The sequence below is a fragment of the Corylus avellana genome, chromosome 1 (assembly GCF_965113065.1).
Source record: "Corylus avellana chromosome 1, dhCorAvel1.hap1.2, whole genome shotgun sequence".
Taxonomy (NCBI): domain Eukaryota; kingdom Viridiplantae; phylum Streptophyta; class Magnoliopsida; order Fagales; family Betulaceae; genus Corylus; species Corylus avellana.
In genome coordinates, this window is record NC_142490.1 from 24,265,278 (window position 1) to 24,409,456 (window position 144,179).

The following is a 144,179-nucleotide window of genomic DNA, read 5'->3' on the forward strand; positions in this document are numbered from 1 at the left end:
AAGGTGATTCTCCTGAAATGGTGGAATTCATTGGGATGGAAGATTTAAACCAATGCTGTAAATGGGTGGCTGAGACTTTGAAAAAAATAGAAAACCACTCTTTGGATTGTGAGGTACCCAACTTTTCTAGGCCAAAATCAATAGTTGATTTTCTTAGCACAAAGGGGTTGAGGTTCCGTCTTGATCTGCTTTCCTTGCTTCAAATGCATGAAATGTTTATTCTTTACCCCTTCTTTTATCCTCTACTGCAAGTCTTTGTGCTTTTTGTTCAAAAAGCTTTGTCTCTTTTATTTACTTCCTCCATATGTTGCATCCCTTTTGACACCTTACGATATAGTAAAAGAGTTCCTAGTTTTGTGTCAGTATTTGTCTCTATGCCTCAATCTCTTTTTTATATGCAGCTCTACCCCACCTTTTGTTTTGTGGAATTCATTTACCAACTTTTTGAACTATGTTGATTCTTTATGTGCCAATCTTATTCACCAATTTTCGGACTTAAGATAAGATTGGTTATATGTCAAATCCTGACATAAGTGTTTATTAAGATTTAACCGAATTCGCAAAAGTACTTGCACATGAAATTTTACTATTTTTTTATTTTTATTTTTACAGAAAAATGAAACAATGGTTTTTGAGAATTTTGATAGGATTTAATAGAAAAACCTAATATATGGGTGAAATTGTAAAAAATTAGAAGTTTGTTGAAAGGTGATTAGTCCAATTTGCTAACCGCCTCCTCACTGTCTTAGGCGGTTAGTGGTTATTAAATCTATAACAACTTTTAAAAAATGAAGAAGTAAATAATAAAACCCACAGGAATATGTTATGGATCTAGGAAATAAATATATTAAAAAAAGTACTAAATTAAATTGCAAATAAATCTAAAAGTGTAAATTCTCTGTGCCAATGATTGATATCTAGGGTATGAACTTGAAAAATTAAAATAAAAAGTTACAAGGTAATTATTATATTTTTAAAAAATTACCTTTCAAATAAAGAAGGGGGAAGTTTTTTTTTTTTTTTTTTTTTTTTTTTTGACATATCCGCACAAGAGAGGGGAGGGGGATTCGAACTAGTGACCTCTGCTTTATTAGGCGTGGTCCCAGCCGATTGAACTACCTCTTGGAGACAGACGGGGGAAGTTGAAAAGTGGGGGTCTGGTCTGGAAGATTTGGGGGCTTTTGGCTCTCCGGCGACTCACAAAATATGAAAAAATAAATAAATAAATAAGAAAAAAGCCAAAACCAAGGTGGACCGGACCAAAACAGTAGCGCAAAAGAGGGAATGAAATAGAGAGACGAGAGGATTAGGAAAATGAAATGTCAAGATACGTGCGACGCTAGGGCTGGAAATATAGAAGTATAAAACCCTATAAGTGAAACAACGTTGTTTTGTGTGTGTCGTTGTTTTGTGTGTGTGTGTGTCTATATATATATATATATATAGGTTGGCAATTAGCAGTTTTTTCCAACCGCTTCTAAAGATGGTTAGGCGGTTTGATGTTTAGCGGTTAACGGTTAGGAGGCGGTTAATAAACGTTCTTCTTTTCAAGCCTAAGTTTGATACATTAAGTTGAAAGTTTTTAAACTTTAAAAGGAATATTGCAAAAGTAATGAAAGTTCATGAAGGTTAAATGAAAATTTTCGCTAAAGTGGCATTTGATGTGGCATTTGGCCAAAGGGGTCCTCTTTTATTTGAATGGAAATCTATAGATTTCATTGATGAAATATTAAGAGCATACAACTCTTACTATACAGAATATAAAGTTTTAAAAAACCATAGCCAAATGCTATGAGGTTACAAAGTCATAGATACAATTATAAAAATCTTACAATCAAGTACATATCTATGATTTCAAGCTTCTGCTGACCCATGTACAATTATAGTGAACAGATCTGCTCCAAACAGACTACATCTAGGACTTGGGTAGCCCAAAAAAATAAAACTAAAGCTAAAACTAAAAATCCAACTGTGAAAGATAAACCCCCATACCGATCTACTCCTCCTTGGCCCAAAGGTCAAAAGACAATTCCATCCTCAACCCGAAGGCGATGACAAAAAGAATAAAAAATCAAAAAAAAAATCCCCACAAGCAGCAGCGGAGGAGCACGGCATCTTAGATATCCCCAAGAAGACACGCATTGGCTGGTGAAGACGATCAAATCTAAGTTTGAAGAAACTATATCTAGATCTACAACTAGATTTACAACTATATCTAAAGCAAACCCACCAAAAACGGAGGCCGAAGGAGACTATAGAGAAGATACCGAATACTACTACTAGGGAAGGGAGGAGGAGGGAAGAACGGCGAAACCATTTTTCCCTCCTCTATTTTTTTTTTTTTTTTTTCTCTTTAGTGTTGCCTGGAGAGAGGAAAGAATTGAGCACTTCTAAGAGAAGGCAGAGCCCCTCTCTCTCTATAAAAGTCAGAAATTTCTTCTATCATTAAAAAGTTAGAAGAAGGTCCCCAAGGGGTAGCTCAATTAGTTGTAAACCATATCTCATGAAGCAGAGGTCACTAGTTCGAATTCCCCCCCCCCCCCCCCCCCCCCCTTTTTTTCCATGTGTAGACATATAAAAAAAAAAAAAAAAAAAAAAAAAAAAAAAAAAAAGAAAGTTAGAAGAAGAAGAATTAGGTGTTAAGGGGTCCTCCTCCTATTGCATAGAAGAAGCTAGCATGACAAGCCCATATATGGTCCTGGATAGAAATAGAAAACAAGAAAGGAAAACTTTTGATGGAAACAAAATTCTAGAGAAATGGAAAAACAAGAGGCAAGGAGGGTAAATCCTTCAATAATTCACACACCAAATCGTGAAATATGAGTGCAATAAGAGTAACGTTTCTAATGTTACTCATAACCCAAACAAAAAACAGAGATAAATCATCTTTTATGGCTTAATGTAGGCCTTGGCAATTCAGCAATTGTTTGTTAAACCGTCAACTTTTTTTGGAAAAAAAAAAAAGAAAAAGAAAGAAAAAGAAAAAAAAAAAAAGAAAAAAAAAGAAAAGAATAACAAAAAGAAAGAGAAATAATAAGAAAACAATTAAAGGGTATTTCAGAAAAATTAAAAAAATAATAATAATAAAATAAAATAAAAAGGCATAAAAAGATCTCCATATATATATATATATATATATATAGAGAAAGAGGGAAAAAGGGTATATATTTTTTCTAATAGAAAGAGGGAAAAAAGACTACGGGGGATGATCTTTTCTACTTCTGATCCGCAAGGAAGAGAGAATAGGAGATCCCGTGGGAATACTTCCAAAAACAAGATGGGAAGCAGCCTATTGAGCTAAAGCATGTACACGAAAATTGGCACATCTGGACACTTTCAAAGCATTCCAACTTTGAAAGGAAGAAAGAGCTAAACTAATATCAGAGATACAATTAGCAAAAGACCAAGACAAAAAAAGAGCAGGGTTGTTTATGGCCAAAACAACAAGAAGAGCATCCCCCCTTCCAAAAAGAGTTGATCACACCCTGAAAAAATTGCCAAATGTGTCGCCAACAAAGCTGCAGAGGCTTCTCCTTGTAGCACATCAGTAGAGAGAAGTTTAAGAGTAGCAGCACGAACAATATTACCTTTTTCATCACTAAGCACCGCTGCCGCTACTGCAAAAGACCCCTTTACTGCTACATGAAAATTGCATTTAAAAAAGCCTACGGCTGGAGGCACCCACAAAGAGGGAAGGGCAAGCTCGTGCCAAGCTTCTATCTGATGATTCAGACTTGTAGAAATCTGAGAAATAGTTGCATTTGTGGAGGGCTGAAGGCCATCATGGATAAGCAAATTCCTAGACCTCCAAATAAGATCCAAAACAAGGGCAGCAAAGAGCTGGAACTTTCTAACCTCAGACTTCGGAATGCCAAGAGAAATAACAGGAGAAAGGATTGCTAAAATCCAATTAGAGATGGGTTGAGAAGCATATGCAGTGAGATATAAACCAATCTGCCAAGGGGAAGAGCTCCATAAAACTCTAGCTAAGTCACAATTAAGGAAAATGTGGGATAAAGTTTCCAAAGTACCCTTACAAAAAGGACACACCCAAGCAATCGGGTCTTCAGAAACAACAAAACGGCTGATCAAAGCCCTTGAAGGCAAAATATTCCAAGCAACCTTCCATAATAGGTGCTTCAACCTTGCTTGAATTTTGAGTCCCCAAAGAGACAACCAAGCATCCGAGGGAAGGGGAGAGGGCTTGCCACTAGTCGAGAGCAAGAGCTCATGCGCAGATTTAACAGAAAATAGCCTTGAAGGAGAGGATATATATCCAAGTCTGCTTATCAAAAGAAGGAATAAGAGGAAGATGAATGCTAAGAATTTTTTCACTGTAGAAGGATCAAAGACGTCTTGCAAAAGGAGAGAATTCCAAACTGAAAATTCTAAAACGACACCTATTCAAATGTCTAGGTGTTTCAAAACAATTATGCAGAATAAGATCTAACCTAACAATTAAAATTCAACCAAATACAGATATGAAATAAACATTCAAGAACACAGATATTTGGTTACGAAGAGGAAACCATTTAGAGAACTCTCTAAATGTAAAACCTCTCCGGGGCAGCCAAACCTAGGAAATCAATCCACTATAAGAAGAATAAGGAATACAAGAAGAATTACAAAACCTTTGACTCTTCCTTGTACATGACAAGCGACCCACTTGACTTATACCTCAGTAGCCCTTTTCAGAACATCTGGCACAATTCTTCTAAATGATTTCCTTTCACCGGAACTCCAATTGGCTTCACGTATTTAATCTTTTCTCAAATAAACTAGAACAATATCTCTCTCTAAGCTCTCTGATTTTGCTCTCCAAAATATGTACCTCTATTTGCTAAAACGTTTGTTTAAATAGAGATTTAAAAATCAAATCAGCAGCCATGTCTGGACAGGGCTAAATTGGGGTCCGGACATGGCTAGGGTTACATATGCGTAACCTAGTGATGTTCGGACCTGCAACTCTTGTGTCCAGACATCTCATAAAACAAAGGTTTTCTGGAAATGGGGTCCGAACCCAACTTCTGGCGATCCGAACCTCCTCATCAAACAACATTTTCTGGAAATCAGGTCCGGACCCAGCTTCTGGTGGTCCGGACCTGCTCTTCAAAACAAACTTGCTGGTTATACGATCCGGACCTGGCTTCTGGCTGTCCAGACCGGCCCTTCTAGAATCAATTTTTCTGGACACTTTGACATGCTTCATTTTCACCAACTTTACAAGCAAATCGAATGAGCCAAAACATAACACAACACAAACTCTTTCTCTTGGAATAATGAGATCAGCCACAGTGAAAGTGGGATGCACCAACAGATTTTCATTAGGAAATGGTCTGAAACTTGGCTGCAAAGGGATCCACGGAAAGGACCAAATATCCACATTCAATCCACAGGAAAAGAAATACAAGCACCATGTGCCACCACCTTTCTATTTTTCATCAAACCTTTCCAAATCCAAGAGGAGCTGGGATTGGGTGAGGCATTTAAGAAAGACACACTTTGCTTAAGATACTTTCCCTAAGGGAATCCACCCAAAGAAGAGGCTGATTTGAGGTCATCTTCCAACCTAGCCTTGCAAGAAGGGAATTATTAAGAGCTTCCATCGATCGAATTCCTAAACCACCCAAAGACTTCGGCTTGCAAATATTATCCCAAGATAAAAGAGAAAGATTATGCTTCTTTTCCTAAGGAAAACCCCACCAAAATTTTCTCATGCCAGAGTTGATTGCCGAGCACAAAGACTTCGGGAGAAGAAATAACGACATAACATAAGTTGGGATACCATTTGCCACTGATTTAATTAAAGTGGTTCTGGCTGCTTGAGACAAGAGTCTTGCTTTCCAACCTGAGAATTTAGCAAAAATCCTATCTTTGAGATCAATAAAGGAGTCTAGCTTCTTTCTATGCAAGAAAAGAGGGATCCCCAGATATTTTGCTTGGGCAGGAATTTGGGCCAAATTCAAAATCCCATTAATAGAAGATTTGCAGCTAAGGGAGCAATTTTTGCTGAAAAGAATTGCAGATTTAGCCAAGTTGATGTGCTATCCAGACCAAGCAGAATAAATGTTAAGACAATTTAGAATCACTTGAGCTTCAGAGACATTAGCTCTAGAAAAAATAATCACATCATCTGCAAACAAAAGATGAGAAATTGGAAGGCACATTCTAGCCATTTTTATATCATGAAGTAGACCCAAATTCTCCTCTCACTCAAATAAACTAGAAAGAATCTCAGACCCCATAATAAAGAGAAATTGAGAGAGAAGATCTCCTTGACGCAGTCCACGGGAAGGAGAGAAATTACTAAAAGGAGCACCATCAAGTAGAATAGAGAAAGAAGAGGTAGTGATGCATTGACAGACCCATTGTACCCAAGTAGGATGAAACCCCAACAGGTTTAAAATCTTCAACAAAAAATCCCACTCTATAGAATCAAAAGCTTTAGCCATGTCCAACTTCAAAGCCATTAAGCCTTAATTTCCTTTCTTTTGCTTCATAGTATGAATTAATTCATGAGCAAGAATAGTATTGTTATGAATAGATCTACCTTTCAAAAAAGCCGATTGAGTAGGAGAAATGATCTTATACAAGATAGGCTTAAATCTATTAGATAAGATTTTTGAGATAACTTATAATTGAAATTGGTAAGACTAATAGGCCTAAATAGATGCATGCAACCTACTTCCCAAGGTCTGCATCAAAATTAACCATGGGACTTGGGAATTGGGATACACAGTTTCATTAATTTGAAAGCTATTTCCCTTATTATCATATCAGCATCCAAAAAGCTGCTTTTCATCTGTCTCTTCTAACTCTGTTCTTTCTGACATCCTTCAAAGGTTCAAAGGTATCCATGCCTTTAAATTTCTATTTATTATTATTATTATTATTATTATTATTGTTATTAGTAATTAGACACAAATGCAATCATGCTTTCTTTCATTGTCAATATTTTTCTTGCTAGGCTCAGAGCTTTTGTAATGCCTAGACAAATTCCACCATTCTTTTCTTGCCTTCTACTATATGATTTTGGGCCCTTTTGTAATATTTATTCACGAAAGGTTATGGTATCTGCATTTGTAATGCTGCTAAACATTTTTTTTATTAGAAATACGATGATTGTCCATTAATCAAATTCTTAATGTTTGATCCAAGTGATCACTTCAAACATCTGAGTTCTGTATGGGTTTCTTCCATTTGTTTTAGATTAGGTTAGATAGATGATGGGTAAAATTGCTAAAGAAAAAAGGATATGCAACTACATGTAGCTCTCTCTTTTTTCTTTTTTGGTTCTTTTATTTTTTATTTATAAATGTTTTGTTAGAAGGTAGGAAGTGCATGTAGCCTTGCCTTTTTTGATAAATTATATGGAATTTTTTTAGATGAGTAATGCTATAAGTAAGAATTTTGTCCCGCTTTTATTCCCAAAGATAATATGGCTTCTTCTTCTTCTTCTTCTTCTTCTTCTTCTTTCTTTCTTTCTTTTTTTTTTTTTTTTTTTTTTTTAAGTAGGTAATATGTCTTTTAAAATTACCATTAGATTATCTTATGTAATTTTAAAACCCACATCATCTTTTGGAGATAAACGTCCTACTTATAACATTACTCTTTTAAAGTAATATTGTAGATTTTAAAACTTGTATTTTGTTCACTCGTAGACATTGCCTCAGGCATGATATAAAAATCAACCGTTATATAAAAAATTAAAAATAATAATAATAATAATAATTTTTACTGTCATGTCATTCTTAGCCATCCTCAAAATATCGAGATAAAGGGCTTTGTACTTTTATTTTATCCTCCCTCCTAACCTTATATGTATTACCCAAATATATATAGAAACTCTAATATGGAGCAAAATATTTCACTGTGAAGCTTTTTGCTCCATACAATTTGATAATATGTTTTTCTGGGTTTGGCACGACAACATCAGGGAGTGAACCGGTAGTCTAATAAAAAGTAATTTATACACCACATTTCAATCGGCTCTTGAATTTTTTTTATTATTATTTTAATAATGCCAGATAAAAAGTGTCACATTAATAAAATAAAATAGAAGTATAATTTTTAATATTTATCCTATAAAAATAGATGCAAATGATGAGTAGTACTGAAAACTACATCTTTATCCCATCATTGAGGGCCGGCTCAACCCTTAGGCGGATTAGGTGGCCGCCTAGGGCCCCCAATTAATAAATATTAATAAAAAAAAAATGAAAGCCCTTATTACCGTGCTTATTCTTTTATTAATGACTAATCATGATAAAGAAGTAATTTAAAAAAGGCACCCAGTTAATCTATTCATTTCCATAAAAATTAAAATTAAAAATTAAAAACCTAATTGCCATCAATATATATATATGCTTTAATTAAGGTCTCCTACAATTTAAACAAATGCATTAATATCATTTGATACTCTAACATTCTGAAATAAATAAGGCTTAAAAAATTGGTAGTAATAAATAAGGGAATCAAATAATAATAATAAAGACAATTCTTAAATAAAATCCAATCTTAAACATTCCATTCTTGAAGGTTGTGGGTAGATATTTTATTGGCCTTGTGAGGAGTATTGAGCAACCAAAATTTCGGATAGCAATAAATTTTGCATTCTAAAAAGCCAAAAGAAAAATTTTTAAATAAAAATATAATATTAATATTAAAATAAATATTATTTAATTAATATTCAAATATAAGAAAAATGTTCTACTTAAACTTTTTGCCTTACGCCTCAAAATATATCGAGTAGGCCACTATCTTATCACATTGACGTGACGCTGCTAATCAATGAGATAAAATCATGATGAGTGCATGTTAAACTTACCCAAATCCATCACCTCATCAAAGTCCGCATTCTTTTCTACTAGATTAATTTTTTGGTTATTAATTAAATAAAAGTTTAATTTTAGTAATTAAGCACAAACCATGTGGCTGCCCTGGTTGTTGTCAAGTCTCACTATTTTCCTTTCCTCGATTTGTTGGTGATTTCAAAATGATTTATAACGCGTATCTATCCTCGAATTTACATAAGGATAATGTGTCACAGCCGTGACATGGCTGTCATGGTGGCAGCTTGGGTTTGCCAAACACCCTTGCTGACCACCATGCCCTGGCATGAGGGAAGCATGCTTTGGGCTAAGATGAAGGTTGGATTTGTTCCAGCCTTGCTGGTTGTTTAGTTGGGCAATGGCCCATGCATTGTCAAGGTGCTTGGGCATGCTGCTGTTGGTCCAAGAGCTGCTATGGGGCGCATGGGTGCTGGGATGGCTTGTGTGAGTGGGCTGGGTGTGGCCCAGGCCCTTTGTACGCTTGTCTGTTTGACCATGGTGCTGTATGCTGCTAAGAGGGGCCACATGGCGCCCAAGATGTCCTTGAGAAATGCTGGAGGAGTGCCTGCAGGCAATGGCCACGTGGTGGCACTGCCCTGCCCAAGTTATGGTGCTGTTTGACTGGGCATGGTGTGGCTTGCTGCACCAGCCACCTGATGCCCCTGCCTTGCCTTGCTGGAGAGAACTTGCTATGCCAGGGTTCAATGATTGCCTTGCAGTGGAGCTGGGATGCTAGAACAACCTTGAGTGTGGCAGTGGGCTTGTGTGGGGCGCTGGCCAAGCCCCTTGTCTGATGATTGCCTGCTACAGTGGGCAGAATGGTGTTCTACCATGCTTGCAAGAGTGCCTGCAAGGGCTACCTTGGGGCAGCAAGCTAAGCCAGGGTATTGAGCGAATTCAAATGGACCAGGGAGCATGGTCCAGGTGGCAGGTTGCTTGCTGGAAGTGACCATGTTGCACCATGCTGTGGGCTGCAGCCAGGTGGCAGCCCACTGCAGCAAAGATCTCCCTCCTGATGGCTATAAGAGGGCTGCTGGGGCTCTCATTGAAGGCTGCTGGAAGCTGCATTGTGAGTGAGTCTTGTGAGGGAGCTGCTATGAGGAAAATACTGAGTGCATGTGAGTTGTATTCTGGTTTTCTGTTGTAAGCCTTGGTGGCTGAGTTTATATTGTGGCTGAGGGCTCCATTGTGTTGTAAGGGCCTTGGTCAGTGTCTTTGTACATTCGGTTTGGTTGAGTGTAAAAGTTGGGAGGTGTTGCTCCTGTAAAATTCTGTTGTGTTGTGATTGCCCTTCCTTAACCTCTGTTGGTGTGTTGGCTGCCTTGGCAGCCTTGGCACTACTTGGTGCTTTGCTAAGGGCCATCACGTGGCTTATTTACTGCGAAAAATTTTCCCTATGACAATTGGTATCAGAGCACGGTTGGGGTCATGGCAGGTGGCTCTACACAAGACTTACGGGAAAGAGTAGCCAGGCTTGAAGCCTTGCTAGGTGTTCCTGCGGAGGAGTCCTCCTCCACTACCATTGTTGAGCAATTGATTACTGCTCAGAAGTCTATCTCAGACTTGCAGTTGTCCCTTGATGTCCATAGTGCAAAGACCTTGCAACGGTTGGAAGAAAGAGCTGAGGAGCAAGCTGCCCTTGCAGCTCACCGGTTTGAAGGTATGGGTGAAGAGATCGAATCCATGCAAGATGATATCAAAGGATTCTCAGCCCGCTTTGATGCTGAGTTGGACATTCTCAAAAGCGCTATCCATGGCTTACCTACTGGTGGGCAGGCCACGACCAAGCTAAAGGTTCCAGAACCTAAGCCCTTTGGGGGTGCTAGAAGTGCTAAGGAGTTGGAAAACTTCCTATGGGATATGGAGCAGTATTTTCGAGCTGCTCGTATTCCAGAAACAGAACGTGTCACCATCACCACCATGTATCTGGATGGCAATGCAAAGCTATGGTGGCGTACTAGGGAAGATGATGATTCTGGTAGGCCAAAGATCACAACCTAGGAAGCACTTCAAAAGGAGCTGAGAGATCAGTTTCTTCCTTGCAACACTGCATGGGTTGCAAGGGACTCCCTCAAGAAGTTGAAGCATACAACCTCAGTAAGGGAGTATGTGAAACAATTTAGTTCTTTGATGTTGGATATCAAAGACATGTCGGAGGCCGACAAACTATACAATTTTACATCAGGATTACAAGTGTGGGCTCAACTTGAGCTACGAAGGCAGGGGGTGCGTTATCTCCCATCTGCCATGGCTGCTGCAGATGCCTTGGTTGATTTTCGACAAAGCAAAGAAGATAGGGAGAAACCTAAACCCAAGTAGAAAGACAAGGGTGAGAAGAAGGTGGGCAATGAGAAGCCCAAGTTCAGGGGAAAAACTGACAAGAGCAAGGGCAGGGTTGTTGACAAACTGCAGCCCAACAAGAACAATCTTGGTTGCTTCATATGTAATGGTCCCCATAGGGCAAGGGATTGCCCAAAGAAGGAGAAGCTGAATGCTCTGGTCACGAAGGAAGGTCAAGAAGCTAGGGGTGGGGAATTTCAAGCTTGAATGAACCCTCTCCAGATGCGGTTGAATGCTCTAAAGGCAGAGCCATCTACTGTGCTAATGTATGTTCCTGTGGAGGCCAACTCCTCAGAGTCCATGGCCATGCTGGACACAGGGGCTACGCACAACTTCATGGCAGCACGCATGATAACAAGGTTGGAGCTAAAGCTGAGCAAGTGCCCAAGCAAGTTGAAGGTAGTGAACTCAGAAGCCCAGCCTGTGGTGGGTATTGCTCATGCGGTCTCCTTGAAGGTTGGAGAGTGGACAGGAGAGGTAAACTTTCTTGTGGTTCCCTTGGATGATTTTGATATTATTCTTGGAAACGAGTTCTTTGTGCTAGCTGAGGCAGTACCCATGCCCTTTTTTAGAGGAAACTTGATCATGGATAAGGCACATCCTTGCTTTGTGAAGGCCATTAAGGAGGCACCACCTCCTCATGGCAGTAGCAAGGATGGTACCCTCTCAGCCATGCAACTCAAACATGGCCTGAGAAGAGGAGATGTTACTTACTTGGCTGCCTTGAGAGAAGTCAAGGAGGAGTCATGTGTAGATGCTCCAGAACAGGTGCTGAGTTTATTGGAAGCGTTTGAGGATGTCATGCCTCCTGAGTTGCCCAAAACTCTTCCTCCTAGACGGAATGTTGACCACATAATTGAGTTGCTACCTGGTTCAACACCACCTGCTCGTGCACCATACAGAATGTCGCCAAAAGAGTTGGCAGAATTACAGAGGCAGCTTACTGAGTTGCTGAAAACAGGTTTCATCCAGCCCTCCAAAGCTCCTTATGGTGCCCCAGTGCTCTTCCAAAAGAAGAAGGATGGATCACTTCAAATGTGTGTGGATTACAGGGCTTTGAACAAGGTTACAGTGAAGAATAAGTACCCTGTGCCCCTGATCCAAGACCTCTTCGATCGATTGAGCAGAGCATCCTATTACACCAAGCTGGACTTGTGCTTTGGTTATTGGCAAGTGAAGATTGTAGAGGGGGATGAGCCCAAGACAACCTGTGTAACTCGGTATGGCTCTTTTGAATTTCTTGTGATGCCTTTTGGCCTCACCAATGCCCCTGCTACCTTTTGCCACCTTATGAATGATGTCTTTTATGATTATATAAATAAATTTGTTGTTGTCTATCTTGATGACATTGTGGTATACAGTGAGTCTTTTGTTAATCATTTAAGCCATCTAAGGTTGATTCTAACTCGGTTGAGGGAGAACTCTCTTTATGTAAAGAAAGAAAAGTGTGAGTTTGTTCGTGGGGAGATTCTGTTTCTAGGCCACAAAATCAGTGCAGGGAAGATATTAATGGATGAAGGCAAGGTGAAGGCCATGCAAGATTGGTCACCACCCAAGACAGTGTCGGGATTTCGCTCGTTCCTTGGGCTGGCCAACTATTACAGAAAGTTCATTGCTGCCTATTCTAAGAAGGCAGCTCCCCTCATTGACCTACTGAAGAAAGACAGGCAGTGGCGTTGGACAAATCAATGCCAGGCCGCCTTTGACAAGTTAAAAACTACTGTTGCAAGTGAACATGTCCTGCACTTGCCTGACTTTGAACTACCATTCGAAGTACACACCGATGCCTCAGATAGAGCCATTGGGGGTGTGTTGGTGCAAGAAGGGCATCCAATTTCCTATGAGAGCAGAAAGTTGAAGGAGGCTGAGCAGAGGTATTCTGCCCATGAGAAAGAAATGCTGGCTGTTGTTCATTGTTTGCTAGTATGGAGAGTATACCTGCTGGGAACTAAGTTTGTGATTCGCACCGACAATTCTGCCAACACTTTCTTTCAAACTCAAAAGAAGTTGTCAACAAAACAGGCTCGATGGCAGGAGTTTTTACAAGAGTATGACTTTGTGTGGGTGCACAAACCTGGCAAACACAACCAGGTTGCTAATGCATTGAGCCGCAAGCATGCTGATAAGGTAGTTGCTGCTCTGTCTAGAAAGGTATTGTTGCTGATGAGGTAGTTGCTGCTCTGTCCAACTTCTTGGACAGAATCAAAGAGGCAGCAACGACTGATGATGCTTATGTGAAACTAGCAGAATCAGTCAAGCAAGGTATTATTCGTCGGTATTGGCTGGTGCAATACGATGTGAGCTGTTGAAGGAGTCTCATGACTCCAAATGGGCAGGGCATCCTGGGAGGGAAAAGATGTTTGCCCTTCTGTCCAAAGCTTATTACTGGCCTCGCCTGGGGGAAGAAGTGGAGTTGTATGTGAGGACCTGTTTGGTGTGCCAACAAGACAAGGGGGATCAGAGGAGGGCAGCTGGCCTGCTGCAACCACTCCCTGTTCCAGACAGACCTTGGGCCTCAGTTTCCATGGATTTCCTTGGGGGTTTCCCTGCTGTGGAAGGGATGAATGCTGTGATGGTGGTTGTGGATAGATTCTCAAAATATGCAGTCTTTATTGTAGTGCCAGGAAGTTGCCCTGCTGAGTTGGTTGCCAAGCTATTCTTTGCCCAAGTAGTCAAGATCTTTGGGCTGCCTGAAGACATTGTGAGTGATAGAGACCCCAGGTTTACTGGGCGGTTTTGGACTGCCTTATTCAACATGATGGGGTCAAAATTGAAGTTCTCTACTGGCTATCACCCTCAAACAGATGGGCAGACAGAAAGGGTCAATGCTTTGCTTGAAGACTACTTGAGACATTATGCTTCAACAAACCAGAAGAATTGGCTGGAGTTGTTGGAAGTGGCCTAGTTTGCATACAACTTGCACAAGTCATCTGCAACTGGGATGAGTCCATCTGAGCTGGTTTTTGGCCATCAACCCTTGGCCCCTCATGAAGTTGCAGCACAGAAAACAGGAGGAAGATGTCCTACTGCCTTCAGATTTGTTAGAGAAAGGCAAGAGTTGCTGGAACATGCCAAGGACAGTTTGGCCAAAGCTCAGAAACGTATGAAGAAGTTTGCCGATGAGAAGCGGCGATCCTTGGAGTTCTCTATTGGGGATAAGGTGATGTTGAAGCTACCCCACAAAATTCTGAGAAAATTTCGAATGGGGGTGATCCACAAGGGGCTGATGCCCAAGTATGATGATCCCTTTGAAGTAGTAAAACGAGTAGGCAATGTTGCCTATCGATTGAAGCTGCCTGAAAGATTGAAGCATACCATGAAGATTTTGAGGAGCCAAGCCGTGGTAAACCAAAAAGAGCACCACCCAATGTCCAGAAAGAGTTTGAACAGAAAGTGGAGAAAATTTTGGACCACAAGAGGAAGGGCCAACACAAGAAGAATTGGAGGACATATTATCTGGTTCAGTGGAGAGGCTCACCCATCGCAGAGGCAACATGGGAAAGAGACACCACCCTATGGCAGTTTGATGACAAGGTCTTGGAGTATCTGGCCACCCAGTCGACGAGGGCGTCGACTTCATCTGGTGGGGGTGGTTTGTCATGTCATGGTGGCAGCTTGGGTTTGCCAAACACCCTTGCTGACCACCATGCCCTGGTATGAGGGAAGCATGCTTTGGGCTAAGATGAAGGTTGGATTTGCTCCAGCCTTGCTGGTTGTTTGGTTGGGCAATGGCCCATGCATTGTCAAGGTGCTTGGGCATGCTACTGTTGGCCCAAGAGCTGCTGTGGGGCGCATGGGTGCTGGAATGGCTTGTGTGAGTGGGCTGGGCGTGGCCCAGGCCCTTTGTATGCTTGTCTGTCTGACCATGGTGTTGTATGCTGCTGAGAAGGGCCACATGGCGCCCAAGATGTCCTTGAGAAATGCTGGAGGAGTGCCTGCAGGCAATGGCCACGTGGTGGCACTGCCCTGCCCAAGTTATGGTGCTGTTTGACTGGGCATGGTGTGGCTTGCTGCACCAGCCACCTGGTGCCCCTGCCTTGCCTTGCTGGAAAGAACCCGCTATGCCAGGGTTCAATGATTGCCTTGTAGTGGAGCTGGGATGCTAGAACAACCTTGAGTGTGGCAGTGGGTTTGTGTGGGGCGCTGGCCAAGCCCCTTGTCTGATGATTGCCTGCTACAGTGGGCAGAATGGTGTTCTACCATGCTTGCAAGAGTGCCTGCAAGGGCTACCTTGGGGCAGCAAGCTAAGCCAGGGTATTGGGCGAATTCAAATGGACCGGGGAGCATGGTCCAGGTGGCAGGTTGCTTGCTGGAAATGACCATGTTGCACCATGCTGTGGGCTGCAGCCAAGTGGCAGCCCACTGCAGCAAAGATCTCCCTCCTGATGGCTATAAGAGGGCTGTTGGGGCTCTCATTGAAGGCTGCTGGAAGCTGCATTGTGAGTGAGTCTTGTGAGGGAGCTGCTGTGAGGAAAACACTGAGTGCATGTGAGTTGTATTCTGATTTTTTGTTGTAAGCCTTGGTGGCTGAGTTTATATTGTGGCTGAGGGTTCCATTGTGTTGTAAGGGCCTTGGTCAGTGTCTTTGTACATTCGGTTTGGTTGAGTGTAAAAGTTGGGAGGTGTTGCTCCTGTAAAATTCTGTTGTGTTGTGATTGCCCTTCCTTAACCTCTGTTGGTGTGTTGGCTGCCTTGGTACTGCTTGGTGCTTTGCTAAGGGCCATCACGTGGCTTATTTACTGCGAAAAATTTGCCTCGTGACACAATGACTTTTAGAATTCTGGATTCCTCAAAGAAAAATTCATAATTAAAAGATCGAGAAAAATAGCTCATCAAAATCAGACTTAAAAAAAAAAAAATACTAAATAAAAAAATAATGTCATTTAGTAGATTATTATACAACTCTCATACAACTGGACTTAAGTGGTGGAGAAAATCAGCCTTCAAAACTTCACTTACTCTCCACGAATTTACGCGCTTTTTGCAAACACCCATCAATTGTTCAAAGTCTCTCACTTTGATGTATCCAACTTTAATTTCCTTTCACTTTTTCCCTTTCGTTAGGATTTTTCTATGAAATCCTAACAGATGAGTGTGAAATACCTAAAATGCCCTTTTTTATTAAAAAATATATATGTATTTTTTAAAAAAAATCTTAACCCGTGGGTTCACCGGTGGATCTAACTCACCTGTATTGTGACACACAGGTCATATTATTATTATTATATATTTATAAAATAAAATTTAAAAAAAAAAAAAAAAAAAAAAAAAAAAAAAGGTGGGGTGACCCACGACAGGTCACTTGGCATGGTGACCCACCTTGTGACCCATGATGGGTCACTTGGGGTGACCCATGGCAGGTCACTTGGGGTGACCCATGGTGGGTCCGCGGGTCACCTTGCCTGCCAGTGGGTCACTTTTTTTCTTTTTTTAAATATAATAATTACAATAATAATTTTTTATTTATAAATAAGGTAAATTTGAATTTTTTTTAAATTTTAGGGGTATAAAGGTCTTTTATTCATTTCACCATTTGATTTAACTGCAATATCTAACGATTGGGAGTATTTGAAACTAAACAAAAGTTGGATACACCAAAGTGAGAGATTTTGAATAATAGAAGTGTGTTTGCAAAAGGTGTGTAAGTTCGTTGGAGTAAGTAAAGTTTTTCCACTTTTTTTATATTATTTTTTATAAGTGCTGATCTAAGGGCAAATTTTTACTATTTGGGTTTATGATTTTAAAAAAATGAGATTTAAAAATAATAATTTTAAAATAACGCAGTTAAGCCTTTGAAAAAATTGCAACTTGGCCTTTAAATCACAGTTTAACCTTTAAAATTATGCGTTTTAAAAATAAAATAAAAAATAAAAAAAATAACTCGTTACATTTGATAAGGCAATTTTTCTATATTTTCAAATCCCAATTTTCGAAAAATGCAATTTCAAATAATTCATTTTTTTAGATTTGATTTAAAATCGCACTTATTTTCTATGAAATGGCAATATCAAACACGTACACCTCATCCAATTGTATAACAATTGTTGATTGTATAATGAGAAATAGAACCATTTTGTGAGTCATGAAAGGGATAAAAAACAAAGAGATAAAGGGGAAATGATCCTTTCCATTTCAAAATCCCTTCATTTCCTTTATTTAGTGCATTTTGAAGGGTAGTGTTGTCCAAAAGTTTTAATGATGGTAGCGCATTAAATGCATTACCCTTCAAAATGCACTAAATAGAGGAAATGGAGATGATTCTTTTCCGAGATTAAAGGATGTACCTTTCCGGTTATTAATTAGCCAAAATCTTCTTCACCCCTTTCAACTTTTTAAATAAATGCACGTTATGGTTAGTATTCTTATTTGTTTTTTTTTTTTTTAGATGTCCGCACAAAAGCTGAGGGGGATTCAAACTAATAACCTTTACTTCATGAGGCGTACTCCTTAGCTAGTTGAGTTACCCTTGGAGACCTATTTTCAAGATTCTAAGGAATAAGTAGTTGGAGGATTTTTGATCCCCTACTTAAACAAAATCCCGTCTCTTGTGGCATAAGGGATCTAATCTTACCCAAAGAGTTTTTCTCACGTTGAATTTCTTCTGAGTGTTTCAAAAGCAGACGTTTATGCTTAGACTTCCTTCTGTAATCGCCAAATGAACTAATTTTACTTTCATGGGAGTCTTAAGCTCATTCATATTCAACTGGGTTTTCATCGTTTTTTTCACCACTGATCTGACATCCTCATAACTCTCATGTGAGTCCATAATTTTGTGCAGAGATTCAACAAAAGTACGTAGTAGTCTCTGCAAATTTACTGTTAAATTTCTTGTAATTCTTTTTTCAGGGCAACAATGGTGACGAGCATTGAAGGTGGTGGTGATGGAGATGGCAATGGGGTCAGGAAGAGAGGCTACACATTGAGCAAGCAAGATTTCTTGCTGGAGGAGTAATTCCAGAGCTGGGGGAACTATGTCACGGCATTGGAAAGCACCAAAACCAGGCTGAAAATGCCCTCTAACCCGCTCCCTCGACTGTCTGGAGTTACAAGATATGCATGCTCGCAGCCAGCATGAGATGAAGAAAACCCTGAATTGGTGGGACCTTATTTGGTTCGGGATCGGCGCCGTTGTGGGCGCTGGAATCTTTGTCCTCACCGGCGAGGCGGCGAGGAACGACTCCAGCCCTGTGGTGATGATTTCGTACCTCATATCCAGTGTATTGGCACTGCTCTCGGTGCTGTGCTACACCGAGTTCGCGGTCGAACTCCGGGTGGCTGGAGGGTCTTTTTGCCTATCTTAGAGTGGAGCTCGATGACTTCATAGCTTACATTGCTGCTGGAAACATTCTTTTTGAGTATATTGTAGGTGGTGCTGTGTGGCAAGATCCTGGACTTCATATTTTGCTACATTGTGCAACCACAAACCTAATGATTTTCGCATAAATGTCTCCTCCCTTGCTGAAGGTCACAACCATTTGGATCCAATTGCCCTTGTTGTCTCAATTGCAATCTCTTTCGGTACCTGCCTAAGCATGAAGGGGTCCTCAAGATTCAACTCCATTGCAACCATCATCCATATGATCATCTTGATATTCATCTTTGCCGCAGGCCTTTCTAAGGCCAACCCTGCCAATTTTGAAAACTACATGCCTTATGGCATTCATGGCATTCTGAAAGCTTCGGCGGTGCTCTTCTTTGCCTACATTGGATTCGACGGAGTGGCGACCTTGGGGGAAGAGATCAAGAACCCGGTGGGGATATCCTGATCGGCCTAATCAGTTCAATGTTGATCACCGTAGTACTTTATTGCCTTCTAGCAGTCACATGCGGCCATTCAACCAAGTTGACGCTGATGCACCATTCACCATTGCATTCCCAGCTGTAGGGATGAATTGGGCAAATTACATTGTTGCATTGGGAGCATTGAAAGGCATGACCACGGTTCTACTAGCTAACATCATAGCTCAAGCACGATATTTCACTCATATTGCACGTACCCACATGGTGCCACCGATTCTTGCTCTCATCAATGAGAAAACTGGAACACCAATGAATGCCACAATCATTATGACTATTCCCAACTTCATTGTTGCGTTCTTTACAAGCCTTGATGTGTTGTCACTTGTCAAACATTCTTTCCGTCTCTACACTGTTTATCTATCTTTTCTCTTGTCGCAGTTGCCCAAATCGTGAGACGATACTATGTTACGGGCGAGACATCAAACGCCGACCGAAACAAGCTTATCGTGTTCTTGGTGTTGATTATCGGATCCTCAATCTGTTCAGCTGCATTTTGGGCAGCTAGTAGGAATTGTTGGTTTTGGTACGTACCAACGGTAACGGAATGGTTTTTATCCACGTTGGGGCTACAATTGACAGTGAAGAAAGCAAGGAAGCCTAAGATGTGGGGAGTGCCATTGCTTCTTTGGTTGCCATCAGCTTGCATTGCAATCAATGTCTTCATCATGGGTTCAATTGATGGGGCATCAGTTGTGAGATTCGCTTTACGGACATTCCTTTTGCTCCTCTACTATCTGTTTGTGGCGCTACATACTTCATATGATGCAGCTAAGGAAAGCAAAAGAGAACATTGAGGCGGGGATTACTAACTAGCACAGCAGATTTTAGTTGAAAAGCGTCCATGTTGCTTTCATGTACATAAGGTTAGAACTTATATTCATGAGACAGTACATTTCATTTGCAATTTGAACTCCTCCTATGCCTAAAGCCAGTTGTAGAGATTAGTAATGGTTCAACCTGGTTACTTGGCATTTTATCCTTTAGTTCGCTAAAGATTTGAGTTTTCTTTTTTACTGTTTTCCTTTTCTTTTTTCCTGTTTTCTCTGCCAAGTCTAGATCCTTCCGTATGCCATAAGTTGATGGTTCTCGATCTAAATTACAAGTGATAAATTTTGGGTTTAGGTTCAAACGATCAAGAGAATGATTGGTAGTAATTGTATAAGCTTCCATTATAGCCGTTAGACGAGTTAATAGGAATTGTGATGTCATTAGGGTTTAGAGATATTTTGGTTATTGTTCTATTTCTCTAAACCTATGTATATAAGATGTGTTGAGGTAAGCTACTTAACAAGAACAGAGTAACGCGTTTCCACCTTTTATGTCTTAAGTCATTCAAGCAAACTACAGCAATAACAAAGCACATTCTGTGTTTGTTTGAGTTTACGATTTCAAACCATGCAATTTAAAAATGACAATTTTAAAACATATTAGTAGTTTAGCCTTTAAGGTTGTGCATTTCTAAAAACACACCCACTTGCCTGTAATTTAAATTAAAAAATGTAAATTTTTCTACATTTTCATGGAATTAGTTTAAAATCGCACTTTTGGTATACATAATTGCGAACTCTGCACTTAGAGGGAGCAAATTAACTTAACTGATAAAGTTTGTTATGGTCGGACATAGATCACATTGCATTTATGTAGAAACCATGAGAACCCACCATGCGACCCATGGCACATTGCCCACCAATCACTCAAAATGTCAATTTACCAAACTGAAAAATATAAACACCTGAAATATGATCATTTTGATAATAATATACAATGATTGTGACAACAACTATCCACACCACTGCACAATATTTCTTACATTAAAAATAATGAATATTTCAATCAGACAAACAATTGATGGAGGGAAAGGGGGAGAGATGACATGTATGTATGCCTCAAAACCTATAGACTGATATATTTCAAAACAAACTTTACACTGCTTAAATAGACTTATGTTTCTATTTTGAGAAGGGAATTGAGAGATGTACTATTGAACCGCTGAGCAAGGCCTCGGATCACAAGCACAGTAACATCCCGGAGGTGCCGCGACTGCACCATCAAGTCTACTTCATTCTCGCTGTCCACTACAATTCTAAGCCGATGCTGATCGTTTCGGAAAAGCTCCACCTGTTACATCATTAATCTTTAGATTCCAGAGTATGTCAACTAACACTTGAAACTAAATTATGGTCAACTTTGAGGATCCTGACAAACAATATGGATGAGAATTTTAGGTATCTTGAGTAGAAACATAAACTTACATGAAAAGGGGGAGCATAAGTTCCACGAATTTCAGTAGTTGGGAAAGAAGTTTTAGACCCTGGTTTTACAACCTTGACTCTTTTTCTATTAACTTCTAGGAGTCTTCTCTCGAAACTCCCCGCTGAAGGCACCTGCTAAATTACAAAAGAGAGTTTATTTGTTCCGACTTCTATCTTCACAACATACATAAACACAAAAGAAATGTACAAAGTGAATATCAAAAGCAACCTTTTTAGAAGTTCGGTCCTTGTCACACAATGTCTGTTTCCAAAGAGGTAAAAGTGAGACTATGGAGCATTAAAAAGCATAAGATGACAATGAAGGAAAATTACAAACATTTAATCAAACACAGTTTGAAATTTAAATTTTATGGTTCTGTTTCTAGTACAATGAAAATCTGACTTTTATAAAAAATAAAAAATATGCAACAAACCAAAGATTTTTTTAAACAGATTAGTGGTATGAGTACTCAAATGATAAAAAAAAATGAGCATCTTCCTAAACAAAGGGGTTGAACAGAAACTTGATTAATTAAGTGAATGTGCTTCAATACAGGAAAACAAAGATTACTATCAGGCTATACTTCCAATACAAAAAGATTACTATTCTGTTTACTAATCCAAGCATGTCTTTCTCGGCAAAGCACCACATTAGACGAAGAGGAATAAAATTCCAAATGACTATCCGTACTTGGGTCATTCCCCTTTAGAAAATCATCAAAGTACTTCACTTTTATCAACAAGTATTGCCCAAAAAAAAAAAAAAAACCTAGAAGGAGCGCCATGTTCAGAGGATTCGTATAAAAATTCACAAAAACTCCTGCCAACCTCAAACCTCAGCCTTTTCTTTTGAATACAAATTCCAAAAAAAAAAAAAAGACCTTTTAGATATATGTGTCATGATGTATGTTGCATTATTTATTAATGAAAAAACTAAAGAGTGAAAAATATCAGTTAATGCATTGATCCATATTTCTTAGCATAAGACTGGAAAGATAATCACACCTCAAACTTCACAGATCCAAGATCAAGCTTCTGCTTCACTTCTTTAAGAACATCAGGCTCTGCAAGCAAATTAATAGATCGAACTCAGTAGAAGATATTTACCTCCACAAAAGTGTAACAGCACAAAAAAGAAGTACAAAGAAAGAAAATTCAAGAAAAAAGAGGACATTTCAGGTATAAAGAGAACCAACAATCGTAACCTTGTAAATTGGTCTTTGTAGCATGAGAAAATGATCTTAAGTGATCATGAATGATTTCTTAACGTTAGTGATTATCATTGAAACAAACCTTTTGTTGCCCACATTGAATTTGTTTTCTCAATCTTGGTGACTACTTGGCACCAAATTAATTGTTTAAATAGGAACACTTTCCAAAACCTAATAGAGTTCAACTTGTTAAAAAGTAATCAGCTTATTGATTTCATACAGATTTCCAATTCATAATTAAAAAATATCCAATATACCCATTAATGTGCTTCTGATTTAGTCAGATCAAACTTCGAAAAAAAAAAGAAAAAAAAAAAAAAAAAAAAAAGGCAAGCAATTATGCTTTGCACTGAAAGAGTTCACAGAAAAATAAATAAATAAATAAAAAGGAAAGTCACTAGAAGTTATATGCAAAACGAACTTCAAAATCAACATAAGATGGGATTCCAAATTACCAACTGCAATGGGGTCTGTTGATGCAGAAACAGGTTGCCCCTCAACTCCGTCCTCTCTTACAGGAGTATAAATGGCCACCAATCTGTACCCCACATCATCAACATTAGCTTCATACATCCTTCCTACTTCTCCTGCAACCAATCTTTCGCAATCAGATATTGAAAAATGGAAATTTTGGGATTATCTAAAAATATATACAACATAGAAGAAACGAAAGAGGAACCAATAAAACAAGCTACTGTTTACTGCCACAAAAGAAAAAGAAAAAAAAAAAACTGTACTAGTTGTTAAGATCAATTTAAATCAATTAAAAGATAAAGTGTGTATCCCAGAGATCATTAAGTGCGCTCTGGGATACACACAACTTCAATATATATATATATATATATATATATATATATATATATAAGTTGATTATTTGATGGCATCTATATAATATCTTTACACAACTTGCAAACTTTATGACGGACCTGTATTTATTGTGATCAAAGGAACAAATGCTCAGGGATTTAAGCTCAAAACAGTTGGCCAAATATCGGATATTTCAGACAGGCCTTTAAAGAATGACAAATTTAACAATGAGCAGTAAAGACGACTGGCACAGAGAGCCAAAAGAATTACTAAATTCAAGGGTGAACCTAGTTGACTAATGGGATAAGTGAGTCCAATAATAGACAAGAACATTTGTGCAAACTTTATCTCATGTCATTCCTCAACCATATATTCTCTTCTCTTCTCTCTTCTGTAGTGCGATAAATAGTGAAGAAAATGAACTTTTGGGTTACACGCGCGCACACACAAACAAACAAACAAACAAAAAATCTAAGGGACACTTTTAAGCGTGTTTACAAAGAGTTTCCAAATCTATAAAATACACAAGCTTTTTGCACATTTTTACCCCAATTTTATCATCAGATATAATACACATTATCCCTTTTTCCTTTTAATAAATTGACTGGTTAATACATAAATGCGAGTAATAAATAAAGAACAATACTTACTGTCACAAAAACACATGATATGAACTTCTGACTAGTAACTTAAAGATTTAGCATACCTGGTATGGTGATGAGATCAGGACTTCCAACCATTGATCTAAGCCACTGAATTCTACTTTTGCCTTCCTTTCCTCCACTATATATGCCACGAACAGCATATAAGTTGGTGTGGAAACCCCTCCCCTCAATCTCCAACTTATCTATTTTTGGAATCCCTACAAATAAACAAATCATTTTTGTTAGAATACTAATTAAATGATTAAGTTCACTATTTCCTATAAGCTTAAGCTTTTGAGATAAGTAGTAATTTAGCAAGGTATCAAAACAAAGATCCTAAATTCGAACATTCTCTCTTTCATTCACGTCTCATTTCAATTAAATATTCTACATGTTGGACTTCACTTAATAAGAGAAAGTTTGAGCCAATATGTAAAGGAGAGTATTAGAATATTAATGAAACGATTAAATTCATTGTGGTTAAGAAAAGGAGACAAGTAAGTGGCCATTTCAAATAGAAGGAATAATTTCATTGAGCAACTGGTGGCTAATGGCTCATTTTGCTCAGACCATTCAATGATGAGAGATCACATTGTGTAGTTCTACAACAGCCTGTTCACTGAGCGGTTTAGTTGGCGCCCCAGATTGGATGGTCTCTTGCTTGATTCCATTGGGGGAGGGAAGACAATTGTTTAGAGAGACCTTTTGAGGATGATGAGATGGTGAAAGCCCTTAATAGGGACAAGGCCCGGGTCCTGATGATTTTACTATGGGTTTTTTCCAAACTTCCTAGCAGGTGCTTAAAGCAAACATCATGAATGTCTTCCTTGATGTTCATTCTAGAGGTAATTTGGAAAAAGCTTTAATGCTACCTTCATTTCTCTTATTCCGAAGAAACCAGGGGCCATTGATATCAAAGAGTGTAGATCTATTAGCTTAGTGGTGAGAGTGTATAAGATTGTGGCCAAAGTTCTAGCTAATGGTTGTGGAGAATATCATCTCTAAGCCACAGAACGCTTTCATCAAAGGCAGGCAAATCCTAGACTCAATTCTCATTGCCAATGAGTGCATCAATAATAGGCTTAGATCTGGGGTTTCAAGCGTTCTTTGTAAGCTGCATATTGAAAAAGGCTTTTGACCATGTCAATTGGGATTTTCTTTTGTATATGTTGAAGAGATGCGGTTTTGAGGCAAAATGGTGTTAATGGGTGGATTATTGTATTTCATCTATGTGCTTCTCAATCTTGGTTAATGGGACCCCGTTAGGTTTCTTTAGTAACTCTTGTGGCCTAAGACAAGGAGATCCTTCTTTTCGTTATTGTTATGGAAGCATTAAGTAGAATGATTTCAGCTCTTGTGGATGGCCGGATACTTACAGGGCTGTTTGAAGGTCTTCTAGCAGGGTTTGAAGGAATTCCCTTAAGGGAAAAGATATGGACTGTTTTAAAAAGTCTGAAAGGCCTTAAGGGCTTCGGGCTTGGGCTTTCTCTAAAGCCCAAACCCACTGGACGTCTTAAGCCTCCTTGCAAGTTGCAGATGAAGGCTCGAACTAAGCCCTTCCAGGGCAGTCCTTGAAAATCAAGGTGTCATCCTTGATGTTTCAATGCTTTCGGCTCTTGTGGATAGTCTTTTTAATGCTTTCGTTATTGTTATGGAAGCATTAAGTAGAATGATTTCAGCTCTTGTGGATGGTCTTTTATCGGGTACTTGCCTCGCAAAGAAGGCCCCAACGAATTCACCCAAGGGAATTCGAACCTTAGACCTCGTGGACTACCACAAAGACCAAGGCTCTTACCACTTGAATGAGTTACATCGGGAACAATTAGGACAATAACATGTCTAATCCACATTTGGCTAAATTATTATAAGAGTGACACTCCATACCTGCTTGTTATGACTGCAAATGAGCTGAGCTCAAGCCTTCATAACTATATGTGAGTTGAGCTCAAGCAGCACAAAGTTCGCTATTTTGCAGTTCCACAGTATTTGACAAACTCATTGTACAACACCATTCTACCAGTATAACCTTACATCTTACAACATTTTACTAAAATGGGTGAACGAAAGAAAAGTGAATGTGTGCCATTAATTGAGCAAGAGAGCAGTACATGGAGTCAATTTACTATAACAGAGTAGAATAATACCTGGCTGTACAGGTGCAGTCTCAGTATAAACTGGCTCAGTCAACCTCCCAAACACATCAGTCACAATGCATTCACATCTCAAACACCGGCCAATGTCCTCAAACCGCACCTTGTAGGAGCAGGAACACTGTGTAGGTAATGGTTCATAGGACTTTCTATCTCCATATTCTGATGAACAGAACCTGCAGTATCCCTTGTGTCATATATAAGGAATACAGTGCTTTTCAAAAGCCTATAAACCAGTCACAGAGATTAAATAAACTTCTAAAAGACTGGATTCAATAAATCAGGATAATGCAAACAACAAAATGACAGTCCCGGGATTCTATATGAGAGACAAAGATGTAATTTTGAGAGCTTCATTTTGTTCAAAATTTATTTCCCTTCAATATTACTCTGATTTTTAAAAGATTTGTAATTTCGTGCAGCTGAATGAAGAATTTAGTGAATGCGAAGACATTTGCATATGCTGCAGGGTAGTCAAAAGTAGCACCATACCACTGGTATTTGACATCTTTCTTGTACTTGCTCCACACACGTTGTTGAGTCTCACTCTTTGGAATTACTTCAACAGCAGTGAGTACATCACCTTCAACTGCCTTTCCGGTGAGTGCAAGCATCTCCACTTTTGGAAGCTCTGGAAGGTAATGCAATACCCAAATTCAGATTAAAATAAATAGTCTTCTTCAAGTTCAATATGAAGGACAAGTTACATTGTACATGCTTTACAAATTTTTTTACTTTTTGTAAATCCACATCCCAAATAAGGAATACAACTTATATGAGTCCAACATCATGAACGACAAATGTTCATGCTATTCATGAAATAATTGTGATATTAAAGGGCCCAAGCTTTTGCATAGCCAGACAAAGTTTTTACCTGGGAGAATAATATCAGTTGGCTCAGACAATCTGAGTTCTCCCACAACTGAATCTGAACGGACTGGAGTATATCTGTGAGATACATAAGAAAAAGTTTGTTACAAATCAGTGTTCATATAAGACACAAATCTTTTATGCGCTAAAAGACGCATAGGTCACATGGTAGGATTAAGATATGAAGAATCACAAATCTTTTATGTGCTAAAAGATGCATAGGTCACATGGTAGGATTAAGATACAAAGAATCACTAGAAAATAGCACGTATGTTTTTGATTCAATAAGTACAATAAATGAGAAAAGGCAGAGGAGAAAAACAAATTTAACCACTACATGATACATTGGTAACGAAAATGGATTTGCAGACTACCCCAGTCCCTAGGCATGTCAGATAGGCCTTTCTTTGATCCTTGGAAAAATCCAGGTCCAAAAAGGCTGACCAGCTCTTGGTGTAACACCACAGACATTGTGTTGCAGCCAAATGCACAAAAGCTTAATTTTGATATCAACAAGTACATGCAAAATGAATTGTTCTAGGTGACAACTAAAGATTTTCATGTTCAATTTATTACAAAGTTACCTGAATGCCCTTCCAATGCTGAATGACAGCAAGTTTTATATTCTTAGAAATTGATGTAAGCATGAGAAATCAATTATTTTATTGATGGTCCATTTAATTAGAAAGGAAGATCCATTCAGGGGTATCAAGGTTATGCAGATAGAGAAAACAATCACACCATTGAAAGCCATTAATAGATCAACCTTCCCACATAGTAACGCAAGATCCCACATTTTGAGTCATTCTAAAAGTCAATATGCACACTGATTGACTACTCAGTCAAACAATCTGTTCAAAATTTAAAACTTTCTTGAGATCTATCACCAGCTATTTTTTTAGCTCTCTATTCAATAAATAACATCCAACAATAGGTATTAATTTAATGTTCAACAAAATTCCCAACTAGAAACAACCAAAACCAAAATTGGTTCTTTTTTCCTTTTTGGAATTTTCAGATGACAACTTTAACATGTTCTGAATTATTCCATGGTACTGAATAAACTTTCTTCTAGTTAAACAAATGACAGTAAAAATAAATAAGGCAGAATAGTTACCCAAACAATAAACGGCAATTGTAGTCTGAATCAGTAACTTCATAAGTACTCGAGTTAGCTCCATTGATAAGAATAATGGTGCCCTCGTTAGTTTCTCTATACCAGCTGAAAAGGCTTGATCCCTCGTACCCACCAAAATATTCACCTTCTCCAGAATAAGTACCCGAAGACAACTCCCTCACACAAACATTAGAAACTACTGGAAGAGCTGCCACATCATTTATTTAATGTATCAAATAACAAGACTGAAGAAGTAACATTCGAATGCCTAGGTATTACTAGGGCCTAAAGTCAGCCAGTATGGAAAGAAGATGGATCACATGCATTATAAAAAACTATTTAATGGCTCAAGAAAAGGTTGTCACTTGGGCGAAAATCAACTAGAATAAAGGGCAACAACCACTTAAGATTATCACTTGCTTAGAAATATACTCGAATCTATGTGCGCTAAGACAAAATCTACAGGAGAGTTCCAATCACCCAATCAGAAAAATATTGATATTATACCTAGATAAGGCCGTCTCAGTGGTAGGTCTTCTAGTTGGCCACCAAAAAAAAACTTCTAATTCCGAGCTAAAGACTAAAACTAGAGTTGTACCTGGGGCAACTGGAGAGTTGGATACTGCAACCAGGGGTTTCCCACATTTGCCATCAGCACGAGTGGGAAGCCAATATAAGGCCAAATAAGCCCCAACGTCTTCAAGTGATGGTGTATAAGATCTGCCACAGTTGCACATAATTCATTACAATGCATTTTAAAGATGGAGACACGGATTCCTATATCTCAGAATTGTAACAATATTCAGAACTTACAGTGTTTTCCCACATATAACAGCATCTTCACAAGCACTAGATATATCTATTAATGCAGACCCATGCAGCTTATTCTTTGTTCTGTACCAAATATATTGTCCAACACCTTCTTGTCCACCGAAATATGTTTTTTCTGGGATTGACTCCTCGTCCTCGACACAATCAGGAATTTCCAGGTCCACTCCTATAGGATCCGCTGTTGAAAAAAGAAAGAAAAAAAAATTATACATGGAATATGCCACTTGCATAAGCACAATTAAGTCTTATAGAATGCAACATACTTATAACTGAAAAAAAAAAAAAAAAAAAAAAAAAAAAAAGAAGGAAATCTTTGGAAACAGTAAAATATGAAAGGATGCACCAAGTATCAACAAGAAAAAAAGAACCAGAAAAGTCAAGGATCTAACTGTTCCCTATACCAAATGAATCCTACGGCATCTGGTTCATTTAATTCTATGGAGGCCGAAATTTACATGAACTTCAAAGTTAATGTAGACAGAAGCATGTTGCACTACCCCAACAGACTAAAGTGAATGATTACAGAGAACGTCCAGACAGTTATCACTCAAAGTCCTTAGAAGATATGTTGAATTCTTTACAATAAATGTTAAACTAACCTGGAGCAATAATGTCAGATAATATGCTCCTAGGACTCCCTTTTGTTCCATCTTGGCGCACAGGAGTGTAAACAAGTTCAATGCATCTTCCCACATCCTCAAGAGTCAAATCCAGAAAATCTGCTAAAAGAAGTTTATAACAATTAATATTGTAATTCCAAATGGATGAGGTAAAAGATCTCATCTCATAGGTCAATAAAACTCACCAAAAGTACTTAGTTTCTCCTGTACACCATTACTTTTCACTCTAAACCATTCATAGAAGCAATTTCCTCTTTCCCTGAATCACAAACAACAACTTTCATTCAGGCGTAACAATCACAATAGTAAGGCTTGGAGTTGAAGTATTAACAAATATGAAAGGTGGTGATGTCTGACCCTCCGCTATACGATGCAATAAAGCTCACACGTTGCCCTTCTATCATTGATCCAAGAAACTCTAAAGAATGACAAGTAGGGGGACCTGCATTGCAAAATAATATTTTTTATAAGTAAATGCAATTTATAAAAAAGCGCAACCAATGTACACAGAAAGTATACATGAAAAACACCTAACTAAGATAAGAAAGAAGATCAACGAAAACATGAAAGCTAGAAATATTTAAGTCTAAAACAGCTGTCCAATGCAAAAGAGTCGTGAAGAAAAAATCATTTAATTCCACCACCGTCTGATCACGGTCTTCAAAACTCCAATCATTTCTTTCCCTCCAAAGACACCACATAAGGCATGATGGAATCATCTTCCGTACAGCAGCATTCTAAATCCTACCAAAATGCCCTTTCCCTCAAATGAAGAGGTCTACCACTCCATTAGGATGACCCAAGCTTCCAAAGGGCACTAGTCATCTCACAATGGAGTAAGAGGTGGTTCACTGACTCCCCACCCTTCTTACAAATACAGCACCAATCAACAATAATGACATGCGATTTTCTGAGGTTATCCAAGGTTATAATCTTCCCTAAGGCAGCCAACCAAGCAAAGAACACCAGAGTCTTATTTTGCCAAATACACATCTAAGGGAAATTTGCAAATTAAAATTCAAAATATCTTCTATATCTATTAAGTTCCATAATCCTGCTAAATGAATTGATTTATCAGCATTATTATTTCTCCACAGAACTTTAATGACTAGATTCCTGTTTAATAACTGTTAGGCAAACATAGTGAAAAAACAAAAAACCACAGTTTTCTGAAAATAAATTAAGCTGATTGAAAATATATATCAAAAGAAGAAATTAACATTGTACCAGGTATTATAGGACCCATTTGTTCAGAAAGAACAATAGGACCACGAGCCCAGTCAGTTCTTACGGGTTCGCATGAAACTGAACTGAAGAAGCCAATGTCGTCAACTGAGAGCATGTACGATGCACTAGATGCACCCCTAATTTCACATTGCATGCCGTCTGAACTAGTCTGCACATCCATACAAATGGTTAATCAAACCTATCAGCCGTTAACAAACTGCTACAACAGCAAGAGAGACATGTCAACATGAATTAATTAATAACACCAAAATTTTAAGGAACCGTGACTTTCTGATGCTTGAATGCCAATTACAACAAGTACTATTCCTGTATGACGCAATGTCACATCTGAGAGTTCTCAATCCAGTAATGGCTTTGCAAGATGAGGATAAAATAATATTAACTAATACACAATATTAAACAAAAATACCCGGAACCAGCGGAAAACTGAATCTCCCTCTTCACCGCCCCAATATTTCTTTTCAACGCTTAGTGTGGTTCCTTCAATAGCATTCCCCACTATTTGTAGAGAAAGCAACCTTGGGCTTCCTAATCATCGAGTAGCCTCAGCATAAGAAGCAAATTTCAAGCAACAAATATAAATATCAATCACAATTGATGAATTAAATGAGATCATTGTTCAAATGTGTACACATGAGTGCACATTGCACAGTACAAATATTCATTTGCAAACCAGCACATCATACACATAGGTTAGAGGCAATCATGCAAAACAATAGCCCCAGATCAAAGGCCCTGTTTGTTAAACAACAGGAAACTGTTCATGCATTTTGAATAAAAAAATTTAAAAAAAGAAGAAGAAAAAGAATAATGATCAGTATAGAAACGAGAAAAAAGTGATATTGAAAAGTGAAAAAAATTTGTTGTGTGGTGATTTTTTATTTTAATAGTAGTAAAAAGTAAATGATGTGATACAAAAAGTGAATGATGTGATATAAAAAATGAAAATGTTTGATTTCCTTGCTCGCTTTTCGTTTTCTAGTTAGGTGATCCTTTTATATATCTTGTGTACCTTGGAGCATCTTACGCTTTTAATAAGACTGGTTATTACTTATCAAAAAAAAAAATGAGAATGTTTTTATGTTGATTTTTTTAGAAAAATAAGGTGAATAGTGTTTAGGGAGTGGTGGTGTTTAACAAACACCACCAAAATCACCACCAAGAAAATGAAATCACAAATACTGAACGTGAATCTAGCATAGGTTACAGAAAAATTTCACATTGACTCTTTAAAATTAGTGCCTGTGTGAGAGATAACATTGGCATGGGTACTAGATATACAACTGCATATTGCTCTCAAATGCACACCATCCAGGAGAGTCCAGTAAAGAACAAGAGGTATAGATTCCCAACAAACAGCAAGCTCACTGGATTAGATAAATCTAATACTAAGTAAACAGCAGTAGCATATCAATCTTTTGACAAGATGTGCTTAATTGAAAGTCAAGAAACAATATAAGAGTAAATACTTTTGAATTCTGCTGACTAAGAAGTTATCTCAACACTGTATGTTGTCTAAGGAACATGTTTACCATATTGTCTAAGCACTATAAAATTTCAACCGCTGACATTATAAATCTTTCAAACAATATATCCTTCCATGTATCACTTTTATGTGAGAATCTGATTATTAAAATCATTTTGGCATTTGCTAATATAATTTTCAGAACCAGAGAGAACAAAAATACCAGGTCGAACGCGTTCCTGACCCATGCATGTTCTTGGCTCACCCACAATTCCATCATCACGGATCGGAGTGCATTGGAAGGAAATGAATCTACCAATCGCATCCTTGGTAATATGATACTGAAGAAGTCCCGAAGCCTCAGGTATGAGAGAACCGGAGTCAGTTTCGAGCTGCATATTCCCAAGAAAGTTTAAGTTAATATAAGAATCATGATTGATATATGCTGTATTTTTAATGTGACATAAAGGACAGGGCACTTTGCACCAAATTGTTGAATGAAACCAAGTGTTTGCCTCAAAAGTAACCTGTAGATCTTTTGGTTTTTGTACTTCTTTAACTTCATGAGAAGTACTGAACAAAAACCTAAATCACATCTTGACATCTAAAGACATATTTATAGCATATAAGAATGGTAAGAAGAAAGATACAATTTCATCATAGATTTATACAGTATGATAGTAGAAAGAAGTACCAACAGAATATGATTCAGAAAAAAGAATAGCTAAAGAAAGAAATAGAAAAATTACAATGAAAAATGAAAATTACTAAGGCCACAAAAGCATTCACGCATATATTTTTTGATAAATACGTAATTCATTGAAAAGCACAGAGGAATGCAACCCTAGTACACAAGATGTATACAAAGAAAAGCCCCACTAAAGGCAAAAAGAAGAACATAAAGCCAAAAATTGAGGCATAATAGAAAACTAAGACACATTAAAAACGTCCGCCCAATGAAACATAGTCTGGAAACACAGAAAGAGCAATAAGAGTCCCAAGTATTATGGATTCAGGTAAAAAAAAATCCTTTAAAGGTGAACCTTTGACTAAACACCGCGATGTGAGCCATGAATCTAACCTGAGGACTTCAATTATTTCATAACCTAATATTGTTCTTTTGGAACCTTAAATCTAAAATTTGATGCAAAAACAACAAATTCAATGCAATAAGTAAGAATATATAACCTTTTATTACACCAATAGAATCCATGCAATAAGGAATAATATATATATATATATATATATATATATATATATATATATATATATATATATATAAGGAATATATAATTTATTAGGATTTAGAGATGATTTTATTGTAATGAATCCTGCCAGTGGAAGAGAGATGAGATGGCAATTGTAATGACTGGAAAGTCAATGGGATTACCATCGATTAGACCTACATTGTTTTCTGCATATGGTTCTACCTGGAAGCTATTTCTCTTTTTAGGGTAGATTAAACAATTTAGAAAAGTTCACAGTTACATACCATGGAAACCAAGGCACTAAACCATACACAGCATTACTTATTGGAAAAAGAAAGTGCACATAAAGCATTACACCATGTTGCTAAAACTGTATACCTCATGCAGATACCAATTATAGATACTCTTCCCCTCATGACCCCCTATGTAGCCATAAGATGCTGTCAATATTCTATCTTCAGTGTATTCACCAGTAATAGATAAGAAATTCAAGCTTGGGGGAAGTGCTGCACAAATTTAAAATAGAAATTAGTGATAAATTTTGCATCAAAATTAAAGTTTCAGGAATGACAATGCTGCAAAACAAGAAAGTTGTTCATTAATTATACAAAGTGTTGCCAGAAGAAGAGAGGTTTTCTTACTCTCGACTGCTCTATCTGATATGGCATATACAGGCTCACCAGATTCACCATCTGGAGTCATAGGAGTATATTTGGCAACAATGTGATAGCCAACTGCACCTAAAGGTATGCGGAACGCCTAAACAAAGAACAAAGCACATGTAAGATGTCCCATCAAATTTTTTTTTTTTTTTTTGATAAGTAAATATGATATAAAAGAGCGCAGAGGGGCGCAACCCACATACACGGGAAGTATACAAGAGAGCGCCTAAGAGGGAGAAAAATGAAAAAGAAAATCAGATAAGCTAATTCCTATAGGAGCTAGCCAAGCGGCCGTCCAGGAATACAAAGTAAAGAAGAAAAAATGAGTCAATTCCTCTATAGTCCTAGTGGAGTTCTCAAAGCATCTAGCATTCCTTTCATTCCAAATACACCACATAAGACACAAAGGGATCATGCCCATCAAATATTTAAGGAAAAAGATAATGCCCTACAGTGTAAGGACAACTACATATGCACGCTCAGAGAAAATAAACATCACCTACCTTTGCAATCTTGGATGCGCTCAACGCTTCGAGATCTTTATCACCATCCAATATGGATGATCTTTTCTTAAACCACTGTACTCTGCTAGAACCCTCAGTTCCTCCAGTAACAATGCCAGTTACAGTAATCTTGTTGTTCTCCCTCAATTCACCAATTATCTTTACATTTGTCACCTTTGGTGGTGCTGTAATTTGGACAAAGATAAGCATCACAACTAGAGAAGCTAAATAACAACATGCACCATGATAAAGGCAATATAACAGCAATTTAGAAGTAAAAACAGGATGATACATATAAAGCATATATTAGCCACAAAAAGCGGTTGACACCAAGAGGTACCTTGCTTCACTACAGGAGACACTACTGATACAGATTCCCCTTCCTGCCCTGAAAGGTATATCAATTATGATATTACATGATGATCTCCGAGAAATCTACATGTTGACCATTAATAGAACAGTGCCACAATGCAGAAAGGCGGTTGACATACCCTCAAAGTTGATAGGTATATATATGAAAGCCAAGACTCGCCCAACATCTTCTTTGGTCAAGGTATACTCGGATGTACCACTTGACACTAGTAGAAAGTCTCTGCCAACAAAAGCAATGATAATGAGGTGGAGATAGCTGACTTGTAAAACGTAACAATATAAGTAAAAAATAAATCTTTTCCACAGAAGTAGGTCCATATCAGTATTTTAAAAAACATCCAAAAAATAACTTTTAAAACTGAAAATATATACATTTAGTACACTCTGCAACAAAATGACAAACTAAAAACAGATTTAAATGAGGAAAGTTAGAAATAAAAAGCTCAAAGTGATCTAGGCCCATAATACGAATGATATATTAAACAAAATCATGGGATACCCCACACATGCAAGCGAGTAAAACAATGCAGGTAAAATAGAGCAAGACAAAGTATGTGTGTACTGACCCTGTATCCTTATTCTGCCGTAACCAATCAAACTTGCTGGGACCCTCCCTTCCTCCAAGGTAATCACCAACTCCTTTGATGATACATCCTTCAACAGCATCTCCAATAATTCGGACATTACTGACTGATGGAGGAGCTGTCATCACAAGACAAGATCCAATTATAACTGTTACACTGCATTTTGCGACTCATGACCAAGAAAAACAAAAAACAAAAAAAAAACAAAAGGGAACGAAAGAAAGAAGGATAGCAGATTTGGAAGGTAAATTTACAGAGCATAAGTTTGAATGGCATGTGTTATTTATGAAATCTAATTAAAATCGATCACTCACTATGCTATATTTCAGGTACAAGGTGCTCTAAGACCATCCCTGACCAGCAATATTAGCAAGCATTTACTAGATCAGCAACCACAGCCACATACAATGAGCTTTAGCTCAAATGAAAACTCTTTCCCCATCGTCTTATGCTTTTAATGATATTTCGATTACTTATCAAATAAAAGAATAGGTGGGAGGGTGTGGCTATGGGTTTAAAACTCAGCGGCTGTGTGAAACCTACAAAAAGCAAAAACAGAGCGCCCACTGCCATAGACAATATATTACAATATGAAAATTTTACCAGTATTGGATGGGACCATTCATTTCTTTTCTCTCAGCTTTGGGGAAAGGGAAGGGAGGGAGAGGGGGGCAGGAGGTGGGGGCTTGGGTCAGACCACCAGGGGAGGGGTGATAGCTCATAATGTGAGGCATTCATTTCATCAAGGCACCCTAAAATTCTGTAGCTCCTTGGAAAATAATGGCCTTGTTTGGTAGCGGTACCAAAACTACACATTTCTCAAACCATTAATAAGCAATTCAAAACACTTTTCTGAAAAACTTTTCACACTTTCTTATATATTTTGAGAAAACAACTACTTAATTTTTCAGGTGCAGAGGCTAACCTATTACTTAAAAAAATTAAAATATAATAATTATAGTAATACATATATATTAGAGAGAGGTGACCGCAAAGCCATCTCCAGCAGAAGAGACAAGTGGCCAACTCTATTGGGATTAATGTTGTGTAAACAGTTTCGCCGCGTCACATGCCACATGTGAAAACAAAATTTTATTTTATTAAAAAAGTACCAAAATCCAAAAAATTTAAAAAACAAAAACACTAAAAACATATGGCCAGGTATGGCAAAGTCGCCTCTCCATCCCTGCATGGGGGGCCGGCCATTGCACCCCCCAACGATGGCGTGTCTCACACACTAGTAAAGCGGTGGATTCCGCAGCCACCCCCAACAGATGGAACGACTTGCTTGGCTGCTCCCAGCGAAAGGGGTGGCTCGCACAGCCGGCCCCAATGGAGGGGGTGCTCGCATGACCAACCTCTACAAAGGGGCTGGCTCATGAGGCTACCCCCAACCGAAGGGTGGCTCGTGCGGCCACCCCATTTATTTGGTGTGGCCGCACGAGCCACCTCTGGGTTGGAGGTCACCACGCAAGCAACCTTGAGTTGAGGGTGAAAAACGCAAGCAACCACGCAAGCACACTCATGTAAGCATGGGTGGTATGTAACACGGTAAAATTGCATACATGGCATTCGTAAGCAATTTTGGAGAGGGGTGAAAGTGAAAAACGTGAAAAGCCCAAGAAATTAAAAGTCAAATTTAAAAACCAAGTAAATTGAAATGGCACAAAAACTCGGGGAGTTTTAATCAAATTTCCCTTTTAAAATTATTTTATTCCTTTTATAAGTAAGAACTCGACTCTACACCTGCTTGTGTTTTCTCAAAATAAGCATATTTAGTATGTATTTCTTTGAAAACAAAACCAAACTATTTTCTTTAGTGGACCCTACAAAAACATTTTCTCAAATGCGGATCCCATCAAAAAACACTCACCCACCAAACAATACTTCTCACCTTCCAAAAACACTTCTCACATTTATGTCACATCAAAACACTTTTCCAAACCAAAACTAAAAAACACTTTTGTAAACGATTATCAACCATACCCATCATCTCTTTTGCAGAGACAAAGCTAAAGCTAAATTGTTGATAGAGCATGTCCATAGTAGTGGATGTCTTATAGTGCAGTATCCACAAAACTATGTGAATTTATATTCTAACTTTTCGACTCTTTCAGGTATTGCTGAAGTTTAAAACAGCATGATTGAACTGCAGATAAGAACAACCAGTAAGAACAGTAAACTTCAGATCATCACTTCGTTAGGTTTCTGCCTTCGCTCATTACAGTTTTGTATAATTCTTAGTTTGTTTAGGTACTGTCAATTAGCATGCTTCCAGCCATCTTTTCTGGGCTTATTGCAAAAGTTTCTGTCAACTTTTATTAATAAGAACAGAAAAGGCATCCCCAAGCCAATCCTGGAATACACATTGGTCCATGTACAGGCAGCAACTGAACCATGAGTTGATTTAGGACACCATTCCCACAGTATATCTCATGATTTAAACCATAGAAGCAATATGTGATCTCGAACTCCAGCACGTATACAAAACATTGTAAAAACAGCTAATAGAAAGGCAATATGCATATTAGAAATAATTGCAAAGGCAATCAAGCATATTCACAAAGGAAAGTAGAAACATCCACATAAAGAAAGAAAAATTGAACAAGGTAAACTTTAACAAAAGCAAATTGAAAAAGATTAAAAATTAAAAAAGAGAAGGTTTGCCGCCCACACACCTGCTTTTACAAAATCTGTATGTTTATATTGAGGTTCTCCTTTGGCACCTTCTTCAGTTACTGGTGTGTACATGAAAACCAAACTTGAATCAATGTCATCTATAGTCAACTGGTACTCCTCATCTTCTGCTCCAGTAATTACCACAGGGCTGCCATTCCATTTTCTCCTTAACCAACTAAAAGATATGAGTTGTACGGTTAGATTGTTTCATTTTATTTCAACAATTTATTCATACGTATATATACACACATGATGCATTTATATTCACACATAAAAGCACGCGCACACACACAAGTAGTTGTGTGTATTTACAAGTGTATAACCATTTTAGTAGTGCAACTGACCTAGCAACACCTTTCCCTGGAGTCCCACCACACCATGCAACATCAGCATGACCCCTGACGATATTTCCCTCCACCAATTCCCCACGGACTTCAAGATTCACAACCTTTGGAATTCCACTTCCTTTGCAAGACAAGACATATGAAAGAAATAAAAAAGGAAGTTAGAGGGAAAAAAAAAGATCTAGCAGCAAGACACATGTGCAAATATGGAAACTATTTCAAAAACAATGGCAGGAATTTACAAGATAGAAAACTATACATGACCCCACAATAGAAACTTAAACAAATGGAGATTTGAACACACTATTATATTTTTTTTATAAGTAATCAAAATTCATTAAAAAGTGTGAAGGCACAACCCAAGTGCACACGAAGTATACAAGAAAAACACATAACCAGAAAAGAAAAAATAAAATTAAAAAAAAAAAGAAAGTCACAAAACTATAAACATTAAAGTAGTCAAAGGCAACTGTCCAATGGTAAAGGGTACTTAAGAAAAAAACATTTAATTCCACCATCATTCTCTCGCAATCTTCAAAACTTCGATCACGTATTTCCCTCCAGAAACATCACATTAGACCACCAATAAAGGGATTAAAGGAACTTTCTTGAACATCCTCTAGTTAGAACAGTTGGTCATACAAAGCCCACAACCACACAAAGTTGAGTATCATTCTTCGTAATTCTTTGGATAGATGAAACGTTATTGAATAGGTGAACTACCAAGAATGAAATACAAGAGGTGTCTTGTACTTATATGGGGGTAGACTAGACAAGTGGGGGGCTTGAATAACTAATTGCTAAGCTTTTTATTGTCATTTGCAAATTACTAGTGCATTGTTAGCAATCTACTATCTTATTCTAGATCTCAACCATAAAAGTGTACAGATAGATAAATACCCAATAAATGAAAATATTTTGGTGTTAGCTAGATATTTTATTCAGCCAGCACATGTTCATTGCTTAAATTGAAGTATCTACTCCCCTAATGATTTCAAATATTACACACTTCATCTTTGAAGTTTCAGCATTGCTTGACAAAGGACTTCCATGCAACAAAACTTTAAAACCACACTCATGAAGCAGTATAATTGACAGGTACATTTCATTGAAGGAATTTTACTTTAAAGCTTACAATTTCTCCTGCATGGATAAAAAGGCATGAAGGTGACATAAATTAAGTACACATGGGTGATTTTACTGAGATCTCATATTTTGAATTATCTTGTAGCAAGAAAGGAATTGATGTGGAGAACTACAAGTTTCACATTACTCTCCAGCTAACATACATGAGAAATATTCAAGTTTGAGTTCAATCCCAAAGAAAACAAGGAAAAAGTATACCTGGTGAAACTCGTGAGGATACTGCAAAAATAGAAGGATACTTTGTTTCTCCTAGTAGGGGAGTACATTCCACTTTCAATATTTTATTAATATCTTCACGCTTTGGCCAATAAACCTGGCCATCACATCATGCAGCATTACATAGACAAAGAAGCATTAAAAGTGACTCAAAAGCTTCAAATATACTGATAACAATGTAAAATCCCTTACCACTCCAGTAGCATCAGGAATAGCAGCAAAATTTGAAAGCATTCTCTCTCCCACAAACCATTGATAGTTGAAGACTAATTGGGGGTCACTGCATAATTCACCATCTTGAACAAAAGTGAAGTGACAATGACAAGCATCCTCTTCAGAAGGCTGATCCACATAGGCCTCCTTGAGCAGGTACCCCGAAGGTAAATGATCCTTCCATTGCTCGACAAGAAAGCGAAAAGTTGACTCTGTCCATGAACCACAGATATAAAATGACAAGTGTCATGTATGCATATGATAACAACTACCATGCACAATTATCCTTGCATGCAAAAGTTCTAGTTGCATTGAGCATTACCAAACTCAAACGACATTCTAGAATCTAAATGTGATATTCATTTTGAAGCTGGAAAACTACTCCAAAGGAAAAATGCAATCATTAAAACAGAGTTAACTTTTAAAAAAGATCCACAGGAACAGAACCTATACATCATTTAAGGCATATTAAGTTATCAACTATCATCTCCAGCCGCTTCTTGTTAGAACAACTCTAGTAACTGTGGACAAAATATGTAGTAAATTATGAAATTGGCAACTACCACCTATCATAAATGTAAGAACTAAAGTCAAATTAATAATGATTAAAGTAGTTGCCTACTGCACTTAAAATTGGAAATCCAAAAGACGTGTATCATTTTTCAGTACTACACAGATACTCCATAGCCCCAAGAGTGTCGGAGTCCAACACTTAGTGAACATAAATATGGCATGAACACAGCAAAATACATGTCTGATACATGTCATAACATAAATAATTAATTTTCAAATGCAGACACGACTGGGATCCAGTCTTTACACAGAGGGATACAATCATGACAGAAAAGGTGGGTATAGTCACTACATTTGGAAAAGAGCAACTAATCTCTTTAATTCTCTTTTTCTTCTCAATCGCACCTCTCTCACACAAATCAATCAGTGGCCATCTCTCTCTTATAATCAATTTGTGGCTCTCTCTCACACACAATTGATCATGACTCTAGGCTTCAACGACTCCTGGGGGATTTGTTGGGGTCACACTTTGCTGGGTTTCTCATCTTCAACACTTATTTCTCCCAAGTTCACCCAATAGAATGGTCATATCATACATGATGCATTTCCATAATTCGAAGTACAATACATATTAAATAATAACTAATATCTAGTCTAAGCTATTTACATCCCCAAGTGTTGCACATGGCATGTACTTAGAATAGTAACCGGTTCATGTCATACCAACTAAACCAAATAGCAACTTGACCGTCCAAGAAATTATGTACAATAGCAACTTATTACTCCCAAAGAATACACAAAGAGAAAACACATATATGATGCCAAAAATAATTGATAAAAGTTCAAAAGTAGCTACTAGGAAGAAGTGGATTTTCTGATTATGCACCTGCTGCGTGATCCGGACGGCAAAACTCCCAACCATGTGTAATGCACAAAGCTGTTTGTGCAGGATAACGCTTTGCTAAAGCTATCTCCTCCCGGGAAAGATCTAAGTTCTCGTATTTAACATAAAAGGAAAATTAAATAGAAAATAAACTATAAGAACAATCTAAAGGGGTAAATGACACCCAACAAAATAAGCAATGAGATAACGCCTTGTAGGTGCCAATAAAACATAAATACCTCTATCGTTAAACTTTTTCAAAGTAGGACCAACAAGCAAAATGGAAGCCGCTTCTAAATGTGACATCTTAAGAATAGGGTTCTCCTCCACTCTTAAATGCTGCAGCATAACATCAAAATCATAAAAGCATATATTATTTTTTGCTTGTATATGAAGTAGATAGAATAATTAGTAACTTATTCCCAAATCATGAATTCCTTGACTTTTTAACTCTCTCTTGTACCACTAAAAGGTAGATATTAAGGGGAAATATTTTACAAGTAGCAACTAATTTTTTGCAAGTCAGACCAATGCACAAGATTTTAGAAGAGTGTACGGATAACACAACTTCTAGCTCCTCCCCTGCACATAATAATTACTGAAACAATGGATCTAAATTCGAAAGAATTGATCGCTTTATGGACAAAATCTACATGCTGAAAAGTTGGACAATCAAGATACTTCAGACCATCTAACTTTCATCCACAAACCCTTATTCCAAACTTATAAATAATTATGTAAATCCCTTTGCTGTGTTTTTCTAAATTGAATAGTTAAACCATTCAGATTTATTGAATATGTCATTCTCCATGTTTTGCCAATAGAAGTTCATGCCACATTGAATCCTCCATGTTACGACAAACAGTGCGATGGATCCACATAAGACTGCTTGAGTAACTATTTAGCATGCAGTAGGTCTAACAAACAAATTTACAACACTAACCTCAAGAACTGGTAAATGCGGGAAGCCCTTTAGAGTTGTAATTTTGTTTTTGCTCGCAGCTAATACCTACATGAAATTTAAAATGAAAAAAAAAAAAAAAAAAAAAGAACTACACAATTGTGATGAAGAAGAAAATAAGCTGCATAAAAAAAACAAACCTGCAGTCGAGGTTGACTTGCCATCGAAAGAGACTTCAACTTATTTTGAGCAACAGAAAGAAACTGCAAGAGAAAGGGGGAAGGGGAGGAAGATATACATAAATTGATTCTAACCACTGGAAATGCGAACCTTCAATGATGGTCAGCAAAGCTTAAATCAATTTTCAAAACTCTACCTCTAAATTTGGAAGCTGTGGAAGGCTTGCAAGTGATGTGATTTGATTTCCAGCAAGATATAATTGCTAAAAGAGTAAAAAAGCAATAGACATTTCAGGACCCTATTGCATTGATAACTCCAAGATGCACTGAGTCACTGCAATTCAGATATGAATATGCAAGAGACGCATACCTGTAGAGCTTTGCAATTCTCAAGAGGTTCAAATCCAGGCCCTTTAAAGTCATTGAAGCTCAAATCAAGAACCTGGGAAGAAACAATACTACCAATAAATTGCAAGTTATTCCTTTGCAAATCTACATGCAAAATTGAATGTCTAATTGTTTCAGTTTCTGTAAGAATGGCCATTGAAAAGAATGAACTTGTTATGTAAATATCATGAAATAACAAACCTTCACCCGGGTCAGTATCTCAACTCCTTCCAATGTAGACAGGAGATTGTCTCTGAGATAAACAAACTGGCAAAGAAGATTATCAGCACCCTTTGTGGTCAACTTATACTTTTAAAGATTACAACCCCATGCTACAGAATCGTGATGCAGACATAATATGCAATTAGATTAGTTTGAGACCACTCCACGTTTTGAAGTAGTTCGGGTTTTCTTTGCATACCGCCAAAAAGAAAATAAGGGGAACTCTTAATGAAAATTAAGAAAGGGTTCTAGGAGCATTCACAAGAGCCTAGCCAAAATGCTAAAAGGGCGCTAAAAAGCTCTCCATCAGCCTCACCAAATTGGTGAAAAATCTATTGAGCGTGAACAGTGACCATTGTTCACTCACCAAAAATAATTAAAATAAAGGAACATTCTCTATCCTCTCGGTTCTCATTTTCTATTTCTTTTATTTCCTCTCCTCTCTCTTTCTTTCTTTCTCTCTCTAGCTTCTATCTGCTCATCTCACACTAGCAATGTATTAACCACCAAGCGCTCCACTTCAATAGTTGTGTCATTTCGTTAAATGACATTTTGTTTACCATTTCATTAAATGACATTTGAAAGAATAAAATTTAGTAATTATATTTTAATTGAAATTACCATATTTTATCATATCCCTAAACTTAGTAATTGAAATTTAAATTTACTAAAATTTAATGAAATTACCAATTGAAATTTGTAATTATTTATTAATTGAAATTTAGTAATTATGTATTATATCTTATCAAAAAATAATTACCATATCCCTCAATTTCTGAAATTACCAAAAGAGTCATCATCTGATACATTTTGTCGACTAGTCAAGATATTACTCCCAAAAAATGAAGATTCTAGACATGTTTTCTGATAAATTTGCATGATAGATTCATCCATTTGTAGGCATTAATGCTATGTCCCTCTTTGTGTCTTAAACCAATATTTCCAGTCAACAAAGAATTTAATGACAATCAGCTTCAAAAGACCCTTATTTTGATGGTAAAAGCTCCTACTCTATAACAAGGACTGTGCTACAAGACTACAGTTGATTCAAACCAAAACACACCACAGGCACACATTATGAACCCTTGGCATTTGAACTTCTATCTTACAAGTTATAAGTTTAACATCAATTATGAAGTTTGTTCACTTACCTTTCAGGAAATTTAATGACAAAATGGTAAATCTGTTTTCAGTAAATAGTTTTCCACGTATAAGTAATAATGAATCAGATATATGATGAGTTTACCTCTAAATTCGCTGACAAATTCAAGCCACTAGCAGTGAGACTACGAACTCTGTGACCCCGAAGATCCAACCTCTGATATTATACATATTGAAGCACTAATAAGTAATGAAACTAAAAACTCATTACCTCCGATAAAATAAAATTTGATAAGTGTTCATTCCAAAACCATGAGAAAAAACCATGTAAACTGAAGTAGGAGAAATATAATATTAATACTTCCCATAAAGCAAAGGGGAGAAATTGTGTGGGCACATCCCCAAGCAGGGATGGGGGATGCTGTAGGAGATCTGTCTGTCCTACACATGCCTGCTCTAATTGCGGAAAAAACTAAAGAACCACCAATCACCTTCTTTTCTATCAGCATCTCTGTTTCATGTTTGCTAATATCTCATACCAAATTCTGTATTTCTTGCAGTCAAACTGAAGCTATCCTTTTGTTTATTGTAAGTGAAGTTATCCATAACAAAATAAAAGATTTAGCATACCAATTATTAGCTGATCTTAGAGGTTTCAAACCATACACTGGATATTATCCAAGGAAGTCATGCCTTGTTAAGTATCTAGAATGAACTCATTTCCAACAGAGATTCAGAAACCGTATGATTATAAACGAGAGAAAACTTGTCTGAAGACATACTCCATGGTGTTCAATAGGCAGAATGAAAAGGAGAAGAAAAGCAATGTCGCTAAGATACTGCAGCTTAATGATGAGCACCTTTACCCTTCAAAGTCAACTGAATTTCTCTTGGACAAAGTTTAGTATTCTCACAAGCATCTCTCAGGCAACTAATCAACTAAACACAAACATGGTAGATCCCTAATTAAGTTACTCTTGTACCAACGTGCATAGTTTACAGGTTTGCAGATGTTGCTTACCACATCATCACCAGCTTTAATCTCCACCTGTGGAAGTACAATGAACCTAGAGTCCCGGCTTTCAGGAGTCCCTGCTTTCCTCCGTCCAGACAAAGTAGAACTCCTGTCAAGAGATGACGACAAAGACCCAGCTCTCAACCCACTGGAAATCGAAGGTGACCGAGCTGATGGGGAAGAAAGCTTCGAAACCGTTTTCCTAATCCCACTGCTGCCACTACTGTCCAATGACGTAGAAGTTATCCTCCTAGAAAAAGAAGAAGAAGAGGAGACCGAAGACGCTGGCTTAACCGATGATTTCCTCACACTCTCCTGCTTAGTTATGTCAGACCCAGTTGATGTTCTCAAACTCCTTCCCACTGGTGACACCGGAATCGACTTTCTAGTAGCGTCCGAAACACTAGTTCGAGTGGGGGCTTTGGCAACAACTGAAGGCAATGAACTCCTTCTAGGTTCCGGGAGAGGCCGCCTTACCGATTCCGAACCCGAAGGGCTAGCAGTCTTCTTCACTGCAACCGAACCAGCATTGCTTTGCCTCTTCTCGGTCAATCCTCCAGTGCTGTTTCGCCTTGCCACTGGAACCGTACTCGAACTCTTCAATGACGCACTTACAGTCGGTTTCATCACATTGGAACTATATTCCTGACCCGTCTTGGAGTCCAACCTCTTCCTAGCAGAACCCGTCGCTGCCGAGACCTTTGAGGACGCCGGAACGCTAGGTTTTGCAGATTTCGCAACCCTTTTCGTGCTTTCTGATGAGCCAGCAGGGGTCTGTTTCTCTGCAATTTGGGGCATTTCCACTGGATCTTCGCCCGGTGGTCCTAGGGGCTCCTCCATCTTAGCTCACCAGCTCAAGCAATTTGAAACTAACAAACTGATTCAACGACAGCCAAACAGAAGTCAAAAAACGAAGTGAACTGTCAACAATGCACTGTTTGGTTTGCGGGAAAATGAAGGAACGATAGGAAAAAGAAGAGAAATAAAATCAGGATTTGAAGTCATTTTCAAATTTAGATTCCAAAAAGCATAGAACTTAGCCCCTTATGTAATTACGTAGTTAGCTCACCAGTCATTTTCATTTCTAGGCCACCACCGCGTAAAATCCAAATTCATTTCTCAAACTTTCTCAACTAAAAACAGTTGAAACTACATTATCAACAAAAGAAACCGATTTTGAAAATTACATTTCCAAAAAGCCAGAGCTACTTACAAGCTCCAAAACTCCGCAAGAAATTCAAATCCTTCAGAACACACACTTCTGCTCCGGAAAGCAAAAGAACACGCTTGGATCTGCACAAAATGCAGCTTCTTCAGCAAAAAATCAAAGCTTCCGCGTCGATCTAACTCATATAAAGCGAAGCAAGAAGCAAAATTTAGAGTGGAAAGAAGTGTACCTGGAGAAACGCTACAGATCTACCTCAAACCGACGGCGGAGCAGAGAAGCATTTCTAGGGCATCGACATCGGGCGGAGAAATCATGAGGAATTTTCGCGGCGTGGAACGAAAAAGGTGAAGGGGTGTGGGAGACGGAGAGTGAGAGTGAGGCAGAGTGGCCGAGTGGGTGTGATGGAGCCAATGAGCGAAGAAAAGCTGGGAAAGCCAGCTAAAGGCCAAGGGAAGGTGGGACTCAAATATTTTTGAAAAAGGTTTGGGGTTGGGGATATATTTTTTAAATGTTGAAATAATTTGGCGTTATGGAAATTGGCGGAACAGGAGACCTGGGCGTTTCAAAAAATAATGTTAAAATAATTTTACGATAAACCCCGTAAAAAGAAACTCTCACGCACTCGCTTTCTTTCCATTTTCCAACAAGGGTGCTTTTTTCTCGGAGTGGGCAACCACTCGTCTCTTTCCTTTTTTCTGTTATCGCATTGTTTTCTCACGAAAGTAAAAATAACAAAAAGACTCTTCAATTTGCCGAGATCTGAATTCAATTGCCACCGAAGGTGGTGGGTTTAGTTTCACTTGGGATGTAAAAAAAACATTGAAAAGTGCTTTGGAATTTGTTTTAGGACACCATCTAGGTGTCTATTAGTGCTTTCGATTGAACTAGTTTTAGGCCGATTTGAAGAAGTGTACGGGTTTTTCCTATCATTAGTTCTTAACAAATAAGGTATCGGTTTACGGAATAGATCTTTAGAATGAAATTGATATTTTTATAAAATAGTCATTTTTTTTGTTTGGTATGGTTCTATTCATAAGAATAGTTATCGTGGTAATAGAACAAAAGGAATAACCATTTACGAGGGAATTGACAAGGTTTTCCAAAAACAATTACTTTTTTTTTCTCTCAAACTTTTATATATATATATATAAATTGTTTTTTTTTTCTCTCAAACTTTTATATATATATATATATATATATATATATATATATATATATGTGTGTGTGTGTGTGTGTGTGTGAGGCTACGCCACTCTTGGAGGGCCTCGTGGTGGACCGGAAAGGTCCTCTGAGAGTGGCCCATACCACCCCTATTCCCATCATGGTGGCCGCAACCACCCCCCAAAGTCCTTCAGGGGTGGCCGCACTACCCCCAGTGCCTACCGTAGGTGGCCAACCATTCATTGGGGTGGTCGGGCACCACACTTTCAACCATTTTTTCTTTTCTTTTCTTTTCTTTTTCTTTTTTTAATTTAAGTTTTGAAAAAATTAGAAATTATATGAGCTTTTTAGTAATTTTGGTTCAATTCCAATTATGAAATATGTGTTGTTATCAAACTAAATAATTGAAATAATTATTTCATTCTAACATTTTCTATTCCAAATAATATCTATTCATTTTCCTAATTGAATACCCATTCCACAAACTAAATGGGGCCTAAGTATGATAGAAATTTTCCCCAAACTAGTCTGGATGGAATATTCTCTAACTCATGTAAAATAGTGCAAAGTATCTGTAAACATTTAAAAGGCATATTAAATTTAATCTAAGTTAGTAAAGTGTTATTAATGAGGTTAAGAATTTAATATGTATTTTAAATATTTATAGACACTTGACACTATTTTATATAGGTTAGAGAATATTTCATTCAAAGTGGTTTAGAAGAAATTTCTGTCCGCCGAAGTATTATTATAGTCACACCCAATTAGAGCAATGACTCCGATGGCCTCTTTCTCCCATTTTGCCCATGTTCAATATTCGAGACAGGAAGACTAGTTGGGTGACTTACCTCATTCCCATCACAATAGCCAAAAAAAAATCTTTTATGTCCCTTTCCTCATAAACCTTTTTTTCCGAGGAAAGTATAATAATACAAGTTTTCAAAGAATAAAAGTTTATGAGAATTAAAATTTGTTGGGACGACCCAATGTTAGGTGGGGAATTTAGTACACCTAATGACTCAGTGTTAAGTGAAATAATACCCTTAATGACCCAATGTTAAGTAGGAAAGTACACTTAACAAATTCGGTGTCAAGTGAAAGATTAAGCTTGATGACTCAATATTAGGTGGAGAGTACATCTAACAACCTAATGTTAATTAAGTGAGAGAATAAGCTAAATAAAACTATAAAAGTAAAGTAAAACAAAAGTTCAAATTATGAATATATATATCCTACTTCAAAAATGTTTCTTATTATTATTTGCTAGCAATTGAAATGATGTATATGTAGTATTACGTACACATTAATACATTATGCTTCGATTTATTATTGGAAAAGAGAATACTAATGATTTTTAGTTTTAGAATCTACTGTGAAAGAAAAAGCCTTTATCTCATTTTAGAAAGAAAAGTTTACATTGATTTTGAGAACTGACTTGTATTTGTGAATGACTTTATAATCAAAAGAGATAAATTTTAAAGTAAATAGGAGCTCACGTCACACACAGGCGGTGGACTCACTAGTTTCCACCTGAAAACTTGTTTAAATTTGACAGATATGGCTGTAGAGGACGAAGAAGGGCCAAAGGGCCATTTAGACTATTACACATAGTGTAACGCTCAAGAACTACGATCACATAAAATAATAGAAAAACATCATCACAATAGTTAGAGTAAAGTATTGTTAAAGTTTTTTTATGAAGTATATGCATACTCTAGAAGAATAATGCTAAATACTCAATTCACACCCCACTCCCATACAATTAGTCTGATGTGGCATTGTTCATAAGCCATTGGATCGACATTTATTAAAAAATGAAAAACAAACAAAAACAAATAATCTAAAAGCTTATGGATAGAACCACATTAGCTCAGTTGTATAAGAGTTGAATATTTAGCATTAATCTACTCTATAAATATGAGATTGATCAAAATTCTTTTTCAGGGCCGAAAATGATTAATGGAGGATAATATGTGCACCGAAACTTCAGTTACACGAAATAATGAGAAATTAATCTCGAAACTCTTCAAGTAATATAACAAAATGCCGGTCTACAAGTCATCTAGTCACCTTTAACACTTCAAGTCAATCGGAGTTTGTTTAACAATCGACAACGAACCGAGAGGGCGAGATGGTCAAGCTTGTAGCTCAATAATTTTTATTTTTTTATTGTATAAATAAAGTTTGGGACCTTATTCAATTAAGAGCCTTAAACGACCACCTAAATCGCTTTTAACGCTTGAGCCGCTCCTCACAACAATCGAATGCCTTAGTGCGCTTGACATATTCCTAAATTTATAGTGCATTGTTTGTCGTAATTATTGAGTGTAAGGCTTCTTCTTGAAGCAAGGGTGTGAGGGTGACAGATTTGAGATAAGGAGAATCCAATGCAATGGGAGGACAACTAGAAGAATAAACCCAAGTACCTTTTAAGAAGCTTCTGATGGACAAAAGTATGTCTACAGATGAAAATTTGATTTTATGCCATAATGCTGCTGCATACCATAATGAAGTTGAGAGCAATCATGGCTGGAATAACACAACAATAAAGCGAGCTGGCTTATATAAGGTTGTGGTTGTGGCAATGCCAACTAACATTGGGGCTTTTATGCCTTTAGGGAAGATAAACAGCCAGCCCACGTTGTGATGTGGGTTATAGATTTGCAGAGAATGTCTAGTTCTCGAGGTATATCTTTGTCCCGTCAAAGGACCATTATGATATTGTGCAATTTGGGTGATTCCTCGGATTCTCCATGTGGGGAACCTATCACCTAACACGCTCTCTTTCAATTGAGTAATGATATAAAGAGGACTAAAGTTATTTTATAGTTATCTCAAATGTAACGTGACTTTTAAAATTACAATTGAATTTGAGATGATCATTGTTGAATTTTGATCTATTGGTGATTTTAAATACCACATCACATTTGATCTAACTTTATGAGGACTTTACTCATTTCCATTACATGAATTCATGTGTTATTATGGGATATGAATTTCAAACAATTTATTGTCAAAATTGTTGGTAATTTCGAGTCTTTGACAACATATTATAAGGATAATTTATATAAATTAAAGTAATGCTATTTAGTAGACTCTTATACTACTATGATGATGTGGCTGTGAAAAGTAGCATTTGAATCAATAATGACTTCTAAAAATAAAATTCAATGGTCGATATTCATTGCCACATTATCGTATTTGTATGACAGTCGTATGAGAGTCTACTAAATATTATTTATCTGTAAATTCACCTATCTAAATAAATTTTGAACTGTTCGGCTACCGATTTAAATTTGTTTGGGATTGCGTTAGAAAGCTTAAAAAGTACATTTAATACCTAAAAAACTGTGCCAAACAAAAAAATGACTTGTTTTGTAAAAAAAAAAAAAAATTCAAAAACACTTTTTTATCTTTTTTTTTTTTTTTTTTTTTTTTTACTATAAAAATGGTAAAAAAATGCACATTTAGAAAAAGCTTAAAATACAGATTTGTCTAAAAATCTATTTTTGGACTTTAAAAGCTCTATTTTTCAATACAATCTTAAACATGCTCTTAGACAGTTGGATCTATGTAGGCTTTTTCACATATTGCCCAAATTATTAAACATTTTAGACAACAAATTACTTGAGATTTCAATTCCTGTTATACCGAAGACAACATCCATTGTTTAGCACCATTCTCGTTCCAAATATCCCTGTAATTTTCCCTCTCTGTGCAAATTTATTAGAGGGGAGGAGCTTCCTCCTTGTAGCCAAGTATTTTTTGTGAATACTTAAAAAAAGAAAAAGAAAAAATAAGGTATTTTTGTGAATGTTCGTTTAAATTTTATTTTTTTCCCTGCCATTTTAAGAATGATTAATCAACTTGATTAACCGCGCGCAACCAAAATGCCCGCGGCCACACAACTAATCAAAGTGGCTATTAGCGAAGGAATTGAATATGATCCGTTATAATTTTGAGTGCATTCTACATAATTCTTCAGATTTTAATCATTATTTTTAAATTAAATAGTTGTAATAATTATTATTTTTGTTAATGAAAATAGTTACTTATTATTTTTAAAAATGATGAGAGAAATTTTAATTATTTGATCTAAAAATAATAATGTAAAATTATGCTAAGTAAAGTTGAGTAATTCTAGATGGCCTACTTGTATCATACTAAGAATAGTGTGACTATTAAAATTATATTTTGATTAAAATTCAATAATGATCAATCACAAGCTCGATGATGATTTTAATAACTATATCATTCTTAGTATGACACAAGTAGGCCACCTAGAATTACTAAGTAAAGTTAGAGAAAATCGACATGCCATATAAGAGCATTCCTAAGAGGCTCAATAAAATAATAAAAAAGCTATTTTGATTAGTTTTGTAACAAAAAATCTCTACATTTTGGTCAACAAAATGGCTAAATTTATTGAGTTACTAAGATGCTAAACAAATTTGCTGAGCAATGTAGCTAAATGAATCATTAATTATATTAATTAAACAAAAATCTTGTTCGTTTTTGTTGGGGGAGTAAGAAAAATAAATAAAAAACAATCAAATAAAAAGTGAAAGTTGATAGCTAAAATACTTAACCAAATATAATTGCTTTAAAAAGGTGAATAACTAAAATAAAAAATAACCTATTTTTTAACTAAATATTTGTTAAGCAAATGTAAATGCTCTTAATACCCCCGACATATAAAGGGTAAACGTCTTTATTTATTTAATTTTTTGAAATGCTATACTCATTATTATTTTTTTTTTTAAAAAAAGAATTAATTCTGAAATAATGTGTCACTATCTCTTAAAATGATGATGACAATTTTTTTGAAACATATCATACTCATTCATTGATAAAAATTGTAAGCTTAAAGCTTTTACAAACCGAGCAAAAAACTCTTAAATAAATCAAGCTTAGTTATTAAAATGCCATCACTTAAATCAACTTTTAAAAAGAAAAATTGGAAAAGTAAAAACATTTTCCATGCATTTTACATCATTTGCTCTGAAAAAGAAGTCGTGCGTATTTTATTCACATTCCCTTTCATAGGAAGTTAGGAACATTCCAATTCCCAAAACCAAGATTGACGGATAGAGAGAGAGAGAGAGAGAGAGAGAGAGAGAGAGCGAGATCGATCTCGTTCCAATGGCAGACCTGAACGACGAGAAGCCTCTGAGGAAAATATCGGAGGCCTTCAAGGAGCTCGCGGCCACCGTGAATTCTCAAACCGCAGACGTGGAGGTCGCGTCATTCTCTCGCGCCTGCTCCCATGTCTCGCCTCTCTTCGCCTGCTTGGGCATCGCCTTCAAGTTTGCTGAGATGGACTACGTCGCGAAGGTACGTGTGGAGCTCTCGATTTCTTTCAATGATTGCGAAAATAGATAATAAAAGCTCAACTCTTTTTGAGCCTAACCTCATCAAAGCATCATTTTCGTTTGATTGAATTGTGCTTTGTTGTTGTGTTAGATATTAGAACTAGTTTCTCAGTTTTCTTGGCAAACAAACAATTGAAATGGAAAATCTGAAATTTCAAATTTTAAAGTTGTGTCAGTGTTTGTGCCGTATGAATATCATCATTTAATTGATTAATTAATTGACTATTTTGTCATTTTTTGAGTGTTTTAGTTTTCATTGATTTGCTGCTTGATAATACCAGGTTAATGACCTCGCGGGGGCGTCAAAATCGATCGGGACCTTGCAGGCTTTGCTGGAACGGGATGTAGAAGCGAACGCAGTAAGGAAAGGTGGTAGTCATTCGAGAAACCTCTTGAGGGTGAAACGTGGGCTTGACATGGTCAGGGTACTCTTCGAGCAAATCCTAGTAACAGAGTATGTGTATCATCAACTTCTTTATGTAGCTTTTTGCTGTATTCTGGTGGCTTTTCAGGATGTGATAGCGTCCTGCTCTGTACAATTTCTAATTTGTACTGAATGTAGTTGGATGCACATTATGAGTTGAGTAGTGGGAAATGGTAATAAAACTGAAATCACGCTTAAGAGAGAACCAGGCTTAGCTCTACTCAAATATGATCCATATAATGCTACAAAAACCGAGAAAAAGAAGTTGAGTGGTAAAATTTCCCTTTGCAAAGGGGAACATGCTAGTGCAATGTATCAATCAAATGACTTTCTTTTTGATAGGGATTATTCAAGTATCCAATATCATTAAACCATTTTATTCTACACATAATACTTAGTTGTCATCTGCTTTTAAGAATTGGCCAGAATGGATCACATCAATTTGTAATCTTAGAATGCCCCCGTCCTGCCCCTAGTCCTTAGTGGGAAAAGGGAAAAAGGGCAAAAAAAGAAAGAAAAAGAAACTATCTATAATCTGAAAGGTTCATATTATGTAGTTACACAACAGCATAATCAACTAGGGAGGATTCATTCTCCCAAGATATAGCAACCTTGTTCAAATTTAAAAATTTGTTGAGGAACTCTAGAACCAAATGATTTTATGGTTAACCCCTATCCAGACTAAGAATTTGTGGAATGTAATTTTGTTGTTAGGCAGGAAGTAGTTTTGAAAGAATGCTGAAGAGTGCTGGTATGTATTTGTTAGGTCCTCTCATGGGGTACTTAAACATAGGAAAATGGATCAGTGGTGCTTTCTATAAGTTGCTTTTGGATGGAAGGACATGTAGGTGAAGATTAGATGGTCTGTTGGCTGTCAAGGATTAAAAAGAGGGAGGTAATTTCCTTTGAAGTATGGAGAGACAATGGAGAATTCCTTTAAAAGATTGAGGTGATCAACTGATTCCCCACCCCTGTACACATCATGGGAATTCGAACGAATTGAAAATAAGGATTCATTAATGGTTCTGGTATGCTTAATGTTGGGTCTACAGGAGGGGGTGGTTGCTTGTTTGGAGTGGTGGAGCTCCCTTTGCAAAACTCTCACTCTGTTTGTTCGCCATGCTTAGATTCTTAAATGCCCTGAATTGTATGGCTTGAATACACTTTTCTAGTACTTTTCTAATCTATATTTCGTGTGCCGTATACTTATGTTGTGTCCCTTGTCTTGCTCCCAAAATGAATTGGTCACTTACTAAAAAGAAAAAGTAACTTTAGCTTGCAGTGTTATCACACATAGCTATGGTATGGGACATAGTTGGATTTGTATATCTTCTTCTTCGTCATCTTCTTCTTCATCTTCTTCCTTTTTTTTTTCCTTTTTCCTTCTACAAATCTCAATTCGGCAAGTTATTGTCAGAAAGCATGGGACTTATTAACTAAAATCATTCTCAAGTCCCATAAAAAAAGTATGGGACTTGTACTAGGGATGTGCTCCTCTGTGCTTTTAATGAGATTTAGTTGCTGATAAAAAAAGAAAAAAGAAAAGGTATGGGACTTGATTTGAGTTCCATAACTTGCCTGCTAAGTCAGAACTTGAATACTTGAGAATTAACTAATAGACTGCCCAAATGACTACCTGGTGATTATCCATAGGGAACGAGTATTGAAGTGGATTTTGGCCATGGTTGGTTAAGTGATAAACTGCCTGAGTATTATAAGGGAAGAAGAACTGATTGTAGACTCCTTGATGACCAGTTCATTTGGGTGGAATCAGGCAAGTTGCCCGGTTTATGTTGGAAATATTTACTCTTAATTGTTGCCCATCAAATTTGACTAGGATAAATTTTTGTTGAGACATCTCTATTTAGAGTGTTGCGTTGAACATTCACTTATCAAGTTAAGATTAACTTTTGTTACTGACAGATTTAAGTTGAGCAATGATTTATGCTTTTGATAGACTGGGAATTTAAGAATTAATGTGCACGAAATAAGAATTAATTCAAATGTGTATATTGAGATAAATATGGGCCAGTGTATGTGGGTTGCGCCAGTGTATGTGTGGAAGATGATTCCTCTGTGTCTTATGTGGTGTATTTGGAATGAAAGGAATGCTAGATGCATTGAGGACTCCACTAGGACTTTAGAGGAATTGACTCATTTTTTCTTCTTTACTTTGTATTCCTGGACAGCTGCTTGGCTAGCTCCTATAGGGATTACCTTCTCTGATTTCATTTTTCATTTTTCTCCCCCTTAGGCGCTCTCTTTTATACTTTCCATGTATGTGGGTTGCGACCCTCTGCGCTCTTTTATATCATATTTACTTATCCAAAAAGAAAGATAAATACGGGCCAGTAAAAGAAGGATAGAAATGAAACAATTCATTTTCTGAGGTGATTGATGTAGATCAATCGAGGACCATACAAGAAGAATTCTGTCATGAAGGTTCTAGATGATGTGCAATAAAGTTAAATGTTATTCTAGGTAACAAAAAGTTAGAAAGAAAATGGTTGAATGGCTGTAATCTTTGACTGTGAGAGGTTATGATCCTAGATAAGTAGAAAGGCCGTACAATGTTATGGCAGTCAACCTTGATGGTTAAGATCTCATTTCCCCTTTTTCAGTTGATTTGCATAAGAATTACATACAAGGATTGGTTTCTTAAAAACAGAGAAGCACAGACTCTGTAAAGGTGTGGATGTCTGTGGGCAGGTGACTTCTAGATTGGAAAAATAATTTTCATGTGGGGCTTCAAATTAGTGGAACATCAATTTTTCATTGCACTAGTGGATGATTATTGGTTCTTTTTATTTCGTAATATGAGGTTCTGTAGCAATGGTTGGGATGGGGTTAGTTCTGCTGCTGATAGCGATACGAATATTGTTTATAATTTTTAAAATTTATATAGTTGAAGATCATGCCTTTTGTGAAAGTTAGCTATTAGTTTCTATTGTCAAATTTGACAACTTTCACTGTATATTCAATTACAGTTCCATATTATGGAACTTCAATGGCCTTTATTGTAATTTTGAGTAACTACAACTGTATACGTGCAGCTGAACTTGTGTTATAATCGTAATATAGGGCTTCCCTTAGTCATGGCCATTTAACTTTTGGAATTTTCCTTGGTTGACAATTCATCAAACCTTCTCCTAATAGCTTGGAATCAGCTACACAACCATTGTTTTTTCAAATAACTACACAAATCATATTTTGCAGCTAAATTGCATGAGTGTGGATACTGAAGATAAGTTTACATAAATGGTTTGACGGTTTTTGCAAGTCAAAACCAACAGAATTTGTCAGAAGTCACTTATCATAGTGCTAATCTGTGATGTGGTATCTCCACCCCCCACCCCCCCCCCCCCCCCCCCCCCCCCTCCTTAAAGAGGAGGCCCTGGATTCAACCAGTTGTGAATGGGGATATGGTGTGTCAGGGTTTTATTCTATCTGATGGTACCGATATTGGCCTAGTTTATGGACTTAAAATTTTGCCTTTCAGGGTGGTTGACTCAGGTGATAAAGGGATGAGATGGCTTAAGTAGTTCTAAAATTTAGATTTTGCCTAGCGATGAAAAAGAGGATACCAATTTGGCTTCGAACTGAACCACTGGTTATGAAGTCTAGATTTTTCAGCACCATGGCTGTGTTTGTTAAAGTTTCCAAAAAGTCTTCTCTCATTTCATATACGGAAACATTCTTTTCAGAATACATTTACCAAATGAAATGCTTTTCAAATCACAAAGCACAAAACACTTTAAAAAATTAAAATACAACACACTTTCTAGAAAACTTCCCACACCTTAGTATAGGAATATTTTGAGAAAACAAGTACTTATTTTTTCAAGTGTGGAGGCTGACTTATTATTTACAAAAAGAAAAAAAAGAAAAAAAAAAAAAGAAAGAAAAAAAGATAGAGAGATGTGGTAAAGAAGCTTTTTTACAAGTAAGAAAGCTTCTTTACCTGGAAAAATATGTATGTGTTTTCTCCAAATACGCATATTTAGTATTTGTTTCTTCAAAAACACAAACCATTTTTTTAAAAGTTTACCAAACAATTTTCTTAAGGACTCCAAAGACAATACTTTTAAATGCTGTCCTCACAGACAACATTTTAAATGTGGATCCCACTGAAAATACTTCTTAACTTTCTATTACATCAAATCTTTTTCAAACCAAAACACAAAAAACGCTTCACAAACATAGTCATGGTTTTGACCAAAAACATAGATAAAATATAAGCAAACAGTTACCATTTTTTTTCCTGACCTTTTTTGAAGTGGTCTGGTTTCCTTTTCTTTGCATATAAGCCTTAGCATGTGTATTAGGTGAAAGGATTTTGGCTTATCCTTGGGTCATATTTGTTTATACAAACTCCTCCATGGAATTATATCACCTATTCTCTGTAGTATTATCACTGGAGCACATGCCATACTTATTAGATTACCAGTCTGGCACAACCAATCGGGTTTCAGGATGGTGGAAGCTATTAGGCTGACCCTCACGAATCTATTAATTCAAAGGTGTTATCAAAACTTCGATGAGGGTTTATGTCAGCGTGATCTACAACTCCTTGTTTTTGTCCCACTTAAAGAAATTCAAAGTATACTTTACTTCTTTTTAAGGTAATAATTATTTACAATAATTTACATGTCTTACATGAATAGCTTCGGTAGATTTCTTGGTAAAAAAAGACAGAAACCGTCCCCCTGAAGATTCCAGATTGTCCAAATGAAGAAAAAACTCAAGCAGTGAAATTTTTTAATATTCCATCGAAGCAAGAAGAGCTAATGCTGCTTTAAATGCTTGGTTGCCGAATGCCTTAGTCATGAAAATATATCTTGGGCAAATGGCCTGCAAATCCCATAAGTGATTGGACACAAAAGGTTGATGTACAAGAAAATTGAAATTAATTATTTTTTTTAAAAAAAACCTCCTGCAATTGTTAAAAAATTAACCTGATTGACTATGTTGTTGTGTGGTTAGCTTTATAGATGAAGTTAACAGTTTCTGACAATCATATGGCAGGGGAAATTCGCTAAAGGATGCAGCTTCCAAGTCTTATGCACAGGTATTGGCTCCTTATCATATGTGGGCCATCAGAAAAGCCGTAGCTGCAGGGATGTATGCACTCCCTACAAAGGCACAGCTATTGAAGAAGCTTAATGAAGATGGTGAGTTCATGAAGCAATTGGTACAATTATTTAGTTAAATATCTCAATAAAGTGTTAAAAATGAATACCTATTAACATGCTTTTTGTATTTGAACCGATTTTCTATCTAGTGCATTGCAATAGGTGATGCAGTTGGTTGGTTAAAAGCCATACCCTCGATTTCTTTACCTCTTAATTTGTCAAAAGCCTTCGGGGTCGGTGGCTGTTTCTCACATTGCTATGAAGTAAGGACATAGGCTTATTACCCCAAACCCAAGTTATACTTGCATCCTTAATGATCCATGTTCAATGAGGCTTTTCCAGCCAAAAATAATAAAAGTAAAAAGGACGGGCTTGGAATGAGCCGGAGACTCGGACATCTTGAGTCTGATTCCGCACTAAGAGTTCCCCTGAATAACCTGATACACAATTTTAGCAGGTGGGATTGTGTATCCGGAGTTTATTTTCTATGGGTGGGTTAGAAGGGTCCTGCCTTGTTGAGGTTTCTTTAGTTTTTTATGTTTCCAATTTAGGTAGCACTAATGGTATATGCTTTTGCGCTATGTTACTTTCAGAGGCATCGGCAAGGATTCAAATGCAAAGTTACGTTGCTACATCAGCTCCTGTTATCCTGTACATTGACAAACTCTTCCTTTCAAGAGAATTGGGTGTTGATTGGTAAATCATGAGTTGTTATGTGACTACTCAGATTTATTTGATATGATCAATCTCTGTCAATTAGAATTATCCTGATATTATCATTAGTGTGTTTATATGAATACCATGAAATAATTGTATACTAAGATAAGCGTTATGGCAAAGTTAATGGGAGTTGGAATTTCCTGTAATGCTATCTTTGAGATTGTGATACTCATCTAGAGATGGAAAATCTGCTGGTGTTGTTTGTTGCTTGCAAATGGCTGAGTTTTTCCCTTGCTCTTCCAATGGCATTGGAAATTGTAACCTAAAATTGATCCATGGGCTAGTATGTATCAGCTTAAACAAACCCATAAACTGACTTACAAATTTGAGGTTCTCAAACTACATTTAACTTTAATATTTTTTAGAATTCTGGAGTTTCTAATATAACAATGCAGTTTGAAATTTTTTTTAGGTTACCAACCATTACAACTGTAATTATTGACTATGCATTTATAATTAAGCTTTCAAGTGAACATATCCTTTTTATTTCAAGTGAAATTAAAAAATAAAATTGTTTTATGATTTAGATTAAATTTCATAAGTGTAATAGTGTATGTGTATATTATTGCAACCATTAGGTGAAACAAAATAGAATTTGAAGTTTGAAATAGTTAATTTACATTTCACTTAAAATAGAAAATAGAAAATAGAAACGTGGTATTCCACTTTTGAGGTCATTAGAGAGATCTCAAGTGGAGCATTAATTGATACCGACTATAAATGAATTACAATTGCTACTCAGAGTGATGAGAGTAGTTTTCAAAATTGTATTTGCATTATAGGTTTTTTCAAATTTATAATAAGAAATTACTTTTCATTAAGGCTAGTTTGTTTTGCGTAAAATAATTTACAGAAATGTTTTATGCATTTTTTGGTTTTTGATGCGACAAAAAATAATAGTCAACGAAAAATATTTTTGATTTGACAAAAAAAAAAACTTTTTTAATTTCTAAAATGGTTTTATTTTTGAAAATTATAAATCATTTTTTGAGTTTGAACTTTTTATTATCAAATCGACAGACCCAACTAGGACATCACTAGGACCTCGTCAAGACTTCATTAGCCAACATTCGAGTTTCTCAAATTCCTAAATCTGGCGTCTATTATATCTAAGGGTTCAAACAAAAGCCATATTTTATGGTCTCTCAAATTCCTAAATCTGGCGTCCATTATATCTAAGAGTTCAAACAAAAGCCACATTTTATGGTCTTATTAAGAAAACGAAATAACTCATTATATTTCCCAAATAAAAAGGTAATCCATAAATGGTCTTATTATTATTTTTTTAAAAGTGATTTATTTATTTTGTTTCTCTCTCAAAACAAAAAATAATGTACAACTAGTTTCTCTTCCAAGAGGTAGCTCAATTGACTAGGACCACACTTAATGAAATGGAGGTCACTAGTTTGAATCCCCCTCTTCTCTCTTGTGCGGACATGTCAAAAAAAAAAAAATTTCCCTTCCAAAACAAAAAAAAAAATCCATACGCTTCTTCTTCCTCATGTCAAAGTGAAATAAAATCTTAGCCTTTTTAACTTATTCTGGCAATTCTGAACAAAATAAATAAAAGAAAAAAAAAATTCAGCTTCAAGAAAAAAATCTCACACCCAATCCCCCAAACAACTTAAAATTTGTTCACACGTTTATGAACTAATTCAAAACATTACACTACAAGAAAATAAACGACAAACACGTTGATGTTAACAAACAAAATCATTTGTAGGGCTAGGAGAACATGAACTTACTAGATCTGAAGTTGGACGACACTTGCAAACGTACATATATTCAACTTTTTCAAGAAGAGGATTGTGTAATACTCGTGTATATATATATATATTCCATAATTTCTTCTGCATAAAAGGTTGGGCGTTCTTTGAGAATGTTCTCCAAACGTACGTATGTAATACTCTTTCCAATAAGAGCCTAGGATTGCGTAATACTCTTTTCCATATTTTTATTATTATTTCAGAATTTCTAGAAGAAGTTAAAAAATACGGATGAGAAGGCGGTTGCGGTTAGTAGCTAAAACCACTAACCGCAACCGCCTAGGCTGTTAACCGTTCGGTTAGCGGTTAACCGCATCCGAATAACTGTTTCTTTACTAACCACTTTTTTTGGGCCGGTTTTGGATTGGTTTTGGGCCTCACTTTAAACAATTTTTCTTTTCCTTTTCATAGCCATTTTAACATTAGAAATTGTTATATACCAAAATCCTTGTTGGTCACCTTTTACGAATCTATACAACATATAATATAAATAAAACTACAACAATTTTTGTAAATCATCACTTCACTTGTAGTCTTGTACACAACATACAAATAAATATATATAATAAAACTATATATATTTAAAAAAAGAGTTAGCGGTTTTCAAAAACCTAATAACCGCTAACCGCTAGAATAACCGCTTTCAAAAGCGGTTAGTGATTAATGCGGTTAGCGGTTCTAAATTTTCACTCCTATTAAAAAAGCTAAGATTTTCTTTTACTTTGACATGAGGAAGAAGAAGCGTCAAGTTGTTTTTGTTTTGGGAGAGAAACAAGTTGTACATTGTTTTTTGTTTTGAGAGGGAAACGAAATAAATAAATCACTTATAAAAAAAATAAGTATATTTATGCGTTGTTTTTTTTATTCTGAGAATATAATAGGTTATTTTGTTTCCATAATAGGTAGCATTTGTTTTTACCCTTAGATATAATGGACGACCAAATTTAAGAATTTGAGAATTCGAATTCGAGAGGCTCCGAAACCATCCGGATTATTTTAATACTATTTTCAAAAGTTTAAAAACTCTCAATTAAGGTATCAAAATTTCAATTACTTTACTTTGTTAAAATTTTCCGTTAAAATCTTGTCAAAATTATCAAAATACCCTGTTCTTTACATTTTTTCACTTTATTTTTTATAATTGAAAATTTTGACAATATTTAATGGAAAATCTTAACGGAATGAGATAATTGAAAGAAATTAAAAATTTAATATTCTTAATTGAAAGTTTTTGAACTTTGAGGGGGTATGTAACACCTCGGTCCCATATATTATAAGATGATAAATAATCCACATAGAGTATATGATTTATAAAGATAGTCATGAGTGCTAATTCTCACATTACCTAATTATTAGGTGAAACTAAATTTTATAAAATATTACAAGGAATCTTTAAATTGACTAATCATTTTAAGAATAATAAAACAAATATGGCTAACACTTCCCCTTTTGCGAGCTGCTCCTCAAGACATCGAGTGCCAATCTTCACTTGGCCAGCCTCTGAAGCTCTAATCTAAATCTATTAGTTAAATAGGTGTGAAGCCCACTTTGTATGAATTTTCATTATATTTAGTTAATGTATTTTATTTATATTAAGATTTAATTTGCAACTAAGATCAAATTTTGTAATTCATTAGCTAATTAAGGGTGCATTTTATATTGTCGATTTTTATCTATTAAAGTAATTGGAGGCAAATGAGGTAATTTAAAAAAAATGCATGATTTTAAAATTAATTAAATTTTTAAAACTCTCATTTTCCAATGAAAAAAAAAGAAAAAAAGAAAAACCCCTTATTCAATTCAAGGTTTTTTTGTTGTTGTTTCTCTGCATCAAAAACCCACGCTACTCTGCGATCATTGACTTACTTGAATTTTCTCCGGTGTTTAACGCAAAAAGCCAGCAACCCCGTAAGTCTTTAACTCCTCCATTAAAATCAATCCAAATGTTCTCCAAAACCCTAATTCTCTAACCAACATAACCACCACCACTAACAAAAACCCACATACATTCAAAGAATCCCCTCAATGGAGGACTCGGAGGGAGTTCTCAGCTTCGACTTCGAGGGCGGCCTGGACGCCGGTCTCACCGCCAACGCTGCCACGGTGTCGGGGCCGCACATCGTGCAATCAGATTCCACCGCCGCTGCAGCCGCCAACCCCAACGTGGTCACGGTGGGATCCGGCCCAACAGCGGAGGGCGGAGTGGGGGGCAACGCGGGGTTGGGGCGGCGGAGCTTCAGGCAGACGGTGTGCCGGCACTGGCTGCGCAGCCTGTGCATGAAGGGCGACGCCTGCGGCTTCCTCCATCAGTACGATAAGTCGCGGATGCCCGTGTGCCGCTTCTTCCGCCTCTACGGGGAGTGTCGCGAGCAGGACTGCGTGTACAAGCACACCAACGAAGATATCAAGGAGTGCAACATGTATGTGTGTGTTGCTTCTATTTTTGTTTATCCATGCTGCGTTGTCGTTTTTGATTGCTTTTGTTTGGTGGGTGATGCTTCTTTTGGCATTGTTGGATTTGGGTTTGATAGGACATTTGTGGTTATGCTTTGTGAGGTTAATTGAGATGGGTAGGGTGTAATTGTGACTTATTTTATTTCTCTTTTTGTGATTAAGTGCGTAGACGAATAAGGAGTACAAGATTCCAAGAATGAGGTTTTTGAATATGTGTGAAATTCGTTCTATAAGGAGCAACTTTCTTGTTTGTACCAGTATCTGGAGGATGTATATCACCTTGTCTTGTTCGAATATTTTGTTGATTATTTATCTTTAAGATTTATGGTGGAGGGCTGATTGTGATTAACATAGAACTTGCTCGATAATACTGCATTGCAAAAAGCTGGAAATCTTTGTTTTGCATAAATGGCTTTACTACGTGATATGTAGTTTTTTTGATTAATTTTGTGTATAGTGTGAGGCAAAGCGTCACCATATAATAAGAGAATAGAAGATGTATCTGCTTAATTGAAAATTTCTGTAATTTTGCAGGTACAAGTTGGGTTTTTGTCCAAATGGTCCTGATTGTCGGTATCGCCATGCAAAACTGCCTGGACCTCCACCTTCTGTTGAAGAGGTCCTTCAGAAGATTCAGCATTTAAATTCTTACAACTATAACTCTTCGAACAGATTTTTTCAACAACGAAATGCTGGTTTCGCTCAACAAGCAGAAAGACCTCAGTTTCCACAAGGTCCCAACATTGTTAATCAAGGCTTGGTTGGAAAACCTTCAACAATTGAGTCTGCTAATGTCCAGCAGCAGCAACAGCCCCAACAGCAGGTCAGCCAGAATCAGATACAAAATGCTCCAAATGGCCTGCCTAATCAGACAAGCAGAACTGCTACACCTTTGCCTCAAGGAATATCTAGGTGTGTTCAGAGTCCTGCGGTCTTTTATTAGGTTATGTAAATCAGGTTTTGTATATTTATACGGGCATGCCATGAAGGGCCCATTATTCAACCAATAATTGCCCAAAAGAATTCTGTCCTCATTTAACAGCTGTAGTTAGCCTCCCTTAAGCTTATGCTAGTTAATTTAGATTCTTGTTCAACTTTATGTTGTACTGTTCTCATTTTTGACCATTAGATGTATGGATTTTCTTCTCATATTATGTGTTGTACTTTACCATTATAATTTTTGTTTGCTTGGGAAATCTAAAATGAAAGCAAACACCATTTGATGTGTGGATTTGCTTCTCATCTTATGCAGTGTAATGTTTCATTATAATTTTTGTTTGCTTGGAACATCTAAAACGGAAATTAAATCTCCATGATAAATTCATGGCCCAATTTTTGCTTAAGGACTTGGAATGAAGTCTTTTTCTGCGTATTTCCTTTTTTGATTTTTTCTTCATGTGTTTTTTAAAGGAAAAAAAAAAAAGGTATAGCTACATTTATATTAAGGTAATCAGAAGTTTTGTAAAAGGTATTTGGTGTTTAAGTTGCTGTCCTCTGATAAATGTTAAATCATTTTTGATGCCTAAAGTGTGATAGGAAACAAACTTTCTTTTCTAAATGTTTTTGAAATGGGTATATTTTGTGAAGCAGAGTATGTTGGTTTTAAGGTACCTAAAGCTATATTTCTAATGTTGGGTGTTTTCTCTTGTATACTTCTTATGTACTTGGGTTGTGATCCTTGTACTTTTAATAAATTTGCTTTACTTAAAAAAAAAATCTCTTAAAACCTATATTTCTAGTTGCAGTTATGGTTTATGCCTCAACTATTTCATCTTAGTGTTGCTATGGAAAATGCCTTGACCGCAAATCAGCTGCTTTTATGCCACAATTCTGTGGCTGACACCTTTGGGTGCCTTAATGTCTTTCCTTGTGGTTAAATTCTTGCCGATGGGAAATTTATTTATTTTAGGCAGAGGACATCATAAATGGATTGGCCACAACTTAATGTTTGATATAAGTAATATATTGAACTTTGGCTGAAATATGGAACCCTGTTGGAGCTATATTTTGGAAGTTTAGAGGTTGGCTCTGTTGTGTTTAATGTGGTGTATTTGGAGAGAGTGGAATGCACGGAGCTTTGAAGATATAGAGACTTCAGTGCTAGAGCTAAAAAGGATTATGTTCAACGCTTTATACACATGGAACCTTGCTTCCACTTCCTTTCCAAAACAATGGAAATCCACTCTTTATAGGAGCACACCATAACCTTTTTTTTTTTTTTTTGATTTGAACTTTTATTCATCTTTTCCCTTGATCAGGGCTTCTCTTATATACTTCTTGTGTACTAAGGTTGCACCCCTCTGTGCTTTTCTAATGAGATTGAATTACTTATCAAAAAAATATTTTATTTTCCTTTTTATGGTTTCGTTGGTGTATCTATTGTGAGTTTTATGCTAGTCATGCCAGTGGTCTTTGGGATCTAATAGCATCTCCTCTCCCCATAAGTACGTGGAGGGTGAGGGTCACAGGTTCAATCACGTATGGTTGTTGGGGTTTTGAATTTACCTATATTAAAGAGCATAGTTCATGAAAATGGTGCATTCTTTATCATCTCTCTATTTTGGATAAATTAGTCAATATATAAATATAAAGACATACATCGACATGTAAATATGCACATATATGTGCTTGTCTCTGCTGGTTTGTATAGTATGAAGAAGAAATAACAATTAAATTTTAGATGAGGATTGAACCCACCAACGTCTGTTATACCTGCTGAGAGATTATATTGATTTGTCTCATTTCTGGATCCTATTTTTAGTAGATCTGGGATTAGATCAATTAGAACACATGTAGATGCTTGTTGAATTTCATCAATTCTATTGGATTTGGCTAACAATGGTTGATGAAATTAGTGTTTGTGTATACTCTAGATTATTTTGTTTTGCTCATATTACAAAACAATGGATTTCTACTTAGAACAAAGAGACTCGACTTGGTAGTGTGTGGTAAATCAACTTTGGGACCTATATTCTCTTGGATTACTAATGAAAATAGCTGGGGGGGGGGGGGGGGGGGGGTTTGGGGGTGGTGGTGGGTGAAAGACCTTTTGAAAGAAAGGAACTTGATGTACTTGCTATAATCATATGAAGGTTCCCCAATCAGATGCAAATATTGCCCAATGCAAACTAAGCCTGATACAAGTTTCAAAAAATATTTGGCTAATTCTATGGATGGGGCTAAGCCTGATGCAAATATACCAAAAGAGAAGATATATATGGTTGATTCTGCGAAGAGTGGATTCTCCCCTTATTTGGGTCCTTTCTTTATGAGTTGATTGTAAGTGATTTAATTATGAAAATAAAACTTAAAGTTGTGGCCCATGGAGGTTGTAGTTTTTTGATAACCTTTCTATCCATCTCTCTCGGAAGTTGTCGGCGAGTTGCCAAGTGGTGTTGAGGTACTGGTTATACAGTCTGGAGGCTTCATCTCAAGTGTTGTTGACGATGTGTGGGCTCTTGCTGTAAAAAAAGGGAAGTTTTTCTCCCTCATAGGTTTTCATCCCCTCTGGTCCGTGCTTTCCCTTGGATTGCTTTTCCTCATAGGAGACCGATCATATTGGGGATAAAGGTTATGGACTTGCCTTGTCTGCTCTAGCTGGGATGAAAGTGGGTTGTGATGGGTGGCATAAACAGCTTGCTCTCTATCTGTCACTTTATTGGGATGTGGAGCTGTTCAATGGGGTGGAAGCCTTTCTTTGCTCCCCTCTAAATTCCTATCCCTTTGCTATTTAGGGGAATTCTTATGGCTCAAGTTTTGATTACTCAGATTGGGTGGTGCAAAGAGTGAAGGAAATCGATCGGGTTGTGGGGGTCTCATGTGTGGGTTTTGAGGAACTGTCTTTGGCTATTTTGACAACTATGGAAGTTGAAGCTCGTCATAGACATTAGGGCTCAGCCTCTAGTTCTAAACGAGGGAACAAAGGTAGTAGGGAGTTAAGAAGGTTGGAGTGTTTTGTCAATTTAAGATTCAAAAGGCGAAAGCTCAAGCTGTGGTAAAGGTAAGGAAAGGGGGTTATTAGTTTTTAATGAAGCCTAAACTGTTATCCTAGAATGTGAGAGGGTTGAATGAAAGGGATAAATGTTTGAGAATGAGAAACTTACTCAGAGAATGGAAGGTTGACATTGTCTGTTTACAAGAAACTAAGCTTGAAGTCATCTCTCGTAGTGTCTTGCTTAGTTTGTGGGGTTGCCATCATGTGGATTGGTGTTGTTTGGACTCTAGAGGGGCTGTAGGTGGTGTTTTGATTATGTGGGATAGGAGGGTGGTGGAGAAGATCGATGAGTGTGTGGGGTAATTCTCGTTGACTGTCACCTTTAGAAATGTTGACGATCATTTCACTTGGGCCTTTGTGGGCGTTTATGGCCTAAATTCTAATAGGGATAGAAGGCTCATTTGGGATGAGTTCTGGCATGCTCAGCTGGTGGAATTTGCCTTGATGTATTGTGAATTCAATTTTACCAGATTCCCAAGTGAGAGATTAGGCGATGCTCGTTTATGCCTAGCTATGGTGGATTTTTCTTGATTTCTTTTTTGATCAGGGTCTGATGGACCTCCCTCTTGTTGGCGGAACTTTTACGTAGTCAAATAATCGGGAATGATTCTCTTGGTCTAGAATTGATAGATTCCTGGTCTTCTTGGAGTGGGAAGCCCAATTTCCTAGTGTGTCTTAGAGGTGGCTTTCTAGACTTTGCTCGGATCATTTCTTGATCCTGCTCGACTATGGTGACTTTCATAGGGGTAGTATGCCCTTCAAATTTGAAAACATTTGGCTACAGTTTGAGGGTTTCGCGGATAGGGTGAAACAGTGGTGGGACTCTTATCTTTTCCAAGGTACTTATAAAAAAAAAACTCTTTATCTTTTCCAAGGCACTCCGAGCCTCATCTTAGGTAGCAAGCTCAAAGCTTTGAAAGTTGATTTGAAGAGATGGAATAAGGAGGTGTTTGGCAATGTAGAAAGGAAGAAGAAGATCCTTCTGGAAGAGCTATGTGTTTTTGGTATCATTGAAGAAGGGAGGGCCTTAGATGTTGATGAGAGTATTAAGTCTTTATTTTTCAAAACCCTGTATCTTTGGACAACTGTTTTTGTTTCTCATTTGGTGCTTAGTTATCATGATTTTTTTGTTCTTTTTGCTCCTACTAGTTAGGTGGCCTTTCATGTATACTCTCTGTATACCTGGGAGCGCCCTATGCCTTTAATAATATCTCTTGATTACTTATCACAAAGAAGCACAAAGCCTAAATGCTACTTTTGTTAAAAGATGCTTTAGAATATAGATTTCTTGATTGGTAAGGCAAGATACATTGGTGTTGGAATTTTATTAATTTATTGCATAGGAATGTGGGAATAACTAAAGTTGTTGGTAAGAGATACCTAAGGATGATTATTTTTGTTATCATACATAATTCCCAAGGAAGGAGAGATAAAGAAAATGTCAGTCACATAATCTGGTGGAGATGAATGAAGTTGGTAGTTGGTCGTTCTGCTGTTTGATTTATTTACTTATGTGCAATTTATTGGGAAATTTTGTCAGACAAGAAACGATCTGCTATTTGGTTAGATAATAAGTGTTTTCCTTGAGAAACATTGATATGAAGATGTTGAGAGGGGTTAGCATCAAGCGTAGAAAGAAGAAAACTGTAATTAATAAATCAAATCGAACAGTGTGCCATCAGGCATTGTAGTTAAGTGATATCTCTACTAGAAAAAAAAAGGAGGCATAAAGAAAAGAAAAACAGAGCGAGTTCCAGTTTTGTTGAAGAGCTGATGTGCCTAGTTCATTTGGACATGAATGGTTATGCGCCTTGGAGGCCCTATGCGTGCACATCTGTCATTGGGATAAAATATGGCATCCTGTGGAGGCTTTTGGCCATTTTAACTTTACGAGAAATGTTTTCAGAGGTCTTGTAGGTTGAACATTGATGCTATTCCTCTTATTTTGCAGGGAAGTAAAAAATCATTTTCTGCAAAATACTTAGAGGAGGTGCAGATTTGAAATGATAGTTCAAAGAGTAGTTAGATGAAGAAAAAATGGATCCTTCTGGGAAACGGAAAGTGAAATGGAGATGAAGAATTTGTGTTTGAGATTTATATTCATTGTGTGATATATTTTGGGCTAAAAGTTGAGGCGTACTTGGTTGCGGAGAGGTGATAAGACAACTAAATTCTTACATCTTATGGGTTTTATTAGGACGTTTATTTTTTTCCCCCTTAGCCTGGATGTAAGAAAATTTGGAGTTACTATTGTCAAGTCCTGTATGAAAGGCCATAGACTGCCTTCAATAGTTAACTTATGGTGTTTGCCTTGTTATGTACTGGTTGGGGAATATCTGTAATTGAGATGTTGGATAGTTGGAGAGGGCTAGGAGGGTGTGGCTAGGGATGGTGTAGACTGCAGGTCGGTGCTACATTGCCTGATGTGAAGCAGTTGGAACGAGCATTTTGAGTGCATCAAGATATTGCTTCACAAATGCAAGAGATTGTTTTTTTTGTTGATGAATAATAATAATTTGATTGACAGAACCAATCTCTTGCACAAATGCAAGAGATTGTTCTACTCTTCTGGCTCTCAGTTGATCCAAGATTTGGTTATTCTTTGTCCTTTATCAATTTCATAAATTTTCATAGTTTTTGGTTCTGATTGTTGTCGGTTAGGCTGTAGTTATTTCTATATCTCATGAGTCCTTGGGCATTGCCTTTTCTTTCTTACTCATAATTTATATTTGAGGAAAGAAGAACTAGTAAATTTAATTTCACCTTTCTTGATAAATGCAATTGGCCCAAACCCTTTGGAGAGAGGAACTTCTTCTCCTGATTGGGGATTTTGGATGACAATAAAATTGGGTTTCTAGAAGGCTTTCTCATACTTTATAGAAACTAGTGGCACATTATTAGCACTCTTTGTTGCAAAATATGTAGGTTGGTTAATTTGGCTGTAAGGATATGAAGTTAGTAGCATTCTGTTCTCTTGAAGAAGTTCTCAAAATTCAATGTGGTAATAATAAGTATCCTTATTAGATTACAGGTAATGAGCTTTAACTCAAATAGCACCTCATCCACTTGCAAAAACAGGGTGTAGGGTGAAGTCATGGGTTCAAGACTCATTGGGTCCTATGAAGCTTTAGCGTTGAGATTACGTGGACTATTCCGACACTTATGTCCATTGGAACCCGAACTGTTTTAAGGTGGCCCAGGATTGGGAGCTTGAGTCCCTTATTGCATTCCTCAATATTTTGTAACCTTTTCGAGAGAGACAGATAAAATGTTGTGGTCCCCAACTTGTAATCATAGAATTGAAGTGAAGAGCTATTACAATATATTATAGTCTGGCGAGTCTTCTCTTTTTCATTGGAAGAGCATTTGGAAGGTGAAGGCTCTACTTCATATTGCTTTCTTCACTTGGATGGTAACTTTGGGTAAATACTTACGATGGATAACCTTAGGAGGTGGGGTCTTACCTTGGTTAATTGGTGTTGTCTTTGCAAGAAGATCAAGGAGACCGTAAACCACCTCCTCATCCATTGTGAGTTTACCAGTGAGATATGACATTTGGTTCTCTCCTTATCCGAGTCTCATGGGTCATACCTAGCAATGTTGTTGAGCTTCTTCAGTGTTGGAAGACACAAGGGCGGGGACAATCTAAAGAGGTCATATGGAATGTCATCTCTACTTTACTAATGTGGAGCATTTGGAGAGAAAGAAATCCATGTCTTTTGGAGGACCGCAAGTCTAATGTACTTCAGCTAAAATCCTCTTTATTGAGTGCCCTCTTAGATTGGTTTGTATCTTTGGTTCTAATTTCTTTTCCTCTAATCTTTTAGATCTTGTTGACTTTTTAGATTTTTGTCCCCAATACTATTCAGCCCGAAAAAAAAAAAGACTCGTTGGGTCCATAGTTAACCTACCAATAAAAATGAAAAAGTACCATTATAACAATAGAGTAAGTATGAAGGTACATAATTGCTAGTCAGGTTCTTTTCAAGAATCACCCATTATCTGAAAAGTTTCCAAGTATCTTACCTCACTTTTACATGAGTGTATGTCTTTGTAATATTAATAATATTTATTGGTCCAACTATAAAGTTCCAGTTTACAGCTTATATATATAAAAAAAAGGTTCCAGTTTACACTGCATTCCCTGCAACTGAAGTTTTAAATTAACCTGTTAATTCAATGGACCGTCTAGCTAGATTTAGGAAAGTTTTTGCATTCTGTGGTTAGCACACTTGTTTTGCCACTTGACTATATGCCAGCAGGCTATCTTAATGAACTTGTATGCCTGTATACCTTTTTTTTATTAGTTTTCAGGCCGTCCTGTTTTATGATGTAGGATTAGAGACTGAATGCTGGATCAGCTATTTGAAGGCATATTCTTTAGTGCCATTCACAGCTGCTTTTGTGACTATTAATTTTCGATTGCATTTTTAATTTGATGCTGTACATTATTTTTTTCCAGTTACAGAACATTCTTCTGTTTATTTAGGTTGGATTTATATGAATTTGATTCTAATTTATTTTCAAACATGGAACCTCAGGTATTTTATTGTTAAAAGTTGCAACCGTGAAAATTTGGAATTATCTGTGCAACAAGGAGTATGGGCAACTCAAAGGAGCAACGAAGCTAAACTGAATGAAGCTTTTGACTCTGCCGAAAATGTGATTTTGATTTTCTCAGTCAATCGGACTCGACATTTCCAGGTAGATTTTGGATTCAATATCCTACAAGGGATATTTATTCTGTGCTCTAGATCTGTGTAGTTCTTGATGATTACATAGCTACTAGGTTTTACATTCCACCTGGTCGATTGAAATCTCTGTTTTTGTTCATTCAAAGTAAATGCAAAGACGTATATGTTTTGTCAGGGTTGTGCCAAGATGACATCAAGAATTGGTGGTTCTGTAGGTGGGGGCAACTGGAAATATGCACATGGAACTGCACATTATGGCCGGAATTTCTCTGTCAAATGGTTAAAGGTATGCGTTTTTTTCTCGATGGTACCAACTTATGTCAGGCATTTTCTCCAGTTTTTGTTAGTATTTCACCTGCCTCAAAAATTCTTATGCTGCGAATGATGACAAAAACCATGATCCTGACAAGGTTGCTATTCACCCTACCAAATGCCGCTTGAGTTCTTTAATTTTATTGTATTTCTCTTTTCAAGTCAATTTGAGTTCCAAAAATTTGGTATGCACATGTTAGAGGAGCTTCATTCTGTTTTTCGTTTCTTTCTTGAGATTCATGTTACAGATCAATGCACTTGTTTTGTGAAATGCAATTATATATTGTAGAAGGAGCTTTCAAGATATGTATAACATTTACCTGAGTCGGTTTTTCTGAAGCTTTAAGTGAGATTAAAATTTACGTGGGATTTCTGAACTTTTGGCATTTGTTTGAAACTCTAGTAGAAATCAATATCCTAATATGGAGACAGGCAATGATGATAAGTAAAAGTTTGTCACGGCTAATTGTAATTTCTTATATGCAGTTATGTGAATTGTCCTTCCACAAAACTCGCCATCTACGGAATCCATTCAATGAGAACTTACCAGTGAAGGTATTATTTTGTGCCTTTTCTCTTTTCTTCTTAAAGCTGAACTTGTGCTGATAGTCAAGAGTTGTTTTTCTGTTCTTTTTGTTGCTGCTGCTGTTGATTTGTTCTTTTCCTTCTGCTTCTCTTCTTCCTTCTTGTTTTTCTTATTGAGCTTGAACTATGGCCAGGCTTGGGCTAGGCCAAACCATTGAGATAGGTGCATTAAGTTGCCTTGAGCCTGGCTCTGCCTAGCCTCACATAGAGATTGGATTTAGTAAACCGATCCTCACCTGCCCTTTAAAGTATACACACGAAGGCCTACATGCGTATGAGACTCACTGCTGTCTACACGCACAAACACAGTCATGTATGTGAGGGATGTGCTAGTCTCCCCACCTTGTGGTGTATTTTAGCTGCAGCTTGAATTAAACTGACCAAGCAACCACACTATTTGACAAGTTTAGCATAAAAAGCTTCATTTGTAATCTGTTTTTTTCCCCACCTTCTCCATTTTGCAAGTCCTAAATCCTGCTCAAATAGTTCTCGTGAAAGGGATTGCAGAAACAGCTCTACAGGAAACAGTATCCAAAACTCTTTGTTTTTGTTTTGATAAGTAGTATCCAAAACTCTTTGTTGTCGTTATGATATCATTTTTCTTCAGGAATGATAACTGGAGTTCGAAATTGATATCATTTTTCTTCAGGAATGATAACCGGAGTTCGAAATTGATACTAAAACCAATATGGATTTGATTATACAATTGGGTGGTCTGTTCTAAATTTTAGGACCGCAATGTTATTCAAGTAAAAATGCAGGATCTTTACTTCATTATACAACTTATTAAAGAAGAATTGCAGGATCTTCATATAGAAGTATTTAATTCCCTATAAGCCTTCTGCTTATTTATTTATTCTTTCTTTTTTTTCTATGTGATTTTCATTCTTGATTTACTGAGAGATTAACAACAACATTCTTTTAGAGCTCTTCTTTTTCCGTAGAAAATTATGGAGCTCGCTTTCTCAGTTGTTTGGGATTGTATGAGTTATGCCTCCAAGGTGAGGGATTTGTTGGTGAGTTGGGAGGGACAATTGGGACAACGTAAGGTTTTGGAATTGTGGAGGTTGGCTTCTTTATGTTTAATGCAGTGTATTTGGAGAGAAAAGAACACAAGGAGCTTTGAAGATTGTGAGATGGCAATGTTAGAGTTAAAGAAGATGCTGTTCCAATCCTTTTATACATGGATAGTAGCTTTGTTTAGATTGCCTGTTTCTAATTTTTTTTTTTGAATATTTGGAGTTTTGTTCTTCCTTTTTTATACCTTAGGGGCTCTCTTATATACTTTTTGTGCTCTAAGGCTAGTAGGTTACACTCCTCGTTTTTAATGAATTTGAATTATTTATTAAAAAAAAAAAAAAAGAACTCTGGCACAATACATTTGCCAAAAATAAGATCTTGGCAGATATTTGGTTTTGCTTATTGCTGAAAGACGTGAGGAAGAAAGGTGGTCTTTGCACAAATAAATCACAATAGGCATCCCCATTTTCCCTCTATAGTTAAGACCATGTGAATACAATGTGCAGGGAAGCTAAATTGTATAAGTTGGACACTTGGTATTCACCTGTCATTCTGCCCCTCCACAATGATTGATTTAGAGAGAGATTGATGACAACATCGTCTTAGGACAGGTGCAGTATGTTTGAGTATAAGGAGCTACCTAGATATTTGGTTTTGCTCCATTATTGAAGAGGGATGCGGGGGTGGGGGTGATCTTTACACAAAGAAAATGCAATGGAAATCCCCATTTGAAATGGCTTGTAAATCTATAGTTAATAGCATGTAAATAAAATGTGGGAGGAAGACAAATTGTCTGGGTTGGACACTTGGCATTCACCTGTCATTACATGCCTATCCGTAATGGCGGATCCTGCAAACTACATTTGCTTTTAAATGTTAAAATTTAAATTTTGCTTATGCATTGAAAAGGTAATTTTCTGAAGCCAAAAGCCAAAGTTTTCTTCAAGTTGAAGCTAATAATTGTCACGAAAATCAAAATACACACCAATAGAAAGCGAATAAAGTATGCTGATTTCCCACTTGTACTTTCTTGGGAGAAGTTGAGTTAACCAATGCTGATTTTGGTGATAATCCTTGAGAGAGCTTCTGGTGACATTTTCTGGAGTAAGGAGGAAACATATTTTTCTTTTATTGCTTCTATTTTCTAGCCAAAAGGTCAAAGGAAAGTGATAGTTGCTTTTTGAAAATGAATTGAAAGGACAACAACTCGTGCAAAGAAATATTGTAATTAACTACGTGACTCTGCATGTTTGTGCCAATCTTGGCTTCCATTTCATCACTTTCTTTACTTGCTATGATTTCTATTCTCAATATTTATATCTGGCTTGTGAGACACATACCTTGTGGCCCTGTTTTAGCTTGAGCACCAACTGATCTCATTGTTATGTATTTGTTATCGCAGATAAGTAGAGACTGCCAGGAGCTAGAGCCTTCTGTTGGTGAGCAGTTGGCTTCCTTGCTTTATGTTGAGCCAGATAGTGAACTTATGGTATGCTTTCTTTTGATTTATTTTGGGATGCAGCATATTTGATTAGATGACAGGTTTATGAAAAAGAGGAATAAAGGAAAACTAGAAAAGAAAAAGGAGCAAAATATACGAAAAATGGGAAATGTATATGTATCTTGTTAGCATGAAGCGGGGGTTATATAAGCATGTGTGCATGTATGTAAATGGAAGTGTTTAGAATATTATCACACATAAGATACTAGATTTGGTCTTACCCTGTTCCGTGTAGGGAAACTTCCGAGGGTGCGGTGCACGGGGCCGGGGTTTACTCTGCAGGGGTGGGTCCGAAGGGCCCTGCCTTGTAGAGGTTCCTCGATATCAAAAAAAAAAAAAAAAAGATACTAGATTTGGTGTGTTGAAATACGTACCTATTGTGCCCAAACCCCTCTCAATCTCTCAGCAAATGATACCTTTTCCTAGGTCAGAGGAATATTAAAGCGTGTTTGTTTTTTAAAAGAAGTTGGTGAGAAAGATTTGCCAAGGTAGATGGGGCAATAATAGGGTCCTTGTGTGGGAACAAGGTGAGAAATAATTTGATAATAAATTTTGACACGGTTAGTTTTTTTTCTGTGATCTTGATGGCACACTACACTCTAGGTATTGCTATTGAAGGGACAGGTAGAAATAACAACCCCAAGTTCAACGTCAAATCTAAATTACTTCGATAATAATAATAATCTCCATGTCCCAATAATCATCAGCTGTAAAAGGAGATAAAATCTCTCAGTATGCAGTCTTGTAAGAAATAAGGCCTAACATTCGGTGGACCTTCTCTCAAGAATTTTAAGAACACAGAAAAGCCAGTTACATGATATGCTAATCCTATTATGGAGGCCTTTGAAGACGATTATCATTGGGTTGTTAAGGTAGCACGCCCTAAGTCTAAGGACAAGAGGGAACTGTTAAATTTAAAAAGCTCCATTAACTATGGCGATGCTATCTCTTCCTCTCGATGCGGAAAGGCAAGGCTTATGTGATGTAGTGTCATGTATTCTTTGAGGGTTTCAGGTTTTGAGCGTATTCGGTGGGTTTTTGGGTTTCTTTTGTGGGCTAGCTTTGGTTATCCTGTGTATACTTCTTGTGTACTTGGGGGCGCCTCACTTTTATCAATAAATATTTAATTACTAATAAAAAAATAATAATATGTTAATCCTAACATTACTTGTATATTCCCCTTGCAATTGGCATAGAGGTGAAGTGAGTGAGAAGAACCAACAATGATGCATTGGCTCTTGTAGCATGAAAATATAGAATGATGCATTGCGTTATGGATGGAGTTAGGTTCAATCAGACTCTACCCAATCCTCCACCCTTCTGGTTGTGTTGGGGTGAAATTCAGTGGAGGAGATTATGATCCAGAAGAACTGCTTGCTAGTGGAAGATGGATTACGCATAGTCAAAGTTCATTGCTAGAAATGGTTTATTTGGATTGATATACTTGCGTTGTAATATTTGCCAATGGTATACCATGCGTTACAGGACAACAGTATTAAATTTTGAGATAATTTAAGAGGGGGGAAAATAATGGCTACAAAGATGATTTGGAATATGATATGCGATACGATTATCTGCACTGAGAAGAACTACTACTAGCGATGCTTTGAGAATCAGTATGCAGGCATTAGGATACTCCTGAATAGAACTTCAGTTTTTCTTTTTGATGGCAAGGAACCCCTAGAACTTCAAATTTTGTATGCATAAAATGCTTTTATTTTGTTGCTATATAAATTTTGTATGAAATTCTAAAATAATATTTTTATCTTTATTTTCTCCTTTTATCTTGAAATACTTGACATTATAAAACATCTCCCATTAGATCATGGTTTTTCTTTATTGTTGTCTGTTTAGACACATTTCGGAGGTTGTTTTGGTTCAGTAGCGAGCAATCAGCTTACTGACCTTATAACAATTTTAACATTTGGTAGAATTAATTATTGGACATCAAGATCCCATTAGTGCAATCAAACTGTTTCCCAAGCCTGCCTGTGACTGGCATCTTTTTGTGATGAAGTGGATGGAGACACCCTAAGAACTGCATAGCACTACATTATGCCCTCTCTTTGTCTGTCATTTTAAATGGTCAGACGTGGATGAATCTGATCGTTGTTGTCTTTTTGTACTTGGGTACAGGCAATTTCACTTGCAGCTGAAACAAAACGAGAGGAGGAGAAAGCAAAGGGAGTCAATCCAGACAACGGAGGAGAAAACCCGGATATTGTCCCATTTGAGGACAACGAAGAAGAGGAAGAGGAAGAAAGTGAAGAAGAGGAGGAGAGCTTTGAGCAGGCTCCTGGGGCAGCAACTCAGGGCAGAGGAAGGGGCCGGGGAATTATGTGGCCCCCTCACATGCCACTAGGACGTGGAGCCAGACCTATGCCTGGGACGCAGGGTTATCCCCCTGTAATGATGGGTGCTGATGGGTTATCTTATGGACCTGTTACACCAGATGGGTTTCCTATGCCAGATCCTTTTGGTGTGGGCCCCCGTGCTTTTGCACCGTACGGTCCAAGATTCTCTGGCGATTTTACAGGTCCCACACCTGGTATGATGTTTCGAGGGCGGCCTTTGCAACCTGGGGTATTTCCAGCTGGTGGATTTGGGATGATGATGGGACCAGCGCGTGCCCCCTTTATGGGAGGGATGGGGGTTGTAGGTACAAATCCAGGTCGACCCGGCCGGCCAATGGGAATGCCCCAAATGTTTCCACCACCGCCACTACCATCCTCTCAAAACACCAATCGGGTTATGAGGAGAGATCTGAGGGTTAACGATCGGAATGACAGGTATAGTGCAGGTTCAGAGCAAGGCAAGGGTCAAGAGATGCCGAGTCCGGGTGGTGGGCAAGATGATGAGACACAGTATCAGCATGGATTCAAGGCTCACCATGAAGATCAATACGGTGCTGGTAATAACTTCAGAAATGATGAGAGTGAAAGTGAGGATGAGGCACCAAGGCGGTCAAGGCATGGAGAAGGGAAGAAGAAGCGGCGAGGCTCGGAAGGAGACGCTACCACTGCCTCTGATCACTGACTGATGCCACCAGCCGAGCAGCAAAGTGAGTGACTTTTACTAACCAGAGAGGCCATCACTCTTACCTGCTTTCTTGGAAACATGATCAAATTCAAATTCTTTGCGAGTTCTTTTGTGGTAATTTGAGAAATTTGGGGTGGTGTATTTTTGTCCTGTTTAAATTTGTTCAAAATGTTTGAATTTATTGCTAGGATGTGTTATATTAATGTAGAATGTAGCAAATGATGGGAAGGATAATGAACAGATAAGAGGACTTAGTATTGATCTATACTAACCTACATGTAAATAAATTTGTAGAAAACATTATTGTATCAGTAGGCTACAAAGTTGATTTACAAATTCTCCATTTACTAATAATGATAGAAATATATAAATGCCTTGCTGTATTTTGTAGACCACTACTTTGCAAGCCAAAAGTTTTTAAGAGGGTGTGAAAAACAAGACTCTTGAGATCGCATAGGGGGATGTCATCTGGATGATTACCAGCAAAGGGGATTAAGCCCCCCATTCAATTCTCCAGAATTGTAAGGGACTGCAATTCCTTCGATCTAGACCGTTTGATGTAACAAACCGTTTGGAATGTGCGATGTAAGTTGGATTGGGTGAAAGTTGAAAATCTAGGGTATTATAGGGGTTTGTAATCCTTAAAATCCAAATTGCTCATTTGAAAGGGATTTGTAATTCTTAAAATTCGAATTGCTCGTAAATAGCCAATCCATACATTTTCGTTGAGTACTAGCCATTAGAGATTCAAGAAGGATTGGTTTACAAGGAAGCACTTGTCACGATCATGAATAGCAAGGAGCAAGAATTGCGCACTAAGAACTAAGAAGATTCTACTGGTGAAGGTCTTATGTTGCAACCATGGAGTCGAAGAAGCTCGTGAGAATTGAATCAAGATGTGCGCAAAGTACCCTAATTTGTTTGAAGATGAGGAGGATATGGCACACCAAACAACGGATTCCCATCATGGATAAACGAAGCTAGAGGCAAAAGTAGACGATGCCTGATTAAGATAAATTCATTCGACCTCTTATTATTTTAGGCATCAAATTTTGATGATGAAATTTTTATAAGAAGGGAGAGATGTAATACCTCGCACTAAATTTGAATTAAGGATGCCCTAATTAATGCTTAAATGTTTATAGTAGAGTTGGATTAGTAACAAATCATATAGGGGGGAGATGAGAGAATTTTAAACACCTAGAAGAAACTTTATAGGAAGACTATTCAAATGGTCCGTAAACCGTCCTAATGATGCCACAAAGAAGGTAATAGAACTTTAATGATCTAGTCCGCATGCTAATTAGAAGAAGCTAAGTATACATTGGCCAAATGAGTTTTACCTATTATGAGCTTTTGGACACCATTTGGTGTGTGTCCTAGCCTCCAAAAATTGAGAGCTCAGAGAGGAAGGGGAAGGCGGAGAGAAAGAGGAAAAGGTTTTTTGGAAGTTTTGGGCTTACTATCTTCAAGAGAGGTAACCTCTCTGAGAAAGACAACAAGAGTTGAAAACAACAGTCTAATTTAGACCCCAAACCCAACAAAATAAAACAAACACAACAGTTAAAGAAATAATAAACTAAAATATTGTAGCGAATAATATCAAGCCATCACAACCATAAACACCAACACATCAAGACACAATGAAAAGGAAAAGCTTGCACAAAGAAAAAACCTCTATGAGATAGCTTGATAATAGCTTAAAAGTTCATATATATATATATATATATATTAGCATTATCATGCTTTGTTTTATTCTAATTCTTGTATTTTATATTTGATTGTGAAATATTAATTAATAAGTAAATTAAAATTTAAATAAAATATTAATGCAATAAATTATCTTTAGTAGGAATCGTCAAAATTGTTGCAAATGGAATAAGAAAGCAAAGCAAAGAAAACACAAAATAAGGAAGCTCTTGTTTTCTAAACCTACGGATTGCTTTGCATGTGGGTGGGTGTTGGTCTCTAAAGGCAGTGGTCCAGTGGACTTCTAAAAAGCACGAAGACTTGGAGGGAAAAGAAACGTAGCAATATGAGAAGTGCGTGGAAACAAGAGAAAGAAAATAAAGCCCCATAAGTGGGCCCCACGAATTGTTAGTAAAGTCCAACAAACAGATAAAAAACAAAAAGAAAAAAAGTCTCTTTTTAGTAGCCGACTGGTCGAATTTGGAGCACCTCTTTTTTCAACTTCTCTTTTTTTTTTTTTTTTTTTGAAGTTTTATTTATTTATATATTATTATGTATTTATATTATGATAGGGGGAGATGAGAGAATTTTAAACACCTAGAAGAAACTTTATAGGAAGACTATTCAAATGGTCCGTAAACCGTCTTAATGATGCCACAAAGAAGGTGTTGAAGCAGTTTTTCGAATGATGACGTGGAATGGGCCTTGTAAATGGCTTGACGATTGAGGAATCAACCGACTGTAAAAATCAAAGAGAAAGGATCAAAGCTGCTGGCATTGTCCGGCTGGCGATAGCTCCGATGCCTAAGTTAGTCACAGTGTTTAAGAGAAAATATAACTTGGAAGATAAAGATAACCTGAGATATTTGGTTAGAGAGAGGGAAAAAGAAATTGTTAAAAACGGAAAGGAGACCCTCCTTTTATAGGCATTGGGTTGTACCTGTTTACCTGTTACTGTGGACTCACCGAGTACCTGTTTACCTGTTACTGTGGACTTACCGAGAGTCCACGTGTCGAGTAATAAAATGATGAATAGACTATTATGCAGGTACATTTAATATTCCGACAATAACCCTCGGTAGTCCACGTAAGACTCGGCATACTGAGTCTTAGGACCGAGTGTCGTGTATACCGAGTTTAGATAAGTATGAAATTTACTGAGCATAGGTTTGATGAACAATAAAATGACCGAGTTTTAAATGATGGGCCGGCGAATCATCTTAGCTGGCTCAACATAGCCGATCTATGATCTAACATAAGGTAATAGAGCTTTAATGATCCGGTTTGCATGCTAATTAGAAGAAGCTAAGTATACACAGGCCAATGAGGAATCTTTTAACCCCATTATGAGCTTTAGGACACCATTTGGTGCGTGCCCTACCCTCCAAAAATTGAGAGCAAGAGAGGAAGGGGAAGGCGGAGAAAGGAAAAAAGGAAAATATTTTTTGGAAGTTTTGGGCTTAAGATCTTCAAGAGAGTTAATCTCTCTGATAGACCATAAGCTGAATCACCTTAATATGTATCTTTCTTTCTTGCTTTTTCTCTTTATATTTTTATATACTTTAACATGGTATCAGAGCTATAGGCTAACGCTAATTATTGATGTTGTGATTTTTTTTCTTCTTCTCAATCACTCTTCCTTAATGAATGATCATTGGGCCAAATACATTTTCACTGTCGGAGTATCCTTATCATCCAAGTTCCGGCCATAGTAGCCGATGCCGGCCAAAATTCGCCGATGTCAAAATCTTGGTGAAAGTAACCAATGCTGGCCAAAAAGTTGCCGATGTTCAAGTACACGGCCATAGTAGCCGATGCCGGCCAAGAGTTGCCGACGTCCAAGTTTCGGTCATAGCAGCCGATGTTCCAATTCATGCCATAGAAGCCATTTCTCAGCCCTTTGATGTTCAAGATCAAACTTCAACGTACATGATCTATCGTTGGGTTTGTGGGGGCGTATTGAGACAAGAGTTATAATAACTCAAAAGACAAAGAACTCAATAATCAAAAGTTACAATAACTCAAGAGACAATGAACTTAAGAATCAAGAGTTAAAAGAACATTAAGTTTATTGATGTTAATGTAGAAGTAAAAATGCTTGTAACCTTGTCCCTAGGAGGTAGTTCAATTGGCTGGGACCACGCCTGATGAAGTGGAGGTTATTAGTTCGAATTCTCCTCCCCCTCTTGTGCGGACATGTAAAAAAAATAAAATGCTTGTAACGTTCATACTCTTTCTCTATAAATAGAGTATTGTACGCCACCAAATATATCAAGGAAATATGTATCCAAAAAAATACTTTAATGTGTGGATATAGGCCATAAGCCGAGCTACCTTAATCTGTATATTTCTTTTTTGCCTTTTCTCTTTATACTTTTATATACTTTAACACTGAGAAAGACAACAAGAGTTGAAAACAACTGTTTAATTTAGACCCCAAACACAACAAAATAATACAAACACAACAGTTAAAAGAAATAATAAACTAAAATATTGTAGTGAATAATATCAAGCCATCACAACCATAAACACCAACACATCAAGACACAATGAAAAGGAAAAGCTTGCACAAAGAAAAAACCTCTATGAGATAGCTTGATAATAGCTTAAAAGTTCATATATATATATATATATATATATATATTAAAATTAGCATTATCATGCTTTGTTTTATTCTAATTCTTGTATTTTATATTTGATTGTGAAATATTAATTAATAAGTAATTAAAATTTAAATAAAATATGAATGCAATAAATTATCTTTAGTAGGAATCGTCAAAATTGTTGCAAATGGAATAAGAAAGCAAAGCAAAGAAAACACAAAATAAGGAAAGCTCTTGTTTTCTAAAGCTACTGATTGCTTTGCATGTGGGTGGGTGTTGGTCTCTAAAGGCGGTGGACTTCTAAAAAGCACGAAGACTTGGAGAGAAAAGAAACGTAGCAATATGAGAAGTGCGTGGAAACAAGAGAAAGAAAAAAAGGAGCGTAACTGGGGCCCACGAATTGTTAGTAAAGTCCAACGAAAAAAAAAAAAAAAAACACAAAAAAGTTTTTTTTAGTGAGTCCTGCTTTGCGGTTGCCAAAAGGCAGGACATGTATTAAAAAAAGTTAAAAAACCTAATAAAAAAAAAACTTTGTCCTTTCTTTGTGATTGTTAAATTTTTATGAGTTAATATTTAATTTTTAATGTCTAAAAACTTTTTTTTGGATTCAAAACTAAAATTTAGGAGTGAAAGATTAATCATTTAGGGATTGTATTACTCAAAAGAGATTCGATCATCTTAAATTTGGTGCTAATACCTCAAATTTAGTGATAATACCTCAAATTTGAATTTCCCTTTACTATCTCTCTTCTTCAATTTTTTATTTTTATTTTTTTTAAAAAAAACCAAGCAAAATATCTGACGTTATTTAAAAAAGAAAAATAAAATTTTGGCCACATCAACTTTGGTCAACGCTAGGATGACCCCAGGTTGCCAAAAATCTCTACCCCTTTTTAGTAGCCGACTGGTCGAATTTGGAGCCCTCTTTTTTCAACTTCTCTTTCTTTTATTTTTATTTTTAAATTTTTATTTAAAATTTATTATATATATATATATATATATATTATTATGTATTTTAATATTGTGAGTGACTAAATTTTTGGCTAGGGTTTGATGTGAAGTATATGTTGAAACTAGTGACTCATATTAGAACACTAGTAATTGACCAAGTATATGACGGGAGCGGCATAGTGGTTTGAGTTGGTCGAGAGTATGAGATTACTGATTCGAAGACTCTTCAATTGAGATGGGTCAAAGCCCCGCTAGTGAAGGGGTGAATTGATAACGTTGTTCACAGACCGCGATATATAGTACGAGGTATTTTGAAAATTTTCAAAATATGTCTGTACAATTAGGGTTTAGGATTTTTCTATATATATGTGTTATGATGTAACCCTAAATCATTAATATCAAAATACAATCGCACTCTCGGTGGATGTAAGCACATTGCTGAACCACGTTAAATCTGTGTCTTCACTCTCTCTTTTTGATTCTATATTATTCACAATTGTTGTGCACGGTAACAACAATATAATATTTTTATTATGAGTTTTTGAAATTATTTTATTTTTTATTTTTCACATATTAATGATCAACTAACTTTTGAAGTATTTTTACAACGCGTAGAAGTTTAAAGAAATTGATATGTAGCTCATTTATTGGATAAAAATAATAATCTATTATAAGAAATATAACGAATACCGATGAATAAGTAAAATAGTTAATAGGTAATATTTCTTTCAAATATTATAATATTAACTTTAAATAAATAAATGAAGAAACAACGTCGAAATGCGAGAAAAGTGAAAAAGGTAGCACCGGAAATAACCTCTTAAATTTTGAAGTCTGTGTGGTGTGGGTATCTCTTCCAATTCCATCCTCTTTTCTTACTGGCCAGTCACCACCTCCGACTTCCCCTGTGAACGTGTTTCCGGCAAGCAACCGGTTCTTCTAAACTTAGAGGGTGAAAGACTGATGAAAGGGAGGTGAGACTGATGAATTACTTCACAAGGACCTCTCATGCATCTCAAGTCAACATCCTTACATGAGCTTTCTTGCTTAGTTTGAAAAAGGTATTCTAATTTATTTTGTTTTATTGTTTTTTCAAATTTAATTTCCATTTGCTTAACAATTAATATTATACGGATTGTTATAATTTAGAATGGTCCTGATTTAATTTTAATTTTTTTTATTAGATAGAGAAAGAGGGTAAAGTTAAATTTGGAAGTAAATGTATAATATTACAACAAAAATGTTACAAGCATAATTTAAGATGAAAATGAAAATATTTCATAACCTATGAGATATATAGCAAATAAATATATATAATAAGTCATATTAAACATTCGAATTTGAATAAAACAAAAAAATTATCATTCAAAACTTTCTTTGTTTTGAATGGAAAGAGAGGAAAGGATTAGTTGAGTAATGCATTTTTTTTTTTTACCCATATATCATATCCATTTTGCATCGTTTGATGTAACATTTTTTAAGTAGTAGACATGAAAAACCACTTAAAACACACCACATTAGTAAATGTTAAAACACGCTATATCAGCAAGTGAGAAGAATAGCATTACTCTTAATTAAGGGACTTGACAAAGTATGATGGAAAGCTAGCCTTGATTGTAAATATGTTTTGTTGGTGTTTTTTATTTTTGGTTTGAAAAAAATGTTATAAAGCTGAAAACTATATATTTTTGTGTTTCAAGGAATGATTGTGTGTTTTAAAGAATGCTTTATGTTTTGAATTGTTTATTTATTTATTTTTGTTTTGAGAGAAGAAAATAACACAAAATTAATAAAGCTTGTTTGGTTAAATTTTAGGAATTTCTTTCCACTTCTCAGACGCTCAAAACCTTCTCAAATACATGGCTCCACCGGCCACTGGTCCACTAGTACACATCTTTTAATACAAACTACAAAATGCTTGTATGAAATACACAGTTATTTATTTTATTTTATTTTATTTTTTTAAAAAATAGACTACCATCGGCAGTGCTGTGGCCCCTTGATAGTGGTGGCCACCAACGGATCTAGCAGCCACCAAGTAGTCACATTTGGCGGCCGTGCGGTGGCTTCCAAACAATTTGGCGGGTAAACCACCACCACAGTGGTTGCTGCCGCCATGGAATAAATTTTAATATTTTTAATATTTCTTTTATTTTGGAAAAATATTTGGCCTACACCAAATTTTATCAGACTAATTTTTAATTATAGACTCTACATAGAAAGCTTTTTTCAAATATGGCCTACACCAAATCAATTCTCATTTTTTTTTTTTTTTAATTTTTTTTTTAAAAACTCTGTTCAAAATTCAAAACCCAAATTACTTCTCCAAACTTTACGAAAGGGCAAGCATTTAACAATGAACCTATATGTTGAGTTGGTAAAGCAGCAGGGAATAAGATTCAATTTCCTTCTCCTTTCTTCCTAGTGGTCATGGGTTCAAACCCGCTTGCAATAGTAATCTGTGAACCAAATGCTACTAAGAAGGGGCTATGGTGACGGACTCGCATTCTCAGTCAGTAGCTATGGCTTAAACCGAACATTTCACAGTGAGTGGGAACTCCGATGGTCACAACCAAGGGGAGAAATTACACTGATCTCCCCTTTCCTCCTTATTGAATTAAAAAAAAAAAAAAAAAAAAAAAAAAACGTATATGTTGCGGGAGTTAAGAAAAAGACATCTTTTGACTTTTTATTTTTGAGTGAATTTTATTTTTGTCAAAATTTGGAGGCAAAAATTCTATTTTTTAGTTTTTTTTAAAAAAACAAGGTGGTCATATTTTGGTGGAAAATTTTATTTTTAAGACAAAATAAGTAGGAAAAGTTTCATGTACTACTTTAAATTACCACTCAATTGACATGGTTTAAATTCAGGACCTTTGACTCTAATATTTTATTCCAAAAGCTTAAGCGAATGAAAAGAGATAAATTTAATCATTTAATTAATACTATAACACTCATTTTCATTTGTAGGCTCAAACTCCATTTTAACAGGTGACGCTAAACAATTAGAATACTGGGAAAAATTCACATACTCCCATTTAAATTTTCAATTGTGACAATGTCTCCCCCTCCAAACTACCAAAAATTGTCAATGTTCCCTCCAATGATGAAACTACCTTTAGTAAAATGAAAACAAAAAATACTAAAACTTCTAGAAAAAATCTAAAACTAAAACTTAAAAAAAAAAAAAAAAAAAATCCAAAGGATGGAAAAATGAAAATAAAAAAAAATCCTTTGTATAAGAAAAAAAGTAATTTTTTTTTTAATCTTTTTTGTTATAAAAAATGATTTTTATTTTTTATTTTTTATTTTTTTTTATAACTTTTTAAAATAAAAATTTATGTTTTTAAAAAATTAACAATTTTCGTTTAAGAAGAAACAAATTTTTTGGTTTTCTAAATTTTTTTTTTGTTTTTTAAAAATGTTTCTTTTAAATAAAAATTTCCGTTTTAAAAAAACAATTTGTTTTTTAAAAAAATATTGGTTTAAAAAAATTCGTTTTTTTAAAAAAATTAAAAATTTTCGTTTAAAAAATAATTTTTGTTATTTTTAAATTAAAATTTTTCGTTTTTAAAAAAAAAATTAAAAATTTATTTATTTATTTTTGAAATTTATAGGGGCATTTTTGTTTTATTGAGAAATACATAGGTGCATTTTTTAGTTTTTTGCTAGTCTTAGGGCGGATTTTGAAAATGTTTTGATAGTTTGGGGGGATATTGTCACAATTAAAAGTTTGGGGGGACATTGTCAATTGGGTGGTAGTTTACGGTGGGGCATGTAGACTTTACCCTATAATATTTAATTTAAATGAGAAGTGAATTGTGAAGTTATGGTTTGAACTTATGACTTTTGACTCATAGTGTGTTAAATTTTTAAGTTTTTGGGATAAATGATGATTTAATACTATCAAAACACTACTTGAGTGGGCTGCCACCAAAGGGAAAAAAAAACCAAATGGGGTTTAGACTAGGATCTAGACTTTCTCAGAAACCAAGTAGAAAAATAAAGAATAAGAATGATGGAGCGGAGAAAGAGAGAATCAGACAATGATATTCTTATTCCTTTGATAATTTCCATACAATTAAATAGGTTAAGGGTTTGCTTGGATTTGCGATTTCAAAAAATGTAATTTTAAAATGTAGAATTTGAAAGCGTAATTTTTAAAAACGTAGTTAAGCGTTTGGCAAAATCGTGGTTTGTCATTGTTTTCAAATCGCAATGTTTTTAACATGCAATCTTAAACAATTAATTTTTTGCGATTTAGTTTAAAATTATATTTTTTATCTATGAAATTTCAATGCCAAACGTACCACAAATAGAAGAGACCTACGAACTAATATGCTAAGATACAAATTAAAATAAGATTAAATCAGAATAATACTAGGCATAATATGTTAGACAAATACTTCAATAAATAAATAAAAATTAATAATTTTTTCTTTTAAAAAAATTATTATTATTATTATTATTATTATTATTTTTAAATTTCCACACCTTGGTTTTTTATTTTTATTTTTTTAAGAAAGTTATTTTTAGCTTTAGTTTTTTGAATTTTATTTAGGGTATTTTCGTTGTTGGGGGACATTAACAATTATTATTATTATTATTTTTTAGTTTAAGATAAACGTTGTCTTAATTGAAAATTTTGAAAAAAAAAAACATTGTACGGCCGTTGGCATTACCACTATTGCTTGGATATGCTAAGGTTAATAAGAGAAATGCTTTAATGCAATAAAAATATTATTTTTAGTCCATGAAAGTCTTAGGTAGCAAGAGGCTATCCAGCTATAGTTGCTGTGACTCCACCCACTGATGGGCCTAGAGCTTCTTGCCACCTAAGACTTTTATGGACAAAAAATGGTTTTTTTTATTGCACTATAGCATATTTCGTTCAATACTGGCTCTACTTAATTAAAGCACTCATATTGGTTTAACCATTTCTTACTTTTATATAAAATAGATAAGCAAAACATTAAAAAATCATCTACATTGCCACTTTTCACACGTACATCTTATTAATATACTATTTCTCTATCCACATCTCTATTTTCCTAAAATTTTCTCCTACTATTTCTCTCTCCATATTTTACTTTTCTTCCCCAAAGTTGAAAAATAGGATCTTTAGGAAAAATACAATCCTTATAAAAAAAATAAAATAAAATTTAAATGATATAGATAAAAAAAAATAGTAATTAGATGTTTGATGTCTTTTAAAACTCATTAGCTAAACTAAATAAAATAGGATTTTAATTAGTCATTTTGCATAAAAATATACATAAACCAATGTGAATGCTCTTACGCTAAGAAAGCACCTATAGATCGACAAGGACATTAAACGTGAATCTCGTTTCCTTAGAATCGTCTGCAGTAAATGGCTGGGTTACATTTTTTTATTTTATTTTATTTTATATGTGGTATATTTTGAATCATGAAATAGAGTGAATGGGAGAAAACTAAATGAGAGGTGAGTTCCCAAGTTTAATTGAAAAATAAATTTATTTTTAATGTAAGAGTTAGATGAAATTGATTACTTTTTATTTTTATTTTTTATTTATTTTATTAAGACTAGCCAATGTTGTCGCCTCATTCCCTGGGTCAACATCCACTCTTTATTTTTTGAAAAGTTTTGAGCGTGTGAAAATAACACCTCAATATATTTTTTTTTCCTCAGCTTTAACAACCTAAGTTTATTGAAAATGTGTAATAGATTTTCTGTTGGTTTTCCATCTGAAATAATAATTTAATTAAAAATCAAATAATAATTTTTGTCATATCACATTAAAATAATAATTTAATTAAAAATCAAATCTTCAATTTTGTTTTTAAAAAAATGAAAGGGCGACCAATGGTGATGCTACCACCTTTAGTAGGCCACCCCAACTCCTATTGGGTGACAATCAACAACCCCAATCCCCTTAAGGGTGGCTTGCAGCCACCCCATGGGTGTTGGTATGACTTGTAGCTACCCCTAATCCCACATAGGGGTGGCCGCAGGCCACTTCTAATCCCCTATGGGTGGCTCACAAGTCACCTCAACAGCCATGGGATAGCTCGCGGCCACCCCCATAGGGGATTGGGGGTGGCTTGCCAGGCCATGATCCTCAACCATAGGGGTGGCAACCCCATTGGTGGTTATTCCTTCATTTTTTTTTTTATTTAAAATGTTTTTATTTATTTTTTTAATTTTTTAATTTTTTTGAGATTTGAGTTTTTGAATAAAATTATTAAAAAAAAATTTATTTTAATGTGATGTGACAAAAATGATGATGTGACATTAACATACGACACAATTTCGGATGAAAAACCAACTGAATGATCTATTGCACCATTTCTTTTCGAAGAATTTAAGCAGTTAAAACTGAAAAAAAAAAAAAAAAAATCGAGGTGTGATCTATTTTGACGCATTAACTCGGGGATTAATCTAAAAAATTGCCTTCTTCTTTTTCTAATATCACAATCTTTAGTTATTGACCCATGTGATTTAATTTTCATAGGCGTTATATAATAGGTAGCAACTTTAACATGTGATTTCATGTGATTATTTCTTACCCATATAAAAAAGATTGCATGCGATTAATTTCAAATTTGTAATTATCCACCCATGTGGTGTTGGGTCAATAATTTTTTACTTGCAATTGAAACCAGGAAGAAGACATCCAGCTGATTGCTCGCTGCTTGTTCAAAGCTGCTTTTATTGACCCAGTAAGTCTTTCTCAATTGAAAAAAAGATTGAAGTCGGAAACCAGGAAGAAGTTTAGAGGTGCCTTTATTCATTGCAGGTATTCTACTTATCACATTTTCGCATTCTCTCTTTCTCAGCGGCTGCTCTCCATGTTCGAAATGTGAAGCAGTGTTGTTCATTTTTCTTGCATCCTTCCTGTATCCACCTCCCGAGTTTATAGAATTCTTTGCAAAAGCAACAATGGCCGACAGTGTTGTTAATGTTCTCCTACAGCAACTACCCCAACTCATAGAAGGAGCAAGTTTCCCTTCTGGAGTGGAAGATGAAGTCAAGTCATTTCAGAGGGAGCTCGAGAGGATAAATATCTTTCTAGAGAACTCCGATGGGAAACGGAACGAGCATGAAAATGTGAAGGCGTTAATCAGGCAAATCACTGAAGTTGCTTATGAGGCCGAGGATGTTATTGACAAATTCATCGTCAAAGTCGCAGAACAGAGGAAGAGGAATATTGCGGGAAAGATAATATATGGCATTGGGCACGCAATAATGCTCCACATTGTTGCAAAAAAGATAGAAGGCCTCAACAAAGAGATCAACAAAATCTACGACAATATAGAAAAGTACAACATTGAAAGAGCTGAAACAAGCGTAGATGCAACAACGAAGAAGGCATTGCACAGACGTAGGAGACATGTTGAGGAAGATGACGTGGTGGGCTTCCTTCACAACTCTGATACATTGGTGAAACAGCTTACTCATAGAACAGAGAATTCAAAACTTGATGTCATTTCAATTATTGGCATGGGTGGGTTGGGAAAGACCACTCTTGCTAGAAAAATTTACAATAATGATCGTGTCAAGAGGCACTTTTATTGCCGTACATGGGTGTATGTATCTCAAGATTTTAAAATCAGAGAGTTATTGCTTGAAATTTTAATGTCTCATATGTCAATATCAGATGAGTTGACAAGGAAACTCGAAGGGATGAGTGAGGATCAAGCAAAAGAGTACCTAGTAAAGAAGTTGCTGACATACTTGCAAGGGCAGAGGTACCTAATAGTCAAGGATGACATCTGGGAAATTGAAGTTTGGAATGAGGTAAAAGATGCTTTTCCTGATAACTTCAATGGAAGCAGAATATTAATCACCAGTCGCATAAATGAAGTGGCCTTACATGCAAGCCTTACTCCTCCATACTTTCTGCAATTTCTTAACAAAGATGAAAGTTGGGAACTCTTTTGTAAAAAGGTATTCCGAGGAGGAGAATGTCCTCTTGAGTTGAATACTTTGGGGAGACAAATAGTAGAAGGTTGTCGCGGCTTGCCACTTTCAATTGTGATATTAGGGGGCCTTTTGGCAAACAAAGAGAAAATACATCGGACATGGTCAAAGGTTATTGCCGATGTAAATTGGTACCTTACTGAATGCAAAGAGATTTTGGCTTTAAGCTACACCCACTTGCCACGGCGCTTGAAACCATGTTTTTTGTATTTTGGTTCATTTCCCGAAGACTTTGAAATCCCTGTAAGGGAACTAATCCAATTATGGATAGCCGAGGGATTCATACAACACACTGGTAGAAGAAACATTGAGGATGTTGCTGAGGACTACTTGGAGGAGCTCATTGATCTGAACTTGATCCAAGTGGCTACCAGAAGTTTTAATGGAGGGGCCAAGAAATGTCATATTCATGATCTTCTGCGAGACCTATGTATAACCAAAAGCGTGGAAGAGAAGTTTCTTTATGTACCTAAAAATGACAACTGTTCATCATGGAACACCTTTCGTAGACTCTCCATCCAAGGTAGCATTCTTGATCAATTCATTTCTTCAAACACCTCTGGCGCTTCATGTGCTCGTTCTTTTTTGTCCTTCGGGATTGGGCCTAGGTTTAACGGAATTCATTGGAAGTGGGTCCACAGAAATTTGAAAATGCTTCGGGTGCTTCATCTTGAACTAGTGGTCAATGCCATTCCTGAAGAGATAGGAACATTGATTCATTTGAGGTACTTGACGATACAATATCTACCTAATGTGAATATAGAGGTAGATATTCCGGCTTCCTTTGGCAATCTTACAAATCTAGAAACACTTCACGTATATAGTCAAGATTTAGTACTTTTGTCAATCTGGATAATGAAGCTGCCGCGTTTAAGGAATTTGTGTGGGAAAATGATTTTTCCTAACCACTTGGACACAGCTATGTGGAACCTCCAAGTCCTTTCAATGCCACTGCACTCACAATTTGTGCGTCTCATTGTTGAGGGCATGATTCCTAATATAAGGACATTAAGGATAAATTATATTTTCTCGCAGAATAAGGATTGCGAAGCAATAGGTTTTTTTGCAAGCCTCCACCGTTTAAGTCATCTCCAAACATTGAAATTTTTTGGTACTTGTAAAGACATTATTATTCTTCCTGGTTCATTTCCAGAGACAATCACTAAGATAAGCTTAACTGGAGTGAGGTTAGATGAAGGTGGCATGCAAGTGTTGGGAAAACTTCCCAATCTTGGGATACTAAAACTAGAAAATTGCCTTTCTTTTAGTGGCCTCCACATCCCTTCACGTTCGTTTCCCGAACTCCAATTCCTAAAATTGCATGAAATCAAAATTAAAGAATGGAAACAGGACGAAGGTGCTATGCCAGGCCTAAGGCATTTAGTTATGACTAATTGCTATAGGTTGACCATGCTTCATTGGGAACTATGGAGTTTGACTACCTTGCAAGAGGTGAAGGTGTTAATGAGCAACAAAAAATTGGCAAACATGTTTCAGGAATTGCAGAAGGAGGTTGGGTTTGAGCTACACATCGATCCTCCTCTAGATGATGACTTTTATGTAGATGATGACTTTTATGTAGACTTCGAATGAAGACGGGTACGTGTAAGTGGTAGCTGCCTTGCTCATGATAAATTTTCAAATTGATTGCTCTTCTAAACAATTGTCAATTATGTGCTGACAGTGAATTTTGATGGAAACGAAAATTGTGTTAATCCATGGAGTAGCTGCACATAGTTTCGCTGGAGCGGATAGTCTTTGTCTCCTTGTCAATTGGTATGGTGTTCTGTATCATGGATTAAATGATTTGAATTGATTTAACTTGTATTCATTGAAAACATATTGATTTAGCTTTTCGATTGCTATTTTGTGGTAATTTGTGCATGTAATTCCACTTTTCGGATTGAAGTTAGCTAGCTTCTCGATCTAATATATAGATGTGTTATTTGGAAAAATGAAAAAAAAAACTGGTAGGATGTAGGTAGCTAAGCTGGCTAGCTGCATACCTAATTCCCATATGAAGCATGAATATTTAATCTTAATCCTTCAATCATAGACCTTACGTGCTTACCTGGCAAAACCATTTTCCAAAACTAACAAAACAAAACGAAGTGAATCAAAGTCAATCTTCCATGTCATTGGCTACCAGGACCGACATCCAATTCTTATACAATGTATGCATAAGCAATAAGCATGATTGTTTTTCAGATTTGTATAATTATTTTTTCTAATTTTAACACTGGAAATGGACAAAATCATTGTTCTACGTACTCAGAGCATAACTATAATTTGTTTGCATAAATTGCTTTTATTTGTTGCTATATAAATTTTGTATGAAATTCTAAAATAATTTTTTTATCTTCAAACACTTAGACATTATAAAACATCTCCCATTAGATCATGGTTTTTCTTTATTGCTGTCTGTTTAGACACATTTAGGAGGTTGTTTTAAATGGTCAGAAGTGGATGAATCTGATCGTTGTTGTCTTGGGTACAGGCAATCTCACTTGCAGCTCAAACAAAACAAGATGAGGAGGAGAAAGCAAAGGGAGTCAATCTGATCACTGACTGATGCCACCAGCTGAGCAGCAAAATGAGTGACTTAAATTTTCTAACCAGAGGCCATCACTCTTACCCATGCTTTCTTGGAAACATGATCAAATTCAAATTCTTCGTGAGTTATTTTGTTGTCATTTGAGAAATTTGTTCAAAGTGTTCGAATTTATTGCTAGGATGTATTGTATTAATGTAGCAAATCATGGGAAGGGTATTGAACAGATAAAGGGGACTTAGTATTGATATATACTAACCTACATGTAAATAAATTTGTGGAAAACATTATTGTATCAGTAGGCTACAAAGTTGATTTAATAATGATAGAAATATATAAATGGCTCAAGTGTATTTTGTAGATTACTACTTTGCAAGCCAAACGTTTTTAAGAGGGTGTGAAAAACAAGATCGCACGGTGGGAATGTCATCTGGATAATTACCAGCAAAGGGGATTAGGGCCCCCATGCAATTCCTTCAATCCAGACCGTTTCATGTAACAAACGGTTTGGAATGTGCGATGTAAGTGGGATTGGATGAAAGTTAAAAATTTAGGGTATTACAGGGGTTTGTAATTCTTAAAATTAAAATTGCTCGTATATGGCTGATCCATACACTGTCGTTGAGTACTAGCCATTAGAGATCCAAGAAGGATTGGTTTACAAGGAAGTACTTGTCATGATCATGAATTGCAAGAAGCAAGAATTGCACACTAAGAAGATTTTACTGGTGAGGGTCATATGTCGCAACCATGGAGTCGAAGAAGCTTGTGAGAATTGAATCAAGATGTGCACAACAAGTACCCTAATTTGTTTGAAGGTGAGGAAGATGTGGCACACCAAACAACGAATCCCCATCATGGATAAATGAAGTAGGAGGCAAATGAAGACGATGACTGATTGGTAAATCAGTTAGACCTCTTATTATTTTTAGGCATCAAATTTCGAGGATAAAATTTTTATAAGAAGGGAGGGATGTAATACCCCGCACTAAATTAGAATTAAGGATGCCCTAATTAAGTGTTGATATTAGAGTTGAATTAGTAACAAATCCTATAGGGGAGAGACGAGGGAATTTTAAACACCTAGAAGAAATTTTATAGGAAGACTATTCAAACGGTCCGTAAACCGTCCTAATGATCCAGTCTGCATGCTAATTAGAAGAAGTTAAGTATAAATAGGCCAAATGAGGAATCTTTTAAAGCCCCATTATGAGCTTTAGGACACCATTTGGTGCGTGCCCTAGCCTCCAAAAATTGAGAGCAGAGAGAGGAACGGGAAGGCAGAAATAGAGAAAAAGGAAAAGGTCTTTTTGGAAGTTTTGGGCTTACGATCTTCAAGAGAGGTAATCTCTCTGAGAAAGACAACAAAAGTTGAAAACAACTGTCTAATTTAGACCCCAAACGCAGCCAAATAAAACAAACAAAACAGTTAGAGAAATAATAAACTAAAATATTGTAGTGAATAATATCAGGCCATCACAACCATAAACATCAACAAATCAAGACACAAATTTCTCGATGAAGAGAAAAAGCTTGCACAAAGAAAAAACCTCTATGAGACAACTTGATAATAACTTAAAAGTTCTTTATTTTATTTTATTTTATTTTATCTTTATATTAAAATTAGCATCAGCATGTTTTGTTTTATTCTAATTCTTGCATTTTATATTTGATTGTGAAATATTAATTAATAAGTAAATTAAAGTTTAAACGAAATAAGAAATATTTGATATTTGATTGCTTCGCTTTCTTACAAGAAAGCAAAGCAAGGAAAAGACAAAATAAGGAAGCTCTTGTTTTCTAAAGCTACTGAGTATTTTTTTTATTTTTATTTTTTTACATGTCCGCACAAGAAGGGGGAGGATGATTTGAATTAGTAACTTTCGCTTCATTAGGCGTGGTCTAAGCCGATTGAGCTACCTTTTGGGGACTAAAGCTACTGAGGGCCCGTTTGGGAGTACGATTTCAAAAATTACGTTTTTAAAAATTGCATTTTTAAAATCACTACTTTTTAAAATCTCACAAGCGTTTGGTAAAACATGCTAAAAAGTATTTTTTTTTTTTTTTTTTAATCAATTGAGTGTTTGGATAACATTAGCATATATTTGCGGTTTCATAACCAAATTACCAATAATGACATTTCTTTATAACAGTAAAATAACTAACATTGTCTATAAGCCTCCATTTTTAACACCTATGCAAACAAAAGTATGACTTATAATTTGACATTAACTTTGAATTTTCTACTTAGGCAATTCTATATTGCTATATTACTTGTTTATATGCTTTTTTGTTTTTGTATTTTTCTTTTCTTGAAACATATTCTAAACAGACATATAATAAAAAATAGAAGAACAATCCATCAAATTAAACTAATAATGTTCATCAAATTTAACTGTTACATAATTCACCAATAATTTAAATTAGTACTTGATAAATCATCAAAAAAAACTTAAAGGATATTAAAAATTAGCCTAAAACATAAATAATAAAGCACTGTTTATAGCCCAAAAACGGATTGGGCTATATTGTCACGAACCACTTTCATCTCCTCGTCATGTATATTGCCAATGTTTTCCTGACTGTTACTCCTTGCATCATCATCATTATCGAAGTTATCTTTATCCCACTTAAACTCATTATCCTTTATGTCATGTATTCTAATAAAATTATGAAGGACCGCGGTAGCAACTACAATGAGCATTTGATTGTTAATATCATAAGATGGCATTTGCCTTAAAATATGCCACCTATTCTTCCACACACCAAAAGTTCGCTCTATAACACTTCTAAGGGATGAGTGAACATAGTTATACCTCTCCTTTATCCCATTTCCTCGACTAGCTTGTCGAAAATCGGGAAGGTGATATCTCTCCCCTTTGTAAGGTGTCAAGTACCCTTTAATTAAGGGGTATCCACAACTAAATAATATTTTCCTACACGATAATAATAACCATCTATGAGATGTACATAAACAATATGCATTCATAATCAATAAGATTAAAAAAAATACTATACCTAGTGGTAGTTTTGGAAAGTTTGCAGATGGTTTACGAATAGCATCTAAAAAATATGTGTATCATATGTCGCACCTTCCCATCCTACCATAATAAATCAAAATTGCATGCCGCCATCACATTTTAAGTTGGTGTTCATTTTCTTCCAATGTATGGAATTTTCTTATCCTCTCTGACAACAACTGGGATATGTGTTCTATCAATGGCACCGATACAGTTTTAAAATACGCATGTTGTTAAATTTTAGATACTTATTAAGCTACTTTAACAAAATGTAAGCACATATTGAGCAATACTGATAAACAAATAAAATAAGTACCTTAAAATGTGGCCAATACAATGGATTGTGCCGAATTTTTTTGGGAACTTCATTGAAGGTGGGATCAGAAGGTTTGATGAGATCCATTGCCATTAGGTTAAGCGCTTTCAGAACTTTAGGAAAATGTCTATGTATAGTCTCACCAGAATGTTGGAACCTTTCTTGAACCATTCTATTACATCATCCTTGTGCAAGAATAAACAAACATATACCTACTGACTCTTCTAGTCTAATACGCCTCGTATGCTGAAGTCCATATGTATGTTGCAGAACATTATATAATTGAAAGAAAATACGTGGTTTCATTCTAAACATATCATGACATATAGTCTAATTTTCAGTCATCATATGTATCAACCACCTATATCCAGTTTCTTTAGAATTTCTACAAAGTTGTTTATTAATGTATTTAATGGCATACGTCACTACTGCATGACATCCAGCAAAACAAGATGGTAAAACTCATCATCACTATCATCATCATCATTCTCGTCATTATCATGCAAATGATCATCATTACCATAATCCATATAATCATCATAGTCAATGTGAGTGATACCTAAAAAATATTAACAATTAATAAGATAAAACACATAAAACTATCTTTTAAAGAAATTGTTCAACAATCACAATTATCAAATTTGCATTATTCAAATATAAAATAACATAAGTCATATCAAGTGGAGAAACTAAAATTACATTGTCCAAATATATAATAATAATAATAATAATAATAATAATCATAATAATAATAAAAAACACATAGTTCAAATATCCCAACACCGAAAATAACAAGTGTCTTATTGCAAATTTATCCACTTGCTAAACAAGTAAAGAAATGGCGGTTGTCTATCAATTTTGCTTCATCTTTTAGAAACATAAGCTACAAATGTGGTTTTTCCAACACAGCGAACACCTCTCTCTTTTTTTTATTATGAAAAATACGAGCTGCCATATGATGGAAATTAGAACCCCCCTCAACACCATCCAAGGTGCACATGCGCTTCAAGACATCACGAATACTGTTACTTGAATTTGCTTGACTTGTGGCCTTTAACTCAACATCATTACTTGTTCACTGAGCTCATTTAGCAGCCTTGACACAGTTCATGCTTTTTTTCCTTTGCTTTGCATGACGGTACCTATCTCATTTCTTGGGGAGGCTGTGTAGGATTAGGTAGCTGTGTAGGATTGGCTGTTTATGTAGAATTAGGTGGCTGTGTAGGATTAGGTATCTGTGTAAGATTAAGTGTCTCAATATCATCATGATTATATTGAGGACTCAATTCACCAGACAAGTCACTTGACACCTCCACAAGAGTCTCAAAATTAGTAGGTAAACCACCTGAAGAGGGAGTCCATGCACTTTCTCCAGTAGCTGCAGTGTCTCTGAACATTATGTATAATAAATGAAGGTTATCTAAACCTTTTTCCTGGAATTCTGAAGCCTCGGGAACCTCCTACATAATTAAAATGCTTATATTAATAACTAAAAGTACAAACTATTACTAAAAAAATCATATTAATTGATGATGAGAGACACACCTTTAACTTCCTTTCCCACCATTCATTCGTTGCATCTATATATTGTTCCTTTGGTTGCATCCCATCCTAATCCAGTTTTACTTCCTTTCAATTTGTTCAAAGTAATCCAATCTTTTTTCAATGTGTCCTACTCATTCTTGAACTTACGTTATTCCCATGACTTACCGGTCTTATTTCTAAATGCTACCTCAGTATTCTTCCAACCATGTTTTGTAAAGTGGGTATTTGGTCGATTACCTTGAAACACCTCATCCACACAGAGTTCACAAAAGATTATAGTAAATTGTGATGTCCAAAGAGCTCTAGAATCTGAGTTACTCTGTTTTGATTTAGGGTTAGGATTGGATATTGTATTTTGTTTATCCATCTACAAAATTATAATTTTAGAAAGCTAGTAAGACACTAATATATTAACCATCTCATACACCAATAAAAACCAAAAGAATTATTAACATAAAAATATAGCATTCAACTATATATATAAGGGTTAAATATTCCATACCTCTCTAGGGTTTCCCAACTTTATTTTTTTCCCCTTGTGGTTTCATTTTTATCACAAGAGGTCCCTGTGGTTTTGATAAGTGACCAAATTAGTCCATCCGTTAGTTGCCGTTAGGACTGACACATGGACCAGTCAAACGTCGACACGTGGCACATATATTTTTTTTTTATAATTAAAAAAAAAAAAGAAATGGAAAAAATTGGGGGTGGCTCTTGGCCATTTGGGGGTGGCCAGGCCACCCCCATCTGGCCGGATGGGGGTGGCTCGGCCACCCCCATGGCCAAAGGGGGTGGCCGAGCCACCCCCAAATGGCCAAGGGGGTGGCCAATTTTTTCCGTTTCTTTTTTTTTTTTTTTTTTTTTTTTTTTAATTATAAAAAAAATACATTTTTTAAAAAAAAAATTAAAAAAATTAAATATGTGCCACGTGTCGACGTTTGATTGGTCCACGTGTCAGTCCTAACGGTCAACTAACGGATGGACTAATTTGGTCACTTATCAAAATCACAGGGACCTCCTGTAATAAAAATGAAATCACAGGGGAAAAAAATAAAGTTGAAAAACCCTAGGGGGGTATGGAGTATTTAACCCAATATATAAACTATCAAAGCTTTATTTAAGTCTTTACTTTCGTCATTTTTTAGCTTATAAGTTGCAACACGTTTCTTTAATATATAAATAATGTTTGAATTTATCCTTCACTATATTTCATATATGGACATGTGGAGTTGATACAAATATTGACACGAAACAGAACTAAAAAAAAAATTAAAAAGTCATTATTGCAAATTGTTACTGTGCACATCACTGTGCAATACACAGTAACAAATCACTGTCACAATGACCCGAAAAAATACGTCGGTCTTTGTGCACTGCACAATAAAAAAATTAAAATAAAAAAAATCACAAATTATCACTCTTTATTACCCATTAAAAAAAAAAATCATCACAAATTGTTACAGTGCAATACCCATTAAAAAATAAAAATTAAAATCCATCACAAATTGTTGATGTACACTGCCTTAAAAAAAAAAAAAAAAAGAAGCCATAAAAAATCGTCATTGTGCACATCACTGTGCAGTGCACAGTGACCAGAAAAAACCATCATCTTGGTCACTGTACACTATATAGTATAATTTTTTTTTTTTTTTTAAAAGGCTCACATAGTTACTGTACACGCACTATCACATCACTGTGCGTGTACAGTGATCAATCACTGCATATTGTAATGGATTGCAGATCATTATGCATACACGGTAATCACTGTGCAATACACAGTAACAGATCACTGTCACAATGACCCGGAAAATACTTTGGTCTTTGTGCACTGCACAATAAAAAAATTAAATAAAAAAATCACAAATTATCACTGTTTATTACCCATTAAAAAAATATATAAAAAAATCATCACAAATTGTTATAGTGCAATACCCATTAAAAAATAAAAATAAAAATCCATCACAAATTGTTACTGTACATTGCCTTAAAAAAATAAAAAAAAAGAAGCTATAAAAAAATCGTCACCGTGCACATCAGTGTGCAGTGCACAATGACCGGAAAAAACCATCATCTTGGTCACTGTACACTGTACAGTATAATTTTTTTTTTTTTTTTTTTTTTTTTTTTAATTTTGTTATTTTAATTTTAATTTTTTTAAAAAAAGCCTCGCATGGTTACTGTACACGCACTATCACATCACTGTGCGTGTATAGTGATCCATGCATATTGTGATGGATTGCATATCACTATGCATGCACGATAATCTAAATTAAATTTTGAAAAAAAAAAAATCACAACTTTACTCTGTAGAAATGGTCGAAGAATATAAACGCATATATAAAAAGGTACAGTAATCATACAAACCACATAAAACAACACCAAACGGTGAAAAGTTTTACAAAAGCAAAGGTGAGATTCTTACCTGGTAGAGGGGTGGATAGATGGACAACATCGAGGCACACTGCTACAAAGCGGAGAAAGGATGAACGAGACAGAGATGATGAAGAAAAAGAAGAGAAAAAAATGGTTTTAATATATTTTAGGTGGGTATTCTCGGTATTTTTTTCATTCCCGCTCAACAAAAAGATAACTATTGTGCCAAATATCTTTTTAATAGAAATTGTGATTTTGTTTAAATTCCCACCTTTTTAAATAAATACTCTCTAATCAGCTTATAGAAATCACAAATTTTTTTGCGATTTTAAAATTTGCGTTTTTAAAATTACAATTCCAAACACTTTAAAATTACGATTTGGTTTAAAATCGCAAATATTTTTTTAAAAACACACTTCCAAACGCACCGTGAGGACTGATTGCTTTGCATGTGGTGCCTCTTGGTCGATCTCTAAAGGCGGTGGACTTCTAAAAAGCACCAAGACTTGGACGGGAAAGAAACGTAGGCTTCGGTTGATAAACGATTTTGTTTTGGTTTGATACTGTAGCAGAAAGTGATTGATGTGAAAAAAAGTAAGAATGCTTTTTTTTTTTTTTTTAAATGAAAAAGTATGAATGTTTGATATAGAAAAATGAAAAAATTTTATTTTGTAGTGATTTTTTTATTTGAATAATAATAAAAAATAATTGATATGATGTAAAAAGTAAAAATATTAAAAAAATAAAAAAATGTGATAAATAGTGTAGAGCCAAAAACAGACAAAATCGTTTATCAAACGACGCCGTAGCAATATGAGAAGAAGTGCGTGGAAACAAGAGAAAGAAAATAAAGGAACAACTGGGGCCCACGAATTGGTAGTGAAGTCCAAAAAAAAAAAAAAAGACACTAAAGGAGTCTCTTTTGATTTTGAGTAGCCGACTGGTCGAATTAATTTGGAGCACCCTATATATCAAGTTTTTTATTTTATTTTATTTTATTTTAATTATATATTATTATGTATTTTAATATTATGAGTGGCTAAGTTTTTGGCTAGGGTTTGATGTGAAGTCCCGTATTTTTATTATGAGTTTTTGAAATTATTTTATTTTTCATTTTGCACAGATTAATGATCAACCAACTGTTTGAGATTGTGTCACCATCTTTCCGAATATCTTCAAACTACCATCTGATCGGTTCTTCCTCATATATTCCCAAGCATTGTGGTCTACATCAATTATCAATAATGAAGCTCTTGAGCATGGAACACGCTGGGGAAACTTCCACGGAAAAATGTTTCCCAACTGGCAGAGCATATAGTTGTCATCAACCCAAAATTATATTTACAATACATCTTTTTATTTTATTTTATTTTATATGTTACTACACAAAATAAAATATAGGAAAATTTTCAGAAAATTCTGGTAAACTTCTACTTGTTTTGACTATTTTTAAAGTTTAAAAACTCTCAATTAAGGGTATTAAAATTTTCAGTTTCTTTTAATTACCTTTTTATGTTAAGATTTTTCGTTAATTTTTAAAATAAGTGTGATTTTAAAAATTGCGTTTTTGAAATCATTACTTTTTAAAATTGCAAAGGCATTTGGTAAAACATGTTAAAAAGTATTTTTTATTTTTTATTTTTTATTTTTATTTTATCAAATATTTGTTATGAGAAATCGTGATTTTGGTTTAAATTCTTACTTTTTCAAATAAGCATTGTCTAGCCTGCTTGTATAAATCACAATTTTTTTTTTCTTTCTTCTTATTTTAAATTAAGTGGTTTTTAAATTAAAATATCAAACATCTTACATTTTGCGATATCTTTTAAAAACGTAGATTATTCTTGAGATATCGCAATCCCAAACATACATATAGTACTTTAAGAGAAGTATGTACTTATTCAAAACTAATTTCACTTTTCAAACAAATTTTTTTGTCAAATCCAAAAATAAAAAAAGCCGGCCTTGCGATATCGCAATCTCAAACATACCTGTAGTACTTTGAGAGAAGTATGTGTACTTTTTTCAAAACTAATTTCACTTTTCAAACGAATTTTTTTTTTTTTTTCAAATCCGAAAAATAAAAAAAGCCGGCCAATGTTGTTGCCTCATTGCTGGGTCAACATACTCACTTTCTTTTTAACTAGGTTGTAAATAAACCAGTTCGTTCGACAACCTACTTGATACCTGCTTGGTTTAGCTTGACCCGAACTCGATATTGTACAAGCCCACTTGTTATTGTACAAACTTGCTCGATTACTAAATGATGCATACCCAATTCGCTCGACAAAAACTCGCGAGCTCAGCTCGACCGACATGTTAGCCCGACTCAGTGGCGGATGCAGGATCTTTCCTATGTGGGGGCGTTTTTTTAATGAATAAAATAATAAAAATAATTAAATATAAAAATAATTTGTTGATCTTCTTTTTGTGCATTGCTGTATTTTTTTTAATGAATACAAAAATAAAGTTGGAAAAAAATATAACGAACCAAATAAGTGAATAAATCAACAAAATTTTAATTATGTTTTAAAACAAATAAATAAAACTTACAATTTATTTTCTCACTATTGGCGCTAATTCAATTGTCCTATTTGTAGATATGCTCTTTGAATTTGGTGTCTATCACTAGGGACGGAGCCAGGAAATTTTATGGGAGGGGGCTAACCAAAATTTTTTTTTTTCGGTTCTTTAGAATTTTTTTATTAAAAAAAGTTATTTTGGTTTTTTCTTATAAACTAAAAACTACCGTAAGGGCAAAAAAAAAGTGAGCATTTGAAAGTAAGAGCCAAAAAATGGACATTTGAAAGTAAGGACCAAAAATAAAAAAAACTTAATGGGTATGGCCCAAAAAAATTAAGAATATGGCCAAAAGTTTTTATTGGATATGGCTAAAAAATCTAAAAATATGGCCAAATTTTTTTTGAAAAGGAGGCCAAATGACTAAAATTAAAACATTACTTTACTTTTTTTTCTCCTTATTTTGGGGGGACCATGGCCTACCCTGGTCCCCCCTCCCTCCGTCTCTGTCTATCACTAGGATAATAATCACACTTTTTTTTTTCTTTTTTATCTGAAGCAAGGATCTCCGGACAGATTTGCTAAATTTACTTCAACACAAGGTCATTTAAAATTTGATTAGAGGTCAATAAAATCATTGTTTTTCTTCATAATCTCAGACAACTACAATTATATATTTATACAATTAAAATATGAAACAAAAACTATATAAATTCATAAATAATTAAATATAAAAACAATTAGCAAAAATAGGCTTAATAGCATATAATTATATAAATATTAAGACAAACTCATTTAAAAGAACAATTATTTTTACAAGGCTGGCAAGCACGCGTGTTTTATTTTTACAAAGTCTTTTATTTTGTTTTTAATTTATATAGCCGCTGTTCCCCACTTTGAGCTTGGCTTCTTATTTTTTATTGTTTAACTTACACGGCTGCTGTTCCCCGTTGGCCATTAGTACATTCTTTAATTTTTTTTATTGTTTTGTTTATATTTGTTGCAGGCTTCCAGCAGGCTGGTCTCCCATTTAGGCATATTTTCAAAGGTTTTTTTTAGTTTTTTTTATCTGTTTGTCTTGTTTGTCCAGCCTGTCCCCACTCCTCAGTCAATATTCCCAAAATAGAAAACGCACCGTTTAGAGTACTATTCATCATCTTCTTCCTTCCATTCTTCTGAAACACTAAGTTTGGCATAATATATGGTTGAAACATGAGGGAGAGGGCATAATCATTGCTGAAGGGCATACTTATGCCTGAGAGAGGGCATAATCACGGCTGAGGACATAAAAATTTTTTTACCAAAGGGCAAGGAAAATTTTTAGGGGTCGACTGGGGGCATATGCCCCCAGTCGACTCCCCTGGATCCGCCTCTGGCCCGACTCGTTAGCTCGTTCATATATCTTATATCTTATATATAAATATATATTAATATATTAATAAAAATAACTTATATAAATTTATTTATATTAGTAATTAAGTAATATAAGTTATTTAATATATATATATAGACACACACACAAACCATTAGTTTCCCTCATATAAATTGAACTGTGGAAGTCTTAAGTTTCTTTTGATCACATCCATTAGGTTTTTTTTTTTTTTTTTTTTTTTTTTTTTAAGCCACATCCATTAGTTTTAATTTCCTCTTCTTTAGTTCGAAATGAGAAAATCCTATTTCCTAAAAAAAATTCAATTGATTAAACACCAAGACTAATAAAGCAAATGTCACGGTCAAAGAAAACTTATTTTTTGTTTTGTTTGTTTGTTTTTTTTTTTTTTTTTTTTTTACATGTCCACACAAAGGAAGGAAGAAAGAGATTTAAACTAGTAACCTCCCCTTTATGAGACGTGGTTCATAACTGATTGAGCTATCCATTGAGGATGAAAACTTCCTCTTCTATTTACATGTCAAAGAAAAAATTTCCTCTCATTTAATGCCTCCAACTACTGCCAATTTTTTCCCTGTCCTCAATCTCCCATTGTTTTCAGCCTTTAGATTTCCTTCTTTAAAACTTAACCATTAAAATCAACTCAGCCCATTTAATATGTTATGCGTTTTTAAATGTCTCGACTCCTCGAAGACTTGAAGGATGTATGCCCCTAACTTTATGCGTTTTTCCATGTTTAACGCTTAGAAGTATGCCCCTAACTTTCGCCCAAATCAATCCTCACGGTCCATTCCTTATCATCTGCATTAAATAATTCTAACTACACACTCACTCCAAAAATTCTTCCACTTTCTCTTTAGGTTTCTCTCACTGCTCCTTTCACCGCAGCTCACCAGCGCTTCCCTCCATGGCGTGAATCACTGAGGTAATGACAGTTTCATCTTCTATATCTCCTTGTCGCAGATTCTTTTTAAACGAGCTCGAGTTGGGATATAGCTCAAGCGAGCTGAGTTCGGACAAGCATTTCTGAGCTCGACTCATTTAGAATTCCTTCTAAACGAGCCAGTCTCGGAATAGCACAACTCGACTCGATTAAAACCATATTTTTAACTAATCTCAAAATCTTTTAAAGGTAACAACTTTAATATGTGATTCCATGTTGATAATTTCTTCTTTCTGACCCATATAAAAAAAGATTAATTCCAAATTTGTAATTATCAACCAGGAAGAAGACATCCAGCTGATTCATCGCTGCATGTTCAAAGTCTTTCCCATACTTTTTGGCTTGCTGTTGACGTTGGAAACCGGGAAGAAGTTTAGAGCTGCTTTTAATCATCTGGAATTGGGAGGCGTAAAAATAGCCGGTAAATTACCATATGTCTTAAAAAAAAATTTAAGCCGGATAAAAATAAGTAGATTAATTATTAGATTAAGGGATAATTTTACTTTACTTACCTGAAATGATGTTCTTTTTGCAAATACTTCTCTAATGTTTAAAATCTCTCATTTTGGTGCATCAATCTTTTGATTTTTTTTCAATTATTTTCTTTCTGTTAGAGATTGGAGTTAAATCAAACAGTAGAAGGGGTAAAAAGACTTTTATACCCCTACAAATTTTGAAAATTCAAATTTACTCATTATTTATAAATAAAAAAATTATTTTATTATTAAAAAATAAGAAAGAAAGAAAGAAAAAAAAAAAAACTTCACTTTAGACTCTTGAATTATTACGCGATTTGACATACCCTTCAAACTTTGAAATTTTTTTTTTTGAAAAAAAGGGTCACAAGGTGGCCCAACCGTGAGTCACCTTGTGATTTTTATTTTTATAATATTTATATATTTTTTATTTGAAATTAAGGGTAAATTTGAAATATTATAAAAAAGTCATGGGTATAAACGTTATTGTTTCACTTTTAATGTTTAAAATCTGACAGAAGGGTTCAAATTAATTACAATTGAAAGTTTAGGGATCCAAATTAATTGGTTTCAAAGTTCGAAAGAGATATATTAAACGTGTGGTAGTTTAGAGGCCTAAACTAAAGTTTCTTAAAAAAAAAAAAAAAATGTGACCCATCATGGGTCACCTTGGTGGCCCACGGCGGGACCCGCGGATCACTTGGTGGCCCACGGGATCATAGGTGACCTGACCCCTGGTGGGTCACCAAAGTGACCCTCTGTTGGGGTCACAAAGTGACCTAATGGTGGGTCACTTTGTGACCCCCGGAGGTCACCAAGGCTTCGTTTGGCAAAAGTCATGGCCCAGACACTGTTCAGTGTCTGGGCCATTGACCGGTTTTTTTGTCAACATTTGACATATTTTTTACCATATTGCCCCTCTCTCAGAAATTTTTCCAGAGACATAAATCCCACGCTTTCCCCTCTCTATGCGGTCCTGGCAAAAAAGGCATATTTTATGCCTTCTATTAAAATGCTGACACCTCACCTAATACACTTTAAGAAAATAAAACTAAAACACCGGATAACAACCAAAAAGAAAACAAGCAGAGGTATAGGCCGGAAAGAGAAATTACCGGTGGAGGAGAACCATTTTCCGCCGGAACCAGAAAAACCCACCAACAGACACAACTCAAGAATTCACAAAGAAACTATATCAAGAATTATCGCAAATCAAGAATCCCTTAATGAAAACTTTTTTTTTTTTTTTTAAAAAAAAAAAAACAAAAAAAACCATTAAAAGAATAGAAATAAAAGAAAAGAAAAGGTTTTGATGACCCACCTGGATGCCGTAGCCTCCGAAATGGCCATCGAAGAACCCACTGCCCAGTGATTGTAAATTTGTGATATTTTTTAGAAAATGAGCAACAACAATTCCGATTAACAGAGATTTGCGATCAGCAATTTGGATCAAGGTTTTGTTTCTACGTGGGAAAGAAGTAAGTTGGATCTAGCGTGGGTTTCGTCCAGACCCAGCGTGGGTCAGGCTGTGACCCACGCTGGGTCGCGGGTCACGGCCCAGCGTGGGTGACCGACGTGACTCAGCCGTGGGTCGACCGTGACCCAGTGACCCACGTGGGTCTGGTGACCCACGGCGGGTCTCAGGCCGAGACCCAGCCGTGGGTCTGCTCTGGTCTCTCTCCTTCTCTCTCTCACTGTAGACCCAGCAGTGGGATTTTCTCTCTCGTTCGATCTTGTGTTTACGTTGTAGATAATAAGGTGGATGAACTTTTGGAGTTATGTGGAAGTAGTGATAATAAGGTGGCGAAAGGTGATGATCTTTTGATGGAAAGCTTTGATAATGAGAATGGGAGTTCAAGTGATGAAATTAACGATAGCCAAAACGTTGATACTGATGAAATCGTGGGTCCGGGAGAGTTGATGAACGGGATGGGTGGGTTGAGAATTTCAGAGAGGCTTACAGTTGAAACTGACGGCTCAAGTGCGAATTCTGTGCCGTCAGATAGCGGGAGTTCACAGCCACCTCGTCCACCTGTCCCACCCTCGAAACCTTCAGCAGGAAACTCAAATTCTAGGAGAGTTGTCTCAGGAAATTCAAATGCTGTGCGGATTGGGTCATCCAGAAGAGCAGTTGCCTGGCCTGTTTTTTCAAAGAAGCCAAACAAGAAGACACTGAACAGTGTCCGGGAGCTGGAGGAAAAGAGTACAGCGCTGAAAATTTTTGGAGAAACAAATGAAGGGTAATCCTGTAATTTCACATCAGAGAAATGACTTAAACAGTGTTTAGGTTGAGCCATGCCTTTTGCCAAACACCCCCCAAGTGACCCGCGATTGTCACTTTTTTTTTTTAATTATTTTTAATTTTTAATATATAATATTAATATGACCCATGTCACAAGGTCGGTAGGTTAGATTCATCGGTGAACTTCACGGATCAAGAGTTTTTTTTTTTTTTTTTTTTTTTAATTTTTTTTTTAAGAATTTCATATTCCTCCGTTAAGATTTAATAAAAAATCTTAATGGAGTGGGATATTTGGAAGAAAATGAAAGTTTAATACACCAAGTGAAAAGTTTAAACATTAAAAGAGTGTTTACAAAAAGCGCGTCACGGAAGTTACCCCCTTTAATTAATATTTTAGCATAAACATTCTTTATCTTATTAAGGCTTGGGAGCAGCTTTTCACATTCTCCTTCTCAATAACAGCTCTCCACGTTCGAAATGTGAAGTAGTGTTGTTCATTTTGAACGTGTGGGTATCTTCTCCAATATTTCCAAAATTGAAAGGCGAACAACCGTGTGTTCTGAAAGGATTTGAGGGAAGATAAGTAACAATGGCCGACAGTGTTGTTAATGTTCTCCTACAGCAACTACCCCAACTCATTGAAGGAGCAAGTTTCCCTTCTGGAGTGCAAGATGAAGTCAAGTCATTTCAATGGGAGCTCGAAAGGATAAATATCTTTCTAGAGAACTCCGATGGGAAACAGAACGAGCATGAAAATGTGAAGGCGTTAGTCAGGCAAATCACTGAAGCTGCTTATGAAGCCGAGGATGTTATTGACACATTCATCATCAAAGTCGCAGAACAGAGGAAGAGGAATGCTGCGGGAAAGATAATATATGGCATTGGGCATGCAACAATGCTCCACATTGTTGCAAAAAAGGTAGAAGGCCTCAACAAAGAGATCAACAAAATCTACGACAATATAGAAAAGTACGGCATTGAAAGAGCTGAAACAAGTGTAGATGCAACAACAAAGAAGGCATTGGACAGACGTAGGAGGCATGTCGAGGAAGATGACATGGTGGGCTTCCTTCACGACTCTGATACATTGGTGAAACAGCTTACTCATAGAACAGAGAATTCAAAAGTTGATGTCATTTCAATCATCGGCATGGGTGGGCTGGGAAAGACCACTCTTGCTAGAAAAGTTTACAATAATGATCACATCAAGAGTCACTTTTATTGCCGCACATGGGTGTATGCATCTCAAGATTTCAAAATCAGAGAGTTATTGCTTGAAATTTTAATGTCTTATATGTCAATATCAGATGAGTTGACAAGGAAACTTGAAGGGATGAGTGAGGATCAAGCAAAAGAGTATCTAGTAGAGAAGTTGCTCACATACTTGCAAGGGAAGAGGTACCTAATAGTCATCGACGACATTTGGGAAATCAAAGTCTGGAATGAGGTAAAAGATGCTTTTCCTGATAACTTCAATGGAAGTAGAATATTAATCACCAGTCGCATAAATGAAGTGGCCTTACATGCAAGCCTTGCTCCTCCATACTTTCTCCAATTTCTTAACAAAGATGAAAGTTGGGAACTCTTTCATTAAAAGGTATTCCGAGGAGGAGAATGTCCTCTTGAGTTAAATACTTTAATTTGGGGAGAAAAATAGCAGAAGGTTGTCGCGGCTTGCCACTTTCAATTGTGGTATTAGGAGGCCTTTTGGCAAACAAAGAGAAGACACATCAGACATGGTCAAAGGTGATTGCCGATGTAAATTGGTACCTTACTGAATGCAAAGAGATTCTGGCCTTAAGCTATACACATTTGCCACGGCGCTTAAAACCATGCTTTTTGTATTTTGGTACATATCCAGAAGACTTTGAAATCCCTGTAAAGCAACTGATCCAATTATGGATAGCTGAGGGATTCATACAGCACATTGGTAGAAGAAACATTGAGGATGTTGCTGAGGACTACCTGGAAGAGCTCATTGATCTGAACTTGATCCAAGTGGCTACCAAGAGTTTATATGGAGGGGCAAAGAAATGTCGTATTCATGATCTTCTACGAGACCTATGCATAACCAAGAGCACGGAAGAGAAGTTTCTTTATGTACCTAGAAATGACAACCGTTCATCCTGGAATACCTTTCGTAGACTCTCCATCCAAGGTAACATTGTTCATCAATTCATTTCTTCAAACACCTTTGGCGCTTCGTATGCTCGTTCTTTTTTGTCATTTGGGATTGGGCCCATGTTTAACGAAATTCCCTGGAAGTGGGTCCACAGAAATTTGAAAATGCTTCGGGTGCTTCATTTTGAACTATATTTCAAGGCCATTCCTAAAGAGATAGGAACATTGATTCATTTAAGGTACTTGAAGATAAAATATGGGTATATAGAGGTAGATATTCCAGCTTCCATTAGCACCCTTACCAATCTAGAAACACTTCACGTATATAGTCCAAATTCAGTACTTTTGCCAATCTCGGTAATGAAGTTGCCGCGTTTAAGGAATTTGTGTGGGACAATGTGTTTTTCTAACCACTTGGACACAGCTATGTGGAAACTCCAAGTCCTTTCAATGCCACAGCACTCACAAATTGTGCGTCTCATTGTTGAGGGCATGATTCCTAATATAAGGACATTAAGGCTAAATACTAATTGCTTGAGGAATGAGGTTTGGGATGCAATAGGTTTTTCTGCATGCCTCCACCGTTTAAGTCATCTCCAAACTTTGAAACTTAGTTGTATTAATTCTGAAGACATTATTATTTTTCCTATTTCATTTCCAGAGACAATCACTAAGATAAGCTTAACTAGAGTTATGTTAGATGAAGGTGGCATGCAAGTGCTAGGAAATCTTCCCAACCTTGGGATACTGAAACTAGAAAATTGCCTTTCTTTTAGTGGCCTCCACATCCCTTCACGTTCGTTTCCCGAACTCCAATTCCTAAAATTGCATGAATATGAAATTAAAGAATGGAAACAGGATGAAGCTGCAATGCCAAGCCTAAGACATTTGGTTATGACTAATTGCTATGAGTTGACCATGCTCCCTTCGGAACTATGGAGTTTGACTGCCTTGCAAGAGGTGGAGGTGTTAAAGAGCAACATAAAAGTGGCAAACATGTTTCAAGAATTGCAGAAGGAGGTTGGGTTTAAGCTACACATCTATCCTCCTCTAGATGATTACTTTTATCTAAACCGTGAAGGTGTTATGGGTGTAAGTGGTAGCTGCTTCGCCTTTATCGAAAAAGAATTACAAGTATGTATACTTCCTCTATCTTTTCTTTCTATTCTATCCGAATATGTCACATTAAATGGAAAACTATTTATAGTTGCAGTGCCTCATTATAAAGTCTTTCTTTCAGAAAAATATTTATAGTCGAAATTCTCATGATAAATTTTCCTATTGATTGCTCTTGATTAATCTTCTAAACAATTGTCAATTATGTACTGACACAGAATTTTGATGAAAATGCAAATTGTGTTAATCCATGAGGTTCCTGCATGGAGTAGCTGCACATAGTTTCGCGGATCATGGATTAAATGATTTGAATTGATTTAACTAGTATTCATTGAAAACAGATTGATTTAGCTTTTAGATTGCTATTTTGTGGTAATTTGTACATGTAATTCCACATTTACACTCTGGAGAAGACATTTTGGATTGAAGTTAGCTTCTCTTATATATAGATGTAAGCATTTCATTTTTATTTGGAATATGAGGATTTCAAAACAAGTGATATATAAATTGCAGTGCGTTATTAGAATATTTTGATTTGATAATCAATGTTAGGATTTTTTTAATTAATGGAAGCTCTTAAAATAAAGAAGAATTAATGCAATCTTTAGGAGTCTTATTCAATAATTTGCCTTAAGTTTATCTCCTTCCACATAATGATTGTGTAAGCAAAATCATTATTCATCCTCTCTCTCTCTCACTCTGTCATAGAGCTCTCATGAACACTGTTCACTTCATCCCTTGCTCCTCCTTCCTTTGACCTCCTTGGCGTTCTTCGGCTTTTGATGCCTTCTCGGCGTTCTTCGGTTGCACATGGCATTTCAGCTTCGGCTTAGCTCTTAACTGAGTCTTAGGTTCTTTCTCATAGTAGTTCGCACCAACTCAGTACTACCCGAGTTAGTATCACTTCCCAAGACCTTCAGCCCCACCAAACCCCTAGCTTTGAGCCTTGGTCTTGGCTCGGCGGCACCACCTAAAACTGTTTTCTCGCGTGCATTAATGGGAAAGTCCCCTCTTACTTTCAGCCGAAACAGATCTTCTCCATTTGCAGTTAGTTATAAAAGGAGGAGCAAAAATCTCATTCTATTTTATTTTTAACAATTTTGCCCATCCTTATAATTAACTAACATTTTTATTTAAAATGAAGAGGACCAGACTCCACTTTGAGCCACCTCTTCTCACAAAGCAATGTTATAAGTATTTATAGAGTTTTCTTAAAGTCCTCTAAAATGTAATGTGACTTTTAAAATTACTATTGAATTTAAGATGATCATTATTAAATAATTTAAATTTTAATTTATTGGTGATTTTAAGAGCCACATCACATTTGAAAGGATTACTCATTCTCACATCCCCGTTAGTGCTTACCGAAGTGGCAAATTTTCAAATCCTGTTTGGCAAACCTTTGGCTTTTTTACTGCAATAGAAATTGATTGATGTGAAAAAAATAAGAATGTTTAGTATTGAAAAGTTTTAAAAAAAAAAAAAATTGTAGTGATTTTTTTATTTGAATAATAATAAAAAGTGATTAATGTAATATATAAAAAATAAAAATATTAAGAAGTTCAAAAAGCTAGAATAATAGTATCAGGCCATTTTTGGCTTTTGCCGAACAGAGCCTTCAGCTCAACCTCTCAATTAAAACGTGGCTTTTCTCTCTAAAGTCCTCTACTTCTCTTTTGACATGGTTAGCATTTGCTGTGATCTTGATGGCACACTGCACTCTAGGTGTTGCTATAGATGGGACAGGTAGAAATAGCAACCCCAAGTTAAACGTGAAATCTCTCAGTTAGCAGTCTTGTAAGAAATAAGGCCCAACATTCTCTTCAGAATTTTAAGAACACAGAGAAAAGCCAGTTACATAATCTGGAAGAACTGCTTGCAAGTGGAAGATGGATTATGGATAGTCAGAGTTCAATATTGCTAGAAACAGTTTAATTGGATTGATATACTTGCGCTGTTATATTTGCCAATGGTATACCATACGTTACAGGATTATCTGCACTGAGAAGAACTACCACTAGCGATGCTTTGAGAATCAGTATGCAGGCATTAGGATACTCCAGAATACAACTTCAGTTTTTCTTTTTAATGGCGAGGAACCCCTACAACTTCAAATTTTGCATGCATAAAATGCTTTTATTTTGTTGCTATATAAATTTTGTATGAAATTCTAAAATAATATTTTTATCTTCAAATACTTGACATTATAAAACATCTCCCATTAGATCATGGTTTTTCTTTATTGTTGTCTGTTTAGACACATTTCGGAGGTTGTTTTAAATGGTCGGAAGTGGATGAATCTGATCGTTGTTGTCTTGGGTACAGGCAATCTCACTTGCAGCTCAAACTAAACAAGACGACGAGGAGAAAGCAAAGGGAGTCAATCTGATCACTGACTGATGCCACCAGCAAAATGAGTGACTTTTACTAACCAGAGAGGCCATCACGCTTACCTGCTTTCTTGGAAACATGATCGAATTCAAATTCTTCGCGTGCTCTTTTGTTGTAATTTGAGAAATTTGGGGTGGTGAATTTTTGTCCTTTATAAATTTGTTCAAAATGTTTGAATTTATTGCTAGGATGTGTTATATTAATGTAGAATGTAGCAAATGATGGGAAGGATAATGAACAGATAAGGAGACTTAGTATTGATCTATACTAACCTACATGTAAATAAATTTGTAGAAAACATTATTGTATCAGTAGGCTACAAAGTTGATTTACAAATTCTCCATTTACTAATAATGGTAGAAATATATAAATGCCTCAAGTGTATTTTGTAGATTACTATTTTGCGAGCCAAAAGTTTTTAGGAGGGTGTGAAAAACAAGACTCTTGAGATCGCATAGGGGGATGTCATCTGGATAATTACCAGCAAAGGGGATTAGGCCCCCCTTTCAATTCTCCAGAATTGTAAGGGACTGCAATTCCTTCGATCCAGACCGTTTGATGTAACAAACGGTTTGGAATGTGCGATGTAAGTTGGATTGGGTGAAAGTTGAAAATCTAGGATATTATAGGGGTTTGTAATTCTTAAAATCCAAATTGCTGATTTGAAAGGGATTGGTAATTCTTAAAATTCGAATTGCTCGTAAATAGCCGATCCATACATTGTCCTTGAGTACTAGCCATTAGGGATTCAAGAAGGATTGGTTTACAAGGAAGTACTTGTCATGATCATGAATAGCAAGGAGCAAGAATTGCGCACTAAGAACTAAGAAGATTCTACTGGTGAAGGTCTTATGTCGCAACCATGGAGTCGAAGAAGCTCGTGAGAATTGAATCAAGATGTGTGCAAAGTACCCTAATCTGTTTGAAGATGAGGAGGATGTGGCACACCATACAATGGATTCCCATCATGGATAAACGAAGCTAGAGGCAAAAGTAGACGATGCCTGATTGAGGTAAATTTGTTAGACCTCTTATTATTTTTAGGAATCAAATTTTGAGGATAAAATTTTTATATGAATGGAGGTATGTAATACCTCGCACTAAATTAGAATTAAGGATGCCCTAATTAATGCTTAAATGTTTATAGTAGAGTTGGATTAGTAACAAATCATGTAGGGGGGAGATGAGAGAATTTTAAACACCTAGAAGAAACTTTATAGGAAGACTATTCAAACGGTCTGTAAACCGTCCTAATGATGCCACAAAGAAGGTAATAGAACTTTAATGATCCAGTCTGCATTCTAATTAGAAGAAGCTAAGTATATATAGGACAAATGAGGAATATTTTAAAGCCCCATTATGAGCTTTAGGACACCATTTGGCGCGTGCCCTAGCCTCCAAAAATTGAGAGCGAGAGAGGAAGGGGAAGGCGGAGAAAGGAGAAAAGGAAAATGTTTTTTGGAAGTTTTGGGCTTACGATCTTCAAGAGAGGTAACTTCTCTAAGAAAGACAACAAGACTTAAAAACAACTGTCTAATTTAGACCCCAAAAGCAACAAAACAAAACAAACACAACAGTTAAAGAAATAATAAACTAAAATATTGTAGCGAATAATATCAAAGCCATCACAACTATAAACACCAACACATCAAGACACAATGAAAAGGAAAAGCTTGCACAAAGAAAAAACCTCTATGAGATAGCTTGATAATAGCTTAAAAGTTCCTATTTTTTTATATTAAAATTAGCATTATCATGCTTTGTTTTATTCTAATTCTTGTATTTTATATTGGATTGTGAAATATTAATTAATAAGTAAATTAAAATTTAAATAAAATATTAATGCAATAAATTATCTTTAGTAGGAATCGTCAAAATTGTTGCAAATGGAATAAGAAAGCAAAGCAAAGAAAACACAAAATAAGGAAAGCTCTTGTTTTCTAAAGCTACTGATTGCTTTGCATGTGGGTGGATGTTGGTCTCTATTGGCGGTGGACTTCTAAAAAGCACGAAGACTTGGGTGGTGTTTGGTAAATGCGTTGGTCTAGACACTGTAGTTGATGTGAAAAAAAAATAAAAATGTTTAGTATAAAAAAAAAATAAATGAAAAAGTGGTATGAAAAAGTGAAAAAAATTTGTTTTGTAGTGATTTTTTAATTTAAATAATAATAAAAAATGAATAATTTGATATAAAAAATTAAAAAGTTAGAATATTTTGATGTTAATTTTTTAGAAAATTGTGATAAATAGTATCTAGGCTAACTTCAACCCTCTTACCAAACAAAGCCCCCTGGAGAGAAAAGAAACGTAGCAGTATTAGGGGTGCAAAGGCGGTTACGGTTAGCGGTTAGTGGCAATAACCGCTAACCGTAACCGCCCTAGCGGTTAGTGGCCGATTAGCGGTTAGTGAAATAGATAACCGCCCGCTAACCGCTTTTTTAAAATTGGGCTTTTTGGGCTTTTTTTTACCCTCATTTTTTTTTCTTGTATTTTTAATATCTTCTTGGGCCCAATTGCTATAAATATTTGAATTGTCATTGGATCATATGATTAAGTGTTGATCTTATAAACTTACAAACAAACAAAAATACTTCAATTGTAGTTATAAGTAACACATTGTTTAATCCAATGTCAATTACTTAATTTGATATTATATGAATCACATTGTCATTATCATTGTACATGAATAATTGATTAAGTATTGGAATTGTAATTGGATCATATAGTTAAATATTTATCTTATACATTTATATTATTCAATATGCATATAATATAACTATAAGCAATTATATATATATATATATATATATATATATAAAATTCAAAATTGTTCAAAATTGTTAATTTTCTTTTTTTTGTTTCTTTCAAAAAATGGTTAAATTTCTTTTTCTAAAAAATGTTCAAAAAATACATTAATACTTCAATTGTGATTATAAGTAACACATTGTTGAATCTAATGTCAATTACTTAATTTGATATTATATAATCATATAGTCTCATTAAATTATATCATATGATTCATATGATTAATTATTTAAATTCTTATCATATTTACTTATAATCTTTTTTCTTTGAATTGAACTTAATATCTAATGGTAAATGGCAATGTTCAAACTCCTAAATCCTAAATTCCTAAAGTATCTAATAATGCTTTAATTAAATTGTAAACTTGTAGTTATAAGTAACATATTGTTTAATTCAATTGAATCAATTGTGATTATCATTGTACATGAATCATATGATTAACTTGTAGACTTATGACTTATGAGTTATGTCATATTATATATGTATTATTTATTATTATATAATCATATGATTTAATGATCAAGTCATCATGTGATATAATCATATCAATTATAGTGATAATATATAAATTACTAAAATTATAATGATAATACATTAGTACTTAAATTATGTTTATAAGTAACACATTGGTCATTGTTTAATCCAATGTCAATTACTTAATTTGATATTATACGAATCATATCATCATTGTACATTAATAATATGATTCACTTGAAGTCTTGAATAAAGTATTTGAATTGTCATTGAATCATATGATTAACTATTGATATTATACATTTATATTATTCATATACATATGTAGACTTATATAGACTTATAGGTTTATAACATACATTGGAAATAAGTCTCTAGATATTTAATTGTTGTATTAGTATGAATTAGTATACTTATGAGTTATGTCATATTATATATGTATAATTTGTTATTATATAATCAAATGATTTAATAATCAATCTCATGTGATATAATCATATAAATTATAGTGATAATATATTAATACTCAAATTGTGATTTAATTATTTTTTTAAAAAAATTGTGATTTAATGATCAAGTGATTATATGATATAATCATATAAATTATAGTGATAATATATTAATACTCAAATTGTGATTTAATTATTTTTTAAAAAAATTGTGATTTAATGATCAAGTGATTATGTTATATGTATAAATATTTTTATAATTATAATTATAAAAATATATTATATAAAAAGGCGGTTAGCGGTTAGCGGTTACGGTTAGTAGACCCAATAACAGCTAACCGCTAACCGCTAGGCGGTTATGGCGGTTAGGCGGTTAGCGGTTAATGCGGTTAGACGGTTAGGCGGTTAGGCGGTTGGCGGTTATAGCGGTTAGCAGTTAGCGGGCGGTTAAAAACCGCCCGCCTTTGCACCCCTAAGCAGTATGATGTCAAAAAAAAAGAAAAAAGAAACGTAGTAGTATGAGAAGTTTCGTGGAAACAAGAGAAAGAAAATAAAGGAACATAAGTGGGGCCCACGAATTGGTAGTAAAGTCCAACGAACAAAAAAAAAAAAAAAAAAAGTCTGTTTTTAGTAGCCGACTGGTCGAATTTGCCAATTTGGAGCCCTCTTTTTTCAACTTCTTTTTTTTAAAAAAAAAAAAAAAAAAATTATTTTATATATATTGTTATGTATTTTAGTATTATGAGTGACTAAATTTCTGGCTAGGGTTTGACATGAAGTTTATGTTAAAACTAGTTGCTCATATATTAGAACACTAGTGATTGACCAAGTAGACGACGGAAGTGGCATAGTGGTTTGAGCTGGTCGAGAGTACTAGATTACTTACCAAAGACTCTTCAATTGAGATGGGCCAAAGCCCTGCTAGCGAAGGGGTGAACCAATAGCGATGTTCACGGAGTGAGGTAGTACAAGGTATTTTGGAAATTTTTCAAATATGTCTGTACAATTAGGGTTTATAATTTTTTTATATATATGTGTGTTATGATGTAACCCTGAATCATTAATAGCAAAATACAATTTCACTCTCGATGGATGTAGGCACATTACTGAACCACGTTAAATCTGTGTCTTCACTCTCTCTTTCAATTCTATATTATTCATTATTGTTGTACACCCATCTAATATTTTTATTATGAGTTTTTGAAATTATTTTATTTTTCGTTTTTCACATATAACGAATACTAATGAATAAATAAAATAGTTAGTAGGTAATATTTCTTTCATATATTATATGAGAATGTTTTGGGTGCACCTGTTGCACAAAATGTGTTTTTTGTGCCACCAATAAGAAGGTGACACCTAAGCCAATTTTACCGGTCTTATGTTTAGAAAAAAAAAAAACCCTGCTGCACTGGATTATACCAAGTTTGAGGAAAAAAAAACTTCAAAAATTAATTAAAAAAAAAAAACAAATTAGATGTGGTGGCTGCCAGTTGGGAGCCACCACAAGTGGGCGGTGAGGGTGGCTGCCCGGGCCGGGGATGGCTTGTGCAGCCACCCCCTTGGGGTTGGAAAAACCCTAGGTTTTCCCCCTCGTCCCTCCCCGTTTTCGTCGTTCTTGGTTTCTCCAATCCCCTGTTCTTTGGTTTTTTTGGTCTTTCGTTTTTCTTGGTAGGTTGCTGCTCATCTCCGTCGCAGATCTCCGGGTTCCTCTTCATCGCTGCAGTTCAACCTCGCACCTCGCTTCCAGCCGTCCCCCCTAGCCCGTCGCCTTGCACCAGCCACAGTCGTCGCTCAGTCATAGCCCATCCGTCTGCCCAGATCCAGCCTTCGCCGTCGCCTTGGTCTACCGCCTGGGCTTTAGATCGAGATTCCTCTTATCCGCTATTTCCCCCATCGTTCCAGCGGCCAATCACGCCTCCCCGCCCTCCCCTGCGGCTGCGCAAGCCATCTCCCGCCCAGGGGGTGGCCGCGCTGCCACCCCCAGCCTAGTGGATGGCTTACGCGAACACACCTGTGCCGGGGGTGGCAGCGCGGCCACCCCTAATGGCCCAGGGGTGGCGGCCAGCCAGCCACCCCTCTCCATTGCAAAACTTTTTTTAAAATTTTTTTTAAATGATTACACCTGATATAATCAGGTGGTATGGTTTTATTTTGGTAATGTGTTCTATGAGGCGGCAGATGATGAATGGCCGGCACAAAAGAGGACTTTTGTGCACCATCAGTATATAAGTTATTCACTATATTATAATATTAACTCTAAATAAATAAATGAAGAAACAACGTCGAAATGCGAGAAAAGTGAAAAAGGTTGCACCGGAAATAACCTCTTAAATTTTGAAGTCTCTGTGGTGCGGGTATCTCTTCCAATTCCATCCTCTTTTCTTACCTGCCAGTCAACACCTCCTACTTCCCCTGTGAACGTGTTTCCGGCGAGCAACCGGTTCTTCTCAACTTAGAGGGTGAAAGACTGATGAAAGGGAGCTGAGACTGATGAATTACTTCACAAGGACCTCTCATGCATCTCAAGTCAACATCCCTTACATGAGCTTTCTTGCTTAATTTGAAAAAGGTATTCTAATTTATTTTGTTTTATTGTTTTTTTCAAATTTAATTTCCATTGCTTAACAATTAATATTATACGGATTGTTATAATTTACAATGGTCCTGATTTAATTTTAATTTTTTTTATTAGATAGAGAAAGAGGGTAATGTTAAATTTGGAACTATATGTATAATATTACAACAAAAATGTTACAAGCATAATTTAAGATGAAAATGAAATATTTCATAACCTATGAGATATATAGCAAATAAATATATATAATAAGTCATATTAAACATTCGAATTTGAATAAAACAAAAAAATTATCATTCAAAACTTTTTTTTTTTTTTTTTCTTTCTTAATGGAAAGAGAGGAAAGTATTAGTCGAGTAATGCAATTTTTTTTTTACCCATATATCATATCCATTTTACATGCGGTAACATTTTTTAAATAGTAGATATGAAAAACCACTTAAAACACGTCACATTAGTAAATATTAAAACACGCTACATCAGCAAGTGAGAAGAATAGCATTAAGGTACTTGACAAAGTATGATGGAAAGCTAGTCTTGATTGTAGATATGTTTTGTTGGAGTTTTTTATTTTTGGTTTGAAAAAATGTTATAAAGCATAAAACTAATTTTGTGTTTCAAGGAATGATTGTGTGTTTTAAAGAATGCTTTATGTTTTGAATTGTTTATTATTCTTTTTGTTTTGAGAGCAGAAAATAACACAAAATAAAGGTTGTTTGGCCACCAACGGATCTAGCAGCCACCAAGTAGTCATATTTGGCGGCCGTGCAGTGGCTTCCAAACAAATTTGGCAGGCAAATCACCACCACAGTGGTTGCCGCCATGGAATAAATTTTAATATTTTTAATATTTCTTTTATTTTGAAAAAATATTTGTTAATTTTTAAAAACACTTCTCAACATTTTATCAGACTAATTTTTAATTATAGACTCTACATAGAAAGCTTTTTTCAAATATGGCCTACACCAAATCAATTCTCAAACTTTTTTATTTTATTTAAAAAAAAAAAAAAAAAATCTCTTTTCAAAATTCAAAACCCAAATTACTTCTCCAAACTTTACGAAAGGGCAAGCATTTAACAACGAACCTATATGTTGCGGGAGTTAAGAAAAAGACATCTTTTGACTTTTATTTTTGAGTGAATTTTTTTTTTTTGTCAAAATTTGGAGGCAAAAATCCTATTTTTTAGTTAAAAAAGAAAACAAAGGTGGTATGGTGGAAAATTTTATTTTTTAGACACAAAAAAAGTAGGAAAAGTTCATGTACCACTTTAAATTAAAATACAATTGACATGGTTCAAACTTAGGACTTCTTACTCTAATATCCTATCTCAAAAGCTTAAGCGGATGAAAAGAGATAAATTCAATCATTTAATTAATGCTTTAACACTCATTTTCACATGTAGGCTCAAACTTCATTTTAACAGGTGACCTCACAGTTAGACTATTAGAAAAAGTCCACATACTTCCCTCAAACTATTACTCAATTGACAATGTCCCCTCTAAACTTTCAATTGTGACAATGTCCTCCCCCAAACTATCAAAAATTGTCAATGTTCCCTTCAATGACGAAACTATCCTTAGTAAAATAAAAACAAAAAAAATACTAAAACTTCTAGAAAAAACCTAAAACTGAAAAAATAAATAAATAAAAAAAATCCAAAGGGTGGCAAATTTAAAATAAATAAAAAATCCTTTGTATAAGAAAAAAGTTAAAAAATTTCGATCTATTTTGTTATAAAAAATGATTTTTTTTTTTTTATAACTTTTAAAAATTAAAAAAAAAATTAACAATTTTCGTTTAAGAAGATTAAAATTTTTTGGTTTTCTGAAACAATTTTTTTTTTTTTAAATGTTTCTTTTAAATAAAAATTTCCGTTTAAAAAAAAACAAATTGTTTTAAAAAAATATTCGTTTAAAAAAATTTGTTTTTTTTTTTTTTTTAATTTAAAATTTTCGTTTAAAAAAATAATTTTTGTTCTTTTTAAATTAAAATTTTCCTTTTAAAAAAAAAATTAAAAAATTTATTTATTTTTTGAATTTATAGGGGTATTTTTTTCTTATTGAGAAATACTTAGGGGCTTTTTTATTTTTTTCCTAGCCTTAGGGGGGAAATTGACAATATTTTGATAGTTTGGGGGGATATTGTACGTCAATTGGGTGGTAGTTTGAGAGGAGGGGTATGTGGACTTTACCCTAGAATATTTAATTTAAATGAGGAGTGAATTGTGAAGTTATGGTTCGAACTTATGACATTTGACTTTGATAGTGTGTTAAATTATTAAGTTTTTAGGATAAGTGCTGATTTAACACTATCAAGGCACTGCTTGAATGACGGCCACCAAAGGGGAAAAAAAAAAAAAAAAAAAAAACCAAATGGGGTTTAGACTAGGATCTAAACTTGCTCAGAAACCAAGTAGAAAAATAAATGATAAGAATGAAGGAGCAGAGAAAGAGAGAATCAGAGAATGATATTCTTATTCCTTTGACAATTTCCATACAATTAAATAGGTTAAGGATTCGTTTGGGTTTGCGATTTCAAAAAATGTAATTTTAAAATGTAGAATTTGAAAGCGTAATTTTTAAAAACGTAGTTAAACGTTTGGCAAAATCGCAGTTTAGCCTTTTAAAATTGTTTGTTTTTTAAAAAAAACATTATCTTACCTGTGATTTGAAAACGCAGATTATCATTGTTTTCAAATTGCAATGTTTTCAACATGCAATTCTAAACAATTAATTTTTTGCGATATAGTTTAAAATCACATTTTTTATCTATGAAATCGCAATGCCAAACGTACCACAAATAGAAGAGACCTACGAAATAATATGCTAGGATACAAATTAAAATAAGATTAAATCAGAATAATACTAGGCATAATATCTCAGACAAATACTTCAATAAATAAATAAAAATTAATAAATTTTTTCTTTAAGAAAAGACTTTTTTTTTTTAAAAAAAAAGAAAGTTAGTTTTAGTTTTAGTTTTTTGAATTTTATTTAGGGTGGGGGACATTACAATTTTTTTTTTTTTTTTTTTTTTTTTTTTAGTTTAGTTTAAGACAAACATTGTCTCAATTGAAATTTTATTTTAAAAAAAAAACATTGTATGGCAGTTGGCATTACGTACCACTATTTCTTGGATATGCTAAGGTTGAATGATGGCTCGACTTAATTAAAGCACTCACATTGGCTTACCCATTTCTTACTTTTATTTAAAATAGATAAGCAAAACACTAAAAAATCATCTACATCAGATTATGCATCTCAAATGCATGTGGCGGGCACTTTTCATACATACATCTCATTAATATACTATTTTTCTCGTCACATCTCTATTTTTCTAAAATTTTCTCCTACTATTTCTCTCTCCATATCATTTTTTTTTTTTCTTTTCAAAAGTTGAAAAATAGGATCTTTAGGAAAAATACAATCCTTATATATATATAAAAAAAATAGTAATTGGATGTTTGATGTCTTTTAAAACTCATTAGCTAAACTAAATAAAATGAGTTTTGATTAGCTATTTTGCATAAAAATATACATAAACCAATATGAATGCTCTCACTCTACAAGGACATTAAACATGAATCTCGTCTCCTTAGAATCATCTACAGTAAATGGGTTACAATTTTTATTTTATTTTATTTTATATGAGGTATATTTTGAATCATAAATTAGAGTGAATGGGAGAAAACTAAATGAGAGGTGAGTTCCCAAGTTTAATCGAAAAATAAATTTATTTTTAATGTAAGAGTTAGATGAAATTGATTACTTTTTATTCAGACTAACACCGCAATATATTTATTTTTCTCAGCTTTACCAACCTAAGTTTATTGAAAAGGTGTAATAGATTTTTCTGTTGGTTTTCCATCTGAAATTGTACCGTATGTTAGTGCCACATCACTATTTTTGCCATATAGTATTAAAATAATAATTTAATTAAAAATCAAACCTTCAATTTATTTATTATTTTTTAAATGAAAGAGTGACCAATGGTGATGCTTCCACCTTTGATAGGCCACCCCCAATCCCCATGAGGATGGCTTGTGGCCGCCCTATAGGGGTTGAGGGTGGCTTACAGCCGCCCCATGGGTGTTGGGATGGCTCACGAGGGGGTAAGGTGGCTTGTAGCCACCCCTAATCCCACATAGGGGTGGCTGCAAGCCACTTCTAACTTGTGAGCCACCCCAATAGCCATATGGGATAGCTCGCGGCCACCCCCATGGGGGATTGGGGGTGGCTTGGCAGTCCATCCCCAACCATAAGGGTAGTAGCCTCACTGGTCGTTATCCCTTCATTTTTTTTTTTTTAAATATTTTTTTATTAGATTTGAGTTTTTGAATAAAATTATTAAAAAATATTATTTTAATGTGATGTGACAAAAATGATGATGTGGCATTAACAGACGACACAATTTCGGATGGAACACCAACTGAATAACCTATTGCGCCATTTCTTTTTGAAGAATTTAAGCTATTAAAAATGATTTTTTTTTTTTTTTTTTTAGGTGTGATCTATTTTGACACATTGAGTCGGAGATTAATCTGAAAAATTCCCTTATTCTTTTACTAATCTCACAATCTTTAGTTATTGACCCGTGTGATTTAATTTTCATAGGCGTTATATAATAGGTAGCAACTTTAACATGTGATTTCATGTGATTATTTCTTACCCAAATAAAAAAGATTGCACGCGATTAATTTCAAATTTGTAATTATCCACCCATGTGGTGTTGGGTCAATAATTTTTTACTTGCAATTGAAACCAGGAAGAAGACATCCAGCTGATTGCTCGCTGCTTTTATTGACCCAGTAAGTCTTTCTCAATAGAAAAAAAGATTGAAGTTGAAAACCAGGAAGTTTAGAGGTGCTTTCATTCATTTCAGGTATTTTACTAATCACATTTTCGCATTCTCTCTTTCTTGGCAGCTACTGATCTCCATGTTCGAAATTAGAAGCAGTTTTGTTCATTTTTCTTGCATCCTTCCTGTATCCGGCCACCTCCCGAGTTTATAGAATTCTTTGCAAAATTCAAACGTGAACAGCAACAATGGCCGACAGTGTTGTTAATGTTCTCCTACAGCAACTGCCCCAACTCATAGAAGGAGCATTTTTCCCTTCTGGAGTGGAAGATGAAGTCAAGTCATTTCAAAGGGAGCTCGAGAGGATAAATATCTTTCTAGAGAACTCCGATGGGAAACGGAACGAGCATGAAAATGTGAAGGCGTTAATCAGGCAAATCACTGAAGTTGCTTATGAGGCCGAGGATGTTATTGACACATTCATCGTCAAAGTCGCAGAACAGAGGAAGAGGAATATTGCAGGAAAGATAATATATGGCATTGGGCACGCAATAATGCTTCACATTGTTGCAAAAAAGATAGAAGGCCTCAACAAAGATCAACAAAATCTACGACAATATAGAAAAGTACGGCATTGAAAGTGCTGAAACAAGTGTAGATGCAACAGCAAGGAAGGCATTCTACAGACGTAGGAGACACGTCGAGGAAGATGACGTGGTGGGCTTCCTTCACGACTCTGATACATTGGTGAAACAGCTTACTCATACATCAGAGAATTCAAAACTTGATGTCATTTCAATCATCGGCATGGGTGGGTTAGGAAAGACCACTCTTGCTAGAAAAATTTACAATAATGATCACATCAAGAGTCACTTTTATTGCCGTACATGGGTGAATGTATCTCAAGATTTCAAAATCAGAGAGTTACTGCTTGAAATTTTTAAGTCTCATACGTCAATATCAGATGAGTTGACAAGGAAACTCGAAGGAATGAGTGAGGATCAAGCAAAAGAGTACCTAGTAGAGAAGTTGCTCACATACTTACAAGGGAAGAGGTACCTAATTGTCATGGATGACATCTGGGAAATCGAAGTCTGGAATGAGTTAAAAGACGCTTTTCCTGATAACTTCAATGGAAGCAGAATATTAATCACCAGTCGCAAAAATGAAGTGGCCTTACATGCAAGCCTTACTCCTCCATACTTTCTTCAATTTCTTAACAAAGATGAAAGTTGGGAACTTTTTCGTAAAAAGGTATTCCGAGGAGGAGAATGTCCTCTTGAGTTAAATACTTTGGGGAGACAAATAGCAGAAGGTTGTCGCGGCTTGCCACTTTCAATTGTGGTATTAGGAGGGCTTTTGGCTAACAAAGAGAAGACGCATCGAACATGGTCGAGGGTTATTGCCGATGTAAATTGGTACCTTACTGAATGCAAAGAGATTCTGGCCTTAAGCTACACCCACTTGCCACGGCGCTTGAAACCATGTTTTTTGTATTTTGGTTCATTTCCTGAAGACTTTGAAATCCCTGTAAAGGAACTAATCCAATTATGGATAGTTGAGGGATTCATACAACACACTGGTAGAAGAAACATTGAGGATGTTGCTGAGGACTACTTGGAGGAGCTCATTGATCTGAACTTGATCCAAGTGGCTGCCAAGAGTTTTGATGGAGGGGCCAAGAAATGTCTTATTCATGATCTTCTGCGAGACCTATGCATAACCAAGAGCGCGGAAGAGAAGTTTCTTTATGTACCTAGAAATGACAACTGTTCATCATGGAATACCTTTCGTAGACTCTCCATCCAAGGTAGCATTTTTCATCAATTCATTTCTTCAAACACCTCTGGCGCTTCGTATGCTCGTTCTTTTTTGTCATTTGGGAGTGGGCCCAAGTTTAATAAAATTCTCCTGAAGTGGGTCCACAGAAATTTGAAAATGCTTCGGGTGCTTCATGTTGAACTATATGACGAAGCCATTCCTGAAGAGATGGGAACATTGATTCATTTGAGGTACTTGACGATAAAATATTCGTGTTCAACGGGAGATATTCCGGCTTCCATTGGCAACCTTACGAATCTAGAAACATTTCACGTAGATGGTCAATATCCAAAACATTTGCCAAACTCAATAATGAAGCTGCCGCGTTTAAGGAATTTGTGTGGGACATGGACATTTCCTAACCTCTTGGACACAGCTATGTGGAACCTTCAAGTCCTTTCATTGTCATCGGACTCACAAATTGTGCGTCTCATTGTTGGGGGCATAATTCCTAATATAAGGAAATTAAGGCTAAATGCAAATGCATTCGGGAATATGCATCAGGATGCAATAGGTTTTTTTGCAAGCCTCCATCGTTTAAGTCATCTCCAAACATTGAAATTTTTTTGTAGTTTTCAAGACATTATTATTCTTCCTAATACATTTCCGGAGACAATCACCAAGATAAGCTTAGATGGAGTGGGGTTAGATGAAGGTGGCATGCAAGTGCTGGGAAAACTTCCCAAACTTGGGATACTGAAACTACACGAGTGCCATTCTTTTAGTTGCCTCCACATCCCTGCATGTTCGTTTCCCGAACTCCAATTCCTAAAATTGCATGAAGAAATAATTAAAGAATGGAAACAGGACGAAGGTGCAATGCCAAGCCTAAGGCATTTGGTTATGACTGATTGCCTTGAGTTGACCATGCTCCCTTTGGAACTATGGAGTTTGACTGCCTTGCAAGAGGTGAAGGTGTTATGGAGCAACATAAAAGTGGCAAACATGTTTCAGGAATTGCAGAAGGAGGTTGGGTTTAAGCTACACATCGATCCTCCTCTAGATGCTGCCTTTTATGTAGACCTCGAAAGGAGATGGGTGTAAGTGGTAGCTGCCTCGCCTTTATCAAAAGAATTGCAAGTAAGTAGACTTCTTCTCTCTTTTCTTTCTATTCTTTCTAAATATGTCACCTTTTATATTTGCAGTACCTCGTTATAAAGTCTTTCTTTCTTGGAAAAATATATACAGTCGAAATTCTCATGATAAATTGACCAATTGATTGCTCTTGATTAATCTTCTAAACAATTGTTAATTATGTGCTGACAGAGAATTTTGATGGAAACAAAAATTGTGTTACTCCTCTCAATTGCTGCCATGAGGTTCCTGCATGGAGTAGCTGCACATAGTTTCGCTGGAGCGGATAGTCGTTGTCTCCTTGTCAATTGGTAAGGTGTTCAGTGTTCTGTTATCATGGATTAAATGATTTGAATTGATTTAACTTGTATTCATTGAAAATAGATTGATTTAGCTTTTAGATTGCTATTTTGTGGTAATTTGTGCATGTAATTCCACTTTTTGGATTGAAGTCAGCTTCTCTAATATATAGATGTAAGCATTTCATTTTTATTTGGAAAAATAAGGATTTCCAAACAAGTGATATATACAGTTATTGGAATATTTTGATTTGATAATCAATGTTAGGACTTGTGATTAATGGAAGCTCTTAACATAAAGAAGAATGAATGGAATCTTTAGGAGTCTTATGCAATAATTTGCCTTAAGTACTTTATCTCCTTCCATGTAATGATTGTGTTAGAAACTTTGCGAAAATGGGTGTATGTTTGCTAGGGCCAAGTATAATTTTTCCTAAGAAAAACTTTTGATTTTTACGCTATAATAGTGGCCGCTTGACGACAATGGTGTTTTTCCCAAACTGTTCATGAAGTTTTTCGTAGTACTACGGTGCTGCTAGAAGTTCTTGGGGGACATCTCCAGCAGCCCCCCAAGGCTGCTAGAAGTTCATAGGGGACACCATGAGGCCACCAGAAGTTCATGGCGGCCAATGGAAGTGTCAATGAGTCATTTTCTCAGTTTTTCAATTGAAAACACTCAAATAAGTGATTTATCCTCATTTTTGTTCATTGAATTTGTGAAAGAGTTGTAAGTTATTGTACTTATAGATTCAACTTTCTACTACACCACGCTATATCATATAGTGATGTGGCTTAACCTTCCATTTAAAATTTGAAAAAAAAAAAAAACTGGCAGGATGTTTGTAGCTAAGCTGGCTAGCTGCATACCTAATTCCTATATGAAGCATGAATATTTAATCTTATCTTACGTGCTTACCTGGCGAAACCATTTTCCAAAACTAACAAAACCAGAAAACAAAACAAAAACAAAGTGAATCAAAGTCGATATATCTTCCATGGCATTGGCTACCACGACCAACATCCAATGCTTATACAATGTATGCACAAGCATGATTGTTTTTGCAGATTTGCATAATTATTTGTTCTAATTGTAACACTGGAAATGAACAAAATCATTGTTCTAGGTTAGGTACTCAGAGCATAATTATTTGTATGCATAAAATGCTTTTATTTTGTTGCTATATAAATTTTGTATGAAATTCTAAAATAATATTTTTATCTTTTTATCTTCAAATACTTGACATTATAAAACGTATTCCCATGAGATCATGGTTTTTCTTTATTGTTGTCTGTTTAGACACATTTCGGAGATTGTTTTGGTTCAGTAGCGAGCAATAATCAGCCTAAGAACTGCATAGTACTACATTATGCCCTCTCTTTGCATGTCATTTTAAATGGTCAGAAGTGGATGAATCTGATCGTTGTTGTTTTTTTGTCCTTGGGTACAGGCAATCTCACTTGCAGCTGAAACAAAACGAGAGGAGGAGAAAGCAAAGGGAGTCAATCTGATTACTGACTGATGCCACCAACTGAGCAGCAAAATGAGTGACTTTTACTAACCAGAGAGGCCATCACTCTTAAGTCTTACCCGTGCTTTCTTGGAAACATGATCAAATTCAAATTCTTCGTGAGTTCTTTTGTTGTAATTTGAGAAATTTGTTCAAAGTGTTTGAACTTATTGCTAGGATGTGTTATATTAATGCAGCAAATGATGGGAAGGATAATGATCAACAGATAAGGGGACTTAGAATTGATCTATACTAACCTACATGTAAATAAATTTGTAGAAAACATTATTGCATTTTTTTTTTTTTTTGGATGAATAAGTAATTTCATTAAGAACAAACCAAACCAATCGACAAAGCATCACCAAATACAAACCCTGCCAATGGGCCAAAAAACAGTTTCACAGATGCCTCACCAGCTAAACAATACTAGGAAAACCATCAATCGACAGCAACAAAGAAAAAACGGCAGGCAAAAGACCAAGAACAACATCACCTGATCAAGCCTCCCCAGAAGCAATAAGCAACCCTTACAAAGGACTACCCAATCAACAAAAAACCCAAACAAACTCAAGTCTGCCTTGTGCTACATAGATTGTAGACAACAGAACCAAGAACCAATCCGCAGCGAAGACCCTTGAGAGCTTTATTCCCCCAAGTGCTGAAAACATTATTGTATCAGTAGGCTACAAAGTTGATTTACAAATTCTCCTTTTACTAATAATGATAGAAATATATAAATGCCTTGCTGGATTTTGTAGATTACTACTTTGCAAGCCAAAAGTTTTTAAGAGGGTGTGAAAAACAAGACTCTTGAGATCGCATAGTGGGATGTCATCTGGATAATTACCAGCCAAGGGGATTAAGCCCCCCTTTCAATTCTCCAGAAATATAAGGGACTGCAATTCCTGCGATCCAAACCGTTTGATGTAACGAACAGTTTGGAATGTGCGATGTAAGTGGGATTGGGTGAAAGTTGAAAATCTAGGCTATTACATGGGTTTGTAATTCTCTTCAGAATAATGCTACACTTATTCCCTCATGGAATTCTCTTAAAAATAATGCTACACTTATTCTTGCTTCTTTACTTACACAGTTTTAAACTATATATTGATGCTAACTCAATACTTTATATATCCTTGAACGGGAGATTCTGAGAGAGAAAGAGTATATTTTTTTATGGTTTAATAATAGGGAAATTATATCAAAACACCTCGGGTAAGCATGCCAAAATTTTTTTGTCCCTAAGTTTTTTTTTTTTCCGACAATTTACTTCGATCCCTAGATTAATCGAAATGCCAAGAAAATTCCAACCGTCAAATTTTTTTAACTGCTGTTAGATTGGTTGAAACACACCATTTTGCCACATCAGCATAATAATTTTTTATTATTTAATTTAAAAATTAAATAAAAATTAATTAATTAATTAATTAATTAATTAATTAAACCCCGTGGCCACCCCTAAACCCTAGGGCCACCCCTTGGGTTGTTAGGGGTGGTCTCCTTGGGTAGTTTGGGGTGGCCCCTAACCACCCATGGGGTGGCTAGCGAGCCACCCCTAGGTGGTTTGGGGTGGCCTACGCCCTTGGGGGTGGCCAGGAGTGGCTTCCGGCCACCACTTTTATTTTTTATTTTTTATTTTTTTAAATTTTAGTTTAATTTTGAAATTAAATTAATAAAAAATTATTATGCTGACGTGGCAAAACAGTGCATTTCAACCAATTTAACTGCAATTAAAAAAAATTGACGGCAAGAATTTTCTTTGCATTTCGATTGACCAGAGAGTAAATTGTCAAAAAAAAAAAAAAAAAAAAAAAAAAAAACTTAGGAACAAAAAAATTTTGGTAAGGTGTTTTGATATAATTTCCCTTAATAATATCATATCTCTTTTGCGTGTCTCACCCTTGTATTAGACTTTTCTTTTTTAATTTTTAATTTTTAATTTTATTTTATGGCGTAAGTGGAAATTGTCAAATTGTTGACCATTTGGTGCATTCTTAAACTTGCATTGCATCGGCCATCGGCCTTCCTCTGAGCTGGACTTTTTGTGGAGACAGCTTTTCTTAATTAGATGACCACTTTACCAATATAATACCAACAATCAAGCCCTCCTTTTTTTTTTTTTTTTTTTTTTTTTTTTTTTTTTTCAAACGATGAGCTTATGTTGATACTTAGATGGAGCCTTTACCATTCTAGGAAGTCTCCTGATCATTACATACTTAGATGAGGACAAGAAAATAATAATCCTAGTGATTGATCTAGCAAGGATTTTGAATATAATACCAATAATCAAGCCCATGGTTGACGAGTTCATCTTCTTCTTTTCTTTCTTTCTTTCTTTATTATTGTTTTTTTAACGATGAGCTTACATTGATAATTAGATGAGACTTTTACCAGTCGTAGCTAGTTTCCTAGTCATTGGCCTACATAATAATAATAATAATAGTCTCCAACAAAGATTTGGAATATAATCCCCAATAATCAAGCCCTTGCATGTGAACGAGCAGCTCATCTTTTTGCCTTTTCTATATATATATATTGCAATTGTTTAACAATATTGACATAACACTCGAAATTAATCATGAGATATATTTTTTTTTATATTATTATTATTATTATTTAACAATGATTAATTTAAGAGTTAGTTGAGAGTGTCATGTTAGCTTTATTAGATGAATGTTGAACGATGAGTTTATCTTGATAATGAGTAATGTTATTTATTATACTCGTGTCATACTGATTGACATGAGGTGTTTCAATTAACTTTCTTTTTGTTTTCTTAGGTGATTAATATAAAAGGTCATTTAAAACATGCGCCATGTCAGTTGGTTTGAATATAACATGAATATGATAATAGAAGTACTAGAGAGCCAACCAAATGAATTCAGAAAAAATTTTAAACTGACGTGGCAAGGGTTTTTAAATTAAAAAAATGCAATTCTCTCTCCCTTATCTGCCACATTAGTTTAAAAAATTTTCTGAATTCATTTATTTGGCTCCCTAACACTTCTTCTCCAAGAACTCCTCCTCCTTTTACCAAAGTTAACTGATTACAACTTCAATCCTTAATATATCTCTTGGTCTTGGTTATAAATTCCCTTACAATTATTAATCCAAACCATAAACCTATGGATCATACCAACTACAATATTTACACTCAAAGGTCAAAGGCCCACTAAGCTATCAAGGCCAAAAGCCCACACAACTCACCCATTCCAGCTGTCCCATGGGCCATGATGAGCAGATAAGCACGTCCAATGCCTTCTCTTCTCTTCATTATGTTTCCATCTTCCCTCTGTGAGATACATGACATACATCTCCTTTAAGTTTAAAAATTTGAAATTTAAATTTTGTATGGCAATGTATGTGTGGCGGCTAGGGTTAATTAAATCTATTGTCCATTAAAAAAATTTCTTTTGGGGAATAAAGCAAAGTAATTCTTAAATAAAATTTTATTCTTGTGGAGATTTGGTCATGTGCCCACCAACTACTAATGTTGCTACTTATTCAATTAAACTTTTTAGGTTGTGATTATTTATATTTTGATCCACTTAACTAAGAAAACATCATTTTATTAATGGGTCTAATACTTATTACATCACTACAGCATGGAAACCAGATCCCAACACAAGATAGCCAATTCTAGAAAGTCATAATGCATTAATTATCCAAAGCAAAATACTAGTCTTTCAAAGTATCAAAAAAATAAAAATAAAACCAAAAATATCTAAATTCAAAAAAACTCTTCAAAATATCTTTAAAGCAGTGTAATGGAAAATAATGTCGCCAAAACTTCATAATATCATTATCACAAAATCAAAACTAAGCATAAGAATTTGAGTCATCAACACCTACATAAATCCTTTCTTTGATATTAGGTTAACAACAAGCATAATACACAAAGAATAGAACTTCTATGAATTCATCAAGTTGACCCTTAAACCCAAACCACATATAACACCACAAGTAAAGGTCTAGCTCCTCAAATACTAGCCTAGCCAGATCCTTCACAGTCGCATACCTTCTTGTAGGATTCGCTATCTAACAGCTAAGTAACTGTACAATAAGCATGTTTTATGGGTGGAAACAAATTGAGTGCAAGTTTCAGGACTTAGTGAGTAAATATCACATGGAAGACAATTATCTATCATGTAGGGGTAGACAAATTAACCATTTACCACCTACCGACTACTTACCGACTGCCACCGAACCGTCACCAACCAACAACCGACTTCCAACGGTCGGTAAGCAGAATAAAAATACTGTCTCGACATCGTTTTGATTTGGTAGGCGATAGAAAAAAAAAATAATAAAAAAATAAAATTATAGGTTAACTGACTTAACCAATTTTTCAAGTGAATTTTGAATTTTGCCTTGTAGGTTTCTTTATTGTGTTTGTCCAGCCGATTTTTTGTTGTATTTTTGGTCCGTGTTCCATGAATTTACTTTTTATTTTCATTTATAAAGCATATGCTTTACTAATTCTGTAGTTACAAGGAAGCTAATAAATCTTAATATAAAAACTTATAACCAACTAAGCCGACCACCTATTAACCGACTAACTGATTAACCGGAAAAGTCAAAACTATTCATTATTGGTATGAAGTTAGTTAATTAACCAACTTTCACAAATCAATAGATGAAAATGCCCCTATCGACACTGACCGAACCAATACCCACCCCTACAGCCATGTGAACTCATAAGTTTGATAAAAAAAGTTTCAAATTAAAATATATCATGTAAGACAATTCTTGGTAGAATATTAATGCAACAATACAATGCATTATACATATAATTATATGACAAGTCGTAATGTAAAGTCGTAGCTTAACTCTATGTGGTCTATTCGAACCCTTAAACCATTTTGTAGGGTTTACGCACCCTGAGAGACATCTGGTATAGCATCGATGGCTCGAAAAAGTAGAATAGCGGCCATCAACTAGCAGTTTGACTAGATCCAACCTCTAGTGGTCCACACTACTAGCAATGTCGTTCTATCATGACCACCATTAGTACATGGCTGCGCTGGTTACTTATCTCGCCCATTGGATCCAAATGGTAAAAATATAAACATAAAATTAGACCATAGGTTCAAGCTTGTATAATTGTAGCCCATGGTTAGAATTCATGTCATATGATGCAATTATTCTGTCGTTTACTTGCACACAATGATAAAATATTTACATGAATTTTCGTACTTTTTCCATTTCATTCTATTTCTAGTATTTCATGCACATAAAAATTGAGTTCACATTGTTATAAAAATGAGTCCGTGCAAGTAGAGGGCATGAATGTTTCATATATAGAAAAAACTATGCTAATAAAATGGTAGATAAAAGGATCTATGTAAGGTTCACTAATCTTAAATGTAGGGATAATCCTACAAATCAACCTCAACTCTCCAACAAGGTTCTCTACAAAAATCATAATGTTGAAGGTTCTACAAACCAAAAACCTACACTAGATCTCAAAAGCTGACAAATCAGGGTGCTGGAATAGTTAGGATCGATCCTGGCAGGGTTGGGATTGATCCTAGCTGGGGGTGATCAATTCTATTAGCTTAGGATTGATCATAAGCTAAGTGGGATCGATCATGAAAGGGCTAAGATTGGTCCCAACTTGTCCCGAACACTCATGAACCCTAGAAAGTCATATTCTAATTAGACCCTGAGAAGACTCCTAAAAGGTCTAAAACTTTTGAATGATCACCTTAGACACCATCTAAGGCATAAAACTCCAAATCCAATCTTTGAGTCACACGCAAAGATTGGTTGGTTATCTTTTACTTTCTAAGCGGTGGACTCACTTTTTCGACCTGTAAAACTGTTGAATTTTACATATATAGTCATAGAGGGCGAAGAGGAGCCCCACCTGAGCCTAGATTTCTACCTTAGGATTTGCTAGTGATCTCAACTGTTGGAATTGGCTGGACTTTTGTAGATTTCAGCCAGTATGTTAGTTGCCATTTGGGGCATTTCTTATAATTTGAAGGCAACATTATTTTGCCTTAATATAATGACTCTAATACTAATTATATGAATATGCATTTTTAGAGTTTTGTCATGCAATTTCTTTATGTAAATCAATGTAAAAGTAGTAACGCTGCATAGAAATATGCAAAGTGGCCAATCACCCCCTCAATGGGTGAGAGGGTGGTCAGCCACCTAACAATTTGGTTGGGGTGAGCTGACAACTCCAACCAAGACGAACATAATTATGGGGTGAGCAACCACCTCTTTAAAGGTTAAGAGGTGGGTCAGTCACTAACTTGAGGGTGGTCAGACTATTACAACCACCTGCTTGAGGTGGTTGACCTCCTCCTTTGAAAGTAAGACAATGGTTTTTCACTTCTCATAAGGATGGATAATCACCTTAAGCTTTACTTACGTTGTTATTTATTTATTTCATGGTTTTCTTCGAATGTTTCTCATTCATCCTTGATTCATCATATAACATAAACAAAAGCAAAATAACATAAACAAGAAATTATAATAGCAGTTATATTGGTTTCTGGTCGTTTTTACCAAAGTGGCTACATGGAAATTATTCAGGTACTTAAAAGAAATATCTAATACAAAAGCCACATCAACAAGAACTTATTAATAGGTTGGTCTAACTCATAATGAAATAAGATTATCACACTCCCAATCACCCTAAAAATAGTCGAATAACATAAACGACTCCAGAATTCCCATGTCAATGCCTTAGAAACACAATTACAGTCCAAACAAAATATCAATTAATAGTATTTCTACATCTTTTTATTATTATAACTTAAGAGAGACAAATAAAATGGGAAACTTCACTTATACCCCTTGAAGTATATTACAATTATAAACTCGAAGTATAAAAATTTGCAATGTCGGTTTTCATGTTTCAACCCATTTTATTTATTTGTTTTTTAATTTATTATTATTATTATTATTATTATTATTTTTTGTGAAAATGCCAATATTTATTATTTTTTATTTTTTTTAAAAAAGGTGCAAATTCAAAAATTCCTTAGACTCACCCAATGCTAGCAGTGGGTCTAGACCCACGGTAATTAGACGGAAGGGGGCATTTTGGGCATTCTAACAAAAATGGTGCAATTAAAAGGGGCTAAAATATAGGATACCGACATTGCAAACTTTTAAACTTCAAGATTATAATTGTAAAACCACTTATACTTCAATGGGTGTAAGTGAAACTTTCCCTAAATAAAAAGAGCTTAATACAAAGGATTGGTATCCACACCATGTCCAAGATCCCAACAAACAACCATCCAACCAAAGAAAATACAAACAAACCAAGTTGTGACAACAAACAAGGTTAGTTGTAGATGTTGTCAGTAAGGACTAAATTGCTTTGCATGTAATAACCTTGAAACCACCAACACAAAACTTGAAGGAATCAAACAAGCTAATTAGCGTTTAAATTGTGTGGGGGGAACAAGTCAAACTAATAATGAACCTTCTATTGATATCTTGAAAATACATAAATTAGGAAAGTCCTTTTTAAAAATATATGAGAAAAAATTGATAGGCATAGATTGCAATAGGATTTTGTTTGTGGATGTGCACATTCATGTTTATGAAGAGAAAAACATAGTTAAGAATCTTTTACTAAACCTCATAGCTCTTTTTTCTTCGTATACACGATATCTCAATGCTTTTTGATGTGCTCCTCATAAGATTCTAACAAACAAGCCGCACCATCGACGACGTTGGATTCTTTCGATTTTGGGAAGCATTTATCTATGCACATTTTAGCATTAGCATAAATTTTGGCTTCAGTACCTTTGAGATGTATTCGGAGTTTATAAAATCATTGGAAGAAATTATGAATGATACACTCCTTAAATTCAAGGCTTTCACGTTCATGTGTTTCTTTACATTTTTCAAGTGTGCTTTCAAGGCAATGATACAATGAGCGAGTACTATTATCAAATGGACTAAGGTGATCATTAGCTTGCACTATGAATGCCATGGGGATAATTAACACCACCACCACCCACACCGCCATAAGTTCTCTCATTTATTTCCTAGCCGTTGACAGTCTATGAATTTTATTATTTGTAAGTTAAATACATAAATAATTTATTAGGATTAAGCCTCTAGTAATCTCTCTATTGATGGCGTAAATCCATTGAAACAAAGATATTTTAGTTTGTTTATTGATTTGTTCATTAAAGAAAAAAAAAAAAAAAAAGGCTTCTTGTTCAAAGAGAGTTTTTTAAGAACTGTGGCTTTTGTAAAAATGATAGTATTCTTATTAACTAACCTTTGGTGCAAGTTATGTCTTTTGAATAGGGACATAAGCTTATACAAAATTTGTTACACAATTATATGCGCCTCTTGACAAGTCAAGAATAGTCATTATGGAATGATTCAATAATTCACCACCTTGGTATTTTATCGAGAAAAAAAAAATGGTGATGTTTCTTCGTTGATCAACAATTTTGATTGCTCCTTATCGTTTGAGGTCGTGACAAATAGCTCGAAGAGTTTAAAAAATGACTAAACGCTCTCAAAAGCGATAAATAAATCATTGTCATTTGGGGGTGATTTGGCCACCATCTCAATTTTTTTTTTTTTTTTTTTTTGTCATTTGGGGTGGCCGAACCACCCAATTGCCTACTTGGCCAAGGGAGGTGGCTCCGCTTCATTTTTCTTTTTTTCTTTTTTCTTTTATTTTTTGTTTTTATTTTTAATGTTTGTTTCTAATTTTTTTTGGTAACACGTGTCACAATATAATTGATATCTGTGCATATCTGACTCGCTAACAAATTCTATTAACTTTTCTAATGATGATCTATTTGTGTTTTGTTTTTTCCTTGCCCCAACAAGTATTTAGTCACTTTTTAAACTCAAGAGCTTTTTGTCAAAACCTCAAACTATAGGAACCAATTTTACAGTTTTTTACCTTTTTCGTTGACGTTATAATTTAGTTGAGTAGTGATAGAACTTATGCCTGGCGTGCATCAACAGTGATGCACGCCAGGCAAAAAAAAAAAAAATATTATTATTTTATTATTTTAATTTTTTTTTTTAAAAAAAAAAAAAAGAAGAAAATTTTTTTGCCTGGCGTGCATCACTGTTGATGCACGCCAAGCGTAAGTTCTATCAGTACTCAATTTAGTTTCACCTTGCATAAGCCACCGAGTCATGATACAAGTTACGCCGGCGTGCTTCAACAGTGAAGCACGCCAGGCTAAAAAATTTTTTTTTTTTTTTTTTTCAAAAAAATTAAAATAATAAAATAATAATAAAAAAAAAAATCACGTCCGGCGTGCTTCACTGTTGAAGCACGCCGGGCGTGTTCAATATCTTTACCCTAAGCCACCACATCTGCCATATGTATTGCATCAACCCCACTGACACCAAAAGAGTCTTGAACAACTCCTTCAATGGCAGCGACACCTACTTAGGGCACAGAAAAATCCATGTTATATTTGTTAAAGTTTTCAAAACTATTTTTTTTTTTTTTCTAAAAAAAAAAAAAAACTTAAAATATTTAATAAATGATTCATATTTTGAAATACAAAAAATAGTTTGTAAAACACAAAACACATTTCAAAAGATAAAACACAAATAATTTAAAAGAGTACAAGTGAAGTGATTCTACTGTCACCAACCACTTCAACTAAATAGGAGTGCTTAGGAAAAAAATAAATAGAAATAATCATTCATCTCTATCTTTGTTAGAGATGATCGTGCGGCCACTCCAACTAGATAGGAATGGTCATACAACAACTCTACCCCAGTTAGAGATGGCCGTTCAACCACCTCAACCAAATAGGAGGGGTTGTTGTGCAATTACCTCTAATTAAGATAGAAGTGACCGTGCAACCACCTCAACCAAATAAGAGGTTGTCGTGTAGCTACATCTAATCAAAATAGAGATGGTCGTGCAAAGAGATATAAGTTGATATATTATCATATTTAGAGTTTTTTTTTTTTTTTTTTCTTTTTCAGAGAGTATGTTAAAGAGTTTTCTAGAAAGAGCTCCCCCTTTTACCGCTTCGTGAAGGCCTAACTACTCGATAGAATTCTTCCTCCCCCCTTTTTATTCTTCCCCCACTCCTTGCGGAAGAGGGTAGAGCATTTCCTCTCTCCTACCCGAACCTCCTACCCTCACATCTTTTTTTCTTCTTGTATTTTTATATCTCTCTTTTTCCTTGCTTTGAAGGTCAAGTATGTAATCCACCCACCACCCAACCACATGCCCCTCCCCCACCCACTCAACCCCTATCCCTCTCATTCTTCGACTACTCTCTCTGCCTCTTCATAGCAAGTGTTCCCTCCTTTGACTATGAAGATAGCAAGATCTAATTACTCTCCTAACTGTAGATAACACAAGGATAAGACGGGATTAACAAAAATATAGAAAGCATAAATGGGGGGAAATTAAATTAAAAAAGAAGAAAAAAAGAGTTAATGGAGAAATATTGTCATTACCAGGGACCTCACTACGTGAACCATGCCCGCAGGCTACAGAGGTGGATGCTCATACGCAAAAACATCATCATATTACAACTTCCAAGAAACTAAACTGTAGAATATTATTATGAAGCTCTTGTCTGGCTAAAGATAACGAAGACATTAACGTGAATTCATTTCCAATAATATAAAGCTTGATATTCTTGGAGGAAAGGACAATGGTACAATATATGCAGATTCTTGTGACTTGTGCTAAAAATCCATGCAACACGTGACATTTAGTTTCTGTATCACGTAAGCAAAAGGTAAATAATTTACTAAACAACTCCCCTGCTAGAAAAGTTTCCAAAATCAAAACCTGCCTTTTTCCATTTTTCTCAATGTTGAGAGAGAGAGAGAGAGAGAGACGGGAGAGAAAGAGAGAGAACGAGAGAGAGAGAGAGAGAGCAATTTTTCATGCGTGGGGGTCAAGAATCGTCAGCCTATTTAACAACACGTCCCCATTCATGATGTGTACAGATGGCTCTAAAGTTACAGAAACCTACCCAATCTCTAGAATTCACCTTCCCACCTGATCAATGTTGCAACATATGCGTTAGCCCAATCAAACAGGTTCTTCATAATTTACATTAGTTCCCTGTTTCATTAACTCCTTTTTTGTCATCTTCCGCCTCAGGAGCACCTTTGGTTCCTTCAGCAATCACCACATCATCATCAGAAGTGGTCGGGCCTATATTTTCATTCCCATCGCCTGATTCGGGCTGCTTGGAAGGCTCGGAACTCGGATTCTTATCTGTTGACGCCAGCACTTGTCCAGAAGCGGTTTCATCATTCTTTTCCAATTCCTCAGTGGATGATGAAGGTTCAGCTGCATCTGGCTTGCTAACTTCATCTAATCCAACTTGAATCTCACCATTGGGTAGAACATCAGATGGGTCACCAGAATCTGAAGTCTCCCTCCATTCAACCCATTCGGGTGGTTTATCGGTTTCAGTCTGTCCTGTTTCTCTTGAGTTGTTAGACAAGAGATCTGTAGTGTCTTCTGACTTTTCTCCAGCCTCTGGTGAAGATGTTGCCGTGTCAATCAACTCATCATCTTCACCAACAATAACATTATCATCACCACCACCATTAACAACATCGCCTCCCTCAGTATTAGGGGATGGAGAAGCCAGTGAGCCAGTTGAGCGTTCATTGGCAACTCTGTCATCCTCAAAAGCAAACCAGTTGGAGTTTGTAAAAAGTGAGCCGCTGTACACACCAAGGCAAAATGCAGCAACAACTAGTCAAGCAACTGGGAGTGTATACGGACAGAATCTGAACAAATAGTTTATAAACAGAATATGCAACATGGTAGCACGGCAAAAAACACCAATCTTTTTTCTGGTAAACCAAAGAAAGCAACATAGTAAAAACACTATTTAACACCTACCAAAGTATTTAGAAGTTTATCCCTGCCCTGTATTACAGGGCCGCCCAAGAGAACTAAGCCAAAAAGCATCACTAAGAGCTTTATGAGCATTAACCTACTGCATTATTCAACGAGCACGTGAGCAGAAAATCGTAATAGCCAGCAAGCAGGCATATTTTCTTCCAGAAAATTCAAAAACTAGCTCCCCTAGCCAATTATAATATAAGCCGAAATTCATGCTGCACTTCTCCCATTCTAATTAGCAGGTGCACATTGGTTGTTCCAAACAGCTAATTGCTCTTTACATATAGACTTGGGCTGGTGAAGACCTCATAAAATTCAACAAAAGCCCATAAAAGGTAAGTTCTAGCCTACATCAGTGTTTTCAAAAGCGCTCCTAGGCATCCTTAAAATGTAGAGCAAACCAGAGGGAAAGCACCTTTTTAATACTAAAAGTAAAACGCATTCTCTATTAAGCACGCACTTTTTCCTCAAGTTCCAGGCACAAAATGCGGTACCTTTTCATTCTTTACACAGAAAGATAAATTTAATCAAAAATAATGGTTGGATCAGCAACCAACTAGAACTGACTATTGTTCTGTACTACTGACTTCATTGTTATTGCCTATTAAACTACACAGAAGTCTATTTTCCAACTCCCTACCCCTTCACATAAAAACAAAGGCCATGTTGGCTAACTTATTCTCAAGTGTTTTCTGTTTCAGTTTGAAAAATACACTTTTCTCACATACAAACAAGCAACTCAAAACACAACACTTTTTATTAAACTTTCCGCACCTTCTTGTAAGAATATTCTGACAAAACATATGTTGAACTTTTGCAGGAGTAGGAGTTAACTTATTATTTAAAAATAAATTAATTAATTAAGAAATGAAAAAAAAAAAAAAAAAAAAAATAGAGTGGAATTGATTGAGTTCTACTAAAGGATTGACAGGAAAAAAAGGCCAAAGAAGACCTCCTTGTGCCTACCTTTCCTGGTCATCTCCCAGTCGCAGAGAAGATAAGACAACTTCAGCAGATTCATCATCAAAGTAGACATCCTGACAAGTATCCATGAAAGAAACTTCTCCATTATTCATAAAGCTTCTGTTTAATACTAAAACAGCCTGCTATCAGAAAATGACAACAGTTGCTATATATGACATGTGCATGTATTTGTGTAAGTGAGACATGATCAAAACCATGCAAGCCATGCATCAAGCTCTTATGTTTTTTTTTTCCTTCTAATATATCAATCATTATTGTAGATCACTTTGGAAAAGAAAATGAATAAAAGATAGCAATCACTATTTTATTTTGATGACTCCGTACTGGAGAGAATCACCACTTAGAGGGATGAATTACCAATAATGATTTCCAAATTGAACTGCAATGCAAGCAATCTAACAAAAGTGAAAGAGAATGGCCTCTTTTGGCAGTGTTTAGCAATTCATAATTACTAACAAGATTAATCTTCCTATATCAACTTTTAGGCTAAAATTCTTTTATTCATGTACTTTTCTGGCTACATCAAACTTCATGGCTGAAAACTCAAGTAGCGGGAGATACTCATTGGCCACCAAAAGATGATCCCTTGTTTAGACCTAAGATCATTTCCAAAGTAGATGCTAGGCTAGTGGAAAAAAAAATAGTACGCAACAGAAAAATCCACCAT

General features: G+C 35.5%; 5 protein-coding genes and 4 pseudogenes across 9 annotated transcripts in view; 6 read left to right on the plus strand and 3 right to left on the minus strand.

Moving 5' to 3' along the window:
- The first annotated feature begins 18,024 nt into the window (after positions 1–18,024).
- On the plus strand, positions 18,025–19,765 carry LOC132169519 (cationic amino acid transporter 1 pseudogene; annotated as a pseudogene).
- A 931-nt stretch (positions 19,766–20,696) lies between these two features.
- On the minus strand, positions 20,697–46,951 carry AIR9 (Outer arm dynein light chain 1 protein). Of its 5 annotated transcripts, none has more exons than XM_059579737.2 (39): positions 46,712–46,951; positions 46,528–46,607; positions 45,321–46,191; positions 44,445–44,516; positions 43,178–43,243; positions 42,960–43,031; positions 42,787–42,852; positions 42,611–42,673; positions 42,453–42,518; positions 41,749–41,848; positions 41,513–41,614; positions 40,093–40,325; positions 39,883–39,997; positions 38,539–38,659; positions 38,194–38,369; positions 35,498–35,633; positions 35,051–35,151; positions 34,900–34,947; positions 34,560–34,744; positions 34,036–34,153; positions 33,773–33,900; positions 32,410–32,578; positions 31,131–31,249; positions 30,701–30,869; positions 29,831–29,915; positions 29,659–29,732; positions 29,453–29,572; positions 28,836–29,031; positions 28,621–28,742; positions 28,023–28,230; positions 26,910–26,983; positions 26,528–26,666; positions 26,030–26,211; positions 23,948–24,103; positions 22,890–23,021; positions 22,229–22,287; positions 21,453–21,485; positions 21,224–21,355; positions 20,697–21,089 (listed from the first exon to the last, which is right to left on the minus strand). In XM_059579737.2, exons 3-39 carry the CDS (start codon positions 46,152–46,154, stop codon positions 20,913–20,915), a joined length of 5,148 nt encoding a protein of 1,715 aa, XP_059435720.2. In that variant the 5' UTR covers positions 46,155–46,191; positions 46,528–46,607; positions 46,712–46,951; the 3' UTR covers positions 20,697–20,912. The 5 variants fall into 5 exon arrangements, with proteins under 5 accessions (XP_059435720.2, XP_059435719.2, XP_059435718.2 ...); XM_059579736.2 differs by having other exon boundaries at positions 21,224–21,358; XM_059579735.2 differs by having other exon boundaries at positions 29,453–29,575.
- A 5,772-nt stretch (positions 46,952–52,723) lies between these two features.
- On the plus strand, positions 52,724–59,437 carry ACD11 (Glycolipid transfer protein (GLTP) family protein). Its single transcript, XM_059582646.2, has 4 exons — positions 52,724–52,977; positions 53,297–53,469; positions 58,465–58,610; positions 59,165–59,437. Exons 1-4 carry the CDS (start codon positions 52,786–52,788, stop codon positions 59,269–59,271), a joined length of 618 nt encoding a protein of 205 aa, XP_059438629.2. The 5' UTR covers positions 52,724–52,785; the 3' UTR covers positions 59,272–59,437.
- Positions 59,438–62,877: 3,440 nt separating this feature from the next.
- On the plus strand, positions 62,878–79,051 carry CPSF30 (cleavage and polyadenylation specificity factor 30). Its single transcript, XM_059583908.2, has 7 exons — positions 62,878–63,477; positions 64,046–64,423; positions 72,047–72,209; positions 72,375–72,485; positions 72,998–73,066; positions 75,519–75,605; positions 77,754–79,051. The coding sequence occupies exons 1-7, from the start codon at positions 63,083–63,085 to the stop codon at positions 78,651–78,653; spliced, it is 2,103 nt and encodes a 700-aa protein (XP_059439891.2). The 5' UTR covers positions 62,878–63,082; the 3' UTR covers positions 78,654–79,051.
- Positions 79,052–90,821: 11,770 nt separating this feature from the next.
- On the plus strand, positions 90,822–93,455 carry LOC132169521 (putative disease resistance RPP13-like protein 3). Its single transcript, XM_059580545.2, has one exon. The coding sequence runs from the start codon at positions 90,822–90,824 to the stop codon at positions 93,453–93,455; it is 2,634 nt and encodes an 877-aa protein (XP_059436528.2).
- A 3,000-nt stretch (positions 93,456–96,455) lies between these two features.
- Positions 96,456–99,661, minus strand: LOC148588152 (L10-interacting MYB domain-containing protein-like; annotated as a pseudogene).
- Positions 99,662–109,827: 10,166 nt separating this feature from the next.
- On the plus strand, positions 109,828–120,398 carry LOC132169522 (disease resistance protein RPP13-like; annotated as a pseudogene).
- A 5,822-nt stretch (positions 120,399–126,220) lies between these two features.
- On the plus strand, positions 126,221–128,837 carry LOC132169523 (putative disease resistance RPP13-like protein 3; annotated as a pseudogene).
- Positions 128,838–141,195: 12,358 nt separating this feature from the next.
- Positions 141,196–144,179, minus strand: part of LOC132168745 (SIT4 phosphatase-associated family protein) — a gene marked incomplete in the record, with an annotated part of 17,045 nt that continues 14,061 nt past the window's right edge. The window contains 2 exon segments of the mRNA XM_088516731.1: positions 141,196–142,344; positions 143,495–143,565. Of these exon segments, the coding sequence (XP_088372857.1) occupies positions 141,723–142,344; positions 143,495–143,565 (693 nt within the window).

Excerpts from the sequence above, each read along its gene's own strand:
- CPSF30 (XM_059583908.2), top strand. The coding sequence starts at position 63,083 with ATGGAGGACTCGGAGGGAGTTCTCAGCTTCGACTTCGAGGGCGGCCTG. Across the intron at positions 73,067-75,518 it reads ATGAGAACTTACCAGTGAAG|ATAAGTAGAGACTGCCAGGA; the intron begins GTATTATTTTGT and ends TTGTTATCGCAG. Across the intron at positions 75,606-77,753 it reads AGCCAGATAGTGAACTTATG|GCAATTTCACTTGCAGCTGA; the intron begins GTATGCTTTCTT and ends ACTTGGGTACAG.
- LOC132169521 (XM_059580545.2), top strand. The coding sequence starts at position 90,822 with ATGGCCGACAGTGTTGTTAATGTTCTCCTACAGCAACTACCCCAACTC.
- AIR9 (XM_059579733.2), bottom strand. The coding sequence starts at position 46,154 with ATGGAGGAGCCCCTAGGACCACCGGGCGAAGATCCAGTGGAAATGCCC. Across the intron at positions 40,326-41,512 it reads CCGTCCGGATCACGCAGCAG|AGTCAACTTTTCGCTTTCTT; the intron begins GTGCATAATCAG and ends GTTCATGGACAG. Across the intron at positions 24,104-26,029 it reads GACTGCACCTGTACAGCCAG|GGATTCCAAAAATAGATAAG; the intron begins GTATTATTCTAC and ends GTTTATTTGTAG.
- ACD11 (XM_059582646.2), top strand. The coding sequence starts at position 52,786 with ATGGCAGACCTGAACGACGAGAAGCCTCTGAGGAAAATATCGGAGGCC. Across the intron at positions 52,978-53,296 it reads AGATGGACTACGTCGCGAAG|GTTAATGACCTCGCGGGGGC; the intron begins GTACGTGTGGAG and ends TGATAATACCAG. Across the intron at positions 53,470-58,464 it reads GAGCAAATCCTAGTAACAGA|GGGAAATTCGCTAAAGGATG; the intron begins GTATGTGTATCA and ends ATCATATGGCAG.